Source organism: Elephas maximus, chromosome 3 (genome assembly GCF_024166365.1).
Source record: "Elephas maximus indicus isolate mEleMax1 chromosome 3, mEleMax1 primary haplotype, whole genome shotgun sequence".
NCBI lineage: Eukaryota > Metazoa > Chordata > Mammalia > Proboscidea > Elephantidae > Elephas > Elephas maximus.
In genome coordinates this window covers 97,944,810-98,084,642 of record NC_064821.1, presented here as the reverse complement: position 1 = coordinate 98,084,642, position 139,833 = coordinate 97,944,810, and the positions used below count along the sequence as shown (strand labels likewise).

The window sequence follows — 139,833 nt, the reverse complement described above, 5'->3', positions numbered from 1 at the left end:
GACCCTTATCCTGGTTCCACCAATATCACTCCCTGTTCCTTGTCTTTGACTACTTCTTACTCTCTCTTTTGGACCACTTCCTATTCTCTGTCTTTGACCACTCCCTATTCTCTTTTGGATCAAAACCAAAAAACCGAAGCAGTTGTCTTAGAGGAGATTCCAACTCATAGCCACCCTATAGGACAGAGTAGAGCTGCCCCATATGATTTCTAAGAAGTGACTGGTGGATTCGAATGGCTGACCTTTTGGTTAGCAGCCCAGCTCTTAATCACTGCACTACTAGGGCTCCCTTTTAAGGCCCTCACAAATTTCCTTGGCCTGGACCTCCTCCCATTGCCCTTTGTCAATCCTACTCCTCCAAGCAAAATATTCATGCTTTATCCCAGTGACTTATTTAGTGGTCTAGCCCCTGCAAGAAACGAGCTCAGTGATGACAAGAACTGTACATATCCTGGCCCCTGCAGCATCCCCAGCACCTAGTACAGTGCCAGGTACACAGTAGAAAGTCTACAAATACTAGAACAAGTGAGGAACCTCTTCTACCTTCAGGCAGAAAAAAGGAGAAGCCTTTTAATGGATAACCCTACTGCCACCCAGCCACACATGACTTGGAAACCTATATTCACCAACAAGGATTCCTGAACCTCAGCAGATTAGGATGGTCCTAATCAGAGACAAACCCTTAAGTCTCTAGAACTCTCCTTCAAAGAGCCATGGTATTAGCTTTCCAAAGCAGCATTGGCAGACCTGCCCATAGCCCTTAACATTTGGACTGTGCTGGGTGAGGCAGAGTGTATGGAGAACCTGGGGCACTCATCAAAAATACAGCCTGCTTCAACCCAGCAATCTGACTGCTAGGTGAACTCCCCAATCCCTCCACGCCACCCCACCCCCAACACCTGGACCACCCTCCCTGTGGTAATTGTGGGTACAGCTCCCCTGTATGCACGGTGTTCTTAAGCAGGAGTGGGCCCCTGGGAGGAGACGCAGGAGACCAAGTCAGGGGAAGAGTGGCTTTTTCAGCACTTACTGAGCAGAGTCTACAGACCAGACATGTACACCTTCTAACCAAATCCCCCTACACACCCTGCGTGTGCACACACACACATACAGAGTCCTGGAAGTTAGATATTCTGCCCCATGAGGAAGTGGTGGGCAAGAAGAGGAGATTCACTTATTGCATCAGCCCTCAGGGCAGCCATGACCATCTCTTTATGCCACCCTCCTGCCTAAGCTCCTCCATGGATACCTGTCGTCTTCAGGACAGGGTCCCCAATCCTTGGCAGGACCTAAAAAGCCTTCCTTTCTCTGTCCACAGCCCTCTTTTTACCCTCCTTGCCTCCCCGTACTCCCATCTCCCTCCATTCCACCTTCATTTAATTTTCCCCAAAGAGCCAGGCTCTCCAGGTTAGGTCTGGGCCTTCCACAGGCTGGAAGCCCCCTTCTCCACCTCCCTTCCCTGTCTAACACCAAAAACATCACCCCTTTAGGCTTTAGTTCAAATGTCAAGAGCCTTCCTGGCCCCCGAGGTGAGGTCTACCTATGAGTTCCCAAGGTGCCTTATTCTTTCCCCCTCCCTGATGGCACAGTGGTTAAGAGCTCAGGCTAATAACCAAAAGGTCAGCAGTTCAAATCCACCAGCTGCTCCTTGGAAACCATATGGGGCAATTCTACTCTGTTCTATAGGATCACTATGAATCAGAATCGATTAGATGGCAACGGGTTTTATTTTTTGTTCCTACACGCAGCATCTGGCTTCCCAACTGGATAATAAGTTCCCTAAGGGCAAGGACTACGTCTGCCTTTTTCTCTGCCAATTTCTAATGTTTAGCACAGCACCTGGCACACAGCAATTGTTCAATAAATGTTTAGGTTTGTAATTTCATCCTTTTATCTCTTCATTTGCTCATCCATTCTTCTACTGACTCTCTCAAGCATGCACTAACCTGTTCACTAAATCATGTTCTCAAGCCACAAATTTTGCCATGCATCTTTATAGCTTGGCTGTAGAAAGGCTATAGATTTGGAGCCATGTAGACCTGGGTTCAAATCCCAGACTACCCTCTTAGTAGTCCAGGTGAACTTGAGCAAGAGACATCCCCCCCAACCCTTGTCTTCCTCACCTCTAAGACAGGGAGCATTAAGTCTGCCACCCACTGAAGGCCTTCCCTAAGTGATAGCTTCTCTCTTGCTGGGCATGTGGGCAGAGAGGATTAAGCACTCAGCCAGGTGGGAGCCGCCTTCATTCCAAGCAAGTGGTTGAGCACAGCTTTGCATCCTGCCTCAGAAGCAGGAAGCCTTTACTTACCAACAACCCCAGGGACAATTTTACCAAGAAGCTGATGAAATTTAAAATCTCAGGGCCCTTTGCTTGCACAGTCCCTTCCAAGGCCCTGTACCTACTTTTATGTTCACATTATCTTCTTTTACTTAAAGAGGGACCTCAAAATTATATAAAGCTTCAAGCTCCTCTCTTGGTCATGCCACATAAACACACACACACATACACACACACGCACACGCACATGCACACACACAGCCATAGTTATCAAAGTGAAGCATGTTCAACCTGGAAAAATATTGGTCAGGTGCAGCTCACTGGGTAGTGAATAGGCTCTTGAAAACCTAACCAGCTGGGCCATGGGTGAGGGTGATGATCTCCATTCCACTGGCCCAGCAGAGGCACAATACCAGGTCACTGGGCAGAGACCTCAAGTCTCAACTCTGGCTGGCCCTCCCTCTTCCATGAGAGAAGAGCAGAATATCCACCACAACCACCTCCCCCACTTCCTCCTGTTCCCTCAATCTTCCTCCATCCTCAACAGACAGACAGGGCTTCACTCAGAGCTGCCTACCAGTGGCCTGGGGCAGCCGTTGTCTTACCCTCCGCCAAAGGGGCCTTGTGCAATAGGAAGAGGGGTGGCTGTGAAGGGCCTAGGCAGCATCCAAGGGAGCTAAGGAAGCTCCCCAGAGCCCGGGGCCACTACTGACTTGGCAGCCACAAGCTGCCTATCGGCCTTTGTTCCAAGCCCTAGGGCCCCAAATGGGGAGGGCGAAGTGTGGCCATAAAACAGCTAGTCCTGTCCAAGACTGAGAGAATTATTGACTGATTCCTGTGCCCCCACCCACCTCAATGAAGCCTTCCAGGTCCTGGACAGGCATTGCTGAACCCCCCAGGGGGTGAGCCATCAATGGATCTTCCAGTTCCTCATTAAGAACATGTTTACCAGGCGTGTAGGCCCAGAATACGTTAGGCACTCAGCATACGCGTGCATGCATGCATGTGTACACACATGCACACGCACACACACACACAACATCTGGCATTTGGAGCACCTTGGACCGAGAGCATCCAAAACAGAATTCACCATCTTCCCCCCAAATTGAACCCTCCAACTCTCCTCCATTGCAAGGAACTTGCACCATCGTCCAAGCAAGAAATACCATCATTCTTGACTCCTCTCTCCCTCACTTGCTGCATCAAATTAATGGTCAGGTTCTGCTAATTCTGGCTCCAGAACAGCTCTCATATCTCTATAGAGATCACAATAGAGGGTCCCTGACAGAGCTGGAGGAAAATGCAGATCAAAATTCAAACTCACAAAAAAAGACCAGACTTACTAGTCTGACAGAGACTGGAGAAAACCTTGAGAGTATGGCCCCTGAACACCCTTTTAACTCAGCAATGAGGCCACTCCTGAGGTTCACCTTCAGCCAAAGATTAGACAGGCCCATAAAACAAATAATAATACACGTAGCGTAACCATGTATAGGAGACTATATGGGCACACCAGCCCAAGGGCAAGGGCGAGAAGGCAGGAAGGGACAAGAAAGCTGGACGAAAGGAAATGGGGAACCCAAGGTCGAGGAGGGGAGAGTGTTGACGTGTCAAGAGGTTGGCAACCAATGTCACAAAACGATATGTGTATTAGTTGTTTAACAAGAAACTAATTTGCCCTGTAAACCTTCATCTAAAAAAAAAAAAACTCTACCCATCTCTCCATCACCATCACTTGTCCTACCTAGTCCAGCTCCTATTGCCTCAGAGCTGGATCTTGGAATTGTCCTCTCAAAACGGGTCTCTGTATCCAAGCCTGCTCCTGCCAGAGCATTCTCGAGACTGAACCACAAAGATCTTCCTTTAAAAATGCATGCAACAGACAAGATGGTGTAGACTCACTTTCCCTGCTCCTCCTTCTAAAATACAATTAAGTATTATGAAATAATTCAACAATCATAAAAGGAATCCAAAAACTGGAAAGGCGGCAGTGGACTGGCTAAGAACCTCAAAACTTGAGAGACAACCCTGCAGTGAGTTTCTTGGGATTATTGTTTATCTCCTATATATCCCAAACTGGGTGCCAGAGAGGCCTGCAATAAAACTGCCAACAGCGTGCACACAGACACAAACACCAAAAAACAAAAAAAGCCTACTTTCTCTAGCCAAAGGACTGGGAAATGGGAAGCCCAACAGAGAGAGAACCCCAGCAGAGGTCCCTTACCCCCAATTCTCCCTCAATGGCAGTGTCAGAAGAGCTCTGTGTCTCTGGGCCCTCCATCAGCGGCAGACAGCTTAACAGGCCCAGGAATTCCTGGCCACCCGAGTGACAACAGATGACCCAGGGAAACACCTTCTCCCCCTGAAGGCAGCACCAGTAAGGATGAACACGAGCCCAGTAGTACCAGACAAACAAAGCAGACCAGGGCTCTGAAAACTGAACTGTCGCTGGAACTACAGTTCCCAAAAGTAGACCAGAATCTGCACACTAAACCTTAGCTGGTTGACTGCCTGCTAAAATAGATTGAAATGGGATCAAGAGCCTATTAACATAGAATCCAAATGTCGATGATACAATAAAAAATCACTCATCACACCAAAACCCAGGAAAATCTCATCTTGAGTGAGAAAAGACAATCAACTGATACCAATACTGAGATAAATCAGATGTTGGAATTTGCGACAAGGATTTTTAAGCAGTCAACATAAAAATGCTTTAACAAGCAGTTACAAATTCTCCTGAAACACGTGAAAAAAGATAAAATCTCGGCAAAGAAATAGAAGTTATATATTTAAAAAAACAAAGAAGCAAATGGAAATTACAGAAAAATAAAAATACTAGATGAGCTCAATAGTACAGAGATGACAGAGGTTAAGACTCAGTGAACTTGAAGACCTATTAATAAAATCTACTTAATCTAAAGAACAGAGAGAAAATCAACTGAAAAAAAATTATCTCAGAGTTCTAAGGTAATAACAAAGTATCTAACATTCGTGTCATTGAAGTCCAGGAGAGGAGAAAGAGTGTGGGGTTGAAAAGGCGTTCAAGCAAATAATGGCTGAAAATGTCCCAAATTTAGTGAAAGACATAAACATACAGAGTTCGGAAGCTGAGCAAACACCAAAATGGAATAAATCCAAAGAAATACATTTCAAAATAGATCATAACTAAACTTCTGAAAACTAAGAAAAAAAATATTAGAAGCAACCAGAGGGAATTGACACACTACCCATAGAGGAACACAAGTTTGAGTGACAGCAGATTTTTCATCTGAAATCATGGAGGCCAGCAGGAAGTGGCAAGAATTTTTCAAGTGCTGAAAGAAAAGATCTGTCAACCACAAATTCTATACCCAATGATGCTATCCTTCAGCAATGAAGGGGAAATAAAGACATTCTCAGATGAAAGAAAAAATGCAAGCAAATCCAACCATGCATTCCCCACTTGTAACAACTCTGTGGCTTCTCTTGGGTTCTCGGATTGTGGAATGGAGGTGGGGCTTATATTTTTAAGATCGATTCCCAGGCCTCACCCTCAGAGACTTCACTTTGTAGCTCTGAAGGGGGCTATGAATCAACCTTTTATAAAGCATTTTATCACAAAGCTGGTGGGCAGGCCATGGTGGAGACACCCTGATCTACAGGCTGATGTTTTTGTTTCTTTCACAGGGTCTTCAACCTGCAGGCCTGGCCCTTCCACCTCCCCACCTCCCCAGCTTACTGCCATCTTTTTCCCTAACCTTGCACACCCATACTCTCAACTTCTGCCAATGCCTCAAATGTGTTGGCCTCCCTCTTGCCTTGGGGCCTTTGCAAACACTCTTCCTCTTTACGTAACTTCCCCAAGACCACCCTCCTAAACTACAATCACTACTTCTGGCTCACACTTCAGACACCAACTTAAATGTCCCTTCTTCCAGAAGTCTTCCCAGATCCCCTAAATGTGGGTGAGGCACCCCCCCTTGTGTGATCACCCTGTACCAGGATTACCTACTTGTCTGTCTCTATCTTAGAAAGTGAGCTTGGTGAGTGTCTGGCTATCTTGTTACCCTTGTTTTCCCAACACATATCACAGTGCCTGACACACACACGGTAGGCTCAGAACACATGAAGTGAGAGAATGAATGAACAAATGACAACTCTTCAAAGGAGGTATCATTATCCTCATTTACTGAGAAGTTAATTCAGACTGTTCAGGGAGCTAAAGGCATTTTTGCAAAGTTCTCAATAAATGGCAGAGGCAGAACTCAAACCTAGCTTCTCTCAATTTATATCTTTCCCCACAATACCACAGAGGTTCCCAAAGCACGAATCACTCAGTGGAGCCATGTCTTCCCATTTCTTACTCTCTATTCTCTCTGCCACTCTTAGGCCCCTAGTCTAGAGGAAAAGTCCAATAAAAACAATGCAACTCTCCTGATGCCCAGGTATAATGCAAAACTCCAGGACTTTGGGGTCAGACAAACCTAAATTCAAAACCCACTCTGTGTCACCAGTGATTTGAAACAGTGCAGGTGGCTTTCCCACTCTGAGCTTCCATCTTAATACTCAATACCCAAGATTATTATACAGAAGAGTATAAAATAATGCATATAAAGTGATGATCATATGTTCTAGCCCACAGTAGGCCCTCAACAAATGTTCACCCCTGCCATTCCTTCTTCTCCCTGGGTGAGGGCAGGGTAAAAAGACTCGATGGCAACGAGTCTCTTAAAAAAGAGACAAAGCCTGGCTTCCAGATTCTCTGCTTTCTCTTTTCCCCAGTCTGTGATATTCTCTCCCTGTGTCTTCTCACTCTTCCCTCCTCAACTCTTCACCTCTCGCCACTCCCACTCGCACCTTCTCAGGACCTATAGCATAAACTCTTTCTGAGCCTTAAGCTGCTGATATAAAGTTCAATGTGTTACCTCCACCTGGAGCATCCACATGGTAACAGGAAATTCAGCTTTAAGCCAAAGGTATGAAGTTCTAACTGTGGAATTACAGCCAGAGGAGAGAGACTTTTACCCGGGGGGGTGGGGCCAAGGTGGTCACTGAGGCTGCCCCCACCCCTTGTACTTTCCCAGAGCTACCCCCAGCTGACCTAGGCTCCCCTAGCCTAGGCTTGTGTTATGATCTTTATGAGGTCACCATGACCCAGAATTCCTCCAGCCAATGAGGCCCCTGCGCCTGCCCAATTTCTTTGCCTGGCATTCAAGGCTTCCCATAAAAGCCTCTCACCAAATGACCTTATGCCTCCGTTTATCTTGAGGAGATAGGCTAGTTCCGAGGAACATCCCAGGGTTTGGTGGGCAGCAAACCTGGGAAGAAGTGCTGTGGGTAATGTGTGCAAAGAGCTTTGGACTGAAACCAATCTCTGATCAAAGCTCAGCTCCTTCCCTGGGCGAGTCACTGCATCTTTCTGGATAGCTATCTCCTGGACACCCCTCTAAACCCCTCTTTCCTGGGGTACCTTCAGTTGGTCTCTGAGTGGCACCTGGGGCTGATCACAGGAAGGCAGGTGGCAGACAGAAACTATTGCTCTCTCCTTCAGGGCCTCTGTTTCTTTTTTTCTTTTTAATTTCATTTGCTTTGCTGTTGTTGAGAATAGATACAGCAAATTGTACACCAGTTCGGTTTCTACATGTGCAGCTCGGTGGAATTGATTACATTCTTCTAGTTGTGCGATCATTCTCACCCTCCTTTTATGAATTGTCTCCATTTCTTTTTCAATAGAAATTAAAAAAAAAAAAAACAGTTGCCATCAAGTTGATTCCAACTCACAGCAACCCCATGTGACAACAGAGTAAAGCTGCTCCATAGGGTTTTCTTGGCTGTGATCTTTATGGAAGCAGACCACGAGGCCTTTCTTCCATGGTGCTGCTGGGTGGGTTCAAACAGCCAACATTTAGGTTAGTAGTTGAATGTGTACCATTTGCACCGCCCAGGGACCTTTTCAATGGCAATGCCAGTCACATTTTCATTCACTCCTCAAGTATTCGTTGGGCCCCTAGTCCTTGCTGGGCCCTATTTTGGGCACTGGGACTCAGAGATAAAGTCACTCCCTGGGAATCATCTGGAATTTAGTGGCATCATTTCACTGAGGATATTCCTCCAGCCCAGCCCTCTCCCCTCAACTCAACTCACATATCCTCTTAGCTCCTTCACATCTCACTTGGATAGCAGAAAGTCAACACAAAGTTAAATGTTCCAAATAGAGCTTCTGGTCTGCCTCCCGCCACAAGCTGCTCCTCTCATTTTCTTCTTTTCAGCTGAAGGCAAATCCATTCTTTAAATTGTTCAGTTTACCAGGGATGGGAGTGGGAGGGAAGGAGAATTACTAACTAGGTAGAAGACACGTGTTAATCTTGGTGAAGGGGAAGGCAATATACAATATGGAGGAAGTCAGCACAACATGACCAAGGCAAAGGAAGACACTGAGAGGAATGCAAGAATAAAGGGCAACTACGGTAAATACTGTAACTTAGACAATCCTGTAACAATAGTATTAACAAACAATGATCTACAAATGGATACATAGGTAGATAGGTATACTAAAGAGCTGTGGGAGGGCATAAAGGATCAAAACCACCTGCAGATACGTTTGGTTGTAGGTATTCCCACATACGTAATTGTAGGTGCTGTATGTATGTTAATATGTATATTAATATAGACAATAGAGCACACAAGGGGCGCAGTCATGGAAACTTCTTAGACGAAACCAAACACCTTGCAGGATGAAATTCCTAGGCTTGAAGGCAAAGAATCACAGACTCGGGAGACATCTACATAAATTGGCACAACATAGTTCATAAAGACAATGTCCTGCATTGTACTTTGGTTAGTAGCATCTGGGGTCTTAAAAGTTTATGAGCGGCCATCTTAGATACAACTATTGGTCTCTTCCCATCGGGAGCCAAGGAGAGTGAAGAAAACCAAAGACTCAAGGGAGCAGTTAGTTCGAAAGACTACACTACCCCAAGACCAGAAGAACTAGCTGGTTCCTGGCCCCCACTACCAACTGCTCTGATTGTGATCACAACAGAGGGTCCCAGACAGAGCAGGAGAAAAGTGTAGAACAAAAAGTCAAATTCACAAAAAAAAGCCCGGGCTTACTGGTCTGACAGAGACTGGAGGGACTTCCAAGACTATGACCCTAAGAAACCCTTCTTACCTGGAACTGAACCCATTCCCAGAGACCACCTGAGACGAATCTGTTCCTTAGAAAAATCAACTGTACGAGATCAAAAGGACAACATCTACCCAAAACTGAAGATGAGAAGGTAGGAAGGGGTAGAAAATCTGGACGAAAGGAAATGGGGAGACAAGGGCACAAATGGGAAGAGTGTAGACACATTGAGGGGAATGCAACCAATGTCATGGAGCACTTTACGTACAAACTATCGAACGGGAAATGAATTTGCTCTGTAAACTTTTACATAAAGCACAATAAAAAAAATTTTTTTTTCTTTAAACGAAGGAAATCCTCACTGAGATTGACACATAGCCTCAACAATGGACTCAAACAGACCAGCTGTCTTGAAGATGGCGCAGGACTGGTAACATTTCTTTCTGTTATACATAAGGTTGCCATGAGTCAGACTCAATTCGTAAGCAACTAACAATTACAACGGCTGTGGATAAAAGCACTGGGCAGAAAACCAGTGACCAGCTGCCGTAGAGTGACTTCTCCCTCACTACGACCCCGTGTCTGTCCGAGCAGAACTGTGCTCCAAGAGAGTTTTCAATGGCTGGTTTTTCGGAAGTAGATCGCCAGAACATTCTTCCGAGGATTCTCTGGATGGATTCAAACTGCCAACATTTCGGGTAGCAGCTGAGGCATTAACAGTTTGCACCACCCAGGGACTAGGGAGAAATAGCAGAGATTTGTGAGGTTTATTTCTGCCTGGTGAGAAAGGAAGCCTCCATGGAAAATCGCTGATTAAGCAGAAGCCTTCATCTACAGCAGGGGCCTTGACCACAAATGGGCATTGGATTCCTGAGTCCAGTATTCCATCCCGCCACCCCTTACCAGCCTGGGTTGATCAGAGGCCCCGATAAGGATTCAGGATGAATTAGAAAGGAACTTGCCCGTCAAGTTTGGGGCCAAGGCCAGGATGATGGATAATAGTTGGTCAAGGATCGGAATGTTAGGGGTGCACACATAATTAGATGTTTATTGTGTTGATTCTTGGTCTTTGCATCTCACCTGCAGATAGTGTGTTTTTTACTCTTATAAATAAAAAAATTGTCCAAAACATTGGGAGTCATTGCTGACTCTCACATCCCACACCCGATCCACCAACAATGCCTGTTGGCACTACCAGGTTCTGACCCCTTCTCAGAGGCTGCATTGCTCCCGCCATCCATCTCCCTGGAAGAGTGCAGTAGTGTCTGACCTATTACCAGCCACTGCTCTGCAGATCCTCCCAGAGCCACCAGAGTAACCCAAGCACATCATTTTTCCACACAAAAACCTCCCGTGGCTTTCTTCTCACTGGAGGTTCCCATATCATTCCAGTCAAAGCCGAAGTCTTCATGATGGTCTACAAAGCCACAGGATCTGCCCCAGCTGCTCTGACCTCTTGTCCTCCCTCACTCCCCTCCCACCTCACAGACCTCCTCAGCTGTTGCTTGAACCAGCCAAGCAAGCTTCCTCCTCAGGGCATCTGCATTTGATGTTCCTTTGTCTGGACTCTTTCCCCAGACACCTGCATATCTCACTGCCTCACCCCTTCAGACTTTGCTCAAGTATCTCCTTGATGAGCTCTTCCTTGACCACCTGTGTAAAACAGTGACATCATCCCCACCTGGCACTTTCTAGTCCCTCCCTGCCTTATTTGCCTTCAGGCTCTCTGAGATATGCTTTAGTTGATTTGGGAGTCCCTGGGTGGTACAAATGATTAACCTGGGCTACTGACTGAAAGGTTGGTGGTTTGAACCCACCCAGAGGAACTTCGGAGGAAAGGCCTGGGGATCTGCTTCTGAAAGGTTACAGCCTTCAAAACCCTATGGAGCACAGTTCTACTCTGAAACATAGGAGGTCGCCATGAGTTGAAACTGACTTGATAGCAACTGCTGGTATAGTTGAGTTGTGTATTACTGATTGTCTCACCCCATTAGAGTGGAAGCTTCCTGAAGGCAGGGATTTTATTGGCTACAGCCCCTGCAGCATCCTCAGCACCTCACAGTGCCCGGCACACAGTAGGCATACAGCCAGTGTTGGTTGAACAAACGAAGCACTTGTCCTGCTGTAAAGATTCTCATAGTCTGAGTGAGGATGGGGCTCAGACAAATGCTCAAATGGCACGACATGGGCTCTGATGGAGGCAAGCTCTGGCTGTGGGACAGCAAAGGTGGCCTCAGGCCAGAACTGGCAGTGAGGGAAGGCTTCCTGCAGGAGGAATGAGCCAAGTGGCTGGTGTTGAACTCAGAGGCCGCACCATCCCTAAGTCTTCCTCACTCTCCTCTGCTGCCCACATCAGCTCCACACTAGCCTGTCACTGTAGCACTCCAGGGCCCTCCTGGCACATAGTAGGCACTCAGCGTCAGCCCTTCCTCTAGACTCACCTTACATCTGTTAAATGCCATCTTGCTGGATTCTGTCTCCAGGATCTTTTTGGATCCTGGCTATCCTGTTAGCTTCATGGTGTGTTGGACAGGGGTCCGTCACTAGCTATGTGAACTTGGGCACCCTGCAGTGCCTCTCGAGGCCTCATCTTCATGTGCAAAATATCGATAATCACTCCGACCTCACAGGACTGCTGTGAGGTGTGTAGATGGATCAAGAACTGTGTCTGGCACAGGGAAGGTACTTAATAACAGCTGTTTTCCCCTGCCAGCTTGTGTCCTCCTCCAAAGCAATCAAGGTGAGGGTGGGGAGTCCCTGGGTGGACAAATGCTTAAGTACTCAACTACTAACTGAAAGGTTGGCAGTTCCAGTCCACTCAGAAGCTCCTCAGAAGAAAGGCCTGGTGATTTGCTTCTAAAAGGTCACACACACACACACACACAAAAACCGTTGCTATTGAGTCGATTCCCACTCATAGTGACCCTGCAGAACAGACTAGAACTGTCCCATAGGGTTTCCAAGGAGCACCTGGTGGATTCAAACTGCCAACTTTTTGGTTAGCAGCCATAGCTTTTAACCATTATGCCACCAGGGCTTCCCTGAAAGGTCGCAACCATTGAAAGTTCACAGCCATTGAAAACCCTGTGGAGAACAATTCTCCTCTGACTCCCACGGGGTCACCACGAGTCCGAACAACTGGGAGGGGGTGTTGGTCTAGATCAGATCCCCACCTGTGTTGGTCAAATACCACATTAATGATGAGGAAACTGAGACCCATAAAGGAAATGACACTGGCCTAAGGTCACGAGCTAGGACTCCTGCCTGTGCTTTCAAGTCCTTGACCTTTTCCCTACATCACCCTGCCTCCTCACCCAGGTACAGATAACATTGTTGATCAGCACAGGGATGAGAGCCCGGCCAGGAGACCAGGAAACATGCGATGCCGAGATAAAGAAATGAGGACTCTGCCGCTGTTTATCTAAAGAAATTCTTTCTAACAACGAGCAATAACCAAAGCTAATTAAGATTACCAGTGACTAGAGAGAAAAACGTCATAGGCCTCTATTTACAAAATGGTGGTGGAAATGTCCATTAAGCTGTATTCCTGCTTACCCAGGTCAATAAATCTCAAGGTATTCTTATGTTCCTCATAGCATTCGTTCTTAGATATGCTACCCAGAAATCAGCCTCATTCCCTGATCAGTCGCCACTGCTCTGGCCTGTCAGCGCTTGGCAGTGGCCTCGCTGTTAGCAGCTGACTCGGCTGACCTACACTCTCTGGAATTCCCTCCGGTTCACCTCAGGCCTCACCTTTTCTGCCCCCACCCTCTCTTCCTTCCACCTCGCTTGTCTGCACCTCCCCTCCCTCCTGCTTCTCCAACGGCCTCTGTTGTCGATAATTCTTTCTCTACTTGCTTCTTCCCCATGGCCTACACGGTGGCCAAATTTCCTGTTTCTCCTAAAAATCCTCCCCTCAAACTTCCTTCTTCTCCCAGCAATCCTCACTCACTCTTTTTTTTTTTTGCCAATAGCTCCCCATTGCAGCCCTTGGTAACCACTAATAAACACGTGTGTCTCTACGCACTTGACTATTTTAGACATTTCATGGAGTCCCTGGATGATACAAATAGTTACTGTGCTTACCTGCTAACCAAAGGTTGGCCATTCAAGTTCACCCAGGGTCTCCTCAGAAGAAAGGCCTGATGACCTACTTCCAAAAAATCAGTCATTGAAAACCCTACGGAGCACAGTTTTACTGTGGCACACATGGGATTCCCATGAGTCAGAATCAACTTGACAGCAACTAGTTAGCTATTTCATAGACATGGGATCATATAATATTTGTTCTTTTGTGTCTGATTCATTTCACTGAGCATAATGTTTTCAAAGTTTACTCATGTTGTATAGCGTATCAGGACTTCGTTTTTATTTATGCCTGGCCTCAAATTACATCTGGTTGGTGAATCGTTTATTTTAAAATAATTATAAATTCTTCTTTTCATCTTTCTGAATTTTCCAACATCTTCTTTGTACCATGTTTATAAGGAAAAAAAAAAAACCGTAAACTTTTATTTTCTCCCTAAGAGATCCTACCCATCCTTCAAGGTCCAGGCCAAATGCCACCTCCCCCAGGAAGCCTCCCAGACTTGCCTTGGCCAGTGGCCTCCTTTCTGCTCACAGCCTTAGCACTGCACTGGATTTTGTGTCTCAAGAGCAGAATGCATACTGGATTCTCCTGGGTTCCCAGGGCTCAGGAGGCCCCAGCGAGTGCACGGCAAATGTTCTCAAGCTGGATTCGGGAAAACAATCAATCAGTTTTCTTAGCTTAAGTAATTCGAAGCCACACCTCACACTGTGATGGGCTTCCGGGGGTGAGTAGATACTGCCTCACAGAAGCTGGAGGAGCCCCTTAGGGCCCAGTGTGCACCGCCCACCCCCTCCCCCACCCCCCCCCCCCCCGCCGCCAAACCTCCTCAGAACCACTCTGCCTGCAGAGCCAGCTCTGAAGAGGTACCATGGTTAAAAGTTCAGCTGCTAACCAAAAGATCAGCAGTTCGAATCCACCAGCAGCTCCTTGGAAACCCTGCCCTATAGGTTCGCTAGGAGTTGGAATGGACTCGACAGCAACAAGTTTTTTTTTCACTGTGGAGATGCTGGAGCCCCTGACAACCATTGGTTCCTTCTCTGCTACAGTATGTCATTGGGTAGCAAACCTGGGGCTCAATATCGGAGGGCCCTTTGGCTGTTCTGAGCAGTATAGTGTGGGAAGTCATGTGGTTCCATGGGGGTGCAGGGGGTGGGCACTGCTAAAACAAGACAGCCTCAGGCTGTCTGGATTTCTCCAGCATTCCTCAACATCAGCTTCCAGAATTACCTTCCAAAATGTAAAGCTGACCCTGCTGCTCTCCTGCTTAGCCTGTAAGTGAGGGAGCCCCACCCTCTCCAAGATGAAGCCAAGCTCTTTATTAGGGTGGCCCAGTCCTGCTTGCCTCCCCAACCTTATCTCCCGACCATCCTCCATTTCCCAGCTGGTGCTCCAATCACATGGCACTCTCGTACCCACCAGACAAGCCCTTTTCCCACATGCCTTTGCACACATTACTCTCTTTGTCTGCAATGTCCTTCCCTGGTCCTCATCCCTCAAGGTTCCCAAGTCAGTCTGGGCCATCCCTTCTCTGAAAGTCTCCTGCTCAAGCAGGAGGGTAGGGGTTCCTCCTCTGAGTTCCTAATCTCCTGTGTCTCCTGTCTCCGGCATGCCCCCCATGGGTCCCTGCCATGGCCTCTTTCCAGGTCTGACATCCTTACAGGCCGTAAGCTCCCTGTGGACAGGCTGTGGACCCAACCCCCTCCCTCCTATAGTACCAGCTCTCTAAATGGCCATTCCATGCCTGACATGCCCCTGGCATCCCTGGTTTCTCCTCTCCCACAGCATTTCAGGGGATGGTGGTACCTGGCACAAGGTGGTGCTCAGTAACTTAGTTATTTATGTCTCACCAAAAGTGTCCCAGGCAGTGCAGGTAGTCTTTGCAGCTTGGGGTGATCCCAGAGCTGCTTCTCCAACCACAGCTGGGTAAAGTCCCACTTCCCTCAGGACACACCCTGCAGAGTCCTCAGAGCAAGAGGCAGCGAAGCACAGTGTCTCAAAGATCGCCTGGCATTTCTCCCAGGGTTCTTCTCTTCCAGCCCTGCGCTAACTGACCCTCTCCCTTATCTGAAAAGTGGCGGTAAAGATGCCTCCCTCATACAGTGTCAAGAGGACTAAATAGACAAACAATTACAAAACGGGGGCAGGTTGTGCATGGAGAACCCTCATGACTGTAAGAACTAAGGCTCGGGAAAAGGCAGATCTCAGACTTTTCTTTCCAAAAGAGAGCTGTCCGGCATTGGTGTTAAATACAGTAACCCAAAAAGGTGACCATCCCATTGTAAACGGGTCTGAACAAGAAGGTACCAGCAGATGCTGTAAAATCAGGTAGCCTAGGCTTGGAGTCGGCTCCTCCTGTGTTTCAACCTGATGCTGACAGTTATAAGCCGGTGACTTCAGACAAACCTCAACCTCTGTGAGCCTCGATTCCTTCATCTGAAACATGGGGACGTAAGATCTATTTGGCGGTGTTGTTGTGAGGAGAAAATGAAGCAAAGATGGTGCAACATGTCACAGGAATTCAATAAATACTGCATTTTATTATTGTTATTATTAATGGAAGCAGGAAAAAGCACAAACCAGACCAGGACAGACTAATCACGTCCCTAATTCTTAGAAGAGAGGGCGAGAGGTCCATACCGTAACCACAATTTGTAATTCTGGTGGTAGGTTGTATAGGCTGTCTTAGTCATCTAGTGCTGCCACAACAGAAGTACCACAAGTGGATGGCTTTAACAAAGAAAAATTTATTTTCTCACAGCCTAGCAGGTTACAAGTCCAAATTCAGGGTGTCAGCTCCAGGTGATGGCCTTCTCTGTCGGCCCTGGAGGATGATTGCTTGTCATCAATCTTCCCCTGGCCAAGGGACCCCAGGTCAAAAGGACGTGCTCTGCCCCCAGTACTGCTTTCTTGGTGGTATGAGGTCCTCAACTCTGCTTGCCTCCCTTTCCTTTTTATCTCTTAAGAGGTAAAAGGTGGTGCAGGCCACATCCCAGGGAAATTCCCTTTATATTGGATCAGGAATGTGACCTGGGTAAGGGTGTTATAATTCCACCCTAGTCCTCTTTGACATAAAATCACAATCACAAAAGGGAGGACAACCACACAACACTGGGAATCATGGCCTAACCAAGCTGACATACACATTTTTGGAAGACATAATTCAATCCATGACAATGGGTTTTTTGTTGATCCTTTATACTTTAACTGTAAACATTGTTGTTGTTACGTGCTGCCCAGTTGATTCTGACTCATGGTGACCCTATGTACAGCACAACGAAACACTACCCTGTCCTACGCCATTCTCAGAGTCGTTGTTAAGCTTAAGCACATTGTTGCAGCCACCATATCAGTCTATCTCTTTGAGGGTTTTCCTCTTTTGTGCTGACACTCTATTTTACCAAGTATGAGGGACTGGTTCCTCCTGATAACATGTCCAAAGTATCTGAGGTGAAGTCTTGCCATCCTTGCTTCTAACGAGCATTCTGGCTGTACTTCTTCCAAGACAGATTTGTTCCTTCTTCTGGCAGTTCATGGTATATTCAATTTTCTTTGCCAACACCATAATTCAAAGGCATTAATTCTTCTTCATTCTTCCTTATTTACTGTCCAGCTTTCACATGCATATGAGGCAACTGAAAACACCATGGCTTAGGTCAGGCACACCCTAGTCCTTAAAGAGACATCTTTGCTTTTTAACACTTGAAAGAAGTCTTTTGCAGTAGATTTGCCTAATGCAATGTAAACAGTATGGGGCTTTTATTCTGAGCTGTGGTTTCTGTCATACTCAGTTACTTTTTTGTGGCTGTCATAATATCCCAGCCAACACACCCTTCCATGTTTTACTATTGAAGAGACTTGGGTGAGGCTTCAGTACTGTTTGGATTCTGAGGTCCGGATGGGTGGCCTGGGAGGGCAGCCCCCTAGGAAAGAAAAAAAAAAAAACTTGGAAAGAAGACTGGCAAAACATTTTCCTGCCTGCCTGTGGCCCCCCTACATTCACACGCTGTCTACTTGAGGATGTGAGAGGCTGAAGACCCCTGGTAGTAAAGACCCTATGCCATTTGTGCCTGCAGCCCCGGCATCCAGCTGGGATATGGCCCAGAGCCACCACTCAGAAAGGTTTCATTGAGTTTATTTGAAGAGTGAGCTGGAGGCCCAGGCAGAAAAGAACCTCCCTTCTCTGAGAAACTGAGAATCCTAGGGTTCCAGGGCCCACTCCACCTCTGGGTGGCCTGTCATAGCCTCAAGTTTCCTGAATGTACAATGCTAAAAGAAAAATCATATTAAACCAATATTAGAAATTGATTGAAGTTTATTTAATATATGATTCACAAATTGGGGTAACATTTTGACAAGGGAGTCAAGAATAGTCCAAAGATTAGAGAACTTCCAAAGATTCTTATACCCTGTCATATCAACATTGCCATAGAAACGGGACCAGACAGTGTTTTCATAATAACAACTTACACTAAAACAAAGCTTCTAGTCTGACCTTGGAGTTTCTGTTTCTTGAAACTGACTGCACATAGATAATTCTTCAAAAGAGCACAATACCAGTAGAGACTGGAGGAATTTCCAAGACTGTCACCCTGAGATACTCTTTAAACTTATAATTAAATACACTCCTGGAGGTCATCTTTCAGCTAAATAACAGATTGGATCATAAAATAAACAATATCACCAGTGAGTACTGAGCTTTTTTAAGAAATCATCTGCATGAGTCCAGCTGGTCAACATTACCCTAAAGCAAAGACGAGAAGGTGGGGGGTGGGGGGACAGGGAAGCTAGATTAATGGAAACAGAACAACCAGAATGGAAATAATGAGAATGATGGCACATCGTGAAATATGTAATCAATGTCACTGAACAATATATACAGAAATAGTTAACTGGGAACCTGATTTGCTGTGTAAACTTTCACCAAAAACATAACAAAATATTTTTTAAAAACACAAGACCTAAGACAAAAAAACACACACACAAAAAAGCCAGAACAAACCTCTTGTGATGTCGAGTCGATTCCGAGTCATAGTGACCCCATAGGACAGAGTAGAACTGCCCCATATGGTTTCCAAGAAGTGCCTGGTGGATTCAAACTGCCAACCTTTTGGTTAGCAGCTGTAGCTCTTAACCATTATGCCACCAGGGTTTCCCAAGACAAAAACAGTCTTAAATAATTGTTTGGCTTAATGGTGACTTTAGGAAACTGTTTTCTCAAGGCTCGAGGTTTAAAAAGATCACCCCAGAGCAATGGCTTGGGTAGGTCACCTCAATAGCCATGGAACCCAGAAATCTGGACTCCAGGGGAATTAAACTCTGTTTCTCAGTTTCCTCCTTTTGATCAGGATTCTGCTATAGAATCTTTGATCAAAACATTCAATAATGGTAGCCAGGCACCATTCATTTCTTCTGGTCTTATGGCAAAGGAGATGGTTGTTAACGGTGGCAATCAGACACAAGACAAATAATCCAAAAGCTGGATTATATGAAGAAGAATGATGCATCAGGATTGGAGGAAGACTCATTAACAACCTGCATTATGCAGATGACACAAACTCGCTTGCTGAAAGTGAAGAGAACTTGAAGCACTTACTGATAATCAAAATCACAGCCTTCAGTATGAATTACACCTCAACATAAAGAAAACAAAAATCCTCACAACTGGACCAATCAGCAACATCATGATAAATGGGGAAAAAATTGAAGTTGTCAAGGATTTCATTTTACTTCGATCCACAATCAACACCCATAGAAGCAGCAGTCAAGAAATTAAAAGACATATCGCATTGGGCAAATCTGCTGCAAAAGACCTCTTTAAAGTGTTGAAATGCAAAGATGTCCCCTGGAAGACTAAAGTACAACTGACCCAAACCATGGTGTTTTTAATCGCCTCGTATGCATGTGAAAATTGGACAATGAATAAAGAAAACAAAAGAAGAATTGATGCCTTCTAATTGTGGTGTTGGAGAAGAATATGGAGTATACCATGGACTACCAAAAAAAGAACAAAATCTGTCTTGGAAGAAGTAAAACCAGAATGCTCCTTAGAAGTGAGGATGGGGAGATTACATGTCACTTACTTTGGACATGTTGTCAGGAAGGATCAGTTCCTAGAGAGGACATCATGCTTGGTAAAGTAGAGGGTCATCGAAAAATAAGAAGACCTTCAATAAGATGGATTGACACCATGGCCGCAACAATGGGCTTTAGTATAACAGTGATTGTTAGGATGGCGCAGGACCTGGCAGTGTTTCATTCTGTTGTACACAGGATCTCTATGATTCGGAACCAGCTGGATGGTACCTAACAACAACAGCTTCCAACATCAGAACAACACACAGACACCCACAGTACGACAAACTGACAGACATGTGGGGGCAGTAAAGTAGAAGGTCAGTGAAAAAGAGGAAAACCCTCAAGGAGATGAATTGACACAGTGACTGCTACAATGGGCTCAAGCATAACAATGATTGTGACGATGGTGCAGGACCGGGCAGTGTTTCATTCTGTCGTCCATAGGGTTGCTATGAGTTGGAACCAATTCGATGGCACCTAACAACAACAACAGGCAGATTAGAAGAATGAACAAATCTGTCTTGGAAGAAATACAGCCAGAATGCTCCTTAGAAGCAATGATAGTGAGACTTTGTCTCATATACTCTAGACATGCTATCAGGAGGGACCAGCCCCTGGAGAAGGACATCATGCTTGGTAAAGAAGAAGGTCAGCACAAAGAAGGATACTCTCAATGAGATGGATTGACACAGTGGCTGCAACAACGGGCTGAAACACAGCCACAATTGTGAGGATGGTGCAGGACTGGACAGTGTTTCATTCTGTTGTACATAGCGTCGCTGTAAGTTGGAAACAACTTAAAGGCACATAACAACAGGCAGATTACACAGAAAATAAAGCTAACCCTTAGTCTTAAGATGGGTTCTCTAGAGAAGCAAACAAATAAAGAGTATAAATATACATATAGAAAGAGATTTGTATCAAAGAAATGGCTCATGCAGTTGTAGAAGCTGTAACGTCCCAAGTCCGAGGGTCAGAAAAGAGGCTTCTCCTGATGCACATAGCCACAGGGGCTGGCGAACCCAAGATTGGCAGGCCAGAGAGCATCGCTGTTGCTCACAGGCTGTGAAAATCGATGAATCCCAAGATTGGCAGACAAGACCAGAGATAAGCTGCTAGCTCAAGTCCCAAGAACCAGAGGTCAGAAGAACAGAAGTCAGCTGTAGGATCCAGAACAAGCAAAATAAACCCAGGAAGGAGAGAACGAAGAGCAGTGAAGAACGGAGAGATGAAGGCTGAGGGGGGTGGTGAGCTGCCATGGGCCCCACCCCCGCCAGTGCTAACTCACAGCAGATCCCATCATGTGGGTGATCACGTATCAAATCTCAACAGGAACGTGATCCCAACATTATATGACTGCCAAAACACTGAGAATCATGGCCTAGCCAAGATGACACGCAATCTTAACCATCACACCCTTCAATCCAGTAATTAAAGAAAAATTTTCATTTTAACAGTGAGAAACCCAATTTTTTACGTACTCTGATGCCAAAACTCTGTAAAACCCTCATAAATTAACCTATCAAACTTTAGCCATGACAGATAAAACTTTAAAATGAGGAATCTTTTAGCTCTTTGTCTTGATCACATGTCTCTTATGGTACAACTTTTTAAAGTGGCAAAAATGAACATGTTTAAGCCTGGTACTGGTATGATGACAGATACATTGACCAATGGAACAGAATTGAGAACCTAGATGTAAATCTATCCATCTATGGTCACCTCATCTTCAACAAGGGCCCAAAGTCCATCAAATGGGGAAAAGACATTCTTTCTAAGAATTGGTATTGGCAAAACTGGATGTCTATCTGCAAAAAAAGGAAACAGGACCCATATCTCACACCACACACAAAAACTAATTCAAAAAAGGATCAAAGACCTAAATATAAAGCCAAAAACTATGAAGTTCATAGAAGAAAAAATGGGATCAACAGTAGAGGCCCTAATACACAGCATTAACAGGATACAAACCACAACCAACGACATGAAAACTCCAGAAGATAAACTAACTGAATCTTCTAAAAATTAAACACTTATGCTCATCAAAAGAGTTCACCAAAAGATTAAAGAGAGAACCTACAGACTGGGAAAAAAAAAAATTGGCTATTACAAATCAGACAAAGGCCAAATCTCTAAAATCTACAAGAAAATCCAACACCTCTACAACAAAAAGGCAAATAATCCAATTTAAAAAATGGGCAAGGGATTAGAGAAATGCAAATTAAAACTATGGTGAGATTCCATCTCACTCCAACAAGGCTGGCATTAATCCAAAAAACACAAAATAATAAACGTTGGAGAGGCTGCGGAGAGATTGGAACTCTTATACGCTGCCGGTGGGAATGTAAAATGGTACAATCACTTTGGAAATCTATCTGGCGTTTCCTTAAAAAGTTAGAAATAGAACCACCATACAACCCAGAAATCCCACTCCTCAGAATATATCCGAGAGAAATAAGAGCCTTTACATGAACAGATATATCCACACCCATGTTTATTGCAGCACTGTTTATAATAGCAAAAAGATGGAAGCAACCAAGGTGTCCATCAATGGATGAATGGATAAATAAATTATGGTATAGTCACACGATGGAATACTATGCATCAATAAAGAACAGTGATGAATCTGTGAAACATTTCATAACGTGGAGGAACCTGGAAGGCATTATGCTGAGTGAAATTAGTCAGAAGCAAAAGGAGAAATATTGTATAAGACCACTATTATAAGATCTTGAGAAATAGTATAAACTGAGAAGAACACATTCTTTTGTGGTTATGAGAGGGGGGAGGGATGGAGGGTGAGAGAGGGTTATTTACTGATTAGATCGTAGATAAGAACTACTTTAGGTGAAGGGAAGGACAATACTCAATACAGGGAAGGTCAGCTCAACTGGATTGGACCAAAAGCAAAGAAGTTTCCTGGATAAACTGAATGCTTCGAAGGTCAGTGGAGCAAGGGCGGGGGTTTGAGGACTATGGCTTCAGGGGACATCTAAGTCAACTGGCAAAATAAATTCTATTAAGAAAACATTCTGCATCCCACTCTGAAGTGTGGCGTCTGGTCTGGGGTCTTAAATGCTAACAAGCGACCACCTAAGGTGCATCAATTGGTCTCAACCCACCTGGATCAAAGGAGAATGAAGAACACCAAGGTCACAAGATAATTATGAGCCCAAGAGACAGAAAGGGCCACATGAACTAGAGGCTTACATCATCTTGAGAAGAGAAGAACTAGATGGTGTCCGGCCACAACCGATGACTGCCCTGACAGGGAGCACAACAGAGAACCCCCAAGGGGGCATGAGAACAAGTGGAATGCAGACCTCAAATTCTCATAAAAGGACCAGACTTAATGATCTGACTGAGACTAGAAGAATCCTGGCGGTCATGGTCCCCAAACCTTCTGTTGGCCATTCCCCAAGACAACTCATCAGACATGGAATGGACTGGATGCTAATGAGGAGTGAGCTACTTGTATCAGGTGGACACTTGAGACTGTGTTGGCATCTCCTGTCTGGAGGGGAGATGGGAGGGTAGAGAGGGTTAGAAACTGGCAAAATGGTCACGAAAGGAGAGACTGGAAGGAGGGAGCAGGCTGATTCATTAGGGGGAGAGTAAATGGGAGTATGTAGTAAGGTGTATATAAGTTTATATGTGAGAGACTGACTTGATTTGTAAACTTTCACTTAAAGCACAATAAAAATGATTTTTTTTTTAAAATGGGCAAAGGAAAGAACAAACACTTCATCAAAGAAGACATTCAAGTGACCAGCAGACACGAGGAAATGCTCGTGATCACTAGCCATTAGAGAAATGCAAATCCAAACCACAATGAGATACCATCTCATCCTGGCATTACTGTCAGGAATCAAAGAAATAGGAAATAACAAATGTTGGAGAGATTGCAGGAAGACCAGAACTCTTATGCACTGCTGGTGGACAAGCAAAATATTACAACCATTTTGAAAAACGATATGGCACTTCCTTAGACAGCTAGAAATAGAAATACCATATGATGCAGCAATCCCACTTCTAGGAATATATCCTAGAGAAATAAGAGTCATCACACGAATAGACATGTGCACACCCAAGTTCACTACAGCACTGTTCACAATAGCAAAAAGATGGAAACAACCCAAATGCCCATCAACGGATGAATGGATAAGCAAACTGTGGTACATACACACAATGGAGTATTACTCAACGATAAGAAAAACGACGAAATCTGTGAAGCGCCTCATAACATGAATGAACCTGGAGGGCATTATGCTGAGTGAAATAAGTCAACCACAAAAGGACAAATATTGTATGAGACCACTACTGTAAAAACTCATGAAAGGGTTTACACACAAAAAGAAACAATCTTTGATGGCTAAGAGGGAGAGGAGGGGTGGGAATGGAAGAACACTAAATAGACAATAGATAAGCAGTAACTTTTTAACTTTGGTGAAGGGTAAGACAGTACACAATACAGGGGAAGCCAGCACAACCTGTACAAGGCAAGGTCATCGTAGCTCCATAGACACATCCAAACTCCCTGAGGGACTGAATTGCTGGGCTGAGGGCTGTGGGGACCACAGCCTTGGGGAACATCCAGCTCAATTAGCATAACATAGTTTACAAAGAAAATGTTCTACATTCTACCTTGGTGAGTAGCATCTGGGGTCTTAAAAGCCTGTGAGCGGCCACCTAGGTTACTCCACTGGTCTCACCCCATCTGGAGCAAGGAGGAATGAAAAAAACTAGATATGTTGTGGGGGGAAAAAACATCAGAGAGTTTAGTAAAGCAAAAAGAAAGTTTTATTCAGCATATATTCAAAAAAAAGACAAAAGTGAGAAGCAGACAAAAATGCAACCAGAGCTAATGCCTGCCCGTGTCCAAGGAAATGTTACAAAATAAGCAAGAATGGGAAAACGGACAAGCGTGCTGCCACAGCCACTGCTGCCCAAGTCCAGAGAATATTACAGAACAGACAGAAGTGGAAAAATGGACAAGCCCACGATGCCAGAGCCACGTCTGTCCAAGTCCGAAGAAAGTTGCAAAGTCATCAGTATATATTAACATTACAAAATGGGCAAAACCACTGAAACTTCACCTTTTCACAAATTGGCTAGAAACTGTGATCCTACATTTTGAATTGTCTTTCTTAATGATCATTGGTGCAGGTTTCGGTAACCAACAGTCAGGAGCATCTTCATTGGTCCGACAAATTTTCTGTTCACCAAATGCTGATAGAAAAAGATATGAGTGGAAAGTGTTTTGTGTTCTGGTTTATGTGAAAGGTTCCCTAAAAGATATTGTCCAAGATTATCTTAGCTATTGTCTTTAGACCTCAGGGCCCAGTTGATATGTCCTTGTGAGCCCTTGTGAGCTTAGCAAGCTGGGTCACATTCTCTACGCTCAAGGACAAGGAATAATAATTCCAATAATATTTTCTAAATCAGATATAAGGGACAGATTAGTCCAAAGGACTAATGAACCACATCTACCACGGCCTCCACCAGACTGAGTCCAGCAAAACTAGGTGGTGCCTGGCTACCACCACTGACTGCTCTGACAGGGATCACAACAGAGGGTCCCAGACAGAGCTGGAGGAAAATGTAGAACAAAATTCTAACTCAAAAAGAAAGGCCGGACTTGCTGACCTGACAGAGACTGGCGAAACCTTTAGAGTACGGCCTCCAGACACCCTTTCTGGTCAGTAATGAAGTCACTCCTGAGGTTCACCTTTTACCCAAAAATTGGACAGGCCCATAAAATAAAACCAGCCCAGGGGCAAGGACAAGAAGGCAGAAGGGAACAGGAAAGGTGGTAATAGGGAACCCAAGGTTGAGAAGGAAGAGCTTTGACATGTTGTGTGGTTGTTAACCAATGTCACAAAACAATACGTGTACTAACAGTTTAATAAGAAACTAGTTTGTTTTGTAAACCTTCATCTAAAGTACAATAAAAAAGGAAGCAAAATAGAGAGAGGAGAAGAATATAAGAGAGGAAGATCCTAAGAATAAATATTTGAGATCATTTAAATTAAAAAAAAAAAAAGAGCATGTTTATAAACAGACCAAAATATAAATCCTTTCTGTGACATATAAAAGCAAAAAGTATATAAACTTAATCCAATTTAGTCTTGGAAATTATTTTCAAGCCTATATACCACAGAACATAATTACTGATTAAATAAACTTCATTTAAACATTCTAAATTTTTTTCAGTTTTTAACTTTTTTCTTTAAATCAATCATTGTCCCTATTTTTTCAATCTAGCCTTAGGCTTTTTAAGATTTTACAAACTTGTTTTAGAATCACTAGTTTCTTCTCCGGAGCACTGACAGCGCGGTTGTTGAAAGTTTGGCTGCTAACCAAAAGATCAGCTGTTCAAATCCACCAGCCACTCCTTGGAAGCCCTATGGGGCAGTTCTACTCCGTCCTAAAGGGTCACTATGAGTCAGAATTGACTTGATGGCAGTAGGTTTGGTTTTTTGGGTTTTTTTTTTAGTTTTTTCTCCACCAGGCCATTTTACTCATTAATATACATAGACCTTAAGTCTCTGGGTAGGGTGGAGCAGAAAGCCTGCCTGTGGTTAACCCATATCTTGGTTCAACATTTCCCAATTTCAGGTGCATTTTCATAGTGGTTTTTATCCTTTGGCTTTAAATTTTTTTTCAACACTAGGGATGACTTGTATTTGGTTCTTTAATGTTACAGATCCACCCAGTTCTGATAACTGTGTTAAGACAATATCTGTTTTATTTTAGCCCTCAATGTCCACCTTATTTACCCTATTTTTTAATCTTTAAAAGATCTCCACCCTGCTGGGAGGAGCCCTGGTGGTTAAACATTTGGCTGCTAACCACTGAATAGAATGTGAGGTTTTTTTTTTTTTAACTGTTGGGAACAGTCCCTAGACTCTTTATTTTGTGTTTACTATTCTCGGTTCAGCCTTCCTTCTTTAGCATAACCTTTTCTTTAACAGTTTTATAGATAAACTCATCAGATCTTAGCTAAACTTTTATACATCCTTCTTTTAATCTTTCTAACTTTCTGTATTTTATCTAGGTTTTATTTCATGCTTCCCTCATTTCATGGAAACCATGGCGGTTTATGGTTAAGCGCTACAGCTGCTAACCAAAAGGTCCACAGATCAAATCCTCCAGGTGCTCCTTGGAAACTCTATAGGGCAATTCTACTCTGTCCTGTAGGGTCACTATGAGGCGGAATTGACTCGATGGCAGTGGGTTTTCTTGTTTCATACTGGAACAACCAGTTTTTAGCTTTAAGACAAAATTACTCTTTTTCTCTTAACAAAACACATCCAGCATACTCAAATCTAGCCTAAATTACTTAAAAAGATTTTTGAAACTACTTTTAAGTGGACATACTACAAAATGTAAACACTTTTGTTAGAATGAATTCACTTTCATTCATTCCTGGGAATATTAGGACTATTTAATTTATATAAGCACTTATTTATCACTAAACCAATCAGAATAAAGCTCTTTGAAGAAATATTATAATCTAATCTAATAATACCACCCTGAGGTAGGAAAACATTGCATTTTCTTAACCTCCTCCTGCTCTGACCCTCACCAGCTCCATTGTCACTCCCATGCTATACCTCCAGTCTCTCCTCTCTCCCTTCCCATCTCCTCTGGACAATTTCTAGTCAGACTCCCCCTTCCCCCCACCCCAACCCTGACTATAGGCACCAATATCACCACCACTCTCACCATGCTCTCCATCTCCAGGCCAAGTGATACCCCTCCCTGCTTGAAGTGACCCTTACATTGGCTTCTGGGACAACTCATTGCAACCTATCTGTTCAGTCTCACTCTCCTTTTTGGATTCCTTTTCTTCCACCTGGCTCCTCAAACGTCAATGTTCCCCAGAGATCTGCCTCTCCTCTCTTCATCTCAAATGGGAAATGATGTTCACATCCTTGTCTTCGGCCTGATCTTTCTCCTGAGTCCCAGACCTCTGTATCCAGTTCCCTCCTGGGCAGCTCCTCAGGGGTGCCCCACAGCCCCCCACAACTCCACAGAGCCTGAACCACACTCCTTCCAATTGGCTCCTCCACCCACCTACCTGGCATTATTCTAGACTCTTCCCCACACCCCTCCAATTGGATCAGTCACCAGGTACCTGTGGACTTCACTTTGAACCAAAGTCCCTGTGCATGTTACAGGTGATTATTGGGCTCATTCAAACTCTAACTAACACCCCACACTGGGGCCCCCAGGACACCCTGTGCTTGAGATAGTGACTCAGCCTCTTCCTTCCTGATGGACTTGCCACCCCAGTGGCCTGAAGGAACCAGGTCAGCTGCCAGCCTATCAGCCTCAATCTCAGAAAGATAATCTATCAGCCACAATCTTGGATGGAAGGAAAATTCAAGCCTCAAGACAGGTTTAATTTGTCCTTGTCACCAACCCTTGCCTGGCCTGTGGAACTCCTAGGGGCAGGGCAAAAAGCCCTGGGGTTAAAAGAGGAAAGGATATGAGAGATAATCCAATCCAGCAGTGTCCTTTTATATAGTGGGGGGAGACACCTGCTCAAAGTCTCCAGCAAAGCCAGGCAAACCTGGGACTAGATCCCTGGTCCCTTAACTCCCAGGCAGCGGTGGACAGGTGGGGGGTTTGTTCCAACACTCTCTGCTGCTCCTTACTGTGCTCAAAGGTCATCTTGGGGGTGGCAAGATTTTCTGCTTGACCTGTTAAGAGCCTGTGAGGGTGAAGGCAGGAGGAGGAAGGAGGGAGGCGGTGTCTCAGGAGCCATCTTCACCCCGGGACATTCCAAGGCTACAGGAGCTGGCCAGGCCTGGGGGGAGAATTGAGTGCTGCTGGGGGCTCCTGTCTCCCACCCAGTCCCAGCTGCAGAGAGCCTCAAGGGGACCCTGAGCCGTGAGGAGCATTCCCCAGAGACGGGCATCATGGCCTGCAGGCAGGGGTGCTCAGGTAGACAGAACAAGTGGGCACTTGTTGGCAGTTTCAGTGTGGCTCTAGTGTTCACCATTGGGATGGTCCTGTGCTTCACCCTGCAACAGAGCACCCAGCCAGGTAGGAGTCACTCCTTCCTCACACCCCCAAGACTTCTTCCCAATCTTCCATCCCTCTTCCCCACCGATACTCATTCCCCATCCACAGCTCCTTTTCCTCTCCCATCCCCCAACCCTACCAAGACTTTAGCCCCAGCAGAAAGCCCCGTTGGCTCTCTTTCCCCTCCTTCACCAGGCTGCAGTTACCTACAGGCCACCAAATCTCAGGCTTCAGCCCATGCATCTCCTGTGCCTTCAGAAGGATATTCCTTCTTGTGGGTTTCATGTGGGCATCCCAAACTCCGCACACTGAGAGCTGAAGCCTTCCTCTTCTTCCTCTCCCCCACACCTCCTCCTGCCTGCACCCTCTCAGTGAAGGGACTTCCACTCACACAGGAACCTGGGAGTCACCTCAACCCCTCCTCCTCCCTCATCTGTCTCCTGCGAGCCTCAAGGGCTCTGCCTCTGTCTTCCTTGTGCCTTCCTATCCCCTACGCTCCGTCCCCGAAAGAGCCCTGGTGGCGTGGTAGTTAAGCGCTGATTGAAAGGTCAGCGATTTGAACCCACCAGCTGCTCCACGGGAGAAAGGTATGGCAGTCTGCTTCCGTAAAGATTACAGCTTTGGAAACCCTATGGGACAGTTCTACTCTATCCTATAGGGTGGCTATGAATTATAATCTATGCAATGGCACAGAACGACACCCTATCCCCAGCAGCCCTGCCCCATCACCTCAGGCCTCAGGGTCTCCTCTGGGACCCCTGCAGTGGCATCCTCCCTCCATGAAGACCCTCTGTCTCCTGCCTATTCTCTCCAGCCCTTGCTCACTTGGGACACTCCCTTGACACACAGCCCAAAATCCTTTGTGGTTGTTCAAGGCCATTTGCAACCTGATCAGAAGCCTCCAGTCTTACCCTATTCCATTCTTCTACATTCCGTCTGTCCCAGGCCAATGCCCATTCCTTTAAGCAGCCACGCTCTTTCCTATTCTCAAGTCTTTGCTTACGCTGCTACCTGTCCAGAGTAAACTAGTTCCCCTTTCTATCAAGTTTACGCCCACCCTTCAGACCTCCTCTTCAAAGTTTCCTCCTCTGAACTTCCCACCTTTCTTGGCTGCCCTAGCCCAGAAAGGCCCAGGAGCCCACTATTTCCCTCTCTCGCAGCACTGACGACACTGGGGTTTTGCTGTCTCTGCTATTGCATGTGCTGGGCACACAGTGGGAGCCCAGGGGTGAGTAGACAGGGTCCTGGGGCAGGGAGTGCTGTGAACATCCCCTTTGACCTTCATTCCAGGCTGTGAGCCAGACTTGGCCTGTCGCCCCGACGCAGACATGCTGGACTATCTGCTGAGCCTGGGCCAGATCGGCCAGCGGGATGGCCTGTTGGTCACCTGGTACCATGCTGCCAATAGCCGGGCAGAGATGGGGGCTGCCCTAAGCAGTAAGTGCAACAACTACCAGGATAGGGACAGGCAGGGTGCAGGGTGGAGGAGGTGGAGGGAAAGCAGAGGCTAGGATAAGACAACACTGTAGTCACAAAGAACTTCCTGCGGGGTGGTATTATTTTTGTACCCTCAAGTCAATTCCAAGTCATAGCGACTATAGAAGAGAGTAGAACTGCCCCCATAGGGTTTCCTAGGCTGTAATCTTTTCTCCCCACAGAGCTTCTGGTGGGTTTGAGCTGCCAACCTTTTGGTCAGCAGCAGAGCACTTAACCATTGTGCCACCAGGGTTCCCTGCGAGGTGGCTTTATGATGGATTTACACGTTCCTGTCATACTTCCCACAAGGAAATGGGGGCTCAGAGAGGTTAAGTGACTAGCTTAAGGTTGAGCAGCTGATTAGCTTTGAGCCCAGGATCTGAACCAAGACGTCAGATTCCAAAGGCATCGCTGTACTGCCCTCCCTTCCAACTACTCCTCCCAGGACCTGTCTGGTGACAACTGTCCCTGCTAAGGAGGTCTTTGCAAAAACCCTAAGGAAGCCAGAAGACCTGAGTTTCAGGCGCCATGCTACCAAAACCGAGCTGTGGGCACCTGAGGAAACTGTAACTCCTGAGCCTCAGATACGAAATTACTGTGACAACCAGTCGACACCGCTCACTGTGGGACACCTAACACAAACATTGCCCTGGGTTCTCCTGGGATTACCATGCAACCCATTTTATAGAAGAAAAACGGAAGCTCAGAGAAGTTAGGTGACTTTCTCAAGGTGACACTGTTTGAAGGTGGTTAAGCCAAAATATAACAGGGTTTTTTTTTTTTTAAGCCAAAATATAAGCCCTGAGCTGTCAGACTCAAGTCCATACTCTGAAACCACATTACGTTTGTCCCCTGCTTAAAGAGGGAAAACGACCTCTTTGGGGGCTGTTGTGAAGCTCAAGCCGATAATGTTTTTGAAAGTTCTTGTGAACTATAAAACGATGACTATGAAAAGATGAAAGCAACAGTTCTCCAAGTTGAGCTTGCAGCTTAAGACACAGATTGAAGACCCCACCCCCAGCAGTTCTGGGGTGGGGCCTGAGAACTTGCATTTCTAACAAGTTCCCAGGTGATGCTGAAGCTGCTGGCCCCATTACCCATTTTGAGAACCTCGGCTCAAACACAATCCCCTCAGTTTCAGGTGAGTAAAATGGGTCTCAAGTGGGAGAGAAACTTGTCCAAGGTAAGAAGCAGATCAAGGTCTAGGTGCCAGGCCTCTGGCTCTTATTCTTACAGGGTCACCAGGCAGAAGGCCTGCGAGTAAGTGCCTGGGAAAAGCTTGCTTAATGAATGAAGCGGTAGTTGGGGAGAACTTTCTGGAAGAGGTAGGCTTGGTGGTCAGCAGAAGAGAGGCAGGCTGGATGGGGCCAGTTTGCCTGCTGCTCAGGCATTTCTTCTGATTAGAAGGCTGATTGACCAACTTTGATAATAAGAACAGAGACCAGCCCCCTTAGAGAATAAGGTCAGACAAGGAGGATGCTTATCTGGAGAAATAAGTCCTGAGAGAAGGCAAGGAGGACCCACCACCTCCAGTCTTGTCCCAGAGTGAGCCCTAAGGCAGCAGAGAAGCAAAGTCCCACCAAGTTGGGACTTTGGCCAAAACCAAGAGCCCCATCTCCAGCAGAAGTGGGGAAAGTCACCCCTTAGCACAGCTCCAGGGCTCCAGAGAGGACCCCAGATCTACTGATCAGAAACTGCATTTTGGACATGATCCCTGGGTGATTTGTTTGAGAGACTACAGTGGCTGGCATCTACAGAATGAGGAAGAGAAAAAGATGCAAGATGATATTGGAAAATTTGTCAGGTCTGATCACTTGAAGACTATGTGAGGAGCCTGGAGTTGATTTTCAGGGCAATGGGTGTTTTTTAACAGGTGGGTGACATGATCAGATACATGTTTACAATACTCACTGTAGTGGCCTTGTAGAAATGAAATTGGAGGGACTCGGGACAGCGTGAGAATGGTCAGAGGGCTATGAGCGGAAACCGTGTGAGTGGAAAAGTCCCTTCCAATGCTAACGGATGTTACCTGAGCTAAAGTGACCCTCCTGCCACTAAGCTCCTCAAGTGCTGAGCGCCTCTCGAATGGCCTTCCAGTGTCTGCTTCCATGAGCTATCTCAGCTCCCTGTTTACTAGACTGAGCTGTTTAGTTGTTGTTAGCTGCCGTCGCATCAACTCATAGTCACCCCATGTGCAACAGAACGAAACACTGCCCAGTCCTGTGCCTTTTTCACTGACCCTCTTCTTTACCAACCATGATGTCCTTCTCCAGGGACTGGTCCCTCCTGATAACATGTCCACAGTATGTGAGACATAGTCTCACCATTCTCACTTCTAAGCAGCATTCTGGTCGGACTTCTTCTAAGACAGCTTTGTTCCTTCTTTTGGCGGTCCATGGTTTATTCAATATTCTTCACCAACACCGCAATTCAAAGGTGTCAGTCTCTTTGGTCTTCTTTATGCATTGTTCAGCTTTTGCATGCGTATGAGGTGATTGAAAACACCATGACACACCTTCGAGCAGATTTGCCCAAAGTACTGTGTCTTTTGATTTCTCGACTGCTACTTCCATGGGTATTGATTCTTGGTCCAAGTAAAATGAAATCCTTGACAACTTCAATCTTTTCTCCGTTTATCATGATGTTGTTGATTGGTCCATTTGTGAGGATTTTTATTTTCTTTATGTTGAGGTGTAATTCATACGGAAGGCTGTGATCTTTGATCTTCATCAGTAAATGCTTCAAGTTCTCTTCACTTTCAGCAAGCAAGGTTGTGTCATCTGCATAACACAGGTTGTTAATGAGTCTTCTTCCAATCCTGATGCCCCGTTCTACTTCACATAGTCCAGTGTCTCGGATTATCTGCTCAGCATACAGATTGAATAGGTAAAGTGAAAGGGTATAACCCTGACTCACACCTTTCCTGACTTTAAATCACGAAGTATCCCCTTGTTCTGTTTGAACAACTGCTTCTTTCTTGATCTATGTTGGATCTGTGTAGTGATCAACACAGTTGAATGCCTTTGCATAGTCAATAAAACACAGGTAAACATCCTTCTGGTATTCTCTGCTTTCAGCCAGGACCCATCTGACATCAGCAATGATATCCCTGGTTCCATGTCGTCTTCTGAATCTGGCTTGAATTTCTGGCAGCTCCCTGTCAAATGTACTGCTACAGCCGCTTTTGAATGGTCTTCAGCAAAATTTTACTTGCATGTGATATTAATGATATTGTTCGATAATTTCCACAATGAATTGGATCACCCTTCTTGGGAATAGGCATAAATTTGGATCTCTTCTGGTCAGTTGACCAGGAAGCTGTCTTCCAAATTTCTTGACAGAGATGAGAGAGCACTTTCAGAGCTGCATCCATTTGTTGAAACATCTCAGTTGGTATTTCATCAGTTCCTGGAGCCTGGTTTTTCGCCAATGCCTTCAGTGCAGCTTGGACTTCTTCCTTCAGTACCATCAGTTCCTGATCATATGGTACCTCCTGAAATGGCTGAACGATGACCAATTCTTTTTGGTATAGTGAGTCTGTGTATTCCTTCCATCTTTTGATGCTTCCTGAGTCATTTAATATTTTCCCCCATAGAATCTTTCAATGTTGCAACTCAAGGCTTGATTTTTTTTAGTTCTTTCAGCTTAAGAAATGCAGAGTGTGTTCTTCCCTTTTGGTTTTCTATCTCCAGGTCTTCGCACATGTCATTATAACACTTTATTTTGTCTTCTCGAGCTGCCCTTTAAATCTTCTGTTCAGCTATTTTACTTCATCATTTCTTCCTTTCACTTTAGCTACTTGACATTCAAGAGCAAGTTTAGAGCAGTGATTAAATTAAGTGCATGAGCTAAAAAGATAAATATAACAATGTTCAGTGCTGGTAAGTGTGCAGTGAGATGGGAAATCTTTTGCACTTCAGGTGGGAACGGGAATCAGAACTTTTCCAGAAAGTAACTTGATAATTTAAAAAAAAACCAAACCCATAGTCATCAATTTTGACCATGGCAATGCCACGTATTACAGAGTAGAGGGGCTCCATAGGGTTTTCTTGGCTGTAATCTTTATGGAGTCAGGCCTTTCTAACCACAGTGCCGCAGGGTGGGTTAGAACCACCAACCTTTTGCAAATGGGTCAAATGCAACCCATTTGTGCCAACTAGGGAGCTTTTTGATAATATTCAGTAATATTTTGATAATATTTGGTAGTATTTTGAAAATATTTGATAATATGTGCTTTAAAAATGACCCTGTGCTGCCCTGACTCAGATTCCGTAAGTAGGGATCAGAAATAATCAGGATAAAATAGGCATCATTATTTATTAATAGCAAAAAATTAAGAAACTATCAAAATAGCAGAGGAATAGGGGTATGGTCAGCTCCACCATTTGTGAGGACACTCAACTCCGGCTTTTGCAGCCATATTTTTAAAAATTAGACATATGAAGGATTGTGAAAATGTGTTATAATGTTAAAAGGAAAAGATACAAAATTATAAATGCAGTGTGGTCTTAGCTGTGTAAAAACTATACATAGACAAAAGATGGAAGAAAATACATCAAAACATGAACAGTGAGATGCAAGTAGATTTTTCCCTCTTCTTCCTGCTTTATGGTATTTTCCAAATGTTCTATAGTAATTATGTAATATACTTTTATGATAAGGAAAATTAATATTTGAAAAGGGAACTGATATGCGTTTGGCCCCAAAACAGGTGATGTCATGGTCCTGGAGGCAGATGTCACAGTGGAAGGGTTCAACACTGCCAATGAGACAGGGGTCCCCATCATGGCACACCCCCCAGCCATCTACAGTGACAACACGCTGCAGCAGTGGCTGGAGACTGTGCTGATCTCTTCCCAGAAGGGTAAGGGCCCCTTTGAAGCCCCGCCCCCCCGGCCCCCCAGTGCTCTGGTCCCCAGCAGCAGTACAGGATCCCACCACCTGGAGGCAAGTCTAGTTCTTGCCAGGACTTGCTCATTCATTGCCTTGGCTTTCACATGCTGAGTTCCAGACGGTGAAGGCTAGGTGAGATGTGAATGTGAACGTGCATGTTCAGGGTGTTCTTTCCTGGACGCACAGGTGAGATGTGAAAGTGCAGGGTAAACTGCAAAGTGCCAAACGTGTTCAGGGTGTTCCTTCCTCACTGGCTTCCTGCCTCCAAACTCAGCCCCTCTAGTCTTCCCCCAGTCATCACACACACACACCTGAGTCAGCTTTCCAAAGGACCAATTTTAGCATGCCACTCCCCTGCCCTGACCCTCCATGGTTCCCCATTGCTCTCAGGGCAAAGTGTTATCTCTTTGACCAAGTTCTCAACATCCCTCTATAACTTCTAAACCTCATCTCCTGTCATACCTTTCAACCCCATCTCCTCAAAAAAAGACGTCCATGTGCCTTTGTTCATGCTGGGTCCCTTCTCTAGCTAGTCTGCCCTTCCCTACTATGGGACACTCTCCACTACTCAAACGGTCCTTCCCAGAGGCCAAATGACCTTCCTACATGCTGTGGTGGCTTAGGGCAATCTGAGCCTGTCCTGTCCAGGAATCACAGCTGCTTTCCACCAGATGCTTGACTACCTCCCTGCACCAGCCTCACCAAGACCCAAGTTCTTAGCTGGCCTCTGCTTCCTCACCTCTGGGGATGGGAACTCACTCCTTCTAAAGATGGACCCTTCCTCTCTGGGATAGCTTTGCCTATTTGAAATCCCTTTCTCACTCTCAGCCAGGATATGGTCCCTGTCCCCCCAGTTCCCATTACACACATGCACACACACACACACACCCCTGCACTCTCTGCCCCAGGAAGTCACGTATTCCTGGTTCCTTCTTCCTCAAGCACCAGGGGCATTGACCAAGCCCTTGGCTTCCAACTCACAGGCATCAAACTGGACTTCAAGAGCCTCAAGGCTGTGGGCCCCTCCCTGGACCTCCTGCGGCGGCTCACAGAGAATGGGAGAGTTCGGAGGCCTGTGTGGATCAACGCCGATATCCTGAGGGGTCCCAATTTGCACATCTCAGTCGAGGTCAATGCCACAAGGTCAGTGTCTGCTTCTCTCCCAGCTATGTCAACTTCCTTCAACAACTGGCACAGGGAGTGCTCGGGGGATCTGTGCTAAGTTTTCCTCCAGTCACATCACGGAGCCTCACCTCTGAGCCTTTGCATATGCTGTTCCCTCTGCCTTGAATACCTTTCCCTATTTTCTGATGAACCTCTGCCCAGTTATTACCACTGAAAACTTCCCTAACATTCCAGGCTGTGTAAGGGATTTCCTCCAGGTCCCTCAGCCCCCACACTTCCAACACAGCCCTGTTTCACTGGGTGGTCACTGTCAGTTTACAAGTCTGTGGCCCCTACTGCACTGTGGACTCCTTGAGGGCAGACAAAGCCAAGTCCTCTCTGTATCCCCAATGACCAGCACAAGGCTTGGCTTGCTGGAAAAGTCGAAACGGTCAGTTCCTTCCCCAGCCCCTTGGAATCCCAGCACTGCCACTACCAACCAACCCTCACACACACACAGGCTGCATAGTGCTCTATTGTTTACAGGGAAGGTCCACACAGAAACAGAGGATGTATCTGATTTGATACTTACATAGCACTGCCAGGTTAGGGGTATTTTTATTTCTCCCCATTTTATAGATGAGAAGGTTGACAATAATTTTGGCTTTATTTGTTGAATGTTTATTATATGTCCCAGGCACTATTTTCAGCACTTGACATGCAGTATACCATTTAATTCTTGCAATGAGAATGAGGTAGCTACTATTTTTATTTTACTAGTACAGGAACTATCTCGTAGAAGTTAAATGACCTGCTTCAATCTAGTAGAGAGCCTCTGGGTGGTGCAAATGGTCAAGTGCAAATGGTGCTAAAGGCTGGTGCTACAAACCCACCCAGAAACATCTCGGAAGGCCTGGCAATCTGCTTCTAAAAGGTCACAGCTTGTGAAAACCCTATGTGAACGGTTCTACTCTGCACACTTAGGGTCACCGTGAGTCAGAATCAACTCGACAGCAACTAACAACAACAAAAGTTTAGTAAGTGATGGAGCAAAGATTCAAAACCAGGCCTTTCTGATTTTAAATTCCATGCCCTTTACCATCCATCTCTCCATCTGTCCATCCGCCCAGATAGCAATCCATCCATCCAATATTTATTGTGCTTCTCAGACTGAGGTTCATTTGAAAGGCAGCAATTTGTAAACATGTAGTCAATAGCCCAAGATAAAAATGGCTTGTCTTCTAGAGAGTTAATTTTACTCAATAGTTTGGGGGAAAACATTTTCCTATTAAAATTTGCACCAGGGCAAAATTGGAATGAAATAAAAAATTAAAATATGAAACCTAGAGACTCTCAAAGCTAGCAGAGCCCAGATCCGCACATCCTGAGGCCCTGGACTCAGTCTCCTCCATTCACAGGGGACATTTGGGGAGCCCTGCCCAGTCTCAATGCACCCCTCTTTGAGAATCACAGAGATTAAGTGACTTAGCCAATATCTGTCAGGACCTGAACCCAGGCCTCCTTGACTCCAAAGACCATGCCCTATTTGTGGACCCTTGAACAAGCCACTTATGTTCTTCAGGACTCTGCTTCCACACTTAAATCAGAGATTCCACAGGCTCTGCCCTGTCCTAGCACCATGGTGGGAACCCAGGAGGAGAGAAGGGGCCAGCATGGCCCTGACTGACCAGCACCTCTGGTTCTCTGCAGGTTTCTAGCCCTGGTCCAGGAGAAGTATCCTGAGGCCACCCTGTCTCCCGGCTGGACAACGCCCTACATGCCCCTGACCCTGAACAGGACGTACACACGTGCCATGGTGGAGGAGATGCAGGGGCTGGTGGGAGCGTTGCCACAAAGGGTCACCTTCCCCGTGCGAGCCATCATGGTGCGGGCTGCCTGGCCCCACTTCAGCTGGCTGCTGGGCCAATCTGAGAGGTGAAAACTCCCAGGCCCCAGCCACAGCCTCCCTCCAAACCTACCCCCAGGAACTGCCTCCCAGGAAGATCCCAAACACTCATGGCTAGAAAGGTCTTAAAGATCGTCTGGTCTAATTCTCACTGGTGCTCACACCATCTACAACAGGTTTTGCTTGCACGCCTCTGCCCAACACCTCCTGAGACAGCCCTTGCATTGGTGGTAACTCTCTGCCTGTTGGGTAGTGTTCATACTGAGGTACAATATATCTCCCTGAAGCTTCCTCCCGTGGGAGCCAGCTGTGCCCCTGGGACTACAAAGATTTTGTCTGCAGTTTGCCCCAGGATAGTCCTGTTCCAGGATAGCCCTTGAGTATGCCCCCCACCCAGTTGGCTCCAAGCTGCCCAGCTCCAGCTACTCCCCACAGGAGGCCTAAGGCTGCCTCTTCTCTGCATGTCTGACATGCCCCCACTCTGTCCTTGTCCCTTTGCTAAAACGGGACCCAGAAACACACATCCCAAGTGAGGAGGCAGGGCATACTAAGACTCCCTCTGTCTGGGCCTCTGCTTTCTATCCTCTTCCTGAACCCCCTTTGGCTTCTTCTGCCCCAGGAAGGGGGATGGTGCTCAGGGAGAAGTGGCTGGTGGAGGCTGGAGGGCAGACACTTCACCCTCCTTGGGGCTCGGCTGGGGCCCAACCTGAGTGCAGAGGGTGTGCTGAGGGCCTCAGTGGGCCCAGGCAGGCAGCTGAGCCAGCTCTCTGGGCCCCAGGTACAGCCTGACCCTGTGGCAAGTTGCCTCGGACCCCCTGTCAGTGGAAGATCTTCTCTACGTCCGGGACAACAGTGCCACCCACCAAATCTACTATGACATCTTTGAGCCTATCCTGTCGCAGTTCAAGCAGCTTGCTGGTAGGGCAGGGTCTGGGGAGGAGGGCGGTGTGGGCTGGATTCTGCACAGGGTGCAGCACTTGGCGAACACTGGAGAGGAGCTGAAAGGGGAGGTGCATCGAAGGGGGAAATCCTGGGTGAAATAGGAGGAAGGTCCTACTGTGTGCCAGACCCCGGGCTGGGCATTGCCACAATGGGATGCTATCTAAGCCCCATATATCCATGAAGCAGGAATTCCATTTCATGGAAAGGGAAACTGAGGGTCAGAACAGTTAAGTAATTTATACAAAGTCATCCAGCTTGTAAATGGCACAGTTCAGACTGGAACTCAGCAAATTTCAGACTGACTGTTTCAGAGAAGCAGCTTCCTCTTCTTCCCTTGCCCAAACCCCTCATTCCCTTGACCCTGAACCTAGGAGAGCCTACAGTTAAGCCATCTCTATGGGGCCCCAACAGGCTCAACAGTCTCTAGCTTTCCAGGGAGGTAACAGTTGAGAAGGAGGGACGTCAGCTTCAGGGCCAGAGACCTGGTTCCATCAGGTTCCAAACCCAGTGACGCTACTTACTGCTTGTAGGACCTTGGGCAAGTCACCACTTGTAATTTATAAAATAGGAAGCAGCAGCTAACTGGAAGGTTGCAGCGAGGCGTAGAGAGAACACCAGTAGCACCCTGGACAATGGAATGTGCCCTGGGAATGGAGGCCACTTCATCTTGGCTATTTGGGGCCCCACAGGGAATGCCACTCGGAAGCAAATCTACTACACAGGAGGCAGCCTAACCCCTCTCCTCCAGCCCCCTGGGGGAGACGGTTTGGGTGTGGAGTGGCTGGTTCCTGGCATCCAGGACAATGGGAGAACACCAACAGTTACACTCCCAGGTAATGTCTGCCTTCAGCCCCTGTGCTCCTGGTTAAACTGCGGGGTTTCCTTTGCTTGGGATAGGTACCTCAGGACTCTGTTACCATGGCAACACAGACCTATGTAAGCCACAGGTGGGATGAGGGTGGAGGGAGGAAGTACAGTGGAGCCAAGGACATGCCCCCCTCCCCCCACCTTCAGAGCAGTGCCGTTGAACCCTCAGCCACATAGAGCTGCAGGAGAGGTAGGAGCGGACTACAGGGCTGAGTCTCGGGAGAAGTCAAGAGCTGGGCTAGCAGTCTATCATGCTATTCTGATGAGTGCCAGGCACATTTATAAAGCAACCCTTCCACACTCGGGCCCAGAACTGGTCAACAGATTCTAGGCAGTTGAGGCACCTGCTTCTTCTCCATGGTGGTCCTTGTAGCCTCCTCCACTGCCCCTTTGACAAGGGCCTCCAGCTCCCCCATGGTAACTTGAACCCAAGATACTGTAGCCTCTGCTGCCTCTTCCAGACAGAGAAGGCATGATCCTACTGAACACCAGTCTCCAGGAGCCTGTAGCTGGGGACCTTGTGCCCATCGTACATATCCCAGGGGGCTCTGCCCTGACACTGGAGTCGTGCCTGCTGCAGCTTGCCACGCGCCCTGGACGCTGGGGTGTCCACTTGCACATAGCAGAGCCCACAGCCCTCCGGCCATCCCTGGCCATGCTGGCCCGCCTCTCTACCCTGGGCCACCTGTCTCGGCCTGTGTGGGTCGGGGCCACACTCTCCCATGCGAGTTTTTCGGTCCCTGGCCACGTGGCTGGCAGGGAGTTTCTTGCAGCCGTGGCTGAGGTGTTCCCCCACGTGACGGTGGCCCCAGGCTGGCCTGAGGAGGTGCTGGGCGGTGGCTACAGGGAACAGCTGCTCACAGATATGCTGGACCTGTGCCAAGGGCTCTGGCAACCCATGTCCTTCCAGCTACAGGCAAAGCCTCTGGGCCAGAGCATGCCTGGAGTTGTGACAAGGTTGCTGGCAGTCTCCCCCCGAGCCACCATCACAGTAGAGCACAACCCAGCCGAGGGCAGCTATGCGGTTGGGCGGGCAGGGCTGCTGGCAGCCAGGGCCGTGGATAGAACCCGGGTCTACTACAGAATGCCCCAAGATTTCCGCAAGGACTTGCTGGCAGACGCTGGCAGAAACTGACCACCCAGGGCTGCTAGGCCAGCAGACCCCAGGGTCAAGGCTTCCTATGGGAGACCAGGAAGGAATAAATGCCTCTGCCTTCATCCATGCTCCGTGTGTGTGTCCTCGGGGCAGTATGGAGGTGAATGGGCACTGAGACGCCTAGAGGGCCTGGAGGCTGGGGGCCAAGTCGTTGCGGTTGTCCAAGAGGAACTGCTCACAAGCCTTGCAGGTGGTGTAGAACTCAGAGGAGAGGCCGGCCACATTGGTGGTCACGTAGTTGAGAACGCCGGTGGTGGCCTGGTTGTAGTAGGATACCTGCAGGACAGTACGCCACACTCAGGGAGGTGGACAGAAGAAAAGGGCTGCTGCAGGGGGAGGAGCTAAGAGGGCAGGAGGCAGATGGGATCGCCTTGCTCACCTTCTGGGAGGGGAATGAATACACCTTCCCCAGCATCCCGGAGTCTTAGAAGGTTGCATCATTAGTAGGGGTGACCTCCTCCAGCCAGTTCTCCGAGACCCCTCCTCAGGCTGCTGACAACCCTGGCTTCCCTCTGTCACCACCCACCATACTGGAGGGCAGGGCCTGCGTGTGCTCTGTCTCTGGAACCCAGCACTGAACCCCATTTAAATGAAGGTGCTCTGGGGCCATTGAGGCAAGTGAGGCAACAGCCGCTCCCTTGGAGGTGAGCCCAGGGAAGCTCCTCAGCTTGAGTATTCATTTAGCAAACACTGGTTAACTGAAAGGTTGGAGGTTTGAGTCCATCCAGAGGCACCTTGGAAGAAAGGCCTGGTGATCTACTTCCGAAAAATTAGCCATTGAAAACCCTTTGGAGCACAGTTCTATTATGACACACCTGAGGTCGCCACCGTCAGAACTGGTTTGGTTGGTTTTTACAGCTCAGTCTCTACCTTGGCAAGTCTCAGAACTAGACTGGGGGCTGCAGGGTCCTCACAGAAGCTCTGAGCCGCAAAAGGGGAGCTGCAGTGTCCCCACCCTCGCCTTCTCTGAGCCTCCTCCCCACGTTTTCAATTAACACAGACTGCTCTGCTGAGTTTTATGGATCCTCAGAGCCATATAAAGTTTATGGATCCTCAGAGCCATATAAAGCCTTCCTAGACAAGAAGGGGGATATAAGCAAATAAATAATGCGATGCATTTTAGATCAGAACCCGGGCTTTCTGCCTTCAGTGTCCAGGGCTTTCTCCAAGACCCTGAAGCAGCCTCTGACTTCTCTCTGCACAGGATGAGAACTTAATAAAGGCTCATTTTCAGCCCTTGACACTCCCGGGCTCCCCAAGTTGCAAGAGGGAGTCTGCTGGAGGGAGGCTGGGTCTAGAACTGTCTGAGCCCACAGTGCTGAGCTCAGGACTCACGTGTGTGTGCATTGGGGTGGAGTTAGGCTGCCTGGTGGGTCAGGGGGAGGGAATGCCAGGCCTCACCTTGGTCAACTGGTCCCCCTCGCGCCAGAGGCAGAAGCCCGAGCAGAGGGTCTCCCCACGCTTGTACTCTGGCGTCTCAGAATGTGTGGGCAGGGTGACTGACCTCAGCGCAATGATATATGGGTCCCTGTAACAGCAGAAGCATGGGGGAGGCGCAAGGGTTGGCCACAGAAGAAGGTCAGGGTCCGTTCTGCCCAGCCAAGACATGGGTCCTGTCCCCATTCTCAGGCTCTGGAGCCCACCCTCTGACATTGATGCCCTCCCCAAGAGTCTTAAACATATGTCTTCATGCCCCAGCCCCTAAGAGGAGACCCCTGTGGGTTAGCAGTCTTGGGTTCACCAGGAGCCAGTGTGACTTCACAGTGGGCTCCCAGAACAGCCCCTCCATTGCAGATGCTCAGGGCAAGAGTTGTGTGTTTGCGGGTATTTTTTCCTCATGTTTTGGCCCCTGTCTCTAATGGAAGTGAGGCCATCTGCACTGGCATTCCATCCATGGCACAGTGGGCAGGCTCACCACCCTCCAGTCAAAACGAGGCTCTCTGAGCACAGAGGCCAAGGAGGTGGGCTTGTGAGAAATGTCCTGTCAATGGCCTGGGCAAGGCAGCCTCAGCTGCCCCAGGGACAGAGATGGCCCTGCTTTAGAGCACGAGTGAGTGGAGGGGAAGTGGGTGCTCCTGTCTCCATTTTGTCCAGCCATGGCAGCTTGGAGGGGTCTGGCGTGGTACCTGGGGCCCCTCCGCCAAAAGGAAGCAGAGCTCTGACTCTAGGTTGACATCCCATCCCCGGGGAGGGAGATGAGCCTCCCTTCTCCCCACCCTGCTGCGCCTCTCAGCAGGCAGACACCCACCCGTTGTCGCAAGGCTTCCGCCGCGAGGCCAGGATCACAAAGTCGTGGGGCTTGGTGTCACTGCCGAGGGCAGGGCTGATGACGTGGTAGATGCCATCGTCCTCGTCCACCTGCTGCACTAGCTCCACATTCCTGTCAGGAGGACAAGAGCTCAGGGCCCATTGGGGTCACCCAGCTCCTTGAGGGAGCCACAGTCCCTCCCATGCTTCAGCCTCTCTGAGCATCTTCTGCAGTGACACTATCCCCAGCACTGCTCAGCAGGGACCAGCAGGAAGGCAGGAAGCTCCAGTCAAGATGGGGACACAAACACACAGAGGCACGTACACAAGCAAATGCATACACGAGGACACAGAACAGATCCAGAAATGTATAGACATATGCACACAGGTGGGTACACGTGCACAGACTCGTGGATAGAGCCCGGCACACACACAGATCCACACATGTCCACACACACCTACGCGGGGGCACCCACCCCATGCACGTGTGACAATTCAGCCCTTGCATTTGCAATTTACTGAGCACCGCTGTATGCCAGGTGCTGCTCTAAGTGCTTCACATTTAACCTCCCAACAGCCCCTTGCGGTGCTACTCTTATTAACCCCATTTTACAGATAGGGAAGCTGAGACTTAGGGACGGAGCTGCCCATGGTCACAGAGCCAATAAGGAAGGCTGCTGGGTGCCTGAGCTGGGCCCCAAGCCTGGGTACACAGCAGGCATGTGCCCAGGTGCACACGCACAGGTTTACACCTACACCCAAGTACACACACAGGGCATCCACACAGAGATACACATGGCTGTGTCCAGACCCACCGCCTCCTGCCCAATCTTCCACCCTTCCTCAGTGGCTGGGTAGGGTGGGGGGCAGCCATCAGGGGGCTCTCTTTCCCCTCAGCCCACCCCCTAACCAACCCCATAATGTATCAAGAGCTGATCTTGGCTTTCAGTGCCCACATGGGTCCACCTCCTCTAATAAGCCTTCCTACCAAATGCAACCCTCCTCCCACATCCCTCACCAGATGACCTCTCAAGCTTCTAGAATGCACTCCCTCTGGGGCCTGGGGTCACCTAGACCAGGACGTTTTAAAGCAACACAGCCCTTTTTGCACTTAGGCAGAAAGCCCGTGTAAACACAGCTGTAAGAGGGCCTGCTCTGGTGAAGACAGATGGGGGTAAGTAAGAAGAAGGAGGCCAATTTGCCAAAACCAACCCGCCAAATGACCAGCTCACTGAATTTCCAAATACTCAGATCCTTCTTATGGATATCCTGAAGGATAAAGTCTCCTCATGAATAAGCCACTCAAGAAATGACCAAAGAACTCCCAAAAGCAAGGGTGTTTGCACAACCGAAAATGACTTTAAAAGTGATTTGAGGAAAGTATCCGTTGAAACTTAAAAATTCCCGTATTAAACACTGAAATTTTGGCTACTTTCCTAAGAACATATTTATCTTCCTTGACTAAGTTCAAGAAGATATTCACATAAGGAATCGGTAAATTTGGCAAACAAATGTATGCATAAGAAGACTTTGCCATCCATAGTCATTGACTATATTAAAAAATAACACATTCAGTTACACTTTCATAAGAATTGCCAAGTTTGGTAAATTCAGCAAATTGGCCATTAGTCAGTTGTCCTGGACCTTGGGAGGGGGTCCCGGAGCCCTGCCCACTCTCTCAGCGCCCCTGTCCACCAGCAGTTCCTGAGCCCCCTTTGAAAACTTAGGACTCCACAGACCACGGTTTGGAAATCACTGATCTGTCTCTGAGTTCAAGTGCATGACCCACTCCCCAAGTGTCCAGCCCCTCACCGGTAGTGTTTGTCCCACTCCGGCCTCCGGTGCAGGTCAGAGAGCAGCAGGAAGGCCTGGGCCGCATCCACACACACCACCATTTCCACATGGAAGGAGAGGAACTTGTCATCCTCCAGGGTGTACAGGCGCACCTGCAGCGGACAGAGGACAGCCTCGTTCCTGCTCCCCCTCCCCGGACTCTGCCATGGGGTGGAGTGGGCAGGCTGGAACGCTGGCTTGTTCTGTGACTGTGAACTAGTGACTCGACCTCTCTGAGCCTCAGTTTCATCCTCATGAAGAATTGAGAGAATTCAGTACAATTGGACAGGAAAGTGCCTTGAGAAGCAGCGACTGAGGCAACAGTGCAATGGATCTTCTAAGTCAGGAGCCCATCCAACCCCAATGTCACAGGTGAGGAAGTGACTTGCCCAAGGGCACAGGAAGTCGGTGGCAGGGCTTGGGTCTTCTCTCAGCCGGTGTTTTTCCCCTATCCCCCACCCCAACAGTGACTCACTGCAGAAGGGGCAGAGAGGGGCGAGCAGTTGGGCAGAGAGCAGCATAGAAGAGAGATCGGGGGCATAAGGTGGGCGGGAGAGAAAGGACTTTCTGGTTCTTCACTCCAGGCCCTGTGCAGGTGGCTGTATTTCTGCAACTGGGTTGGTTCCATGATCTCCCCAATTCATTTCCAGAAACCCCCTTTTGACATGAGCAGTTTGAGAGAGTTTCTGTTGCTTGCAATCAGTTATGTCTAAGCAAGACAAAGGACTCTGGCTGCTCAGAGAAGAAAGGAAAGAAGGGTGCAGTCAGCTACCTCATTGATCTCCGAGGACAGTGCCCAGTTGTCCTTGGCCATGAGCATCTTCAGGGAGGAGACGTTGTTGTAGCTCAGGTACACCTGGACAGAGCACACAGAGAAGCTATACTCTTCCCCTTCCTCAGGTGGCCCCTGTGCCAAGGCCATGCTAGTGTGGGGAAAGGAACCTGGATCGTGAATGGTGGAGGGGTACTCTGGAAAGAGCGCTGGGTTTTGGGACAGGAGGGCTAGGCTTGGCCAGCATGCTGTGTGACCCTCCCTGGATAAGTCACTTCTCCTCTCTGGGCCTCAGCTCCCTCCTGCCAAACAGGGGGAACCCAGGAAAGCCCTTTGTTAACGGTAACAGTGGTGAGGTACACCATTCAGACCCTCCCTGTTCCCTTCAGGCCTACCCCAAGCCCACTCTGACAAGAAGGGGAAGGTTGGGAGAGACCCCTGTGGCCCCGAGGGCTGTCCGCTCTGAGCAATGGGCCTTACCTGGTTGCTGGGGTCCCAGGGCACAGAGAGGGGCACCTCCGTTTGCTTACAGGACACAATGTACTTCCTGGGAGAGAGGGAAGATGACAACCTGGGTCTCTTAGAAGCCCCATCCCTTCAACAGACTTTACTGTAGGCCTAGTGTCCACCAGGCCCTACGCCAAGCTCAGCAGGTAGGAGACACTCTCCTGCCTGACTAGGAAGACTGGGTGGGCGCAGTGATCTGAGAGCACGCAAACTTAGCCCAGTACACCGACAGCAGCTCAGAGGCAGGGAACAAGCTGGGGAGGAAGGGTGTCAGGTTTAAATCTCAGTTCCCCTACACCTTTGCTGAGCAACTCTGGCTTTGGCTTTTTTTTTTTTTTTTGCTGTTGAGTCGACTCCAAATCATGGGGACCCCATGTGTGTCAGAGTAGAACTGTGCCCTGTAGGGTTTCCAGTGGCTGATTTTTTAGAAGTGGATCTCCAGGCCTTTCTTCTAAGGCACCTCTAGGTAGACCTTATGGTCAGCAGCCAAGCACGTTAACAGTTTGGTCCACTCAGAGACTCCCTGGCTAAGGCTACTTTACTTTTCTGCCTCAGTGTCCTGATCTATAAAATGGGCTAGGAGTCATAGCTGCCTCACAGGGTCATCATGAGAACAGTGCCTGGTACATAGTAAATGCTCCATAAATGCATACTTTTTTTTTATTATTATTAACAAAGGTTTGTGAACCCTCATGTGTTCAACAGCACTTCAGAGTGCGTAAAGTGCTTTCGCAGCACAGTCTGACCCACCTGGGCTTGCATCTTGAGCAAGCTGCATCTCCTGCTGGTGCCTTTCTTCACCTGCCAAACGGGCACCAGAGTCCACGGAATAACACAGGCTTGAAAATCGGCCAGACTTGGCCAGGTTCAAATTCTGAGTCTGCAGATCATTCCTACCTGTGTGGCCTTGGCCAAGCCACTTAACCCCTCCGTCCTCAGTATCTTCACCTGTACAATGCGCCAATGAGACTACTACTGTATAATAAGGCCAAAACCAGAGGCTGTCTGTACAGGACCCAGCTGTGCCTGGAACATGGGGGCAGCACTGATGAAATGTGAGTGCCCTGGGGCCGGTGGAGCAGGCAAATAGCCACCACCCACCTGTCCAGGCGGATCTTCTTCCTGGCACTGGCCTCTCGGTACCGCCGCTCACCATCCTGAGGAGGGAAGCAGGGACAGACCATGGTGTGGGCAGGTCAACAAGCCAGCCTCCCCACTACCCAAGCACCCTAGGAGGCCCTGCAGCCCTAAAGTAGAGTTCAGGTCTTAATCAGCAGCCAGAGGCAAACCACCTGGTCAGGAAAGCACCCAGGGACTGAGCTCCAGCCCCAGGCCCCCTCAGACTCAGGGTGACTTGGGGAATGCCTCTTCCCCTCAGTGGACCTCTGTTTCCTCTCCTATAACAGGGATCCTTAGAGGGTGCTGACTCTTCTAAAGTGCTCGCATGTACCTTTTCATCTAATCCTTAGGAACAGCACTCTGAGGTTGGTGCCATTACTTCTCTCATTTTACAGAGGAGGAAACTGAGGGACACAAAAGTGAAGTGGCTTACCCAAGGTCACAGCAGTGGTAAGAGGTGGAGCCAGGATCAGAGCCCAAATGGCCTGACTTGGAGCCCACTCTTTTAACTACTACCTGTAATGTCTCCCTCGCCCCCATTTTCGAGGATTAAATGGCAGAAGGACTGTGAAAAGCACCTTGTAAACTGTAACTGTGCCCACCCATCTGCAAGGCTCCCCACTCCTCCACCCACCACCCACTCTTGACTGCCCAACCTCTGGCTGCAGAGTGGTAGGTTTTTCACAGCCCATGCTTATTAGCCTTGCAAAGCAGGCAGGCAGGGCAGTGGCCTTCCCAGAGAGAGGAAGAGACTTCTTCAAGGTCAAAGCCTGCTGGGCCTTGACCGAACTCCAGGGCCTGGAGCACAGGAGGCATGTGGGAGCATTTTTTTAAAGACAGCCTCCAAATCCAGCTCCTGACTCTTGTCCCCGGTGCTCTCTGCTCTCTCATCACCCCTTGCTGAGGGCTTCCAGGGTTCATCAGGCATGGGGCTAAGTTCCACGGTCAGTAGCTCATATCACCCCCAATAGCCCTGTGAGGCAGGGACTGCCCATACACCCATTGTACAGACAGGGACTGAAGCTCGCAAGGGCACCACCTAGAATGTGGCACCTGACTCCAAAGCCAGTGCTCTTCCAGCTCCACGGGCTTGTGAGCACCAACTGACACCCAACTGTGAGCTAGACTCTCATGCACGTTCAGGGTTCTTCCAAGCAGAAGGAGGGACCCACCTTGCACCAGGGGCATTATCAGGGGTCACAGGCAGAGCACTCAGAGGGGCAGAGCTGGGCCCCTCACTCCCCTGGGCCTATCAGGGGGCTGATAGGTCCCACCAGCCTGGGCAGAGAGGGAGGAGAGTCAGTGGGTGAAGCAGGGCACTGCTTCCACTCACCCCAGGCTGGGGCCGAATCCAGGGAAGCTTCTGGGGCTGGTCATCTGCATCCAGGACCACGAAGGTCATGAAGGCGCTGTTGATGTGTCGCCGGTGGGTCTCGGCCCCCTGGCGGTAGGCCTCCACGCACACACCCACCTCCATGCTGTGGGAGAGGGGAAGGCTGCTTCTATTCTGGACAGACCTTCCTGAGGCAGTGCCCCCTCTCCCCACACCCCCCACACACTTAGGGGCACACACACTCTTGCAGTTCTCCCAGCAACTCAGAGCAGAGTCCCACTGGCAGGAGCCTAGAATAGCTCCCTCCCTCCCATCAATGTTTGCAGAGCACCTACTGCATGCCCAGCCCTGGGATAGACACTCCACCACCACCACCACCACCAGTTGCCATCGAGTCAACTCATGGCAACCCCAAGTGTGTCAGAGTAGAACTGTGCTCCACAGGGTTTTCGATAGCTGGTTTTTCTGAAGTAGATTGCCAGGCCTTTCTTCCGCAGCACCACTGGGTGGGCTAGAACTGCCAACCTTTCAGTTAGCACCCGAGCACGTTAACCATTTATACTACCCAGAGACTCTGTAGTAGACACTGGGGACACAAAAATGAATAAACCTGTCCGGTCCATGCCCTCATGGGCTAACAGCTAGGGAAAGGGTCACAAACAAGTAAGCAAAGATATCAATATGTAATTACGAACTGCAAAGGGTTATGAAAGGAAATAAGCAGAGAGGTAGGGGTAGAGAGCCTAATTAGAATAAAGGTTCGTTACCCACTATTACAGCACTGTACCAGCTGGGCGCCTGACAGCTCAGTTGCCGCTGTTCATGCGTCTTTCTGTCTATATTAATTTAATAATAGCAGCCACCACATTTCTTCTCGCTTGGGAAGTTCTATAATCTCAAAATGTAGACATTATACAAATGGGGAGACCAAGACCCAGAATGGGGCAGAAACGTGCCCAAGGTCAAATAACCAGTCAGGAAGAGAACCTAGTTAAGGGTTTCTTCCCTGCACAGTAGCAGAATGTGTGCTAGTTGGGCAGCAAATGATGATGATGATTATGATGGTGGTGGTGGTGGTGGTGGTGGTGGCCAGCAGCAGCAGCAGTGGCTGGTCTTAACTGAACATTTTCTCGGGCCTTCTGCTAATAACATCTCATTGAATCCTCACAGCTATGAGATAATTGAGTTGAGTTCCATTTCACAGACAAAAGAACTAAAGTCCAGAAAGGTTTAATAAGTTGCCCAAGGTCACACAGCGAGTAAGAGGTAGGGCCAAAACCTGAATCCAGGCAGGCTGGCTCTAAAGCCCTTACTATTAATGAGTACACGAAAAAAAATCAAACCAAACCCATTGCTGTCAAGTCGATTCTGATTCATAGTGACCCTGTGATCTTTAAAGTCACCAAGAAACACTTATTTAAAGTCAGTTTTCATGGGAGTGGGGATCGGAATTCATTCCAAAGGTCAGGACCGAGAGGGCTAACTGTTGTCTTAGAAAATGGGTGAGAAAGGGCTTGCTAAGCGGCAGAGAGTGGCAGGAGGTAGGCCTGGGATCTGAGCACCTACAGTATGCCAGGCCTGGAGCCAGGGCCAGGGAGAGAGACAGAGCCACACTGAGCACTTGGTACATCCCCAGACAGCACAAGGGCTGGGGGAGCACAGAGGAGGGGTCCCCGCCCCAGCCTAAGTCTTGGTGGTAGTGGGGGGACTCTGCAGCCAGGCGGGAGGTTAGACCTTGTCTGCAGGGTGATAGGCAGGTCCTAGTGGGTAGGAGTCCCTTCTTGGGTCAGGACAAGCCCTCTGCCCTGGGGGACCCAGCCCCACCCATCCCAGCCCCTCACCTATGCTTGAAGGCGTTGTTCACAATGGCCTTGAGCACCAAGCGGTCCCCCACCTGGGATGGGCCCCGGAAGTGGAACATCTCAATGGCCTTCAGCGTAGGATGGGCGTAGCACAGCCGGCTGGAAAAAGGCCAGGAGGGGTCAAGAGAAATCCCCGGGTGCTTTAGCCACTGGCTTGGGCCACCTTGCTTCCCCTGCTCCCATCTCCAGAAGTGGCCCAGAACCACAGGGACTGCCCTCTGGCCCACCAGCCCCCACCCAGCCCAACAACAGTTCTGCCCAGAGGAACAGAACTAAAGTCCCATTTCATAGTTAGAACACGGAGGTCTATGTGCATAGCTGGAAAGGAGCTGACAGAGGAAAGCCTAGGGCAGAGCTTGGAGTAAAACCCCTGCCCCATTTTCCTTCCAACTTTTACTTCTTAGCACCTGCTGTTCTCAGTACATGGAAGCCCTTCCCCTACTCAAAGCTACTTGTCATTCAAGGCCCAGCTCAACTGCCCCTCCTTCAGGAAGTCCTCCCTGACCACCGAGGCTCTCACCCTCCTCTGAGATGGTATGGCCCCTTACAGCTGGAGCTGCCTGAAATGCATTGCTATGCACTGTCTCCACAGATTAGACACAGAGGAGGGCCCATTTAAGCTAGGCTCTAAAGGACGAGGAGTTCACCTGGCTAGGAGGGCACTTCAGGCAGAGGGAAACAGCAAACACGAAGTCATGGAGGTACGAGAGTGTTAGTCAGTCAGTGAAAGGCAGTTATCATAACTTTTTTTTTTAAAAAAAGACCAAAAAAACTCCTGATATTTAGGGTAGAACAGGCCCTAAAAACCCATTACTGTCAAGTTCATTCTAACCCATAGCGACCCTAGAGAACAGAGTAGAGCTGACCCATAGGGTTTCCAAGGAGTAGCTGGTAGACTTGAACTGCCGACTTTTTGGTTAGGAGCCAAACACTCAACCACTCGGCCACCAGGGCTCCCAGAACAAGGCCTGGATAGGCACAAAAGGTTATAGAAGGAATTATTTTTAGTCTAGGAAGAAGGGAACCATCAGAGACGCGTTCATGGGAGAGGTGGGTGGGGCTTTAGCAGACCAAGATGAGTAGGGGATATCATGGTGGAACGTTAGACCCAGAGCAAAGGCAAGGGGCAGGAATGTGGAGGATGGGAGTGGGGAATGGCCAAAAGCTTGACTTGAAGAGAGCCTAAGACACAAGGAAGAGAGCAGGCAGAGCCAGACCAAGGCACCCTGGGGCCAGGATGAGGGCTTGGCATCTACCACGCAGGCTATGGAGGAAAGGTCGGCCCACAGAACATCATTTCCCTCTGGCTCTCTGGATTTGAAAGCCCTGGGTTACCCCAACAGAAGAGCCAAGATGTCAAAACATCAAATGCCAACACCAAGCTGGGGTTTCTCCCAGAGAGGGAACTGGCAAAGGGAAGGAGGGGGAAAGGGGAGACAGGAGGTGGAGGCAGGGCACTCTCCCCTCACCTGGCTGCAATGGTGGCCACGTTCTCCATCCAGGCCATGATCTGGCCACCAAAGGTATTGCCCTGGTGATTGGCGTGGGGGGGTAGGACCAGCTCCACGCTCTCCACTCGGGTCTTCTCAGCTGGCACCATGTGGCTGCAGTCTCTCCTCTCCAGATCTGACCAGGGAAGGGGACAAGGGAAGGGATGCAGACACCTATGAGAAGGTTCCCAAGGGCAGCCCCTACCCCCTATCCAAAACCAAAAAAAAAAAACAAACCCATTGCCTTCCAGTTGATTCCAACTCATAGTGACCCTACAGGACAGAGTAGAACTGCCCCCATAGTGTTTCCAAGGAGCGCCTGGTGGATTTGAACGGCCAATCCTTTTGATCAGCAGCCATAACTCTTAACCACTACACCATCCATGTAGGTTCCTTTATTTACTCAACACTAGGTGTGCATGAAGCCCTGGTGGCACAGTGGTTAAGCAGTCAGCTGCTAACTGAAAGGTTGCTGGTTTGAATCACCCACCACTCCTTGGAAACCCTATGGGGCGGTTCTACTCTGTCCTATAGGGTTACTATGAGTCAGAATCGACTTGACGGCAATGGGTTTGTTTTTATCTTTTTCTTTAAGTGTGCATACATATAGGGTCGCCAGGAGATTGGGGCCAACTCATAGCAGCTAACAAGTGTGCATAAGGCTTGGGCTGGTCCTGAATGAGGAACCGGGGTTGGGGTGGAAACGTGGATGAGAGAGATGAGCCTGTCACAGGACAGTAGACAACAGCTTTGGAGACAAGACACACCTGGGTCCGAACCTCAGCTCCACCTCATACTGGCTGTGTGACCACGGGCAAGACCGGTAATCTCTCTGAACCTCAATTTCCTCATCTGTAAAAGGTATGTCAAATCCAGCCTGATAGGACTATTTCAAGATGAAATATGATCGCAGTTATAAAGTGCAGTAGACACGCTCTCAAAAAGGATAGCCCAATACTGCCCAGTTCTTGGGGGCAATGGCATTAGAATATCCTCAGCAAGAGAGGCCAGACAGTGGACAGAGCCTTGAGGGCCAAGGGAGCAGATGCTGACACCCCTACCCAGCCCATTTGTCTCCCAGGGAGAGAGACGTCACCAGGGAGGGCCCATCACAAAGGTGGCATTTCTCTTGGCTTGCAGGCCACTCAGAGACGCCACAGAAGGGAAGGTTGAGGGTGGCCTGAGCCAAGACCTGCCCAAGGAGCAATGAGGTCTTTGGCTTAGTCAGATTTGAGGGCAAGGAAAGGGACCGCACAGAAGAGGCTGATCGGACAGCGGAGGACCCCAGGTGCCAGGCTGAGGGGGCAGAGAGCTGCAGGAGGTCTGTCAAGATAGGGTAACTAGGAGGCTGCAGTGGAATGGGTGGGTCCAATGAGGCCTCAATGAGGCTCGGGGAGCTGGGCAGCACAGCCAGGGCCTCCAGCCCCAGCATAAACACGCGCAGAAATTCAGAGTGCAATGAGCCGCTTTCACTGGGGTCAACGCACTCCATCTGCTCACTCCCCACTCTGGGAAGCTGAGCTACCTTTAACGTGTCCTTAGATTGCCTCCAGGTGGTTTCCAGGAAGGACTTGGCATTCTAATATTCTGGAGACTGGTAAACAAACCCAAGGTCACCCCTCTGGGTCTTCACCTACTGTGCCCCCATCAGTAATGCTTTCCTCGCCTCTCTACCTGTCAAAGCCCTACCCACTCCAAAGCAGATCTTTGTGTACGATACGGAACAATCTCCAATATTCATTTTTAAGGGGGGAAAAGCAAGAGACAGGACAGTATGTACTATATGTTCCCATCTAGGTAAAAAGTGGGAGCTAAGGAGTCCTGGTGGCACAATGGTTAAGCACTTGGCTGATAACTGAAAGGTTCGTGGTTCAAACCAAAAACCTGACAGTCTGCTCTTGCAAAGATTACAGCCAAGGAAACCCTATGGGGCAGTTCTACTCTGTCATATATGGCTGAATTGACTCGATAGCACACAACAACAACAAAGTAATATATACATATGCTTAAATACGCAGAAGATGCTTCTGGAAAGATACCCAAAACAGGTAACAGTAGTTGCCTCTGGCAAGGGTGCCCAGGTTCTGGGGTAGGAGAGAGTCTTGCTTTTTATTCTATACTTGTTTAAGTACATGTATATATGTATTTTTTAAAATCCTACTGAGTCTTCAAGGCTGGGCTCAGTACTACCTTCCCAAATACCATGGCTTCTATGTTTCGTTCATAACAAAGGACTCTTGGTATGTGCTAACCCCACTTCTCAGGGACCGTGAGGCTAAAAGGGTCATGTAGGCCTGAGGCCACCAGTGGCTGAACATTCCAAGTAGACCCCCCCCTCCTTCTGCCCATTGACGGCCCAAAGTGGGGGAGGGGGACATGCAGGGTGCCAGCTGCCCTCCCACCCACAGCCAGCAGCCGCTCACCATCCTGAATGGGGAAGTTGGCTAGGAGGTCCTTGATAGTGTCCGCATAGACCAGCCGCATGCGCCGGCGCTCAGCAGCCACGCTGTGCTCCATCTTCTCCTCCTCTGTCTGAGGCGTGGTCTGCTTCAGTTTCACCTGGTGGCCAGCAGAGGGGGTGGTAGGGGTTCAGGACAACTGTCCTGAAAGAATGCAGGGTCTGTCTCACCCCATCCCCATCTCAAGCCTGGGGCACGCACACAGTTGGCCTGAGGCTGCTGGTTGTTTGGTTATAAGTCTTCCCCTTCCCCTCCATTCCCATCCCATGCCTCTATGTTGACCTAATACATCATATTCATCCTTCAAACGTCCCTCCAGTCAATTGCACAGAGGAAGTAGGGGTTGTAAGACTGACAAATTCTCGTAAGGGATATGCAGTGATAAGTGGGGAAAAGACAGAGGGAAGGCTGCTGGGGTCAGTTCGCAGTGGGGGTGGGTCTTCCTCTGGGGACGGTGGATTGCCCCTGTTTCAGCTCCTCTGCTCGACCCCCAGCCTCCCTCGCCTGGTCCAGACCCTCTCTCTCAGTGCAAGCACCACTGGGCAGGCACCAAGGTTGCCAAGATGCATCCAGCTGCCAGGTGCTGCTGCCTACCTTGGAGAGCTCCCGGTGGGCCACAAAGGTGGCCAAGGCCTTGCACACACTCCATTGCTTCTCAGAGCACAGGTCCTCGGAAGTCACCTGGATCCCCACCTGGAGAGGAAGAATATGTGGGAGGTGTGAGAAGGAAGGAAGAGCTCACCAACCAAGGTCCCAAAGCTCAATGGGGCAGGAAGTGCTGTCCCAGGCCAGGCCATGAGTATTTCTGTCTCAACTGTTGAGTCTAGGAGATCCAGGATAGGTTCTGGTTCTGTCAAATTGACTCCCTGGGAAATCTTGGGCAAGTCTCCTCCCTTCTCTGGGCCTCAATTTCCTTATCTGTAAAATGGGGGTGATCATGCCTACCCACGCAGGGTTACTGAGAGGATTAAAATGAGAAGGTGTCTATGAAGGTGCTTTTAAAATACGTAACTCAGTTGCCATCAAGTTGCTTCCTACTCATGTTGGCCCCACATTTTTCAGAGTAGAACTACACTCCGTAGGATTTTCAATGGCTGTGAAACCCTGGTGGCGTAGTGGTTAAGTGCTATGGTTGCTAACCAAAGGGTTGGCAGTTCAAATCCGCCAGGTGCTCCTTGGAAACTCTATGGGGCAGTTCTACTCTGTCCTATAGGGTCGCTATGAGTCAGAATCGACTCGACAGCACTGGGTTTGTTTTTTTTTGCGGGGGGGTGATCTTTCAGAAGTGGATCGCCAGGACCTTCTTCCAAGGTGCCTCTGGGTGGATTCAGTCAGCCTTTCAGTTAGTAGCTGAGTGCTTAACTGTTTGTGCTAACGAGGGACTTCAAAACAGGTAAAACATTGGCTAAATTGAAAGGACAGACCCATCATGGCCCCAAGGGGCACCTGGACATTTATGGGGCCCCAGAGGCACAGTCAGGACTCTGCTATCCTCAGGAAACACTGTTCTGGCTGCATCAGGTTGCTGGGCCTGAAGTCCACTAGAGTCCCTCCCCCATGTTCACAGAGCCCTGTGCATCCTCACATAGTCCTCCCATTACACCTGCAACACAGGAATTATTTTCCCATTTTACAGAGGCCGCGGGAGGTCAGCTAATAGGCCAGAACCAAAGTCTTGTGCTCTCCTTGCTCCAGCCCGTCTACCTCCGGCGTCACCCATAGTGGCTGTCTTCCCTCTATTCCTGGGACCACCTGACTGCTGAAACTAAGAGAGGGGGGCGCGAGGCCTAGGGGAAGAGTCGGGAGGCTGGAAGCCAGGTCCCACACCGGAATCTATGTGGCTTGGGGACCTAAGGCAAGTACTTTCCCATCCCTGGGCCTGTTTTCCCTTCTGTGTGTGAGTGTCAGACATGATATTTCTTAGGGTCCTCCCAGCCCCGCCAGTTACCTCCGAATTCAGCTGCCTCGACCTGGGCTGTGTGAGTGTGAGTGTTCCTGGGCTGCAGAAAATACATACACACACACAAACACACACACACACACACACACACTCAGCCCCACACACCTCCATGCTGGAGTTGAAGGCCCGGTTCACCTTGGCCTTGATATTCACCACTTGTCCAACACTGGGGAGAGAAAAGCAGGAGGTCAGCCTTGCAGAGTGCACAGTGGCAGGGATCAGTGGCCTCTGATGTGTGTGGGGCCTCTGCTAAGGGGAACTGGCCAGAGAACTCTGTGGCCTGCAGAGCAGATTCACATCTGTGACATCACCGAGGCCTCAAAGCTAGCCGGCAGGATGCTGTCAGCACCCCGTTCCATAGGTGGGGAAGCCGAGGCTGAGAAGGCTGCCATGATTTTATTCACTTCCTCCTTTTCCTTATTCCTCTCTGTCCAGTTAATGCTCAAGCTTCTTTTTGCTCTTGGCTCAGTGGTCTCCTCTTCAGGGAAGTCCTCCCTGTCTGGGTCAGACCCCAACTGTGTGCTCTAGTAGCCCAGTAAAGTTCACCCTCCTAACACTTTTTCCAGTAGCCCAACCTCTGTTCCCCCCACATTCTTTAAGAGCCTCTGGGACAAGGGTTGCATCTGTTTTGCTCCTCGTTGACTCTTCAAGGCCTGACACAGGGCACGCGGTAGGACCTCAATAAATAGTGGTTGACTGAATTAACGAATTCCACATTTACTGAATGCCTACTAAGTGTAAGGGCTATAAGAGAGGGTAGGGAGGGGAGATGGAAACATTTAAAGAATGCCTACTATGTGCCAGGCACTGTGCACTACCTTATTTGAGCCTCAAAACAAGCTTGGCAGGTGGGTTAGGGATGGATTAAACTTCAGAGAGGTTAAGTCATTTGCCCAAGGTCACCCAGAAAAAAGTAACAGAGCCTGGACCCTAGACCGGGTCAGTTGACTGCACCAGACCCACTCTTTCCAGCTGCAGCCGGTCCCTTTGGAATGGTTCCCGAGTCCAGATGAACAGTCAGAATCCCCAGGGGAGCCAGCTAGCCTGCCCTGTGCCTAACAAGGCAACAGAGGGGCCCCAGCTAATGGGCAGTGGGGGAGGCAACTGAAAGCTGGGAAGCTGGCCCCCATTCAATCATTATGTGACCTTGAGCAAGTCCTTTCTCCTCTCTGTGCTTTGGCTCAGTAATACAGAGAACACTGTGCCGATTTCTTCTTCAAATAACCAAATGTTCTCTGCAAAGAAAGAGAACCAGAGGTCCAAGGGAACTGAACAGCCTGTAGAGCCTATTAGCCTGAAGGTCTGGTTCACCTTGGCCTTGATAAGAAAGCCATAGAGATAGCCCCAGCCTGGCCCCCCCATCTTCAAGCCTGGGAAAGGTTCCTTCCTAGGTGCCTGCTGGTCAAGGGGCAGCCCTGGGTTTCATTTAAGCTTTACCTTGACTGTAATGCTAGCAAGCTGCGTGATGTTGGGTGAGTCACTTTTACTTTTTCCTTGTAAAAAAAAAAAAAAATTTTTCTTTTTCGTTAAGTAGGGAGAACACATGACCACTGACTGTGGTTCTTCTGAGGATCCAGTGAGAAAATCTGTGCTGAGCCAGGAGCCAGGCCCCGCCCACAGCAGGAGCTCATAAACAACAAGAGCTCACATTAGCCTAGGATTTGTCGATTTGTGTTAATTTTCTTAGGAGTACCAATGGTCACACAGGTACCACCATTTTTAGGAGATGCGTGCTGATATGTGGCGAGATGAAGGAGCGTGACATCTGCAGCTTACTTTTAAGTGTATGTTGTTGTTGTTAGGTGCCGTTGAGTCAGCTCCAACTCATAGCAACTCTCTGTACAACGTAACGAAACACTACCTAGTCCTGCATCATCCTCACAATATATTTATCTATACATAAATGGATACCCATATATGTATCGTTGGTTACCATCAAGTCAATTTAAACTCATAGTGACTCCATGTGACGGAGTAGAACTGCCCCACAGGGTCTCCTAGGCTGTAATTTTTATGGGAGCGGATCACCAGGTCTTTCTCCCATAGAGCTGCTGGGTGAGTTCAAACCATCAACATTTTGGTTAGCATCCGAGCACACGTAGACAAAACAAATTTAGTAAAATGTTTATTATTGAGTTTAGTCATGGTGATCATTGCACTATTCAATTTTTCTATATGTTTGGGAAAGTTTTCACGATAAAAGATAGAAAAAACTTCTATGGTCCCTGTTATGGATTGAATTGTGTCCTGCCCAAAATGTGTGTCAACTTGGCTAGGCCGTGATTCCAAGTACTATATGGTTGTCCACTATTTTGTGATCTGATGTGATTTTCCTATGTGTTGCAATTCCTACCTCTATGATGTTAATGAGGCAGGATTAGAGGCAGTTATGTTAGTGAAGCAGGACTCAATCTACAAGATCAGGTTGTACATTGAGTCAATTTCTTCTGAAGTGTGCAGAGAGACAGAGGGACTTCATGCCACCAAGAATGAAGAACCAGGAGGGGAGCATGTCCTTTGGACCCAGGATCCCTGTGCTGAGAAGTTCCTAGACCAGGGGATTGATGACAAGGACCCTTCTCCAAAGCCAACAGAGACAGAAAGCCTTCCCCTGGAGCTGGCACCCTGAATTCAGACTTCTAGCCTCCTAGACTGAGAGAGAATAAATTTCTGTTTGTTAAAGCCATCCACTTGTGGTATTTCTGTTACAGCAACACTAGAAAACTAAGACAGTGCCCAAAATAAAAATAAAAGTCTATTTTCTGCAATATTAAAAAAACAAGAAAGGAATTTGCAACTCTTCTTCCTCTTTAGCTCTCCCAAGCCAAGCAGCCATCCATTTGCACTTCAGAGTTTCTCTTCCTTCCTGACTATCCCTCTCCATCCCCACAGCCATATCACCGGATCCCTCTCCAGGGTCACTGCCCATCCTCCTCGTATGCACCCCTCCAAGTCTCCAGTTCCCCGACACCCTTCCAGGTGCTCTCTGCACCACAGAGAAGCAGCTCCACAAACAATCTGATCCCTGTTCAAGCCCTTCCCCAGGAGCAGCTTATTTTTAAGGATAGAAAACCAAAAAAACCAAACCCAAGGCTGTAGAGTCAATTCTGACTAACAGTCACCCTATAGGACAGAGTAGAACTGCCCTATAGGGTTTCCAAGGAGCTCCTGGCAGATTCAAGTTGCCAACCTTTTGGTTAGCAGCTGTAGCTGTTAACCACTACTCTACCAGGGTTTCTTTAAGGGATAGAGGAACATGTTAAATGACACCACAACAACGCCAATAGCAAAATACAGATAACGGAGAACTCTAGGGGGCAAACGACAAGGTTTCCTCAACAAATAAATTTCAAGGTAAAAGAAGAAAGAGGGATGGGGCTGGGGAGAACGGCAGCCTATAGATTTTTAAAAAGACTTAAGAGACATATCAACCAATGGCAGTCTTGTCTGAATCCTGACTTGGAAAGAAAAAAAAAAGTAACATGAAACAAAAACAAATTCATGAGCAAGAGAGGATGAAGAAAACCAAAGACTCAAAGAAGAAACTAGTCCACAGGACTAACGGCCCACACGAAGCACAGCCTTTTCTAAACTGAGACCAGAAGAACTAGACGGTGCCCAGCTACCACTACCGACTGTTCTAACCAGGGACACAATAGAAGGTCCCGGACAGAATGGGAGAAAAATGTAGAACAAAATTCAAATTCCTAAAAATGGCCAGACCTACTGGACCGATAGAGACTAGAGGAACCCCTGAGACTATCGCCCTAAGATACTCTGTGAACTTGGAACTGAAGCCACTCCCAGAATTTACCTTTCAACCAAGTAATACATTGGTTTATAAAATAAACAATATCACCCGTGAGTAATTTGCTCCCTTAAACAACCAACTCCATGAGACCAGATGGTCAACATTTACCCAAAAGCAAAGATGAGACAGCAAAGAGGACAAGAGAAACTAGATCAATGAAAACAGAACAAACAGAAAGGAAATAACGGGAATGCTGACACATTGTGAAAATTGTAACCGATTTAATGGAACAATTTGTATAAAAATTGTTAAATGGGAATCTAATTTGCTGTGTAAACTTTCACCTAAAAACAATAAACTATTTAAAAAATAAAAGAATAAATAATCCCTTTATACTCAGGAAGAAAATTTATGAGACAGGTGCAGGCATTTGAACATTGGCTAGAAATTTGATGTTAATGAGGAATTATTTGATGTTAATGAGGAATTTTTTTTTTTTTCTATTTTGAGGAATTACTAATTTTTCTAAGATGTGGTAATGGTGTTGAAGTTATGTTTAAAAAGAGTCCTTACCTTTTAGAGATATGTTTTGAAATAATTTAAATGGCAACAGCAAAAACAAAATAACTTTCCCCTGCTTTCCTCGGGTGCAGTCAGGGCTTCCTGGCCATGGGCCACGCTCCAGGTCCTCGCCACTTTCCCAGAATCCTCTGTGACTTTCCCCTGTGTCTGCACCTGCTCCCCCCAGACTCACCTTCACCCTACTGGGTCCTGTGGCAGGTCCATCCATTACACACATTCCCACCCTCTTTACCCTGAGCTCCTCCAAGTGCCAGAAACTGTGCTAGCTGCAGGGACCCAAAGCTGGCCAGACACGGCTCTGCTGGCCTTCAGAGACTTTCTACTTACAGTGCTGACAATGCTGGGGCCAGCTCAAACACTTCCTCCAGGCAGCCTCCCTTGACCACCCTCTGTGCCATTGCACTCATCACCAGAAGTATAGGAGATACAGAGCAAGGGCTCTAGGGTCAGCTACCTGCCTGGTGGTATATCCTGAATCCTTCACCTATTAGCCATGTGACCTAGAGCTGGTTACTTCACTTCTCTGTGCCTCAGCTTCCTCATCTGTAAAATGAGGATACCAATAGCCATGATCTCAAAGGGTTGTTCCAAGGTCTGAATAAGTTAATGTATTGAAAAAATTGTTACAAATAAAGTACCAATATTGGTTCACTGTAACAAACATACCATACTAGTGTAAGCTGTTAAGAAGAGGGGAACTGGGTGTAGGGTACATGGAAACTCTCCGTATTATCTTCACAACCTTTCTGTAAATCTACAACTATTCTAAAATAAAAAGTTTTTTAGAAAGAATGCATTACCAAGCACTCACATGTCAGGTCAGAGATCGTCATTAGCATGGAATTTACCACTCTGAGCTGAAATTACTGTCCCCCCTGCCCTGCCCCCCACAGACTGGGAGCTTCTGGGGATAGACTGTGCTCTGGTTAACTTTGTGTGTCCAAAACACAGCATGGGGTCTGGTCCAGAGGAGGTGCTCAACTAATACTAAGTAGTAGTTTTAATATAAATAATTGAATAAGTAATGAATGAATGAATGAATACAGGAGCTGGCCAAACTTTTTCCTAAACAGTGACACACTGGGTACCCAGATTGTCCTGAATAAGCCTTTGGCACTTGATGTCCTAGGTACCAATGGCAAGTTTAGGGGCAGACCTGGAGACAAAGCACCTGTCTGGGGTGAGGGCTCAGCCTGCTCCTTGGGTCCCAGAAGCAGGATTGGGACTGGTGAGCCACACAACAGGGAGACAAAGCTCAGCACAGTGTAATCAAGAGCTTTCTAACCAGTAGAGCCATTTAAAAAAAAAAAAAAAGTTTACCTTAAGAGGTAATAAGCTCCTCATCCCCAGGGGTATGTAAGCAAAAGTTCAATGGCCCAAGCTTCTAGCTCAGGTTTTGCCCAGGATCCTCCCCTAGGGGCCTTCCTACAGTCCAGAGAGCCATGGAGAATGAGCTAAAAAGGCATTCACTGGTTAAGTCTAATCCCATCAGTTTTGCAGATAAGAAAATTAAGGCCCAGAGAGAGAGAGAGGCTGACTTCCCCAAAGTCATACAGCACACCATGCCACTATCTCAGCAATGTCTAACTTCAAACCTAAAGCCCTTTCCTTGGCCCCCACCCTGGTCAAGGGAATCTACCCCACAGCACCTGGCAGCCAGCCAGCTCCTAGCTCACTGCTGTTCCAGCCTCTGCATATGTGTTATTACTCCTCCAGAGGCTGCCCCAGCTTCACCGGCTCTAGGTCAGTCCAGTCAGGTTCCGGGCAGCACACAGGCTGACCAGGCAGGGAGATGGGGCGGCGGGCACTGGACTCATTGTGGGGAGACCAGAGGACTGTGAGGCCACTTACCTAATGGTATGCTCAAAATAGATGTCGTCCATCGAGGCTGTGACGCAGGGGCAGCCAGCATGCCTCTCCGCTGGCACCGGGGGAAGAAAGCCATATGTTAGCGGCCTACTGGGAAGCTGTGCTCCCACCTTGAGATGCTTCTCTGACCACCTGAGCTCAAGCGATGCCTTCTCACCCACCTCAGTTACCGTGCTCTGACCCTATTTTATATAATCTGGGTTTTGCCTACTGTCTCTATGTCCCTCTAGACTGTTTAAGTCACATGAGAGCAAGGACCATTGACTGTCTTGGTCACTGTTATACCCTAGTACCTGTAACTGTGCCTGGCACATACCCATTGCTGTCGAGTCGACTCATAGCCACCCTACAGGACAGAGACGAACTGCCCCATAGGGTTTCCAGGGAGCGGCTGGTGGATTCAAACTGCCAGCCTTTTGGTTAGCAGCATCACTGTGCCACTAGGGCTCCCCCTGGCACATAAAAACCAAAACCAAATCCATCGCTGTCAAGTGGATCCCTATTTATAGCGACCTTATAGGACATGGTAGAACCACCCCATAGGATTTCCAAGGAGCAGCTGGTGAATTCGAACTGCCCACCTTTTGCTTCGCAGCTGAATTACACCTCCAAAAAAATGTGTTTTAATTTGGTTAGGCCATGATTCCCAGTATTGTGTGGTTGTCCTCCATTTTGTGATTGTAATTTTATGTTAAAGAGGATTAGGGTGGGATTGTCACATTCCTGATCCAATGTAAAGGGAGTTTCTGTGGGGTGTGGCCTGTACCTCCTTCTCTCTCTCAAGAGATTAAAACGGAACGGGAAGCAAGCAGAGAGCTGGGAACCTCACGCCACCAAGAAAGAAGCCCTGGGAGCAGAGCTCCTAGACCACGGGAAGATTGACCATAAAGACCTTCCTCCAGAGCTAACAGAGAGAAAGCCTTACCCTGGAGCTGATGCCCTGAATTTGGACTTCTAGCCTACTAGACCATGAGAAAATTAATTTCTCTTTGTTAAAGCCATCCACTTGTGGTATTTCTGTTATAGCAGCACTAGATGAGGAAGACAGCAGCCCAGCTCTTAACCACTGTAGACAATAAATAGCTGTTGAATGAATAATCACGGCCATGCTGTTTCCTGCCTCCCACCTGGGCACGCACACGCTGTACCTCTGCTCAGTCAACTTCACCACCTTCATCAACTCCACGGAGTCATTCTCCCCCTACAGGATCTGCTCAGGTGCCTCAGTCCCTGTGGGGACCCTCCCCTCCCCGCAGGCCAGGTCAGGGCCTCTAGTCTTCTCACACAGCCCCACTGCTGCTCCCTGTCCCAGCCCCCATCAGTGGTGCTGGAGGGCAGTCGAGTCACTTGTCAATCCCCCTCTCCCCGCCCGCCTTGAGCGGGGGGGCTGGGGGGTTAGGTAGCTGGGGGAGGGTGGTGGGCAAGCCCTTCTGATCAAAGTCCAGCCTATGGACGGTATGAGGCTGCCAGTAGCCCGGCCGGGTCTTCCCGGAGTCCTGTTGCTTGGGAATGCAGCCCAAAACGCCTAGTAAATTCCATCTAAGTCTAAATACCGGTAGAAGATCCATTGTCAACAAGTACCTACGGGAAAGTTGAGAAGAACTCTGAAGACAGAGTTCAAGAGGGCGTGAAATAGTTAAGAAGTAAAGGGGTGGGGTCCGCGCAGTCCGCCCCGAGGTCTGGCAGATCTTTCCCGCTCCCCAGCTCCTCCCGACCCCTCGCCGCCCTCCCCCGCCACCGCCGCCGGGCGCATTTCCACCGCGACCGTGCGCCCAGACCGGCTCCGGGACCGCTGGGAAGGAGGGCGGGGAAGGTGATTCGGGCCCCGTCCCCCCGGGTGTTACAGCCTCCCCGCGCCCCCAGCAGGGCTCGGCGAATCCCCCGGCTGTGCGAGAACGACTGTCGCCGCGCCCTCCCCCCACCCGGCGTCCACCCCCGCGGGGGCCCTCCTTCCACGGCGCGACCGCTCCCCAGTCCTCCCCGCCTCTGCCGCTTCTCGCCTTGCGGTGCAGGGGTGCTGCGGCGGGGTCAGGGCGGGGCGGACTGTCCCCGGCGACTTCCGTGTGGGCTGGAGAATGCTGGTGCAACAAGAGAAACAAATGAGCTGGACCCTGCTCAACTTAGGGAGCATAGGGCAGACACGCCATGGTCTTTGCCCAGGACACTTTCAAGCTAATCTTGAAGCAGCCACATGTAAGGCTGCGTTGTGTTGGAGCAGGGGCCTGAGAGGCCTGCGATGTGAGGGAGAGGGGGTGAGCCTCAGCTGAGCATTGAGAAATTGGGGAGGACATTTCAGGCAGGCGAACCAACATGAGCAAAGGCAGGGAAGAGGTACAGTGTGGCACTGACTGAGGGACAACAGTGACCACGTTGAAAGTAGAGGCCTTTACTCTGGGCCTCAGGAGCCCTGGTGGTACAATGGTTAAGTGTTCAGCTACAAACCAAAAGGTCGGCGGTGAGAATCCACCCAGAGGCTCCACAGGCGAAAAGACCTGGCGATCTGCTTCTGTAAAGATTACAGCCTAGGAAACCTTATGGGGCAGTTCTGTTCTGTCCTATAGGGTGGCTGTCAGTCAGAGTCAACTCCAAGGCAACCAACAAGAAGGCTGCTCTGGGTCTGGGGGCCGGTGGGTGGGAGGCCTGCCAGGCCGAGAGTGTCCTCACCAGACAGGCAGGCGGTGGTGTCGATCCACTTGAGCAGCTGCCCGACGCTCAGCTCGCCGCGCTGGTTGGTGTGGCAGGGCAGCACCACCTGGCTCATCTGCACCTCCGTGGGGTTCCGATACCCCTCACCATCTGCCATGGTGCTGTCGGTGTCCTCTGCGCGACAGGCTGACTTCCGGGACAAGCGGCTGGAGAACACAGAGGCGAAGCCCTGGGGAGCAGGCAGGGACAGAGAGGTCAGCTAGCTGTGGCGTCTACCAGGTCTGCCCATCCCCAAGATCTCAGGGACTGGGTGAGGGAGAGAACAGAGCACCCAGGGCCACCCACCAGACCCCAGGGGCCTCCTCTGGGCACCACTGATGCCCAAGTTCCTTTTGGCCAGCAGTACCACGTTAACACAACCTTGGACCTGAGAGATGGGAAGGGAGAGATGAATAGTCCTCCTTGCTTCAGCTTGTGAGCCAGCTTTTTAAAATGCTGCCTCAGGTTTATCTTCATTCTTAAAAGACTCCCCCTCTCCATGCAGGGAGGACTGTTGTTGCTGTTGTCAGTTGTGCTTGAGTCAGTTCTGACTCATGGCAACCCCACGTGTTTCAGAGTAGAACGGCACTCCATGCAGTTTTCGATGGCTGCAATCTTAGGGAGGGAGATTGCCAGGCCTTTCTACTGCAGTACCACTGGGTGAGTTTGAACAGCCAACTGTTTCATTCGTAGTCCAGAGCAAACTGTTTGTACCACCCCAGACAGCTAGGAAGACCTACAACGATCAAGCCTGAGGAGTTGTTGCCAATAAAGTATTTCAAGAAGTAGCTCCTATTTCATCCCCAAAGGGCCCATTTCTCAGTGCCCCTCCATTCCTCAGATGGCATCAGGAGCAGGGCCTCCTTTGGATGCTAATCTGACTTTAGCACTTGACTGTATAGACCCAGATGGCTCTAGGCAGTCACTGCCCAGATGGCCAATTCAAGCCAGGGCCACACAGTTGCCAGCTGGAGAACCATCTCGAAAATCCTCAAACTCAAGACTCAGAGGTTGGGTTTCTGCTCAGGAGCAGCCTGTCTTACTCCCCAGGCAGAAGAGGTGGGGAGGGCCTTCAGTCCCTTGGGGCCTGGGATGGGGGAGGAGGAGCCATCCTGCCATCCCGTCTCTAGCCTGGTCTCCCTAGTCAGGCTGTGAATAAGAGTTCGGTTTTGTGAGGAAAACAGCAGGAGGGACAGGCAACATGGGTTCCACAACTTATGGCCAATGCCAGTTGTGTGCTGATTACAGTTGCATTTATATAGCACTTCTTATGAACACTATTAGCGTCGCTATGAGTTGGAATCGACTCAACGGCAGTAGGTTCTTACGAACCAAATATTCTTGCAGGCACTTTACATGTACCAGCTCGTTTTCATCCACACTGCAGACCTATGAGCTAGCTTCATTTTTGTGCTCATTTTACAGGTGGGGACACTGAGGCTCAAGTAACTGAAAGCCCAGCTCTGAGTCCAGAGGTCTGGCTGCAGTCCCAGCTCCTCCGCACCAAACTACACTGCTTGGCAGGGCCTCCGGGGGCTGAGGTGAGAAGGATTCCAGGGTCCTGCACCTGGATTCAGCAGCAAAGAGCACCATGATCCGATGGGGACCCTGCCACAGCTGCAGGATGGGGCATTGACAGCTCTCATGGTGGGGGTTTGTATTCATCTGCAGTTCCCTCCACAGGCTACCTTAGCTAACTTAATAAATTTAAAACACTCCAAGGGGACTTGTTCAAAGTCACTGACCCCCTACATGGTATAAAAAAAAAAAACCATTGCCGTCAGTTCTGACTCATAGTGACCCTATAGCGACCTTTTGGTTAGGAGTTGCAGCACTTAACCACTACACCACCAGGGTTTCCCCCTACATGGTAGAACCAGGATTTGAACCAGGACTGCCTGATCCCGAGCTGCTTGTGGGCTGCCAGAGTTGCAGCTCATCCCCAAGACCCCTTGGGTACCAGGTACAGTGCGAGCATTGAGGGGAGAGAGAGGAGCTCTCAGCCCAGATGGGGCCTGCTGGGTGCGAGGCTGCCCAGCTTGCAGGCTCCTGCAGGCTCACAGACCACTGCTGTCCAAGCAGCAGGTCCTGTCGCCATGGTAACCACTTCTGGCATTTCTGGCCTGGTTGTGCACTGGGGGCCTATGGGTGCCTATCTGTCTGGGTGTGGGAACTGGTAGAGAGAGGAGGCAAGCAGACTCCTCCCTGGCCTCTCCCCAGCCAGGGATTCTGGTCAGAACCTTCCAGAAAGAATTCCTGGGGAGAGCTGGGGAAATGGGAGAAGGCAAGATGCAGAGGGCAAGCAGGCAGAAGGGAGAGAGCAGACTGTGTAGGGTTTCTGGGCCTTATGGACATGCACAAAGGGAACCCCCCCACACACATGATGCCTGCTGCTTTACCAGCCCATTCACATCTACCACCTCAGTGGGTCCTCATAAGGAAGGTAGAGGGCAAGGACTGTTCACCTCATTTTATAGTTAGGGAAACTGAGAGTGGAAAAAGCCCTGGGCCAGCAGTAAGGACACCTGAGTTCCAATCATCTGTTTCTTAACCTGGTCAGTTCCCACCTCTGTGAGCCTCTTACTTCCTGTGCTGTAAAACAGGAGTCCCTACCTTCTCTGTAGACTCTCTCTGCCTAAAGGTAGGATCCTGCCTCATTCTTTCGTTCATTCATGTGTTTGTTTGTTCATTCATTCACCAGGCACCTTCTCTGTACTAGGTCCTGGGTCAAGCACTGAGAATACAAAGATAAATTGGACCCAATCCCTGCCTTTGAGAAGCTCCTGCTGTATTGATTGTGCTAGAATGGCCTGGTGCAGTAGGACCTCATCAAAGGTTTGTGGAGGGACAACCAGAGACAGGCTTGAGTTCAAATCCTAGCCCTGTCCCTCAGGCGCCATGTGAACATGAGCAAGCCCCCTCCCTTCTTGAGCCTCATTTGTCACTCACAAAGGGAGGGGGTTGTAACTGGCACCTCCAAGGTCCCCCAGCCCAGTTCTAGGATTCTGGAGTTTAGCCCTGCCTGCAGGGATCTGACGCCCAGCTGAGAGACCCAGTGAGAAAGCTGTCAGACAGGAAATGCTGTGCTCCTCCAGGGTGGCGCTCCCACCCCTCCAGCAAGCTGAGGAACAGGCCCCGCTGGTGCTGTCCCTCCACTTTCCCTTAAAGAGGGGGAAGTGCAGAGTCCCAGGCCCGAGAGCAGGCAGGGGAACAGAGCAGCACCAGGTGGCCCAGGCACAGCTTCTTAGGCTCCAACTCCTCCCTCAGCTCCAAGGTGGCCTGCCCGTGTCAGGCCAGGCCAGGTCTGTTCTAGTCCCAACATAAGCAGGCAGCCAGCCTGGAAGGCCAGAGGCGTGTGCCACGACCCAGCCGGGGTTTGGCCAATGGGGCTCCGGAGCCCAGCCACTCCTCCCAGGCTCAGTCACAGGGGCCTGGCAGAGGCCCTGGACAAAGTGAGGGCCTAGGGCAGCCAGGCAGGCTGAGCCAAGACAGCTGATGGGGAGGGCAGTGCCACTGCAGGGGTAGGGAGGGCATCGGGGGTCAGAGAAAACATCATTTTGGGCCTGGGCCTGGGTGCTGCAGTGCAATGGGTCCCTTTTTTTTTTTTTTTTTAAGTGTTTTAACATAATTTATTGTATTAAGATATTTAAAATGAAATAATGTCATTACTTAAATAAATACTGGAAAATATTTAGTACTCATCAGCAATTTTTTTTTTTTTTATTCTTGGTTGGCGATTCTTTTTTTTATTACTTAAATTTTATTGCACTTTAGGTGAAAGTTTACAGCTCAAATTAGTTTCTCATTTAAAAATTTATACACAAATTGTTTTGTGACATCCATCGCAATCCCCGCATTGTGGCAGCACTTTTCCCCTTTCCCTTTACACCCCGGGTTCCCTGTGTGCCTTCATTCAGTTTTTCTGTCCCTTCCTGCCTTCTCATCTTTGCTTTTGGACAGATGCTGCCCATTTGGTCACGTGTTTTTGATTGATGTAAGAATTACATTCCTCACATGTGTTATTGTTTGTTGTATAGGCCTGTCTAATCTTTGGCTGAAAAGTAGACTGCGTAAGTGGCTTCAGTTGTGAGTTAGCGGGGTATCTGGGGGCCATAAGCCTGGGGGGCTCCTCCAGTCTGTCAGACCAGTTAGTCCGGTCCATTTTTTTTTTTGTCAATTTGAACTTTGTTCTACATTTTTCTTGCCCGGGTCCCTCTATCGTGATCCCTGTCAGAGAAGTCATTGGTGGTAGCCAGGCGCCATCTAGTCCTTCTAGGCTCAGGCTGGTGGAGCCTGTGGTTCATGAGGTCCATCAGTCCTTTGGACTAATATTTTCCTTGTGTCTTTGTCTTCCTTCTCCTTTGCTCCAGATGGGATGGGACCCATAGACCTATCTTAGATGGCCTCTCACAAGTTTTTAAGACCTCAGACACTACTCACCAAAGTAGGATGTAGAACACTTTTTTTTTTTATGAACTGTGTTATGCCATTTGACCTAGATGTCCCCTGAGATAATGGTCCCCAGCCCCCAGCCCCAGTAACTCTGTCCCTCAAGGTGTTTGGATGTTTCTAGGAAGCTTCTGAAAACCCTGGTGGCATAGTGGTTAAAAGCTATGGCTGCTAACCAGAAGGTTGGCAATTTAGATCCACTAGGTGTTCCTTGGAAACTCCATGGGGCAGTTCTACTCTATCCTATAGTGTCACTGTGAGTCGAAATTGACTGGATGGCAATGGACTAGGAAGCTTCTATGACTTTGCCTTGGTCAAGTTGCGCTGACTTTCCCTATGTTATGTGTTGCCTTTCCCTTCACCAAAGTTACCATTTGTCTACTATCTAGTTATTGAGTTCCCCTCACCGGCCCTCCCCTCCCTCAATACCATCAAAGATTGTTTTTTTCCAGGTGTCAACCTTTCCTTGGTATTTTATGATAGTGGTCTCATACAATATTTGTCCTTTTATGACTGACTTATTTCACTCAGCATAATGCCTTCCAGATTCATCCATGTTCTAAGATGTTTCACAGATTCACCATTGTTCTTTATTGTTGCATAATATTCCATTGTGTGTATGTACCATGGTCCGTTTATCCATTCATTTGTTGATGGGCACTAGGTTGTTTCCATCTTTTTGCTATTGTGAACAATGCTGCGATGAACATGAGTGCGCATATGTCTATTCGCGTATGGCTCTTATTTCTCTAGGATATATTCCTAGCAGTGGGATTGCTGGATCATATGATATTTCTATTTCGAGCTTTCTAAGGAGGCACCATATTGTTTTCCATAGTGATGTGATTTGGTTTTATATGGCCTTTCTAACCATGGTATTGTAACTCCCACAAAGAGATTTGGTGGGACTATGCAAATAAGGTGTTTGTGGCCCCAAAGGGGATTAAACAGCTTGCTAATAATACAAATAAGGTGCATGGTACCCTTGTAGGAGTTGTTGTTGTTGTTAGGTGCTGTTGAGTTGGTCCTGACTCATAGTAACCCTATGTACAACAGAATAAAACACTGCCCAGTCCTACACCATCTTCACAACCATTGCTGTGTTTGAGTGCATTGTTGCAGCCACTGTGTCAATCCATCCTGTTGAGGGTGTTCCTCTTTTTTGCTGACCCTCTACTTTACCAAACATGATGTCCTTTTCCCTTGTGGGAGTGGGACCATGCAAATAAAGTATATGGAACCCTAGCAAGGGGATTGGTCAGTTTTGCCATCTCACTAGGCTTAAAATGAGCCATTCCAGAGGCTGAAAGGGGTGACCTCACTATCACCAAGAAAGAAGAGCCAGGAGTGGAGTACATCCTTTGGACCCAGGGTCCCTGTGCTGAGAACCTCCTAGACCCAGAAGACAGCTGTAACACCAGAGATGACGTAAGACAGTGAGAACTGGCAGCAGCAGAACCAGGAAACTGCAGAAGATGGCATGGTGGGCTTCCCAGCCCACAGAGTGAAACAGCTGAGTACCTTTGGGCAGGAGGCTTGCTGGCAGAGTGGGGTACCCCCAGGCACTTACTGGCAGAGCTCAAAAGCTTTATAGCACTTGCCTGAGCGGGGCAAAAGCTGGGCTGAGAGGCCAAGGGCGAGGGAGAGGCCTGCCTGTGGGCATGGCAAAGAAGCTGTCCTGACTGAAGAACAGTATCCTGAGTCCTCCCTGATCCTGAACTGTAACTTGTTACTTCCCTAATAAATCCCACACATTATCTGTGTGTTCTGTGTGGCCATTGCAGCGAATTATCCAACTCAGCAGAGAAGTAGAGAGTGCTGTGGGAGGGACGGCTGGTGTCAGAATTGGTAAAAAGGTTGGAGAGAGAAGGTATGCCTGAACTCCGCCTCACAGGAATCAGCCTTGGACTGCTGATCTTGATTTTCCTTCCCCTTGGGAAGTTAGATGAAGAAGTTAAATGGTGATCCACTGCCACACCATTTTTACGTATGCTCACTCAGCAGCCATGCCAAGACGGGCCCCAGGCCACGGCAGACCCGGCCAGGCTTGATAATCCTAGAGTAGGGCCCAGCTGGCTACACTGTGGGCCCTGTGTCCTTTTCCCATGGGCCCTGTGTCCTTTTTCCTGGGCCAGAGTCACATCACAGACCTGCTGTGTTAGAGCAGGAGAGACCACCTCATCCAATTCCTTTACAACTGAGGCATGTGGCGGGAAAGGGCTGGTCCAGGGTCACACTAAGGGAGCCAGGGTTAGCCCTCCTGGCCTGGGGCTCCTTCCACGGTCAGCCTATGAGGTGATTTGATGACAGGCCCACACAACACAGTTTAGCCTGATTTCCTTCCTCCCCCAAGCATCCAACTCACAATGGTTCGACCTCCTTAAGCTCACTCGATTCCTTGCACTGCCCACCAGGATCTCATCTCTACCCCCTGCCAGCCTCTACTTAGCACCAGAGGGACCTTTCAAAGAAGCAAATTCATCAACTTAACAACCACAGTTTGCTGTGTCTTGCCTTGTATGGAGACTGAATCTAATCCTCATAACTCCTGCCTACCACAGGACTTAGCTCTCTCTCTTAGGACCACACAGACCTTTGTAAAGAGTGAGCCTGCTTAAGACTTCCCCTGGTCAAGACTCTGCAGTGGCTCCCCACTGTTCACAGGGTCAAGTCCCAGCCTGTAGCCTGGACACTAGCCCTAGCAGCCTGCTCTCCAGCTCCAGATCACATCCTCAGGGCACCACTCATACCCCTCTGTGCCTCTACATGCACACCTTACTTCTGCCTAGAATTCCTTTACCTGTCTGCCAATTGAGCCTTTCCTCCCTCCCTCTTCAGCCTCCCATTCTTGCCTCTTCACCAAGAAGAATCAGGCCTCCCGGGCCCCCCACAGCCTCGCTCATCTCCATCACAGCACTGACCAAGCTGTGTGGTCACTGCCTGTGTTCAGTGCTGCCTCCCCCATCAGTCAGGTGCTCCCACAGGACAGGGCCTCAAGGCCTGGCACAGAGTGGGTGCCAAAGAAATGCCTGTGGAAGAAAAGAAAGGACAAGGCTAATGACAGGGGAGGCCTTGGAGCTGAGACTTGAAGGATGAGAGGAAGGTCTGAGGTGCAGAGAGGCCATAGGAACTGGCTAAAGGAGAGGGGGGAATGGCTGTGGTGCAGTGATATGGACAGCGGGGCCAAGAGAAGCAGGTGGGAAAGTGCTGGGCAGAGCTGTGTGAGTGGAGAATAGGTTCTCAGAGAGAGAGACAGAGGGAGGCGCCAGTAGTGGAGAGTTGGAAGCCAGGCCAAGGAGTCCCCAAACCCAAACCAAACCCACTGCTGTCGAATCAATTCCAACTCACAGCAACCCTATAAGACAGAGTAGAAGTGCCACATAGGGTTTCCAAGGCTGTAATCTTTATATAAACAGACTGCCACATCTTTCTCTGGTCTGCCCAGAACTTTCCCACCTGTTTCCCTTTGCCCCACTGTCCATATTACCTGCACTGTGGCCATTCTCCCTTCTCCTTTCCTGTTCCTATGGCCTCTCTGCACCTCAGATCTTCCTCGTGGAGTGGCTGGTGGGTTTGAACTGCTGCCCTTTTGGTTAACCGCTGTGCCACCAGGGCTCCTACAAAGTTCCCCAGGTCAGGGGACATCTAGGTCAATTGGACATCTAGGTCAATAAAATCTGTTAAGAAAACACTCTGCATTGCACTTTGGTGAGTGGCAGCCTTAAACGCTAGCAAGCAGCCATCTAAGATGCATCAATTGGCCTGAACCCACCTGGAGCAAAGGAGAATGAAGAACACCAAAGAACAAGGTAATTATGAGCCCAAGAGACAGAAAGAGCCACATAAACAAGAGACTACATCAGCCTGAGACCAGAAGAACTAGATGGTGCCCGGCTATAACCCATGACTGCCCTGAGAGGGAACACAGCAGAGAATCCCCGAAAGATCAGGAGAGCAGTGGGATGCAGACCTCAAATTCTCATGAAAAGACCAGAGACTTAATGGTCTGACTGAGACTAGAGGGACCCCAGAGGTCATGGTCCCCAGAGCTTCTGTTAGCCCAAGACCAGAACCTTCCCAAAGCCAAGTCTTCAGACAGGGATTGGACTGGACTATAAGATAGAAAATGATACTGGTTTGGAGTGAGCTTCTTGGCTTAAGTAGACACATGAGACTGCTCCTGTCTGGAGGGGAGATGAGAAGGCAGAGGGGGACAGAAGCTGGCTGAATGGACACAGGAATACAAGGTAGAGAGAAGTTCTCTCATTAGGGGGAGAGCAACTAAGAGTATATAGCAAGATGTATGTAAATTTTTGTATGAGAGACTGACTTGATTTGTAAACTTTCACTTAAAGCACAATAAAAATTTTTAAAACTTTTTTAAAAAAGTCCCCCCAGAAACCACAAAATGTGGAGGCTAGCCAGAGAAGAGATCATAGTGCCTGTAGGCACCAGCTGGAACAGCAGCCCAGGTGCAGAGGAGACCCCCTGCCCTGGTGGGGGAGAAACAGGCTTGGGTGGCCTCTCAAGTTACCCACCGTGACATAAAGCTGTGCACACGTTCAGCCTGGCCTGGGTTCAGTCTGCTTCCACCACTAACTTACGTGACCTCCAGCAAGCTGTTCAAACTCTGTGGGCCTCAGTTTACTCATCTATAAAAATGGGATTAAAACACCTACCTCTAAGGATCATTGTGGGGATAAAATTAACCATCAAGCATTTCAAGCTTCTAGCACAGGGCCTCACATATGGCTCACATTTAGTGTTTACTGTCAGCAGAGTAAAGCTGAGTTTGGGCTTTCCATTTTTTTTTTTTTTTTTTATATACAAATAGAGCTGGGAGAAACCCAAATATAGTTCAAACTGGCCTGTTTACATAGTACTTTCCGGTTCATGAGCTCACCAGAACATCCCAGTAACCCTAAAGGGAGCAAGACTTTTCCTGTTTGAGATGTTCTGGAAGAGGTTAGGTAGTTACTTGAGTTCAAAAACCCAATGCTGGTGAAGCAGGGACTCAAACTTAGGTACAGGACTGCAAAGCCCATGTTCCTCCCTCTCTCCCTCCCCCACCTCTCCCAAGGGGATGAGGGGAGAGGACTGGAAAGTAGGCCCCAGAAAGGCACAGGAAGGAGCAGCCCTTGGCCCACCCTTGGAGCCAAGTGGCCCTGTGAAAGGTCTCATTGTCTGAGCCAGGCCACACGGAACAGTTTGAGGGAGCTGCCTTCACTGGCTGTGCTGCCTCCACAGAGGTGGCCCAGCCCCTTCTCTAGCCTCTCAGAGAAAGGAGAAGGATTGGGAGTGGCCTCCCTGGCAGTCTCCCTACCAGCAAGGCAGGAGCATTTGTCAACATTCCTAAACCATTCCTGCACTTCCCTTTAGGCCTGTTCCCTACCTTCTTCCCAAAAAAGGCTACACACACAGACACACACACACACAGTGCACATGCAACAGGAGCTGAAATGCAAACAGAGACAAGGAACCAAATAAGGAGGAGAGGATTGTGTTAGAAATCCAGCTGCAGAAAGATGCAGCCATAGAGAACTGCGTATGTCCTGAGATTCCCAGGAGACAAGGCAAAAAAGGGTAGCAGTGGGTACCAAACTCTTCAGCAAAAAGGGGAGCCCTTGTTCACGAAGCTGGCCTGAGGGCCATGCAGAAGGACGCCAGTGGGCTGTCCCACAGGCTTCTGATTGTCATATAACATCAGATTATATCTTCATTCTAGGAGATAAATAATGGACAGAGCTTTATACAAATACCCTCATTTTACTTAAAGCTACAGGGCATTTTCAAGATATTAGGGTGGAAAGGGTAGAGAATGGAACCAATATTTTTTATTAAACATTTGCTATATGCACTGGATCCTGGTGGTGTGGTGATTAAGCATTCAGCTGCTAACCAAAAGGTCGGTAGTTCGAATCCACCAGCCACTCCTTGGAAACCCTATGAGGCGATTTTACTCTGTCCTGTAGGATCGCTGTGAGTTGGAATCTACTCCACGGCAATGGGTTTGGGTTTGGTTATATGCACTAGAAGGAGCCCTGGTGGCTGAGTGGTTAAGTGCTTGGCTGCTAACCAAAAGGTCAGCTGTTCAAACCCACCAGCCACTCTGTGGGAGAAAGATGTTGCAGCCTGCTTCCATAAAGATTACAGCCTTGGAAACCCTATGGGGTAGCTCCACTCTGTCCTATAGGGTCACTGTGAGTCGGAATAGATTTGACAACAACGAGTTTAGTTTTTTGTTTGTTTATGCGCTGCGGTCACCATAAGTCAGAACAGACTCAACAGAAATTGGTTCGGTTTTATATGCCACTCATTCACTGGCCATTTATCGGACACCTACTACGTATCAGGTTCCATGCTAGGAACTTTCGGATGTATTATCTCATTAATTCTTATATCTACACTGCCAGGAAGGCATTGTCATTCTACCCATTTTTCTGATGAGAAAACTAAGGCTGAGAGAGGGTGCATTGCTTTCAAGCAGCTGGGAAGTGGTGGAGTTTAAGTCATTCCCGGACCCACCATCTAAAGTCCAGGATTGTGTCCTTACAGTACTTCCATTCTAGCCTTGGATGGGGGAAATTCTTCCCATATGAGAACCAGAGAGGAAGCAAAGTACTTCAAGTCACACAGCCAGTCAGTAACTAAGAAGGAAACAGAACCCAGGGCCCTGAGTCCTAGTTCAGTGCTCACAACGGGGTGCACACTGACCAAGGGCTGCTGGAAGGGTGGTGGGCTTTCCACTTCTTCTGATGGCCAGATCTTCTGCTCTCCCAACATAAGGAGAAGAGACAGAGGGTACTCAACCCACTAGTCTTACCCAGCTCCCAAGCCTGGTGAGGAAGGGAGGCAGGGTAGGAGACATAATTGAAACTCTGTGCTAAAGACAAGACTTTAGCCCCAGCTCCAGTCCCAGCCCCAGCTCCTCTTCTGGAGTAGAGGTTTTGTGGGCTGTTTTTGGTCCAGCTCATCATCCTCAAGAGACTTCGAGCAAGTCATTTTACCTCTATGCTTCAGGTTCCTCATCTGTCATGTGGGGATAATAAAAGAACCTGGGGTTGTAATTAGAATGATAAAAGATGGTGAAAGTAAAGTGTTTAGCATGGTACCTGTCATATGGTAAGAGCTTAACAAATGGTTGTTGTTGTGGTGGTGTGGACCATCAAGTTGATTGATTCCAGCTCATAGCGACCCTATAGGACAGAGTAGAACTGCCCCCGTAGGATTTCCCGTAAACTTTACGGGAGCAGATCACCAGGTCTTTTCTCCCGTGGGGTGGCTGGTGGGTCGAACCACTGACCTTTCAGTTAGTAGCCGAGCACTTAACAATTGCACCACCAGGACTTCTTAACGAATGGTGGTGGTGGTGTTGTTGTGTGCCATTGAGTCAATTCCGACTCATGGAGATTCTATAGGACAGAGTAGAAGCAGCCCATAAGGTTTCCAAGGCTGTAAATCTTTACAGAAGCAGACCACTACATCTTTCTCCCAAAGAGCGCTGGTGGGTTCGAATCACCGAACTTAAGGTTAGGAGCCAAGTGCTTTAACCACTGAGCCAGCAAGGCTCCACTAACAAATGGTAGATTTTACTGTTGGCTCGATGGGCCTCAGTTTCCTCATCTGTCAAATGGAGCATTTGACTAGATAATCTCCAAGACCTTCCAATCATTCGGGAGTTTGGCTCACGATGCAACTCCTTAACAAGGCCCACAAGATGTGTACACCTCCAGACTTGCTCACACTATGCACCCCCTTGCCCTCCGGGTCTAGCCACGCTACCTTGCTGTTAGCTCCATACTCATCATGCTGCCTCCTGCCACTGGGCCTTTGCCCATGCCATTCCCTCTGCCCTGAGCACTCTTCCCTCACCTCTATGATGTCTGCTCGCCTTTCATCTCCATTATTTCTTCCCCCATCCTCAGTGCCCCTGGCACCCTGTACCTCTGCTTTGCAGTGCTGGACGCTGGAACAACATTCATTTAATTGTGGGAGTCTTTGGTTGACACCAGACCCTAAGATCCATGAGGGCAGGAGGTCTTTCTATACTCATAGCATCCATGGGGCTTAGCACAGAGCCTGGTTCATTGTGGACCAAACGAATGACTCTGTTCAGCAGGTCCCCGGGTCCTACTAGTGTCACTCCCTGTGGGCTGGGAGGATGCAGACCATGAGGTCAGGCGAGGTTCCCCACTCAAGGCCCTGCTCCCACGGCTGCTCCCTTACCCCATTCTAGAACAGAAAGCCTGAACATTGCCTGCCTTCCTCCACCCCCAAGGGTAAAAATAACCTTGTCTGAAATCTGACACCAGCCTCAGATGGGTAATCTTGAGAACTGCCCCTGCCCAATGAGAAGCCCACCGGAAGGCCAGAGAGGGTGAGAAGGGCAGTTGCTAAAAATTCATCTGACCCTTGGGCAGTTTCTGAGGTGTTACCAAAGTCACGCAGGGGACCTGAGCCCGGAGAAGTCCAAGAACTGTCCAAGGTCACACAGCTCTGAGCCGCAGAGCCAGGACTTGAACACAGGCCTCTGGACCCTATACTGCAACTCATTCCTCAGTTCCAGGAGAGTAAGAAGTGCCTTGCAGTTACAACTGTTCTGTTGTGTGGATGAGAAAACTGAGGCACGGAGCTCTCTGTCCAAGATCACAAGCAAAAGGGCTTAGAGTTTGGCAGACCTTATTGAAAGCTATTTCCTCCTTTGAAAACTGGGCAGATACCCCTACCCCATCTCCACCCTAGAGTAGTGTGAGGCTCAAAGGAAATTTCCAAACTAAAGGCACTTGGCTAAATGTGAAGTGCTGCGCTCCTGTGAGGGAGCATTGTTTCAAGGAGGCTGAGTGATTGGATGAATCCAGCTTTGCTCTCCACCTTGGCCAAGTCACACCCTGCTTTCATGGGGTGATGCCCACTCATGGGCTGTTCACCCATGCAGGGGACTGACTGGCAGCCCTGCTCACCCCCTGTCCTGGGCCAGATTGCTCAGCACTTTCTGCGGGAAAATAGGAGAGTCCTTTGTGAACAGCCCCTGGGAGGCTGGCATCTGGAATCCAGCTGGGCACGGGCCCGTATCCAACCTGGACTCTGAGACCTGTCTGCAGAACTGGGGATGGCAAAGATAAGAAGGGGTTATAAAAAGAGGGAAAGACAATAAGAAAAAGAAGGAGAACAACTTCAGGCTGTGGCGACTTGACTAACTGCAGGTAGAGGCAGGCGGAACCAGTAAAGAACAGTTGCCGTTGACTCTCACTCATGGCAGCCCCATGTGTGTCAGAGCAGAACGGGGCTCCCCAGGGTTTTCAATGGTTGATTTTTCAGAAGTGGATTACCAGGCCTTTCTTCTGAGGCACCTCTGGGTGGACTCAAACCTCCAACCTTTCAGTAAACAGCCAAGTATGCTCACCCTTTGCACCACCTGGGGCTCCTGTCAGGAGGGAATGCTGCTTCTTCACAGGAAGCGGGGCCTCCTCAGCCACAGGTCAGATAGTGTAGAGTGCCTTGAATTTGGGAGCTGTTTACATCATGAAGATGGAGGCATGGTCTTACATTTTTCATTGCTTTATAAAGGAATCAAACCTAAAGTTTAACGTCCTCATCTTTGACTATATACAGGTACACACACTCGATTTTATATGAAAGTCAACCGTTAACCTTAACTCTGGACCCAGACTTCCTCAACTCTACAAACTGCTGAGCCCCAAACACAGCAAACTAAGTCACTCTAAAAATATTAGGTGGGGCGCAGGGACCATGTTCAAGTCTGAGTTCTGAATGCAGTTCACTACATGATCTTCGGCAAGTCATCTCTGCTCTCTGGGCCTCAGTCTCCTCATCTGGTAAAAGGGTTGACAATCCTCATCCTGTCAGCCTCTCTGGGTTGTTATGAAAATAAAATAAAAGAGCTGTGAAGGCCCTTTGTCATTTGTAAAAGTCTTCATGTCCTTGTCAGGGCTGCCTTTCCAGCCCCAGGTTATATACCTCCAGGAATAGGGAGCTCACTACCTCCTGTGTCAGCCATGTAAGACAGTTCAGCTTGTACATGTTCCTCCCACTGTCGAGCTACTGATGGACTTCAAATGTCAGGATCAAAGGTGGGGAGTGAAGAGCAGCCAGGACCAGTTGAGGTGTCTAGATCCTACCTGGAGAGGATGGAGAAGTTGGGTGGACAGGGACTACCTTTTCCCTAAAGCACTACAGATTCTGGCAGCCTTTGCTCTTCGCTTTTGGGAAATGGAAATGTGAGCAGGGAGGCAACCTGGCATAGTGGCTTCTGGAGTCGGGTGGACTGCACTGGCATGCCCGACCTACCCTCACTAGCTGAGGAGCCTCAGGCACGTTGCTTTCCCACCCTCGCTTCTGTCCTTCGTTCAGCAACAATTGAGCACCCAACACGGACCAGTTTCCTCATCTGTAAAATGAAAATAATAAGTACTTTGCAGAACTGTCCTGAGGCGCAAAAGAGAGGGGAAGAGTGCTTCGTAAAATGCAGCGGGCTCTGCCTTCTTTCTATTCAAGCCCTTGTTGAGAGTCTGAGCCAGGGCCTGCCCCTAGTGACCTAGTGACCAGCCCCGCCCTCCCTGAGCCTGCAGTCTAGATGGGAGACGTGGACAGCCGTGAGAGAAGATGCAGTTATACCAAGGGGCGTACAAGGGTCTGGGGGAACATGTGGGGAGCCTGACCGTGGAGGCCGGAAGCCGAAACCTGCAGGACGTGGAAGCTGGCTGTGTGGGGCCCCGGGGTTCAGATTAACCTCAGCCAAACTTCTCACTCCTACTTCTCTGTATTGTTTGGGTGCCGTCCCTGCACTGCGCCCCAGAACTAACAACCTATGGGACGTGGGCAAGGGGTTAAGCTCTCTGGGCTTACCTTCCTCATTTATAAAATTGAAAGGGATAGATGTGTAGGTGAGATTGAGAGCAATCACTCTCCCCCATTTAAATATTTAATATGTGCCAGGCACTGTGCTAAACATTTTATATGCATTATCTCTTTTAATCTTCACACAACCCTAATAATTGGATGTTGTTATTATTCCCATTATACAGAGGGAGAAACAAAGGCTCAGGAAGATTAAATAACTTGACCCAGTGCCGTCGAGTCGATTCCAACTCATAGCGACCCTAATAACTTACACACACAAAATCACACAGCCAGTGAAGGGCAGAGTTGGGACTTGAACCTAAGTCTGTTTAACTCAAAGGCTGGGGCTGCTTGGCCACTTGGCCACAACTGCCGCTTTCATCCGATGGGCAGGACGGTTACTGCTGGATCCCAGGCATTTGTGCCAGCCACAGGCCCTTCCTTGCCCACGCATGCTAGGCCAGGACCCATACCTGGAGCCAGGATTCCCGGGAAGCTTCCCTCTCCTAGCAAGAGTTCCTTCCACTCCACCCTCATGCCCTCTTTGGGAAATACCATGGCATCAGTACCTCCTCCCAGCACAGTCCAATTCAAGGGACTTTCCGGAACACTGTCCCACTGGATGCTCAAGGCCCAAGGACCACCACCAGCGAAGAAACTGCAAGTTCTCTGTGAGCCAGAAACTGTACTTAGAAAACCCTCAGCTGTCAGGAGTGGGAGGAAACCTCATGGTCAGGTACAGTTGCCCCTCTCAGGCACAGTGGTCCCAGCTACCATACCCGCTCCAGTGGCTGTCCAGTATCAGCTTGCTTGCTCCCAGAGACAGAGGGCTCACTCCCTTTCCATGTAAGGCCCTTCAACTGAGGAGCATGTTTGCCAGTCAGAGTTCTTCCATTTCCCTCACACAGCTGACAGCTGGCTCCCTATGGCTTCCTCTCTTGGAGCTGTTTACCATACTTCCCTCTCCCCCCATCTCCAGCAGACCCCAGAAACAGGCCAGAACAGGCGTCTGCCCCAAGTGTGACTGGCTCCCAACTATGTGGCCTCTCAGGGCCAGCCTAGAACCCACACTTACAGGCAATCACCCCCACGCTGGGGCTCCAGGCAGTGGGGTGGGCCATTCAGGGGCTGTGAGAACAGGCCCAACTTCTCTCCCAGTCAGAGCCCTCCGAGCCCTCCCTGCCAAACAGCCAAGGCTGCTGCCTGGTGCTGCCTCTGGGTCACCATGGCAACAGGCTGCCAGGAGATGGGCCTAAGCCCTGCCATCCTCCAAGCGACCGCATTTGCCTTGGAGCTGGGCACAACAGCTGTGGGGCATCGTAAGTCCCTTCCACAAGAGCAATGGAGAGAGAGAGAAGAGGGAGAAGGAGGGAGACATCACAGACAGAGAGGGAAAAAAGAGACCAACATACAGAGAAGGGAGAAAGAAAAAAAGGAAAGGAGGGAGGGAGGGAGGGAAGGAGAGAGGTAGGGAGGGAGGAGAAACAGGCTGGTAGGAAGCAGAGCAAGTGAAAGAGAGAAGCTTGTGCGCATGTGCATGTAGACACACACACACACACACACACACACACACACACACACACACACACACACACACACACACACACACACACACACACACACACACACACACACACACACACACACACACACACACACACACACACACACACACACACACACACACACACACACACACACACACACACACACACACACACACACACACACACACACACACACACACACACACACACACACACACACACACACACACACACACACACCCCATAGAGAAAGAAGTAAGGGCAGCAGGAAAGGGGCCCCCTCCCCACCTCCCCCACTGCACACATTCCTCAGGCCTGAGCTGCTCCTCCGGCCCCTTCGGAGTCTGGCCTCATCTGGGACTTCCTGCCCCAGGAAGCTGGCAGCTCAGTGGGCCCCAGGGCAGCCCTTCCAGGCCCCAGCAGCTTCTCCAGTCCTCTGCAGGCCCCTCTCCTCACCCTTTCTTGCCGGCGGGGCCCCTTCTCCCAGGCAGCACCTCCCAATTGAGTACCCCCCTCCCACTCCCAAGGCACCAGAGAGTTTCCAGCAGCCAACTACCCACCCAAGTCTGTACTCCTCTTGCTCCCTTCCTTCCCGCCTCACCCAGTTTACCCTGGTACAATATACCAACTTTTTTTTTTTTTTTTGCCAAAGCTTTCCAGAAACCGTTCCTAAGCAGGAGTTTTGATTTTATCCACTGAACTCATTCCCTCACACCATGAGGAGTGGGCCAGGCCTCAGAACAAGGCCTAGCCAGGGGACACCAACCCTTATGGCTGCTTCTAAGGCAGGAGACCTCCCAGCCCTGAGTCGCTGAATTGAAGAGTTAGGAGAGCCAGATCTGGGCCTGGACTGGGGTCTGGAGGAGGCTGCTGAGCAGAGCAGGTGCACCAAGTGTGCCTTTACTGGGCAGTTACTATGCACCAGGGGCTTCCTCTGGGCCTCAAGCTTTCTGGCTGCAAGATGGGTTTATAATCCACCTATTCTAGTCCGACCCCACATTCCTTACACTGTCTTAAACAGGGGTTTGCCCCAAGTGTGACTGATCCCTCATGAAAGGTTTGTTGAAAAAATGATGAGTAGGGCAAAGAAAGAAGAAAAAAAAAAACCAAGAAGGTATGGGGGCTGCCAAGAGGGTGGGAACAAGGCCCAGAGGACCCAGGCTGCATTGGAATCCTGGCTTTGTCTCTGTCTAGATAACCCTAAGCCATTTACTTAAGTTGATCTGAACCTCACTTTCCACATCTATAAAATGGGGATAATAATATCATACTGGTTGCTATCATGTCAATTCCGACTCATGGCGACCCCATGTGTTTCAGAGTAGAACTGTGCTCCACAGGGTTTTCAATGGCTCCAACCTTTCAATTATCAGTCAAACTCGTTAACTGTTTGCATCATCCAGGGACTCCCAAACAGTTGCCTTCGAGTTGATTCCAACCCTATGTGTGTGAGAGTAGAACTCTGCTCCATAGGGTTTTCAGTGGCTGATTTTTCAGAAGTAGATCACCAAGCCTTTCTTCTAAGGCACCTCTGGGTAGACTCAAACCTCCAACATTTTGGTTAGCAGCCGAACACGTTAAACAGTTGCACCACACAGGGACTCCAATAATATCGTAAACCCAAAAAGCCCACTGTCATCGAGTGGACTCTGACTCATAGAGACCCCACAGGATTTCCAAAACTGTAAATCTCCACAGAAGCAGACTGCCACCGCTTTCTCCTGCAGAGCCACTGATGGTTTAGAACTGCTGACCTTTTGGTTAGCATTCGATGGCTTTAACCACTGCGCCACCGAAAAAAAACAATTCCAACTCACACTGTGCCACGAGGGCTCCTTAAATAATATTATAGTGAGGTTTCAAGGAGATTATACGTGTAAAGTGCTTAGAGCTGGACCTGACTCATAGAAAATGTTCAGGATGGGTCAACACTTCATGCCGTTAAAAAGCTGAGGCATTGTCGGACGACCCAGCAAATCATCCTACCCAGGAAGGGCCGCATGACCTGCCCAGGTCCCTGGGGTGAGAGACGTCCAATATGACTGGTCAAGTGGTCCTTATAGAGCCTAGGCCAAGTGTGAGGACCAGGGTCTGAGCTGCGGGTTGGCAGGGAGGCCTGCAGGGAAGCTCCCAGCAGCACTGGGGTTAGAGGGAACCTGTTTAAACCTCTGTCTGTGGCAATCGTTCACTTTCCCTCTGGCACTGGCATTTGAACATGCAATCTGTCTACCACCAGTGTGTCATTTCAGCTAAGAATCAAGACTGAACAGGACAGAGTCTGTGGCACTCCCCCAGAGGCCTCCCACAATGTCCACACATGGTCTGGTAACCAAGCTTGACAACTGCTGGGAAACCTCATTTTCCAGGCCCCAGAAAAGCTCAAGACCCCTCCTGAAGCAAAGGGATTCCTGGAAAAGACTGCAGCAATCCCTAGAAACCAGCTCAGGTTCACTGAGAGCAAGACATTCCAGACACAAGAGGAGAGTCCAATAGGACAGGAAAGGACACAGACCCAGAACAGTCTACATGCTCACTAAAACTTGTGAAATCAAACCTGGTAGGTATCTCTGACAGAGCACCACATTTTTCATTGGATCACAGAGCTCCATTCAACATTTGATCACATGGCTTGAATGAAGATACTCCTGGTCATAAACGTCCACCTGAAAGGCCGTAACTGCGAACCAAAACCAAGGCTCGTTATATCGGCCTGTATTGAAGTTTTTCTGTCATTCTGTTTAAGTTCCATGCGTGCTGGGGTAGCTCTAGCTTAACGGTTGCTTATGTAAAAATGACCTCTTGACTTTACCTGTCCACAAGCTCAATAGTGACTTCTACATTATCAAACCGGATGCCCTGTGGCTGCTGAAAGCTTGTGCTGTGGTGGGGCTGGGACACGGTTAAGGCAGGAATGACTCAGTGGCAGGAAGGAGACAGTCCACAGCTGGGGCACCTCACGCAGTAGGAGGCCCAGCCCTGGGAAAGGGGGGAACAGAAAGGCATAGACAGTGGCATGGGACAGGTGACAGGTCCCAGGAGGGACTGCTGGGAGCCAGACTGTGTGTAGCCTGAGTGTGGCACTTTGCGATGCAAATCTGAGGGCTAGCTGGGTCAGAAGGCAGGTGGGACCTTGTTGTTTTTGTTAGGTGTCATCGAGCCAGTACTGAATCATAGCGACCCTATGTACAAAAGAAACAAAACACTGCCCGGCCCTGCGCCATCCTCAAAAACATTCTTATGCCTGACCCAATTGTTGTAGCCACTGTGTTGGTCCATCTGGTTGAGGGTCTTCCTCTTTTTTGCTAACCCTCTACCAAGCATGATGCCCTTCTCCAGGGACTGGTCCCTCCTGATAACATGGCCAAAGTAAGGCCCTACCAAGGACAAAACCAAGACCAGAAAGGGGGCAAGGTTAGAAAGAGGCTAATTTCAACTGGGGGTCAACATCAATCTTCTTTTAAAACTCCCATTCATTCCTTCAAGATGCTGGGGATACGGCATTGAAGAAGACACATGGATGGACAATAAACAAAGGAACAAGACAATTTTAGAGAGTGTGAAGTGCTATAAGAAAAAAACAAGAGATTTGATAAAGAGAGGGTGGTGAATGGGATGAGCTAGTTTAGGTTGGGTAATAGAGGAGACTTCAGAGTCAAGATCTGCATGGCAAGAAGGAGCAATCGTGCAACGCTCTAGGGTGAAGGGCCCCAGGAGGGAAGAACTGAAGGGGTGAAGATCCCAAAGAGGGGGACAAGCTTGGCATGTCACAGGAACAATGGGGTGCCATCAGGGAGACGTACACACAGGGAATGCAGTGGGTGAGCAGACAGGGCCAGGTCACTTCAGGCCTTGTAGGTCCCATTGCCATCAAGTCGATTCCGACTCATAGCGACCCTATAGGACAGAGTAGAACTGCCCCATAGGGTTTCCAAGGAGTGCCTGGTGGATTCAAACTGCTGACGTTTTGGTTAGCAGCCGTAGCTCTTAATCACTACATCATCACCAGGGTTTCCAGGTCTCAGTAGAGTTCGGATTTTACTCCATGTTCGATGGGAAGCACTGGAAGTTCTCAAGGAAAGATTCATCCAAGGGTATGTGGCCAGTAAATGGGGGAAGGGAGATTGGACTTGGATTCTACTCACTCCAGAGCCTGGCAGGGGTGCTGGAGAGACATTGGAGGGACAACATTGGACTTCTGAGACAGAGCCTGGCACTTCAGCAACCACCAATCAGTTGCCTCCTGGCTCTCCAGCCTTCCAGTTGTCATGGAGCAGGAGCTAGCTAAGGAGATGGCCTCTGAGCAGTCGATTCCACATCATTCCTTCCAGCTCCCAAGGAGGCTGACCTAGGGGCTGCAGGAATCTCTGAGGTAAAGACACCCCCAGTGGCAGGCTCAGAAGGCCCCTCACACCCTCTGTTTGCCTGGCTGAGAACCGCTTTGAGCAGTGAGACCTGCCTTCTCTAGCTGTGCTGCCCGGAAACTCCACTCTTATCTTCAAAGGCAAGGGGAGGGTGGGGACCAGGTAAGCTCAGAGTTCCAAGAGCCCAGGGTGGGGGGATGCTGGGACAGAACATTGTGCTCTTCCTCTCCTGTTGCCCCAAAGTCATCTAGTCCTTGGGCCCCTTCCTCTGCTGGGGCACACCCATTCCCACATACCCCACTGCTTCTTAAAGCCTGGAGGCACTCCATCCAATCTCTTAGAAGGAGTCTTCCAAGTGTGAATGCCAGCATGGCGTAAACTGCCTGGCACAAAACAGACTCAAGAGACAGAGACCATTATTACCCCCATGTCCACACGTTATAGATGAAGAAACTGAGGCTGAGAAGGAGGAAACCACTAGCCTGAGGGTACTCCATGAAGCAGCCAGAGTTTTCCAACTCCAGACCTCCCATTCGTCCTTCCCACAGCTCACAGCTCTGTCCACAGAGAAGAAAGAGAAGTGTTCACAAGGGCTGTGTCCACGGAGAAGAAAGAAGTGCTGAGTCTGTCTGTTCACAACCTCCCTAAGAGATCAAAAGGAAATTTAGACCCACCTGGTTGGTGGAACAGTGGTTAAAGCACTCAGCTGCTAACGCATAGGTCAGCAATTCAAACCCGCCAGCTGCTTCTTGGGAGAGAGATGTGGTCGTCTGCTTCTGTAGATTACAGCCTTGGAAACCCTGTGAGCAGTTCTACTCCATCTTACAAGGTCACTATGAGTTGGAAGAGTCAGAATTGACTCTACGGCAATGGTTCAGCTCAGCTCTGGAGTTGTGCTAGCAACCTGAGGCTGCTTTAGGGAGATCCAAGAGCCACTCCCTTCCTGACCTCTGATCAAATTCCAGGCCTGAGGCCTGGGCCACACCTGGGGTAGGGCAACACCTGTGGCCCTGCCACACTGCCACAGCAGATCAGACCTTGCTCTAGAAGTCACAAATAGGACAATGCGGAGAAGTGGAGAGACCCAAAATTCAGCACCCCCACTCCCAGTATCTTGGGAGATGTCCTCTCTGGTGCTCTTATCCACCCTGCTAACTCACTGGGCTTCTGAACAACCAGGCATGGTAAAGCACGTGCAAGCGCTTTGTAGGCTGCAAAGTGTGTGCATGTGACGAGATAAGGAACAGGGGCCAGGTCTCCTGTCTCTAGAATTTCTGTGCCTCACTATCATTTTTTGAGCACCTACTATGTGTCAGGAAACCCTGGTGGCATAGTTGTTAAGAGCTATGGCTGCTAACCAAAAGGTTGGCAGTTCGAATCCACCAGGCATTCCTTGGAAACCCTATGGGGCAGTTCTACTCTGACCTATAGGGTGGCTATAAGTCAGAATTGACTCGAAAGCAACGGGTTTTGGGGTTTTACTATGTGTCAGGCCTTTACATACATTATATAATGGCTTTGTATCCATACAACCACCCATCGGTCAGTGTGTTGTACTGTGGTTGCTTGTGTGTTTCCGTGATGTGGAAAGCTATGCTACCAGTATTTCAAACACCAGTAGGGTCACCCATGGTGGACAGGTTTCAGTGGAGCGTCCAGACTAAGACAGGCTAGGAAGAAAAGCTTGGCAATCTACTTCCATAAAATTAACCAACGAAAACCTTATGGATCACAACAGAACACTGTCCGACTCTCTTGCTATGGACACATCAACAGGAGAGATCAATCACTGGAGGAGGACATCATGTTTGGTGAAGTAGAGAGACAGCAATGGTGAAGGATATCCTAAGTGAGACGAATTGGCACAACAGCCATAATGGTGGACTTGAACATGCTGGCAATGTTTCATTATGTTATACCTACGGTTGCCATCAGTCAGAGTCAACTTGATAGCAGCTATCTATCTTGTATCTATAACCTCATTTAATCCTCAGCAGAACTCTGTGAAATACAATGATCCTTCTTGCACAGAAAAGAGAATTGACAGTCTACTTGTCTAAATGGACTTGCCCAAGGGCACTCCGCTAATGAGTGATATGGAGCTAAGAATTTGCTTTTCTCACTACTAAAGTTCTTTCTACTTACTGGGCTGATGCTCCAAAAGAAATGTTTAATAATGAATGTCATGGAAAGATATCTCGTGTTCATAGACTGGGAGACTTAATATTGTTAAGATGGCAATAGTCCCTATGATGGATTGAATTGTGCCCCCCAAAAATATGTGTGTCAACTTGGCTGGGCCATGATTCTCAGTGTTTTGGCAGTTGTATAATGTTGTGATCACTTCCCTGTTGAAATTTGATATATGGTTACTCCCACGATGGGATCTGCTGCAAGTAGCCACTCAGTTGAAAGGGAGTTTCCTTGGCATGTGGCCTGTATCAAACATAAGCAGACATTCTGGCAAGGTTAGTGAGCTCTATGCTCGAGCTAGATCCTGCAGCTGACTCCTGTTCATCTGACCCCCAGGTTCTATGGACTTGAGCTAGCAGTTTACCTAAGGTCTTGTGTGCCGACCTTGGGATTGATCGATCTTCGCAGCCTGTGAACAAGAGCCCTGCTGTCTGACCTGCCAATCTTGGGTTCACCAGCCTCTACAGCTGCGTGAATCAGAAGAAGCCTATATCATGACCCATGGACTTGGGACGTTACAGCCTCTACAACAGCGTGAGCCATTTCCTTGATACAAATCTCTCTCTATATATATGTATATTTACATGCTTTACTGGTTTTTGCTTCTCTAGAGAATCCTTTTTTTATTTTTTTTTTTAGAGAATCCAGCCTAAGTCAGTATGCAATAATTGTCTGTATCTTCTTACATATTTAACCATTTCTTTGTTCATCATTCCTTCATTCTCTCAGACTTCCCTCCCAGGATCTTGTTTCTTCTTTTAGAAGTAAATTCTTTAGATGTTTCCTTAGAAGATCCACAGATGGCAACCCTTACTTTTTGTCTAAAAATATTTTTTCTCTTGTTCATGAACAAAAATTTTTTCTTCAAAAAATATAAAATACTTAGTAAGGCAAAGAAAACAATGAATCTGTGAACCATCTCCTAACATGGATGAATCTGGAGGACATTATGCTGAGAGAAATAAGTCAATCACAAAAGGACAAATATTGCATAAGACCACTACTATAAAACTTCATGAAAACATTTACATACAAAAAGAAACAATCTTTGATGGTTACGAAGGAGGGGAGGGTGGGGATGGAAAAACAGTTAATAGACAATAGATAAGCGGTAACTTTGGTGAAGCGTAAGACAGTACACAATACTGGGGAAGCCAGCACAACCTGTACAAGTCAGGGCCATGGTAGCTCCATAGACACACCCAAACTCCCTGAGAGACTGAATTGCTGGGCTGAGGGCTGTGGGGACCATGGTCTCAGAGAACATCTAGCTCAGTTGGTATAACAGAGTTTATAAAGAATATATAAAGAATATGTTCTACATTCTATTTTGGTGAATAGCATCTAGGGTCTTAAAAGCCTGTGAGCGGCCGTCTAGGATACTCCACTGGTCTCACCCTTTTGGGAGCAAGGTAGAATGAAGAAAACTAAAGACACAAGGGAAAGATTAGTTCAAAAGACTAATGGATCATAGCTACCGCGGCCTCCACCAGACTGAGTCCAGTACAATGAGATGGTGCCCGGCTACCACCACTGACTGCTCTAACAGGGATCACAATAGAGGGTCTCCAACAGAGCTGGAGAAAAATGTAGGACAAAATTCTAACTCAGAAAGAAAGACCAAGCTTGCTGGCCTGACAAAGACTGGAGAAACCCTGAGAGTATAGACCCAGGACACCCTTTCAGCTTAGTAATGAGGCCATTCCTGAGGTTCACTCTTCAGCCAAAGATTGAACAGGCCCATAGAACAAAACAAGACTAAAGAAGCGCACCAGCCCTGGGGCAAACCAAAAAAAAAAAAACAAACCTAGTGCCGTCGAGTCGATTCCGACTCATAGCAACCCTATAGGACAGAGTGAAACTGGCTTATACAGTTTCCAAGGAGCACCTGGCAGATTTGAACTGTGGACCCTTTGGTTATCAGCCGTAGCACTTAACCACTACACCCCCAAGGTTTCCAGTCCTGGGGCAGGGACTGGAAAGTAGAAGGGAACCGGAGAGCTGGTAATAGAAAACCCGGGGTTGAGAAAGGAGAGTGTTGACATGTCGTGGGGTTGCTAACCAATGTCATAAAACAATGTGTGTACTCCCTGTTTGATGAGAAACTAATTTGTTCTGTAAATCTTCATCTAAAGTTCAATAAAAAATAAAAAAATACTTAGTAATGCATTTTAAAAACCACTGCAAGCTTTGCTCACTGAAACCTGAGAGACACTGCTGAGAGGAAGTAATGACTTAAAATATGAGAAGTGTACCCACTTTATGGGTTGGAAGACTCAAAAATATTAAGATATCAGTTATTTCCAAATTGATCTATAAATTTAGTGTAATCCCAACATAAATTCCAGAAGGCTAGTGGGAAGAAATAGATTAGATGATTAAATTGATTCTTAAAATTTATGCTGTTGTTGTAAGGTGCCATCGAGTCCATTTCAACTCATAGTGACCCTCTGTACAACAGAATGAAACCCTGCCTGGTCCTGCACTATCCTCACAATCATTGTTACACTTGAGCCCATTGTTGTAGCCACTGTGTCAATCCATCTCATTGAGGGTCTTCCTCTTTTTCACTGACCCTCTGTTTTACCAAGCACGATGTCCTTCTCCAGGGACTGGTCCCTACCAATAACATGTCCGAGGCATGTGAGACGAAGTTTCGCCATCCTCTCTTCTAAGGAGCATTCTGGCTGTACTTCTCCCAAGACAGATTTGTTTGTTCCTCTGGCAGTCCACAGTACAGTCAATGTTCTTCACCACCACCACTGGCACAAGAATGGACATAGTGGATAGCCTTGAGAGTCCAGAAATAAACCCTCACATTTACGGTCATTTTATTTTCCACAAAAGTGCCAAGACCATCCAATGGGGAAAAAAATAGTCTTTTAAACAAATGGTGCTGGGACAACTTGATATTCAGTTAGAAGTTAGACCCCTACCTCATGCCATATACAGAAATTAACTCAAAATGGATCAAAGACCTAAATGTAAGAGCTAAGACTATAAAACTCTCAGAAGAAAACACAGGCATAAATCTTCATGACCTTGGACCAGGCAATGTTTTTTTAGAAACGACACCAAAAGTACAAGCAAAAAAAAAAGTTAAACTGGACATGATTGTAACAAAAAATTTTGTGTTTCAAAGGACACTATCAAAGTGAAAGAACAACCCACAGAATAAGAGAAAATATTTTCCAATCATATATTTCATTTACTGAGATGGAAAAAATAGCATTGATTAACAGTAGAGTTGCACAGCTGATTCTTGTAATTGCTGTCAATAGGCTGGTCACTTGTAAAAATTTGAATTGGCAAACATTGAGTGATAGATATAACAATGATGGGGAAAAAAAAAGGAGTCGCTGCTGAGGCTGCTTTTGTACAATCAAATACCTCATGGGATTTGATTCCTTGGTTTGAAGTTTTAGGGTCACGGTTTCGTGGGTCATCCCAATTAGTTGCCCTAATAACATGTTTAGTGCTTCTGTTCTAGCTTCTAGTTCACTGCATAGTGCCTGGGGTCTTTAGCTTGCAAGTAGCCATCCAAGGCACAATAACTGGACTCTATTCGCCTAGAGCAACAGAGGAAGAGGGAGAGTCAGGAATAGGAGGCGGATATGGAATGTGTGGCTCATGGCCTCCATGAACAATAGCTTTCTTTGCCATGAGGCAGAAGAACTGGATGGTGCCCACTACCATTACTGAACATTTTGATCAAAGATTCTATAGAAGAATCCTGATTAAAAGGCGTAAAATGCAAAACAGAATTTTAAATTCTCATGGAATCCAGAATTTCTGGAGCTACAGAAGCTGGAAGAACCCCTGAAACTATTGCCCTGAGAAAATCTTCAAACCTTAAGGCAAAAATATCCCCTGAAGTCTTCTTAAAACCAAACAATTTTAGCCTTAACTAGTAAAGAATGTCTGCCTTGAGCATTGTGTTCTTTTAAGATCTACCTATATGGGATCAAATTAACAAAAGCAACTCAAAAGATTAGATAGGAAATTGAAGGAGCAGTGAGTTTATGTTAGCGAAGGAGGAACAACTCAGAAAGGGCAGGTAAGAATGGTTGCACGACTCAAAGAATGTAATCAACGTCACTGAATTGTACATGCAGAAATTGTGGAATTGGTGTATGTTATGCTGTGTATATTCTCAACAACAAAAATAAAATAAATTATAAAAAAGATAATTAAATAAAATATATACAGAGCTCTTACAGTTAAGAATCCAATTAAAAAATAGGCAAAGGGTATGAATAGATATTTCTCCAAGAAGAATATATAAATGGCCAATAAGCACAAAGATGTTCAACATTATTAGCCATCAGAAAAATGCAAATCAGAACCACAATGAGACACCACTTCACAGCCACTCCAAAAGAGAAAAAGTCCGTTGCAGTCAAAAAAAAATCAACTCTAATTCATTACAACCCTATAGGACAGAGTAGAACTGCGCCCACAGGGTTTCCAAGGAGCGGCTGGTGGATTTGAACTGCCGACCTTTTGGTTAGCAGCTGAGCTCTTAACCAGTGTACCCCACACCCACTAGGATGGCTATAATCAAAAACATGACAATGACAAGTGTTATTGTGAAGGTGAGGATGTAAAGGAATCAGAACCTCCATCCATTGCTAGTGGGAATGCAAAATGGTGTAGCTGCTTCGGAAAACTGTCTGACAGTTCCTCGAATGGTTAAGCAGAGAACCAGCAATTCCACTCTAGGTAAATACCCAGGAGAAATGAAAACTTACGTCCACACAGCAACTTACACCCAAATGTTCATAGCAGCATTATTCATAATAGCCAAAAGTGAAAACAACCCAAATGTCATCAACTGATGAATAGAGAAACAAAATGTGGTACATCCATACAATGGAATATTACTCAGCCGTTAAAAGGAATGAACTACTGATTCATGCTGCAACATGCATGCACCTTGAAAACCTTATGCTAAGTGAAAGAAGCCAGACATGAAAAGCCACATATTGTAGGATTCCACTTATATGAAATGTCCAGAACAGGCAAATTCAGGGATAGAAAGTAGATTAGTGGCTACCAGGGACTGATGGGAGGGGAAATGGGGAATGACTATTAACAGCTATGGAGCTTCTTTTGGGGGTGATGAAAATGTTCTAGAATTATATAGCGGTGAGGGTTGCACAACTTTGTGAATATACTAAAAACCACTGAGTTGTATGCTTTAAATGGGTGAATTTTATTACTATGTGAATTGTATCTTAATTTTTAAAAATAGTCAATGTCTATTCAACTAAGCTGAGAGCAAATGATTACTATTAAAGAGTAATATTGTCATTATTAAAACTGCCTCCAGAAAGCCCAGGCAGGATATACAAATTACATGGACAAGGGGGCCAGTGGGGTCTCCTCAAGGAGTCACTACCAAATTCTCTCCCACTTCCTTGCAGAAATGTCTTTTTCCCACCTCTCATGTAGAGATGCCTCTGCCTGGACCATACTTCCTAAACTAGAAAAGCTCTCAAGGCTGAGCTAACCCATCACCTCCTCCAGGAAGCCTGCCCTGACCTCTAGGCTGGTGAGGGGCCACCCCGGCTTTCTTCAATCACAGCCTGGCCACACTGTGCTATCACCGTTAGTTTGTACACCTCCCTGTCTCCTCACCAGCCTGGGGGTACCTGAGGACAGGTCCAGTCTGACTCATCTCTCTGTCCCCAAAGCACTAGACTCTAATCCTTTTCATCACTGCCCTGATGCCATCTCTTACCCACAAGGGTGGCTGTTCCTAGGGAAGGGAGGGAACACACGGGCCTGCAGCCAGGGAGCTGGCAGAGGACCAGCTGGCAGCACCATCAGTCCCTGGAGCCACATGACAGAGCAGGCACAAGGTGGAGGTGTCAGTCTCTGCTCAACAAGGTCGGCCCAGGACAAGGAGACAGGAGCCACAGCACCCAGGGCCCCCGCACACCGGGTTAGAGCTTGGGGTCAAATTGGACTCTGAGTTGTCTAACTAGCTCTGTGACCTGGGCAGTTACTTAATGCCAGAGCTAACTCATCACCTCCTCCAGGAAGCCTGCCCAGACCTCTAGGCTGGTGAAGGGCCACCCGGGCTTCCAGAGCCTTGGCTTTCCTACCTGTAAAGCCAGATGAATACCAGCAGCCTTGCAAAAACTGTTGGGAAGTTAAAAATGCCTGACACATAGTAGATATTTAACGAACAGTAGCTTTTATCATCTCATCCGACTGACCAACCCTGTCACTGAACCGCTGAGGAAACTGAAGTCCAGATAAGATGAAAATAAAGGACCAGTAGTCACCACGGCAGATTATAGGCCAAGTTCTACATTTCTCCAATTTCTTTAATCTTAGTGATCTGGCCAGATCTGTGGGGACAGACCTGGTTCACAGATGAGGAAACTGAGGCCTGCAGAGGTGAAGTGAGTTAGTGTCTCTAAGGCAGGTCTCTGGACTCTTTCCACTGTGGATGAGCAGGGGGAATACCGGAGACGTCAACTTGGCCCTGCCTCTGGACCAGGCAAAGGTGATGGGCAGCAGACGCAGCCTCCCCGGACCCTGGGGGGGCGCCATCACCTCAGAGAGCTTTGGATCCTGAATCTGCATTGCCAGTGTGCCAGGGTGGGCAGAGGAGGCTGAGATGGGGTGGGACCGAATGCGAGGCTGCTTTCTGGGAGCACAAAGGCTCCAGATGCCTCCCTGGACAAGACAGGGGCTGAAAAAGGGATGTTAACCTAGCAGGTAGGAGTTCTAGTGCCCAGTTCCCTGTTGTAAGGAGTCAGTGTATGGAGAGGAAAATGCAGAACAGAATTTTAAATTCTCATGGACTCTAGACTTTCTGGAGCCATGGAGTTGGATGAACCCCTGAAATTATTGCTCTGAGATAATCTTTAAAGCTTAAACCAAAAATATCCCCTGAAGCCATCTTAAAAAATGGAATAAAAAAAAAAAATTTATTAGTTTAAATAGTAAAAAAAAAAAAAAAAGCCCTGCCTTGAGTAGAGCCCTGGTGGTACAGAGGTGAAGAGCCCAGCTGCTAACCAAAAGGTTGGCAGTTTGAACCCACCAGCCACTCCTCGGAAATCCCACAGGGCAGTTCTACTCTATCCCATAGGGTTGCTATAAGTCGGAATCAGCTCAACAGCAATGGGTTTGGTTTCTTTGTTTGTTTGTTTTGAGCATTATGCTCTTTTAAGAACTATCTATATGGGATTCAATTGACAATAGCAACTCCAAGTGACTGGCTGTAAAGAACAGAAAATTATTTGCTCACAGTTTTGGAGGCTAAAAGTCCAAATCAGGGTCTGGGCTGTGTAGGTTCCTTCTGTGAGTCTCTCTCAGTTTCTGGTATTTGCTGGCAATCCTTGGCATTCCTTGACCTCTGTCTTCCCCCTGTTTGTGTCTGTGTCTATTCTGCTCTTTTTATGACTCAGAAATGATTAGGTTTAGAACCCACCCTATGACCTAATTTGCAAAACTCTGTTTTGTAAAGAAAACCCCTGTTTCCAAACAGGGTCATATTTACAAGCGTTAGGATTTCAACACATATTTTTTTGGGGGGGGAGACACAATTCAGTCTATCACAGTATGTGTGTGTGCATTCCACACCTACAGACCTGCATACTACTCCAGACCCCCTAGCTGTGACCCTACTACTTCACTCTGGACCTGAGGATAGCTGGAGGGCCTCCTTCCCCCACAACACACCTCCCCAGCATCATTAGGGTTCCAGCTCAGTGTGGGGAGGTTTAGGGTGCAACGTTTAGAGTCAGTCACCCCTGGATTAGAATCTTAAAAATTCATCCCATTACTCACGATGTGACCTTAGCCCAGGTGTTCTTCCTCTCTGAGTGTCCTTGAGGTCCCTGCCAGCCTCGACATCCTGGGGGTCTGGACATTTGTGAGGTATTGTGCACATCCTTGAGGTTGGCCCGGATGATGAAAGGCAGGGCCCGACTCCCTTGAGGAGCCCACTGTCTGGCAGAGGAGGTGAGACCTGTGTGCCTTTCCTATAATACCAAACCAAAAACCAAACCTGTGGCCATCAAGTCGATTCCGACTCATAGCGACCCTATAGTGACCTTATAGGACAGAGTAGAACTGCCTTGTGGGTTCTTCAAGGAGTGGGTGGTGGATTCGAACTGCTGACCTTTTGGTTAGAAGCTAAATGCTTAACCACTGCGCCACCAGGGCTCCTATCCTATAGTAGAACCCCAAAACTGTGGGATGAATGAGTGACTATGGGAGGCCTGGAATGAGGCCTGGAATGGTCCCAGAAGGCTTCCTGGAGGAAGAGGTGAGACTCGGACATTTAGCTTCAATCTGTTCGGGAGCCACATGCTAACCCCAGTCTCAGCCATGGGCAGACAGCCTGTTTTCTTTGTCTGGAGGGCTTTTCTTCATCCTGCCTCTCCCTCGGGGTTAATTGATGTCCCTTCAGGATTCTGCATCGACTTTAGTTGTACCTTCCACAGGTACCTACTGAGTGATTAGCATGAGGCAGGTGCTGAGTTTATGGAGCTGACAGCCTGTGAGTCAAATAAATATGCAATGGAAATCTGTGATAAGTGCTGTGAATAGTAATAATGATAAGAGTAAATGCCGTGTTAGCTATGTGCCAAACATGTATTAATTTACCTATTTCTTTTAACAACTCTGTGAAGTCAATAACTGTTATTGTGTCCATATTTAAGATGAGCCCGAGACACAGAGAAGTTAAGTAACTTGCCCAAGGTCACACAGCTAGTAAGTGTCCTTGCTGGGATTCAAACTCAGGCTGTCTGGAGAACAGGGAACTCTGGAGAGAATAATGAGGGAGATCAGGGAAGACCTCCCTGAGGAATGACAACTGAGCAGAGACCTAGAGGCTGAGGAGGCGTGAGAGGAGCGAAGGGAAGTGTGTTCCAGGCAAGAGGAACAGCCTTCATTTCTAGGCCCCAAGGTGTGGAGGGGAGGCTTCGTGCAGTTTTGGAGCTGAACAGAGGCCTGTGTTGCTTGGGGCGGAGTGAGTTAGGGGCAGAGCTGCTGAAAGAGGCTGAAATGAGGCTGTGCTCTGCTGTGGCTAGGGGTATAGTGAGGGTAATGAGCATCCAGGGGCAATCTCTAAATCGTGTCCCCCGCCCCCGCAACCAACCTCACTTCGAGTGCTCAGGGGCAATCTCTAAATTGCACCCTCCCCCAATTTCAAGACGAATAAGCGTTGATAGCATCAGCGAAACACCTCCCACCCCCTCCCCGCTTGTCTAGCTGCCTCAATCAGGCTCCTTTCATATTTGTGGCTCCTCGCAATGTCATTCCTCACCTCCTCTAGTGCTTTCCTCTGCCCGTTCCCCCCAGCCACGGGCTGGGAGTCTGGGCCTTTTAGGCCACGCTTGGGGTTTGGGGTGCTGTGGGTCATATTGTCCTACCCACCAGACTGTGAGCTCCTTGGAGACTCTCAGGTCCCCAGGCAAGCATGTCATCATGATGGTCCCAGGATTTTGAAGAATTTGACCAGGATTTGACCAGGATTCTTCTATGGAATCTTTGCTCAAAATGTTCAGTAATGGTAACCAGCACCATCCAGTTCTTCTGGTCTCCTGGCAAAGGAGGTAGTTGTTCATGGAGACAATTAGCCACACATTCCATACCCTTCTCCTGTTCCTGATTCTCCTTCCTCTGTTGCTCCAGGTGAATAGAAACCAATTGTTTTGCCTTGGATGGCCACTTGCAAGTTTTTAAGACCCCAGACACTACACAATGAACTAGGAGATAAAACAGAAGCACTAAACACGTTATTAGGCCAATTAACTGAAATGTCCCATGAAACCATGATCCTAAACCTCCAAACCAAGAAACCAAATCCCATGAGATGTTTGGTTGTACATAAGCAACCTCAGCAGCTGCCTTTTTTTTTTTTTTTTTTTGGTCATTGTTGTAAATAAATCTATCACACAACTTTTGCCAGTTCAACTTTTTACAGGTGTACAACTCTTGTTTGCTTGTTTTTAATTAAAAGTAGCTTTGGTACCAACCCAGAAAACATTCCTATATCCTGCTGTGTTCCAGAGGAACTGAGGGAATTCAGGACGGGATGAGGGAAGTCCAAGGAGACCTGAGATCAAGGCGGTGGTCCAAAGGTGATGATCATATCCAGAGTGTTCTTAGCCAGGATGAGGCCACCTGTGTCACCTTGTGGGCCCAGCTTCCACACCCCACACCTACCTCCACTCCCAGACTCTATGGGGGCAGCACAGGGAATGCTAACTGGGCTAGGAGTTAGGACATGTGGGTTGGCATCCACTTCTGCACCTTCATCAGGCTTAGCTTCAGGTTCCTCAAGAGCTCAAACTCTGGAGTCAGGCTGCCTGAGTTCAAATCCTGGCTCTGCCACTTCCTACCAATGTGATTCTGGCAAGTTGCTTACTCCCCAAGTTTCAGTTCCCTCATCTGGGAGATGGGGATGATAAATATACCTACCTGATAGAGAACTGAATGAGTTAACATACGCAAAGGGTTTAGTATGGTACCTAGCACACAGACAATACTGTATAAGGATTTGCTTCTATTGTTATTCCTCATGTGTCAGTTTGTCGTACTGTGGGGACTTGTGTGTTACTGTGATGCTGGAAGCTATGCCACCAGTATGCAAATACCAGCAGGGTCACCCATGGCAGGCAGGTTTCTGCTGAGCTTCCAGACTAAGATAGGCTAGGAAGAAGGACCTGGCAGTCTATTTCTGAAAAGAATTAGCCAGTGAAAGCCTTATGAATAGCAGCAGAACATTGTCTGATATAGTGCTGGAAGAAGAGCCCCTCAGGTTGGAAGGCACTGAAAGGACAACTGGGAAAGAGCTGCCTCCTCAAAGCAGAGTCAACCTTAAAGACGTGGATGGAGTCAAGCTTTCGGGACCTTTGTTTGCTGATGTGGCACAACTCAAAATGAGAAGAAACAGCTGCAAACATCCATTAATAATTGGAGCCTGGAATGTATGAAGTATAGTCTAGGAAAATTGGAAGTTGTCAAAAATGAAATAGAACTCATAAAGATCAATATCCTAGGCACTAGTGAGCTGAAATCGACTTGTACTGGTCAATCATATGGGCTACTATGCTGGGAATGACAACTTGAAGATGAATGGCATTGCATTCATTGTCAAAAAGAACATTTCAAGATCTATCCTGAAGTACAACTCTGTCAATAATAGGATAATATTCATATGGCTACAAGGAAGACCAGTTAATACGACTATTATTCAAATTTACACACCAACCACTAAAGCCAAAAATGAAGAAACTGAAGATTTTTACCAACTTCTGCAGTCTGAAATTAATCTAACATACAATCAGGATGCATTGATAATTACTGGTGATTGGAATGCAAAAGTTGGAAACAAAGACGAAGGATCGGTAGTTGGAAAATATGGTCTTCGTGATAGAAACGATGCTGGAGATCGAATGATAGAATTTTGCAAGACCAATGACTTCTTCATTGCAAATACCTTTTTTCACCAACATAAACAGTGACTTATACACATGGACCTCACCAGCTTAAATACACAGGAATCAAATCAACTGCATATGTGGAAAGAGACGATGGAAAAGCTCAATATCATCAGTCAGAAAGAGGCCAGGGGCCAACTGCGGATCAGACTATCAGTTACTTATATCCAAGCTCAAGTTGAAACTGAAGAAAATTAGAACAAGTCAATGAGAACCAAAGCATGACCTTGAGTATATCTCATCTGAATTTAGAGACCATCTCAAGAATAGATTTGACGCATTGAACACTAATGACTGAAGACTGGAGGAGTTATGGAGTGACATCAATGACATCACACATGAAGAAAGCAAGAGGTCATTAAATAGACAGGAAAGAAAGACCAAAACATATGTCAGAAGAAACTCTGAAACCTACTCTTGAACATCAAGTAGCTAAAGCAGAAGGAAAAAATGATGAAGAAAAAGAGCTGAACAGAAGATTTCAAAGCGAAGCTCAAGAAGATCAAGTAAAGTATTATGATATATGCAAAGACCTGGAAATGGAAAATCAAAAGGGAAGAACATGCTCTGCATTTCTCAAGCTGAATGAACTGAAGAAAAAATTCAAGCCTCGAGTTGCAATACTGAAGGATTCTATGGAGAAATATTAAACGACACAGGAAGCATCAAAACAAGATGGAAGGAATACACAGAGTCACTACACCAGAAAGAATTTGTTGATGTTCAACCATTCCAGGAAGTAAGGTATGATTAGAAACCTATGGTGCTGAAGGAAGAAGTCCAAACCATACTGAAGGCATCGGCGAAAAACAATGCTCCAGGAATTGGAGATGTTTGAGATGTTTCAACAAATGGATGCAGCACTGGAAGTTCTCACTCATCTATGCCAAGAAATTTGGAAGACAGCTACCTGGCCAATCGACTGGAAGAGATCCATATTTATGCCTATTCCCAAGAAAGGTGACCTAACAATATCATTAATATCACATGCCAGGAAAATTTTGCTGAAGGTCATTCAAAAGCAGCTGCAGCAGTATATCAACAGGGAACCGCCAGAAATTCAGGCCAGATTTAGAAGAGGACATGGAACCAGGGATATCATTGCTGATGTCAGGTGGATCCTGGCTGAAAGCAGAAAATACCAGAAAGATGTTTACCTGTGTTTTATTGACTGTGCAAAGGCATGCGACTATATGGATCATAACAAATTACGGATAACTTTGCAGAGAATGAGAATGCTGGAACATATTATTGCGCTCATGAGGAATCTGTACATGGATCAAGAGGCAGTTGTTGGAACAGAACAAGGGGATACTGCATGGTTTAAAGTCAGGAAAGGTGTGCGTCAGAGTTGTATCCTTTCACCATACCTATTCAATCTGTATGCTGAGCAAATAATCCAAGAAGCTGAACTATACCAAAAATGGGCATCAGGATTGGAGGAAAACTCATCAACAACCTGCGTTATGCAGATGACAAAACCTTGCTTGCTGAAAGTGAAGAGATTTTGAAGCACTTAACAATGAAGATCAAAGACCACAGTCTTCAGTATGAATTACACCTCAACATAAAAAAAGAAAAAGAAAACAAAAATCTTCACAACTGGACCAATAAGCAACATCATGATAAATGATAATTGAAGTTGTCAAGGATTACATTTTACTTGGATTCACAATCAACACTCATGGAAGCAGCAGTCAAGAAATCAGCAACACATTGCAGTGGGCAAATTGGCTGCAAGAGATCTCTTTAAAGTGTTAAAAAGCAAAGATGTCACCTTGAGGACTAAGGTGCACCTGACCCAAGCCATAGTGTTTTCAATCGCCTCATGTGCATGCAAAAGCTGGACAATGAATAAGGAAGGCTGAAGAGTTGACGCCTTTGAATTGTGGTGTTGGCGAAGAAAATTGAATATACCATGGACCGCCAAAAGAATGAACAAATCTGTCTTCGAAGAAGTGCAACCAGAATGCTCCTTAGAAGCAAGGATGACAAGACTTCATCTCCCACACTTTGGACATGTTATCAGGAGGGACCAGTCCCTGCAAAAGGACATCATGCTTGGTTAAGTAGAGGGTCAGCAAAAAAGAGGAAGACCCTCAATGAGATGGATTGACACAATGGCTGCAACAGTGGGCTCGAGCATAAAATGATTGTGAGGATGGTGCAGGGCCAGGTAGTGTTTCATTCTATTGTACATAGGCTTGCTATGAGTCAGAACCGACTCGACAGCACCTAACAACAACTGTTTTTATCTCTGTACAATGGTCCTAATGATACGTCCCTCCCCTGTTCCCTTGCCAATGGCTGATGAGGATTAATGGAGAACAAGGATGAGAAGAGCCATGAAGGGTTAAGTATGGCAGAACACCAAAGAAGACTCAGACACCCCTCCCCCTGCCACCTTGCAAAGGTTCTGTCCACCTTGGAAGGTGCTCTCTGTCCTTTGCTCAGGGACAGGAGCAAGAGGGTCTGCTGCTCAGATCTCACACTTGGCCTCACTGAGAAGCTGCTGTTCCCATTCACTCATTAAGCATTCCGTGGGGGTCTGGCCCATGCCCAGCCCTGTGCTGGGCACACAGAGCACTCGTCGTGGGGCTCACTAGCTGGTGACAGAGATGAACATGCCAGTCAACCACATAATCCAGTGTAAAAAGGTGCTAACACAGAGGCTCACAATTCTGTGAGCAATCTGAGAGGGCTTTCCAGAGAAGGTGACATCTGACCTGATCTCTGAAGGGAGACAAGTTAGCAGAGGGGGGCGTCTCCTAGCAGAAGGCACAGCACGTACAACGGCATGGAGGAGAGAGCAGATCTGCTACACCCAGGCAGTGCCAGTGACTGCCGCAGAGAAGGCAGAGGGGTAAGATGGAAGAGAATAAGGAGGAAGAGGTAGGCAAGGGCCAGACTACCAAGATCTTTTTGTATCAAGTAAGGAATGTGAATGTCATGCTGAAGGCAACAGTCCAAGCAGGTAAGAAGTAATCACATTTAGCTTTTATAAGAATGCTTCCAGTGTGGAAGGCTGCACCTGGGACAGGGGAGCCAGGGCAGAGAAGGTGCCCTGGGCTGGTGAGGACGAGGAGGACTGAGCTGAGTGCTGGTCCTACAGATGCAGGGGGAGAATGGATAAGAGATTTCTTTATTTGCCCTTGCCCATTCCAAAAGGGGAGCCCCAGTGGCACAGTGGTTAACAGCTCAGCTGCCAACCAAAAGATCGGCAGTTCGAATCTACCAGCTGCTCCTTGGAAACCCTATGGGACATTTATACTCTGTCCTATAGGGTCGCTATGAGTTGGAATTGACTCCACAGCAGTGGGTTTGGTTTTGGTTTTCTTCTAAAAGGCTTTTCTTGAAAACATCCTCAGAGGACTCCCACCCTACGCCCAGCACGACCTCTGTCAGGATGTCCTGACCCTTCTCTGTTCAGGAGATCAAAGAACCCACCAGGCGCCACTATGCACTGCGGTCTGTCTCATACCTCAGCATCTAATCTCCACTCCAAAGTCCCCGTTAAGAGGTTCCAGGGAAAGTTCTCTGTGAGAACTTGCAGGACACCTTCCCACAGCCCTTAGCAATCCTGTGCTTGCTCTCCCGAGGAGGCTATTGTCCCCGGAGAACCCCAAGCCTACTGCTGTCACACTCACTCACTGGTCACACACACACCCCTCGCTCTGTAACTTCTACCAGCGCCAGGGCCTTGGAGCCTGAAGCCTGAGAGTTAACCACAGCAGAGCTACAGAGCTTGCACGTCCGGAGAAGCACGCACACACCTCCGCAGGGGGAAGCGCCCGCCCTCAGCATAGAATTCGGGACACAGAGCGCTGGCCGAGGAGGATTCCACGGCCTACAGCTAGCCTTGGGGGATCTAACGGCCCCTGGGGCTTGCTTTTGGATCGTTGCTTATAATAAAACCCAGGTTCTGTGAGTTCTCCTTCCAGCGAGAGCTAGAAAATGGCCAGCGGAAAGTGCAAGAAAAAAATGCAGAACTTGTGACTTAAAATGGAAACTTCAGCCCTCTTTCTGGAGCCCCAGCCTCCAGTCCCCTCCCCTTTGCCTTCGGTCTGCCCCCAGCCCTCCATCCATACCCTTCGCAGATGATTCCCGACATTCTGGATCATGGCCGTGGGGTCCTGGTGGAACGGCACCGTTAGTGGGAAGCAGTACCTTCCAGAGAGACAGCCACTGGTCACCTGAGCCACAGCCAGCCTCGGTGCTAAATGAAGCCTGCTGCCTCTCTCCTGCTCCTCCTCCCAAGCGCCTGCCCCTCCTGAACCCAGCTGTTATCACCCGGTGTCCTGGCCTCTCCTCAGACTGCATTCTGCCCCCCTCCTCTTGGAACCCGACACACAAGACTCCTGTGCCTGCCTGGAGGGAGGACAGAGGTTGCCAGCTGGGCCACAGCCATGCCAGGGGGGCCTGTGACCACCCACTGGGCACCTGGCCAGATGCTCCACCTCCAACCACAGCCAAACTTCAGTCACCCCCACTTCCAGCCCCCACCATCCTCCCCATGGGTTCTCTTGGCTCTGCGACCACTCCCAGGGGCCAGGAGGAGGTGACTCCAGCTCCTGGCCCTGCCCAGACTGGCAAAACGGGCACCGTCCATCTGCAGGAGGTCAGGCCAGTAGGTGGCAGGAAGCCAGAGAGCTGCCAGCAGCCTGCCAGAGAAACACCAGACCCACCTGCCAGGACTCCGTCACTCTTGGGAGTCTGCCTGCTCCACCACAGGCTGCCGGCATCCAGCAGCTGACGGCTGGAGACAGGACATACGCCTCACATCCTTAAAATAAGCAGCGTGCGTGACTTTTCTAAAAGTGGCTTCTGCCAAATTCCACCCTGACGGCTACTCAGGATTCATACCCCGTCCCTGGGGCACCTACCCCAGCCCCTCCATAGCCACCACTGACAGAGACACCAGAATTTTCTCTTCTCCCTCTCACATCTGCAAGAGGCTTGATGAGGAGGCCCTGACACTCAGGGTATACTTCTCATGTCAAGAAAATAAAGTGCTTGCTGTGTAAGGGAAGAAGGTAGGGGGGAGAGACCTGGGCCAGAGGAACTGGGTGGACAAGTGGATCAGGGGTAATAAAGAGCACCTCACAATAACCAAGCCACCACTTACTCTGTGCCAGGCCTCGTGCCGGTTCTCATCCCAACCCCACCGGGGAGGTCCCTTGAGGAAGGTCACCTTGGAAGGGTTGATGATTGCCCAGGTGGTGCAGCTAGTAAGCGCAGAGCTGTGCTGGAAGAGGTCAGCCTGACTCTGAGGCCTCTGCACTTTCCTCTCCTCCAGTTCCTTCACCACATATCTAATAAATGGCCCTCCTAGGCATGGCCTAAGAGGCCTAAGAGATGAAGGTTCTGGGCCTGGCTCTAGTACTAATGTGCGACTTTGAGCAAGTTCCTTCCTCTCTCTAGACTTCCCTGCTCTAGGAGTCAAGGTTTCTAAAGTCCATTCCTATGAGCACAGGCCTTGCCCTCATAGAGCTTTTGGACTAACTAGCAGCTGAGTGTCCCACATGTCCACATGTGGGAAATTAACGCCTTAAAGACTGACTATAAGATAGTCTGAAAGCAAGGTCACGTTCACAGGTACCAGGGTTAGGACTTCAACATACCTTCTAAGAGACATACTTGTGAGACCCACTAAAGACCCTTGAACGCCTTTCCGGAAGGATGTGTCTCACAGAGCAGGTGTGTAAACCTGATGCCCAGAGATGAACTGCTCCATTCAGGAGCTGTCTCTGCTCCACCTTCCCCTCCCTCACGTAGCAGGCAACCACTCTCCTGCACAAGTGATCATTGGGTGTAGTCTTGCTGGAGAATTCCAGCAAGCTTCTCTCACTTGTAGACAATCTGCAAAGTGGTGTGAACCATCTGGTTCTGCTTATCCTTGCATGAAAACACTGGACCTGTTGCTCATGGAAACAGGGGGATCACTCCCCCTCTCGCCCCTGGGGGCAGCTGGAGGTCAAAGGTGCCTTTTCTCCAGGGACATCATGGCTCTTCAGAGCTGTGGGCTATTAACGAATAATGCTGCTTAAACATTTGTGTGTAAGTCTTGGCATGGACACGTGTCTTCATTTCTCTTAGCTATATGTACGGAAGTGAAATTACTGGACCATATGGTATAGTGGGTAGAATTGTGCCCCCCAAAAATATATTTTCAAGTCGGAACCCCCAGTACCTGCGAGTGTGAACTTGTTTGAAAATAAGGTTTTTGCAGATGTAATCAAGTTAAGACAAGCCATACTGAAAAAGAGTGGGCCCTAATCCGATGACTGGTGTCTCTGAAAAGAGAAGGAAGTTTTGGACAGACACAGGAAAGAAGGCCATGAAGGTGGGACCAAAGTGATAGACAGCCACAAACCCAGGAACACCTGAGGCTACTAGAAGCTGGGAGAGCCAAGAAGGATCCTGTGAGAGCCTTCAGAGGGAGCACAGTCCTATTGACACATTGATTTCGGACTTCTAGCCTCTAGGACTGTGAAAGAATACATTTCTGTTGTTTTAAGCCACAGAGTTTTGGTCATTTGTTACAGCAGCCCTAAAGAACTAATACATTTGGTTAACATTTAGTTATTCTATGTTTAACCATTAGAGCAACTACCAGGCAGTTATTCTATGTTTAACCATTAGAGCAACTACCAGGCAGTTTTTCACAGTGGTTGCACCATTTTACATTTCCCCTAGCAGTGTATAAGGGTTCTAAGTTCTCTACACTCTCGTCAACTCTTGTTATTATCTTTTTTATTATGGCCATCCCAGTGGATGTGATGTGGTATCTCGTTGTGGTTTTGATTTGTGTGTTTTCTTTGTACATGTTGAATTTTATGTTTGTTGCATAACTCCTGTCATATTAGTTTCTAGGGCTCCTGTAACAAACTGCCACAAAGTAGGTGGCTTATAAGAACAGGAATTTTTCATGTCATAACTCTGGAGACTCAGAGTTCAAAATAAAAGTGTTGATTCCTGTGTTGATTCTTGTAACTGTGCTGATTCCTTTTGAGTCTCTGAGGGTGTCTTAGGCTGAGTTGTCTAGAGAAGCAAAACCAGTGAAGCTGTATACAAAATACGTAGAGAGATTTACATCAAGGAAATGGCTCCTGCGGTTTTAGAGGCTGCAAAGTTTCAAGTTGTGGATCAGGCTGGAGGCTTCTCTGACTCACATAGCTGTGAAGACTGGAGAACCCAAGACCGGAAGGTGAGACAGCAGGCCTCTGGCTCACAGGCTGACAAATCCCAAGATGGGCAGGTAAGCTGCTAGCTCAAGTCTCAAGAACTGAAAGAGGTCAGATGATCAGAAGCCAGCCTGCAGGATCCAGAGTGACCAAAAGCAAATGAGCTTTGCCAGAAAGTCCAGATATTGGGTGCGGGCCACACCCCAAGGAAATTCCCCTTCAACTTACTGGCTGTGAATAATAAATCTCATCATGGAGGTGATTACATTAAAAAAAAAAAAATGATAGCCTGAAAGGGTGTAAGAGTGGCACTGAGGACTGGGGCAGTCCAGGAGGCTTCCCAGAGAAGGCAGTAGTAGAGTTGGCCTGGAGGTTGAATGGATTTGGATAGGCTGAGAAGAAGGGTGAGGTAGAAGGCCTAACAAGAACAGAGCAGGATGCAGTCTAAGGCAGTGAGGAGCCTCGCCTAGATTGTAAAAGCTCGGACCCTGTCGTGGAGGACCTTGAATGCCAGGCAAGGGGGCTTGGGTATTAAGGAGCCTCTGAGAATGAGAAATGTGATTGACACGATGGAAGCCATGTGAGGTGATCAAGGCAGGTGTCATGAGACTCCCTCCAGACTGGTAGGGAAACCAGCTCAGAGAGCAGACAGCTCATCCCACTGGATCCTTAAGAAAACCTTGACAGGCCTGCAGGCAGGGCATATTCAGGGTCCTCACTATGCAGATGATGAAATGGGAGTCAGAAACAAACCAGGAATTATAGGTGGGTCACCAGGACCCCAACCCTACCCTGTCTCCAGAGGACCATACATCTTAGACTCACTGGACTCAGAGTCCTAGAGAAGAGCCCTTAGATCAACTGGTCCAGTGTCCCCATGTTGCTATTACCAGCTGCTGTTGAGTCAATCTGACTCATGGTGACCGCATGTGTTTCAGAGCAGAACTGCACTCCGTAGAGTTTTCAATGGCTGTGACCTTCAAAAGTAGATCACCAGACCTTTCTTCCAAGGTGCCTCTGGGTGAATCCAAATAGCCAACCTTTTGGTTAGCAGCTGAGCTCCTAACCATTTGCACCACCCAGAGCACCTCCCCCATGATGATTAAATTGAGGCCCAGGGATAGAAAATTAGCCACCAGGGCCATACAACAAGGAAGCTGTCCAGAATCACCTCCTCTGACCTCAAGTCCAGAGCTCTTTCCCCCACCCCCACAAGACATAAAATGCAGGGAGACTTCAGTTAGGTTTATACAAGGACTTCCAGTAAGGCTGAATCAATCTTACCTCAGAAACAAGCACCAGAAGACGCCTAGATCTCTCGGCAGAGGCCCCTTCAGCCCACAAAGGTCTCTGTCTTCTTTGAGCTATTTGTCACGGCACTGACTCCTGTGCTGTACTGACTTCATTTGCTCTGCATGATCTGTTACTCCAGTGGATATTTCCATGGGTGTCTAAATCTCCTTTCCAACTTGCCTGGGAGCCCTCTGAAGGGCTCTGGTCCCTGCGTCCCCCGACCAGAACTTCGGTCATGGCCTTGAGTGCAGGAGGTATGAAACACATGGAAAAGCAGATCAAGAAGAGGTCTTAGTGATAGCTAGGTCTATGGTTCTCAAACTTGAGCCTGCATCAGAACCTCCCAGGGGGCTTATTAAAATATAGATTACCGGGCCCCATCCCAAGAGTTTCTTATTCAGTGGATCTGAAGTGAAGCCCAAGAATTTGCATTTCTAACAAGATCCCAGTGCTCACGCTGCTGGTCCAGGGACTACACTTTGAGAACCAGTGAGCTAGGTCAACTCTCCCATTTTAATGCTGGGAAGAACAAGGCCCAGAGATTTTAAAGACAGCACTTGACATCACCACCATCCTTGTCACTGTCATTTCTTGAGCCCTTCCCATATGCCCAGTATCTTGCTAAGATGTTATCGGTTTTGGGCCTCATGGCAGCCCTAAAACCAAAAAAAAAAAATGGCAGCCCTAAGAGATTATTATTCTCCTACAGAGAATACAGAGGTCAACGGTATGAAGTCAGTTGCCCAAAGTCACACAGTTGGTAAGGGTTAGCACCAGGATTTGAACGCTGATCTACATGTGGAGCCCATGAGTTTGACTACCACTCTACACATCCTGCTTACAGCTTATGCTGACCTGCCAAGAAGCAAGGCTCAAACTTCTCTGAACCAACACCAGTTGCTTGTGAGTCGATTCCAACTCATAGAGAACCCATGGATTGAAGAGTAGAACTGTCCTCCATAAAGTTTTCAAGGCTGTGACCTTTCAGAGGCATATCGCCGGGCCCTTCTTCTGAGGCAACTCTGGGTGGATTGGAACTGCCAAACTTCCAATTAGTAGTCAAGTGCTTAACTGCACCATCTTAGAGTCGGAATCAACTGGACAGAAACTGGTTTGGGCTTTTTCTTTTTTTTTTTTTTGTTTAGGGACTCCTTGAACTTCTCTAGAGGCTCCCCATCCAGCAGGCCCATTTCCTGTGTGAAATGAGCTTGTTGTGCCCTCAGCCCAAAGGCCCAGCCCTCATCTTGACCTCCAGTTCCCCATCTAGAAAAAGCCTACCTTGTAAGCCCTGTGAACATGGAGTATTTTCTCCCACAAACACTCCTTTTCCCACATTATATCCTTTTTCATCTGGCCCCACAGGACCTTCCTGGCTGTAGGACAAATATCTGCTAATTCTATAGGCCTATGTCCCAGTTCTATACCCTCCCTTCCACTCCCCTAGCAAAATACAATGAAATGTCCATCTATAGTCCACAATGATAGTGGGTGTCACTGTCAGGCATGGGTCCAACTCCTCCATCAGACTGGGAATTCACAAGGGACCTTATCTGAGTCATCTGAGTCCCCAGCACACGGACTCAGTGACTAAGTGATGAATGAATGAATGAATGAGTGGCGGAGGTGCAGATGAGTGAATAAATAACCAAACTCCCAGGAATTTACTCTGCTGCGATTTTTAGCCTTCCCAGACAGGACCACAGACTCTCTGGGTAGGAGGGAACCTCTGATATCATCCACTCCAACTCAATTTTCAGCACTATCCTAGCTGGACCCTTCTATGGGCCAGAACCTACAGCATCCCCAAACCTACCTCCAGGATTAGAGAGCTCACTCCAGGCAACACTCTGTACAAGTAAAGAGTTCTATAGTTAGAAGGGTCTTGCCATCATCCCATGACCTCCACTTACAGTCCTGGCTCTGGGCCACCAGAATAAGGCGGCTCCCCGAGCCTGTGACAGCCAGCAGAGATGTGGGACCACGTGCACTGTCCTCTGCTGGGCCCTGACCTCCTTGTCCAGATTTATTTCTTCTAATCCTCTCCAGCCGTGAACAGAACTTCTACTGTTCTCTCACACACCTGGGGTCTCCTTTGTTCCTGTTGTTCCCCCCACCCTGCTGTCCGTCCAAGCAGTACACATCCCAACTCTGTCCACCGTCAAGGCCCAGTTCAAACACCACCACTTCTAGGAGGCTTTCTTGGCCTCTCCCAAATGAAAAATGGATCCTTCTTCTCAGGACCCGCCCAACACACACACACACACACACACACACACACACACACACACACTACTCACAGTCCTTTATTTGTCTCTTAGAGCTTTTTCTCTTAAATTGTACTGATTTGTGCTAAATTCTCCTTCTCAGCCTTGAGCAACTGGGCAGCAGAGATGTCATGTCCTTGCATGAGCGTATCCTGTCCCCCTCTCACTCAGTGCTCTGGGCCTTGAACATAGTAGATGCTCAGTAAGTGTCCAGAGAATGAATGAGTGAGTAATTGAATGTGAAAGAACAATGGAACTTGTGTGTGAATGGCAGTAAATGCATATGTAAATGAAGGATCAAAAGAATGAATGAATGCAAGAATGTTGTCATCCCAGTTCTCCAAGCCAAAGACTCCCAGTTCCTTTGGAGGCCCCCTGGGCATGGCATGGCAGAATAAAGGAAGTTGTGAGATAAATGGGGGAGGGGGAACAAAGAAAGGAGGTAGTTCTACCAGCACAAGAGGAAGTGGAGGTGACCTCAATGTTGCTTCAAAGCCAGGCCTCCCTTGTAACTACAGCCCTTTGTGGAGAAGAAACTGGGGCAAGGAGAGCAGTGAGAAGCAGGTTAAAAGGTCCAGGGGAGAGAAGACCCAGCATGGTGGGGATGGAGACAAAGGAATGCCAACCACTCAAGGAGGCCAGGTTCAGATGGATGAGAGAGTATTGGGCCTGTCCAGCCCAGCCCTGAATGCCATCCTACCTAGCTGGGACCCAAAAATACCCTCTCCATCACCACCTCCTCCTGTAAGGGCTACAGCCAGCCCCTCTTTAGCCCAGCTGCTGGGAGTCTGGACCTGACTTCCTAGGTAGAACGCCTGGGTTTGGCTCTTGCCAGGAGTTGCTCACAATACAGGCTGGTGCTACGCCACCCTGCTCCATACCACCCTCAACTGAGCCAGCTTTGCCTGCACCCTCTGGTCTCTGGGTCTTGTGCCCCAGGGTCCTCCCCAGACCCAGTCCCTGCTGCCCGCAGGGTGACCCCAGGCCTCCCACTTCCTGGCGAGAGGCCCGCCCATTCCAGCTCAAGTCCCAGGATGCTTCCTGCCCTAGCCTGCCTAAGCAGGAGTGTGCCAGGCACCACCTGGCAGCATCTGGAATCCAGTCCAGGGCAGGAACAGGTCGGTCTGGGGAGGGTTCTGGGGCCGAGGAGGACCAGGGCAGGAGATTGCAGGAAACATGGACCTTCCGGACAGGAAGGTGGAGGAGGGATTGGCTGGCGACAGGGGACATACCCAAGTCCTGGGAGACTCCGGATCCAGCAGCTTGCAGGGCCGAGGAGGGGCGGCTTGGTGGGGATGTCAGAGAAGTCAGTCCACAGGTTCGGGTCGGAAACAGGCACGTAGGGTCCCAGAACCAAGCCGGATGGGGAGGCTGGAGAGAGGCGCAGGAAGCGGCAGCGCAGCCCAGGCAAAGGCGGGAGCGGCCTGGGGGAGTTCCCGGACGAGTCTGGTCCCCTCCCCTCCCCGCGCAGGTGGAGCAGCGGCGGCTGCCAAGTTTGAAGATCACAAAGGGCCACACCACCCAGGCACTCCGTCCCGCCAAGGGATCCATCCCTCAGCGCTGGGCAGAGGCGGAAACGCCGCCCGGACAAGGCAGGGTCTGAGGTGGAGCGGGAGAGACTCCCTGTCGCCGGGACACCAAAGCCGGCCTCCCTGTTACTGCTAAATCAGCCTCATAGTCTTAAAAGTAATACCTGTTATTCCTTCACACTATTACTGAACACCTGTATACCAAACGCTATGTTGGGATGAGGTTATGCGCAAGACAAACTGCCTGTTGCCCTTATGGGTATTGATTTTGCAGTTGCCTGGAGTCCATTCTGACTCAAGGCGACCCCCTGTGTGTCAGAGGAAAACTGTGCTCCATAGGGTTTTCAATGGCTGATTTTTCTGAAGTAGAGTGCCAGGCCTTTCTTCTGAGGTGCTTCTAGCTAGACTCAAACCTCCAACCTTTTGGTGCGCAGCCTAGCAAGTTAATGGTTTGCACTACGCAGAAAAATTTAAGTGGACACTCAGAAAAGCGCAAAGAAAACGAGTATCAACCATGATCTCTTTACCGCGAAAAACCACTGTTAACATTTTGGGATATGTGCTTCCAGCTGAATTAGAGTTGAAAAATGTAGACACACTGACATGGAGAGAGATGAGAGGCACCCCCTCTCCAAGTCCACATAGTGGTATGTATATGGCACAGTGGTTAAGAGCTCAGCTGCTTACCAGAAGGTCAGCTTTTGGAATCCACCAGCCACTCCTTGGAAATCCTATGGGCCAGTTCCACTGTGTCCTGTAGGGTCAAATCAACTCGGTGGCAACAGTTTTTTTTTATATATGTATATATAACATGATATGGTCAAAGAAGAATTGATGTCTTTGACTTATGGTGTCGGCGAAGAATACTGAATATACCATGAACTGCCAGAAGAGAAACAAATCTGTCTTGGAAGAAGGACAGCCAGAATGCTCATTAGAAGCAAGGGTGTCGAGACTTCATCTCACATACTTTGGACACGTTATCAGGAGGGATCAGTCCCAGGAGAAGGACATCATGCTTGGTAAAGTGGAGGGTCATTGAAAAAGAGGAAGACCTTCAACCAGATGGATTGACACAGTAGCTGCGGCAATGGGCTCACGCATAATGATTGTGAGGATGGCACAGGGCCAGACAGTGTTTTGTTTTATTGTATGTAGGGTCTCTATGAGTCGGAACTGACTCAACAGCACCTAACAACAATGACAACAAGGATTCTGCATGGTCTGGTACCAGAGGAGGTCCATGGGGGACCATGAGTTACCAAACTAGGTGACAACAACCCAGTGATGCCACTGCCTGCACAGCCTTCCTGTGGGAACATCTGGTGGTGTAGCAAAGATGGGAGCTTTCCCCTCTTGACTTTGCTGTGGCCACGCTCTCGGAGCACCATAAAGGCGAGAGCCTCAGGGGCAGGAATGATGAGCACCCCAGGCGTGGGGCATTACAACAGCCTGGGTCGTCGCGTGGACAGACCTTTGGCTCGGTTGCAGCATTAACGGTGGAACCTCAGCTCAGCAAAGGCCCCAGGTGTCAGTCACAGCAAATAACATCCAAGACTGCTTTCCAAGTGCAAGTGAGACATATTTGGGAACACCTAGAAACATACGCGACAGTTGGACTTTGCGGGGAAGGGGAAGTCCCACAAAGCAGGTTGACTCTTCACATGCACGTGAAGTGATTGAAAATTCCATGGCTTGGGTTGGGTGTACCTTAGTAATCAATGAAAAAGGAAGACTGAAAAAGAATTGACACATTCACATTGTGGTGTTGACAAAGAATATTGAATATACGAGGGGAATGAACAAATCTTGGAGGAAGTATAGCCAGAACGCTCCTTAGAAGCAAGCTTACTTTGGACATGTCATTAAAAGGGACCAATCACTGGAGAAAGACATCATGCTTGGTAAAATAGAGGGTCAGCAAAAAAGAGGGAGACCCTCAATGAGATGGATTGACACAGTGGCTGCAGCAATGGGCTCAAATGTAGCAACAATTTGAGGATGGCGCAGGTCTGGGCAACGTTTCATTCTGTTATACACGAGGTCACTATGAGTCAGAGCCGATCCCACTGCACCTAACAACAGGATGGCTCTGGGCTGGCACAAACCATGGCTGAATTTTAATGTAACACTATTTACAATCAGTGAATTCAGATTAACTTAAAAAAAAAAAAAAAAGTGGCCATATTGGATAGCCTGTTTTATAATCTGCTTTTTTTTTGGTAACAGTTATAAATATCTTTCCATAATTTTCATTGCTAGATAGTGTTTCTCTTTATGGATCTACTGGAATTTATTCAACCAATCTCTTTCTTTATTATTTTTGTCATTATAGCTTTGTTAAGGTATACTTTATGTACAATAAATGGCTCATTATTTAAATTATATAATTTGATGATTTTTAACATATATATTCCCTGTGAAAACATCACCACAGCAAGGTTATGAATTCATAATTCCCAAAACTTTCCTCATGTCCCTTTGTAACCCCTCCTTTCTGCCCCCTCCTGCCTACTCTCCCACAACTCCAGGCAAACAATGACCTGCTTTCTGTTGCGCTAGATATGTTTGCATTTTCTAAAATTCTATATACAAGGAATAATAGAGTATGGATTCTTTTTTTGTCTGACTTCTTCCACTCTGCATAATTATTTTGCAACCCATATATTTTGTCATATGTATCAGTAATGTGTTCCTTTTTGTTGCTGAGTAGTATATCATCGTATGAACTTTTGGCTCATTTCTAGTTACCAGCTATTATACAAATACAGCTGGTATGAACATTCCTGTTCAAATCTATGTGTGGGCATATGTTTCATTTCTCTTAGGTGAATACCTAGGAGTGGAATGGCTAGGTCATATGGCAGACGTATGTTTAACTTTTTTAAAACTGCCTAAAGTTTTCAAATTTTCTCATACACTGAGTTATATGAGAATTCCAGTGGCTCCACATCCTTAACACTTGATATCATCAGTCGGTTTAATTTTCGCCATTCTAGTGGATTTATAGTGGTACGTCATTGAGGGTTTAATTTATATTTTCCTATTCACTAATGCTGTTAACCATTTCCTCATGTACTTATTTGCCATGAGCTGTGTATCTTCTTTGGTAAAATGTATATTCAGACTTTTCCTCATTTTTTTAATGAAGTTGGCTTCTTATTATTGAGTCATAAGAGTTCTTTATGTATTCTCAATCAAGTCCTTTGTTGGGTATATGTTTTGCAAATATTTTCTTCAAGTCTGTGGCTTCCCTTGTCATTTTCATAATGGTGCCTTTTGAAGAGCATTTTTTTTTATTTTGATGGAGTCCAATTTATCACTTTTTAAATTTTTTTGTCCTATTTATATGCTTTTTTTTTTTTTTGTCCTATTTAAGAAATCTTTACTAAACCCAAGGTTGCTAAAATTTTCTCCCTTTTTTTCTAGAAGTTTTAGCTCTTACATTTGAACTACAACCTATTTTTAATTAATTTTTGTATATGGTGTGAGGTAGGAGTCAAGGTTTGTTTTTTTTATGTATGGCTATCCAGTTGTTCTGGTACCATTTGTTGAAAAGATTACGCTATCCTTCCTAGAATTGCCTTGGCAGCTTTGTCAAAAGTCAATTGACAAAAATATGTGTGGGTCTATTTTCGGACTTTGTACTTTGTTCTATTGATCTATGTCTATCTTTAAGCCAGTACTACATTTTCCTGACAACTGTAACATATAATAAATCTTGAAATTAAGTAGCTAAGTCCTCCCGCTTTGTTCTTTTTAAAAGCTGTTTTGGCTACTGTAGGTCCTTTGCATTGCTGTATAAATTTTTAGAATCTACTTGTCAATTTTAGTAAAAAAAAAAATCCTGCTTGAATTTTTGGGGATGATGTCAAATCTATAGATCAATTTAGAGAGAATTGACATCTTAATAATGTTGAGTCTTTTGACCCAAGAACACGGTATATCTCTCCATCCTTATAAGGTTTTGTTTTTTTTTTTTTTCTCTCTCTGTGCAATGTTTTGTAGTTTTTAGCTACCAGTTTTGCACATCTTTTGTCAAATTTTTTTCTAAGTACTTCATATATTTACACTATTATAAACGTATTTTTAGTTTCATCTTCAGTCAGAATGTTGCTAGTATGTAGGAATACTGTTGATTTTTTTGTATGTTGATGTTATATCTTGAAACTTTACTAAACTCACTTGTCAGTTCTAGTGGCATTTTTTGTACATTCCTTGAAATTTTCTTCATAGATTATCATGTTGTCTGAAAATGAAAACAGTTCTACTTCTTCTTTTCCAATCTGTATGCTTTTTATGTCTTTGTCTTGCCTCATTGCCCTGGCTAGAAACTCCAGCATGATGTTGAAAAGAAGTGGTAAAAGTTGGACGCCCTTGCTTTGTTCTTGATCTTAGGGAGAGACCACTCAATCTTTCCCCATTAGGTATGTTAAGTATAGGTTTACTGTAGATGTCCTTTATCAGGTTGAGGAAGTTCCCTTCCTTCTGTTCTTGTTTGCTGCAAGTTTGTTGGTTTCTATCTTTTTAATCATGAATGGATACTGGATTTTTGTCAAATGTTTTTCCTGCATCTATTGAGATAATAAGGTTTATCCTTTTTAGTCTGTTAATGCGGTGAATTTGGCTCTGTACTGGGCAACATTTCATTCTATTACACATTTGGTCACTATGAGTTGGAGCCTACTTGATGGCACGTAACAACAACAACAACAATATGATTAATTACATATTGACCCTATAACTCATAGGACCCTCTGTGCAACAGAACAAAACACAACCCAGTCCTGTACCATCCTCATGATAGTTCTTGTGCTTGAGCCCATTGTTGCAACCACTGTGTCAATCCATCTCATCAAGGGTCTTCCTCTTTTTTGCTGACCCTCCACTTTACCAAGCATGATGTCCTTCTCCAGGGACCAGTCCCTCCTGATAACACGTCCGAAGTATGTGAGACGAAGTCTCCTCATCCTTGCTTCTAAGGAGCATTCTGGCTCTCCTTCTTCCAAGACAGATTTGTTGGTTCTTTTGGCAGTCCATGGTATATTCAATATCCGTTGCCAACACCACAACTCAAAGGCATCAGTTGTTTTCCAGTTTTCCTTATTCTTTGTCCAGCTTCCACATGCATCATATAAGGCAATTGAAAACAACGTCGCTTGGGTCAGGCACGCCTTAGACTTCAAAGTGACATCTTTGCTTTTTAACACTTTAAAGAGGTCTTTTGCAGCAGGTTTGCCCGATGCAATGTGTCTTTTGATTTCTTGACTGCTGCTTCCATGGATATTGATTGTGGATCCAAGCAAAATGAAATCCTTGACAACATCAGTATTTTCTGCCTTTATCATGATGTTGATTATTGGTCCAGTTGTAAGGATTTTTGTTTTCTTTCTGTTGAGGTGTAATCCATACTGAAGGCTGTGGTCTTTGATCTTCATCAGTAAGTGCTTCAAGTCCTCTTCACTTTCAGCAAGCAAGGTTGTGTTATCTGCATAACTCAGGCTGTTAATGAGTCTTCCTCCAACCCTGATGCCTTCTTCTTCATATAGCCCAGCTTCTTGGATTATTTGCTCCGCGTACAGATTGAATAAGTATGGTGAAAGGATACAATCCTGACGCATACCTTTACTGACTTTAAACCATGAAGTATCACCTTGTTCTGTTCAAATGACTGCCTCTGGTGTATGTACAGGTTCCTCATGAGCACAATTAAGTGTTCTGGAATTCCTGTTCTTCACAATGTTATCCATGATTTGTTGTGACCCGCACAGTTGAATTCTTTTGCATAGTCAATAAAACACAGGTAAACATCTTTCTGGTATTCTCTGCTTTCAGCCAGAACCCACCTGGCATCAACAATGATATCCTTGGTTCCACATGCTCTTTAGAATCCAGCTTGAATTTCTGGCAGTTCCCTGTCGATGTACTGCTGCAACCATTTTGAATAATCTTTAGCAAAATTTTGCTTGCTAGTGATATTAATGGTATTGTTCAATAATTTCCACATTCGTTTGGATCATCTTTCTTGGAATAGGCATACATATGGATCTCTTCCAGTCGGCTGGCCAGGTAGCTGTCTTCCAAATTTCTTGGCATAGACTAGTGAGGACTTCCAGCACTCCCTCCATTTGTTGAAACATCTCAATTGGTATTCTGTCAATTCCTGGAGCCTCGTTTTTCATTAATGTCTTCAGTGCAGCTTCGACTTCTTCCTTCAGTACCATCGGTTCTTGATCATATGCTACCTCCTGAAATGATTGAACATGGACCAATTATTTTTGGTACTGTGACTCTGTGTATTCCTTCCAACTTCTTTTGATGCGTCTTTCATCGATCGGTATTTTCCACATTAACCCGTTGCCATCAAGTTGATTCCAACTCGTAGTGACCTTATAGGACAGAGTAGAACTGCCCCATAGAGTTTCCAAGGAGCACCTCGTTGATTCAAATTGCCAACCTTTTGGTTAGCAGCCGTAGCTCTTAACTGCTACGCCACAAGAGTTTCCATTTCCCTCCCCTAGAATCCTTCAACATTGCAACTCGAGGCTTGAATTTTTTCTTCCGTTCTTTCACCTTGAGAAATGCAGAGCATGTTCTTCCTTTTGACTTTTCTAACTCCAGGTCTTTGCACATATCATTATAATACTTTACTTTGTCTTCTCGAGCCATCCTTTGAAATCTTCAGTACAACTCTTTTACATCATCATTTCTTCCGTTCGCTTTAGCTACTCGACATTCAAGAGCAAGGTTCAGAGTCTCTTCTGACATTCATTTAGGTCTTTTCTTTCTTTCCTGAGTTTTTACAGACCTCTTGCTTTCTTTGTGTATGATGTCCTTGATGTCCTTCCACAACTTGTCTGGTCTTCATTTATTAGTGTTCAATGCATCAAATCTATTCTTGAGATGGTTTCTAAATTCCTGTGGAATATACTCAAGGTCATACTTTGGGTCCTGAAGCTTGTTCTAATTTTCTTCAGCTTCAACTCAAACTTGTGTATGAGCAATTGAAGGTCTGTTCCACAGTTAGCCTTGTTCTGACTGATGATATTTAGTTTTCCATCGTCTCTTGCCATAGATGTAGTCAGTTTGTTTCCTGTGTATTTCATCTGGCAAGTTCCATGTATATAGTCCCCACTTACATTGTTGAAAAAGGTATTTGCAATGGAGAAGTCATTGGTCTTGAAAAATTCTATCATGCAATCTCTGGTGTCATTTCTATCACCAAGGCCATATTTTCCTGCTACTGATCCTTCTGTGTTTCCAACTTTTGCATTCCAATCACCAATAATTATCAATGCATCCTGATTGCATATTAGATCAATTTCAGATTGCACAAGCTGGTAAAATCTTCAATTTCTTCATTTTTGGCCTTAGTGGTTGGTGCATAAATTTGAATAATAATTGTATTAACTGGTCTTCCTTGTAGATACATGGATATTATCCTATCACTGACAGCAGTGTATTTCAGGATAGATCTTGAAATGTTCTTTTTGATGATGAATGTGACGCCATTCTTCTTCAAGTTGTTATTCCTGGCAGAGTAGGCCATATTATTGTCTGATTCAGAATCTCCATTACCAGTCCATGTCACTCCACTAATGCCTAGGATATTGATGTTTATGCATTTCATTTCATTTTAGACAATTTCCAATTTTCCTAGATTCATGCTTCGTACATTCCACATTCTGATTATTAATGGATGTTTGCAGCTGTTTCTTCTCATTTTGAGTAGTGCCACATCAGTAAGTGAAGTTCCCAAAAGCTTGACTCCATCCACGTCATTAAGGTCACTGTACTTCGAGGAGGCAACTCATCCCCAGTCATCTTTTGAGTGCCTTCCAATCTGAGGGGCTCATCTTCTGGCACTATATCAGACAATGTTCTGCTGTTATACATAAGGTTTTCACTGGCTAATTTTTTCCGGAAGCATACCACCAGGTCCTTCTTCCTAGCCTGTCTTAGTCTGGAAGCTCAGCTGAAACCTGTCTGCCACGGGTGATTCTGCTGGTATTTGAATACCAGTGGCAGAGCTTCCAGCATCACAGCAACACACAACCCCATATTGCATGACAAACTGACAAACACAGGAGTGTAAGCTTGATTCATTTAGGAGTGTTAAACCAACTTTGCATTCCTGAGATAATGTATCATATAGTGACATAATTTACTTTTTATATATTGTTGGTTTTGATTTGTTAAGATTTTGTTGAGAGTGGCTTCTTAGTTCAAGTAGATACACGAGACTAAATGAGCATCCCCTGTCCAGAGATGAGATGAGAAGGCAGAAAGGGATAGGAGCTGGATGAATGGACACAGGAAATCCGGGGTGGAAAGGGGGAGTGTGTTATCACATTATGGAGATAGCAACTAGGGTCACATAACAATATGTATATAAATTTTATATGAGAAACTAACTCAAACTGTAAACTTCCACCTAAAGCATAATAATAAATAAATTTTTGTTAAGAATTTTCAGATCTATGGTCATTATGGATATTGTTCTGCAAATTTCTTTCTTTGTAATATCTTTATCTGGTTTCGATATAGACGTAATGCTGGCCTCCTGGATGACTTGGGAAGTGTTCTCTTCACTTATCTGGAAGATTTTTTGAATTGCTGTTATTTCTTCCTTCAATGTTTGGCAGATTTCATCGGTGAAGCCATTAGTGAAGCCATGTACAGTTGCCTTTAGGAAAAGCTTTTTAACTACACATTAAATTTCTTTAATAGATCCAGAGATATTCAAGTTATTTATCTCTTATTGAATGAGCTTTGGTACTTCATATCTGTCTCCATTTCATCAAAAATTTTCAAATTTGTTGCCATAAAGTCATTTATAATATTCTTTTATTATCTAGCTAATGTCTGTAGAATCTGAAGTGTTTTCTCTATCCTTTCTGAGATTCCTAATTTATTTCTTCTCTCTTTATCCTGATCAGCCTGGACAGAAGTTAATCGATTTTATTAATCTTCTCAAAGTACCAAATTTTTACTTTATTGATTTTTTTCTATTTTTTTCTTTTCTATTCATTAATTTCTGTTCTTATTTCCTTTCTTCTTACTTAGGGTTATGTTTGCTTTTCTTCTTGACCCATGGGCTATTGAGAAGAATATTTTGCCTTCAAATATTTGGGAATTTTCTAGATATCTTTCTGTTATTGCTTTCTAATTTAATTTCATGTAGTCAAAGAACATACTCCATATGATTGGAATCCTTTTAATATTGATACTTTTTTAATGGCACAGAATATAGTCTATCTCATTTGCACATGAAAAGAATATGTATCTTACTGTTGCTGAGTAGACTGTTCTATAAATGTTAATTAGATCAAGTTGGTTGAGAGTGTTATTCAAATCATCTATATCCTTATTGATTCTTTGTCTAGGTGTTCTACCAAATATTGAAAGAGAAGTTTTAAAATCTTAAGCTATAATTGTGGATTTGTCCTTTTCTCTTTGTAATTCTATCAGGTTTTTCTCCACACATTTTGATGCTCTGTTATGAAGTGAATAACCATTTAGAATTGCTATAGTTGGTTGTATTCTTTCACCATACCTATTTAATCTGTATGCTGAACAAATAATATGAGAAGCTGGACTATATGAAGAAGAACAGGGCATCCGGATTGGAGGAAGACTCATTAACAACCTGTGTTATGCAGATGACACAACCTTCCTTGCTGAAAGTTAAGAGAACTTGAAGCACTTACTAATGAAGATCAAAGACCACAGCCTTCAGTATGGATTACACTTCAACAGAAAGAAAACAAAAATCCTCACAACTGGGCCAATGAGCAACATCATGATAAATGGAGAAAAGATTGAAGTTGTCAATGATTTCATTTTACTTGGATCCACAATCAATAGCCATGGAAGCAGCAGTCAAAAAATCAAAAGACGCGTTGCATTGGGCAAATCTGCTGCAAAGGACCTCTTCAAAGTGTTGAAGAGCAAAGATGTCACCCTGAAGACTAAGGCACGCCTGACCCAAGCCATGGTATTTTCAATCACATCATATGTATGTGAAAGCCGGACAATGAATAAGAAAGACCAAAGAAGAGTTGACGCCTTTGAATTCTGGTGTTGGCGAAGAATATTGAATATACCATGGACTGCGAAAAGAATGAACAAATCTGTCTTAGAAGAAGTGCAAACAGAATGCTCCTTAGAAGCAAGGATGGCGAGACTGCATCTTACATACTTTGGACATGTTGTCAGGAGGGATCAGTCCCTGGAGAAGGACATCATGTTGGCAGAGTACAGAGTCAGCAGAAAAGAGGAAGACCCTCAACGAGGTGGATTGACACAGTGGCTGCAACGATGAGCTCAAGCATAACAATGATTGTAAGGATGGCGCAGGACCGGGCAGTGTTTCATTCTGTTATGCATAGGGTCACTATGAGTCAGAACTGACTCGACGGCACCTAACAACAACATAGTTGGTTGAGGAATTGACCCCTTTATCATTATGTAATGAGCCCCGGTGGTGCAGTGGTTAAGAGCTACTGTGAGCTACAGCTGCTAACCAAAAGGTCAGCAGTTCAAATTCACCACTCCTTGGAAACCCTATGGGGCAGTTCTACCCTGCCCTATAGGGTTGCTATGAGTTGAATAGACTTGACAGCAATGGGTTCAGTTTGGTTTTAATGACCTTTTTTATACCTAGTAATATTCTTTGTTCCTAAATCTATTTTGATTAGTATATCTTTTTTCTATACTTTTACTTTTAACATATTTGTGTCTTTATAATTAAAGTAGATTTCTTGAGACCAGCATTAACGTGGGTCTTGCTTTTTATCCAACTTTACAATCTCTGCTCTTCAATTGGAATGTTTAGGCCATTTACATGTAATGTGATTATTAATATGGTTAGGTTAAGTCTGCCATCTTACTATTTTTTTCAATGTTTCATTTGCTCTTTGCTTCTTTTTTCCTGTTTTTTGCCTTCTTTTGAATTAATTGAGCATTTATTATTATTCCATTCCTACATTAGGATAGCTACAATAACCTCACTATCCACAGAAGTGACTGAGAATCACATAAATATACCCCCACTAAAGCCACACTAAATGTAGTCCCAACTTAACTTTCCTTTAGCCATATCAAAAAAAGCCCACAGCTATTCCAACACCACCCAATACAGGTAGAAGTATTGTGAGGGGAAAGTCAAAGCTGAAAGAGAGTGGTCGCAACTGGTTGTGGTTAAAATAGCGATCTACACATTTAATGCAAGTCCAATCCAAATCCTAACGACATTCTTTAATGAGATGGAGAAACAAATCACCAACTACACATGGAAGGAAAAGAGGCTCTGGATAAATAAGGCTTTACTGAAGAAGAAGAACAAAGTAGGAGGCCTTACTTTACCTGATTTAAGAACCTGTTATACCACCACAGTAGTCAAAACAGCCTGGTACTGGTACAGCAACAGATACATGGACCAATGGAACAGAATTGAGAATCCAGACATAAATCCATCCACATATGACCAGTTGATGATTGACAAAGTCCCAAAACAGTTAAATGGGGAAAAGACAGTCTTTTTAACAAATGGTGCTGGCATAACCGGATAACCATCTGCAAAAAAATGAAGCAAGACCCATACCTCACTCCATGCACAAAAACGAGCTCAAAATGAATCAAAGACCTAAATATAAAATCTAAAACAATAAAGATCATGAAAGAAAAAATAGGGACAAAGCTAGGAGCCCTAGTACATGGCATAAACAGTATATAAAACATTATTAAGAATGCAAAAGAAAAACTAGATAACTGGGAGCTCCTAAAAATCAAACACCTGTGCTCATCCAAAGACTTCACCAAAAGAGTAAAAAGACTACCTACAGACTGGGAAAAAGTTTTTAGCTATGACATTTCCTATCAGCGTCTGATCTCTAAAATCTACATGATACTGCAAAAACTCAACTACAAAAAGACAAATAATCCTATTAAAAAATGGGCAAAAGATATGAATGGACACTTCACTACAGAAGACATTCAAGTAGCTAACAGATACATGAGGAAATATTCACGATCATTAGCCATTAGAGAAATGCAAATCAAAACTCCAATGAGATTTCACCTCACTCCAACAAGGCTGTCATTAATCCAAAAAACACAAAATAATAAATGTTGCAGAGGCTGTGGAGAGATTGGAACACTTCTACACTGCTGGTGGGAATGTAAAATGGTACAACCACCTTGGAAATCAATTTGGCGCTTCCTTAAAAAGCTAGAAATAGAACTACCATACCATCCGGCAATCCCACTCCTTGGAATATATCCTAGAGAAATAAGAGCCTTTACATGTACAGGTATATGCACACCCAAGTTTATTGCAGCACTCTTTACAATAGCATAAAGATGGAAGCAACCAAGGTGCCCATCAACGGATGAATGGATAAATAAATTATGGTATATTCACACAATGGAACACTACGCATTGATAAAGAACAGTGAGGAATCTGTGAAACATTTCATAATGTGAAGGAACCTGGAAGGCATTAATGCTGAGTGAAATTAGTCAGTTGCAAAAGGACAAATATTGTATAAGACCACTATTATAAGAACTTGAGAAATAGTTTCAACTGAGAAGAAAACATTCTTTTGTGGTTATGAGAGGAGGGAGGGTGGGAGGGTAGGAGAGGGGTATTCACTAAATAGTTGGTAGATAAGAACTACTTTAGGTGAAGGGAAAGACAACATGCAATACAGGCGAGGTCAGCACAACTGGACTAAACCAAGAGCAAAGAAGTTTCCTGAATAAACTGAATGCTTCGAAAGCCAGTGTAGCAGGGGCAGGCGTTTGGGGACCATGATTTCAGGGGACATCTAAGTCAATTGGCACAATAAAATCTATTAAGAAAACATTCTGCATCCCACTTCGAAGAGTGGCGTCTGGGGTCTTAAGCACTAGCAAGCAGCCATCTAAGATGCATCAATTGGTCTCAACCCACCTGGATCAAAGGAGAATGAAGAACACCAAGGACACAAGGTGATTACGACCCCAAGAGACAGAAAGGGCCACATGAACCAGAGACTACATCATCCTGAGACCAGAAGAACTAGATGATGCCAGGCTACAACCGATGACTGCCCTGACAGGGAACACAACAGAGAACCCCTGAGGGAGCAGGAGAGCTGTGGGATGCAGACCCCAAATTCTCATAAGACCAGACTTAATGTTCTGACTGAGACTGGAAGGACCCCGGTGGTCATGGCCCCCAGACCTTTTGTTGACCCAGGACAGGAACCATTCCCGAAGCCAACTCTTCAGACATGGGCTGGACTGGACAATGGGTTGGAGAGGGATGCTGATGAAAAGTGAGCTTCTTGGATCAGGTGGACACTTGAGACTATGTTGGCGTCTCCTGCTTGGAGGGGAGATGAGAAGGTAGAGAAGATTGGAAGCTGGTGAAATGGAGATGAAAAGAGAGAGTGGAGGGAGAGAGCGGGCTGTCTCATTAGGGGGGAGAGTAATTGGGAGTATGTAGCAAGGTATATATAAGTTTTTATGTGAGACACAGACTTGATTTGTAAACTTGCACTTAAAACACAATTAAAATTATTAAAAAAAAAAAAAAAAAACTAGCCTCTCCCAACTGACATGGAAATTCGTACCAGGAGTGGAGTGTTGCTATAACAATACCTAAAATATGTGGTATTGGCTTAGTGGTCAGGCAGGGAAGAGCAGAGAAATATTACTGGAAACAGCAGTGAAACTTGGTAAAAACTATGTCCTGCAGTAATTTGAAGGCAAGATCACGGACCTAATAAACTTGTAGCTAAATGAAGGAGGCTGGGAATGAAATATTAGTAGTGTGTACTGGTTGTTGTTGGCTGTATTTGGCAAGGTACTCCAAGAAAGATATGATTTCAGAAAAGAATTGGCCAGTTTTCAAGTAAGAATAGAAAGAGTGCAGACTTCCAGGGGCTTGCAGCATTACTTATCAATCTCAATTTATAAAACATGAAACTGAGAAGACCTCTAAGTGAAAAAGGCTAAGTAAAAACAGAGGTATTGCCATCACTCCTTGTTAAAACCTCTAAACAGAAAAGATCCAGTTAAGGGTATGGCATTCAGCAAGTCTTTCAACTGGACAAAGTAACTCAGACAAAAGGAGCTAAAGATGTAGCTCTCCCACTGTCCAGCCAAGAAAACAAAAACCATGCTAGGTGTCTCAGACAAAGGAGATTTAATTTAGGGAATCAGTTACATAGGCGTTGGAAGCCTGAAAGGACAAAAGGGAGATGTTGATATAACCTAGATATTAGTAACTGCAAGAAGCAGCTACTGCTCGTAGGGCTATTAGTAATTGCCAAAAGCAGCTACTATCTCTAGGACTGGGAAATGAAAGGGAAGAGGCATGGTTACCAGAATCTAAGAGCTTGAAGGGGAGGTTCCACAGGGGGTGCCACATGGCTGATGCTCATACATGTGAGGAGGGCACCAAGTAGTCAGTGAGTAGACCTCTGGAGAACTGGTCTTCATGCCACTCACGTGGCCAGCTGGTGCTATACTTCTGATGGGGTGTGATGTGGCTGGTGCCAAGAAGGCCAAAAGATGCTGGAGGCTGGAGTCACGTAGCTGTCCTTTGCTGCTGGAAGGATGCTAATAGGTGCTGAAAATAGGAAGAAAGTCCCTCTTCCCCTCCTGCTAAGTCTTCCCATTGGAAGAACCTAACAGGAAACCAAATCTCAAGGACTCGTGGGAAACAGTGTTTTACTGAGTTCCAGTCAACACAGACCAGAATATAAAATAATAAGCTTGGAGCTGAGAGACAACAGGAAAACAACCAGCACACCCACCAAAGCCTGCTGGCTCTAGGTGTCCACATTAAAATCAAAGAAGTAGCAGAATGATAAACAAAGGAATAAAGCAAATCTAAGAAGAATGTATGGAAACCCTGGTGGTTAAGTGCTATGGCTGCCAACCTAAAAGGTCAGCATTTCAAATCCACCAAAAACTCTATGGGGCAGCTCTCCTGTGTCCTATAGGGTCACTATGGGTCAAAATCGACTCGGCGGCAACGGGTTTGGTTTTTTTTTTGAAGAAGAAGAAGAATGTATAGAAAATAACTGTTGTTGTTACTGTTATTGTTGTTGCTGTTAACTGCCGTCAAGTCTGCCTTTGCGATCCATAGGGTTTTTACGGGCTAATTTTTCAGAAATAGATCACCAGGACTTTCTTCCTGGTCTGTCTTAGTTTGGAAGCTCCACCAAAGCACATTCAATATCACAGCAACACGCAAGCCTCCACTGACAGACACATAGTGCCTGCAGTTGATGTGCACTGGCAGGGAATCAAACTTGGATCTCCTGCATGAAAAGTGAGAATTCCACCACTGAACCTCTACTGCCCCTGAAAAGAACTGTGGGTGTGGTTTATCACCATATGGAGCTGACCAGAAAAAAAGCAGGTAAGAAGCCAACTAAGTTTTCAAGAGACTTCTACTCTCAAAGGAGCTAACAGGTTGGGCTAAAAGACTGTGACTATGCAAGTAATAAAATGGTCCTGGGTCCCTAGGTATCTACGTGCAGAAAGTAGACTTGAGAAAATGGCTTCATTCCCGATTTGGGTATATTCGCCAACATTCTCTTCAGATATGGCCAAGGAGGATAATGGAAAGGGGAGAAACTCCCACTGTCTTAGTGCTCCTATGACAGAAATACCACAAGCGGATGGCTTTAACAAAGAGACATTTATTCTCTCACAGTTTAGGAGGCTAGAAGTCCAAATTTAGGGTGCCAGCTCTAGGGGAAGGCTTTCTCTGTCGGTTCTGAGGGGAGGTCTTTGTCATCAATATTCCCCTGATTCAGGAGCTTCTCAGAGCAGGGACCCCAGGTGCAAAAGATGTGCTCCGCTCCCGACACTACCTTAGTGGTATGAGGTCCCCCTTTCTCTCTGCTCACTTCTCTCTTTTATATCACATAAGAGATTGACTTAAAATATAATCTAATCCTATAGACTGAGTCTGGCCTCATTAACATCATGGGGGTATGATTTACAACACATAGGAAAATCATATCAGGTGACAAAAGAGTGGACAATCACACGACACTGGGAATCATGACCTAACCAAGTTGACACACATTTTTGGGAGCACAACTCAAAGCATAACGCCCACAAACAGCCCTGCAGGGGCCACAGAGAAGAATGTACAAGAATCTGGGCCTATCCAAAGAATATTTCCCACCTCCGTGGAAAAACCAAAACCAAACCTGTTGTTGATTTTGACTGACAGTGACCCTATAGAACAGAGTAGAACTGCTCCATAGGGTTTCCAGGGCTGCAACCTTTGCTGAAGCAGACTGCCACATCTTTCTCCCAAGCAACAGCTGGTGGATTCAAACTGCTGATGTTTTGGTTAGCAGATAGCTCTTAACCACTGCACCACCAGGGCTCCTCCCTCAGTATTAGAACCCCCAGATTTTAACTGGGCACACAGCCACTCAGAATAAAAACCCCATACGCTTGCCTCCCTTTTACCTAAGTGTGGCTACATAACTAAGCTCTGACCAGTAGGATGTAAGCAGAAATGGTGTGTACAACTTCTGGGATGTGTTCTTCAGTGAAGGGTGTAGGGATACCCTTCTCTTCTGATTCCTTCTTCCTGCTGGATGGAATGTGAATACATTAGCAGGAGCTCGAGGAGCCATCTTGGACCATTAGTTGGAAGCAGCATTTTGAGGATGGTAGAACAAGAAAGAAGCAGCCCAGGTCACCAATAATCATGCAGATGCCATACCAGCTTGAACTGCCTGTGTTTATACGACAGAAAAGTAAACGTTTATCTTATATAAGCCATCGTATTGGGGAATTCTGTCCCTTGCAATTGAAGCTAATCCTAACTTAGTAAGTGATCTATTTCTTCTTTCTAGAAGAATTTAGTTTTCTCTTTATCCTAGGCTTTCATAAATCTCAGTGATGTTTCTAAGTGTGGGTTTCATTTTATTCATTTTTCTGGGCACTTGGTGCACCCTTTCAGTCTATAGACTTGTGTCTGGAAAATTCTTTTATATTATTTCCTCGATCATTTCCTCGGCTCTGTCTCTGAAATACCTGCTGATTGGATATTGAATCCCTTACATTGAGTCTATATCTCTTATCCTTCCACTGCTATTTCCATTGTTTTGTCTTGTGTTTTACTTTCCGGAATATTTCATTTTAATCACACAATAATTTTATTTTTCTATTTTGGAAATTATACTTTTATTTTTCAAGGACCCTTTTTTTTTTTCAGTTTTGTTGTTGTGGTCATTTAGTGTGTTCCTTTTTCAAAACATCCTATTCTTGTTTTGTGGATCCGATATGACTTTGAATCTCTCTGAGGATATTAAGCAGGGTATTTTAAATTTCTCTTCTGTCTACTGAATTAGCTCTGTTTCCTCTAGGAGATTTCTGACCTATGCCATGTGCAACCTTTCCTCAAATATCTGTTAATGAGTTGTCAGTTCATATTTAAGAATGAGGTAATAAAAAGCCAGTTGGTAATGATGGTTGCACAACGTGATTAATGTAGTTATTGTTGTTGTTAGGTGCTGTCTAGTCAGTTCTGACTCACAGTGACCCTGTGTACAACTGAAAGAAACACTGCCCAGTCCTGTGCCATCCTCACAATTGTTGCTATGCTTGAGCCCACTGTTGCAGCCACTCTCAGTCCATCTCATTGAGGGTCTTCCTCTTTTTTGCTGACCGTCTATTTTACCAAGGTTGATGTCCTTCTCCAGGCACTGATCCCTCCTGATAACATGTCCAAAATATGTGAGATGTAACCTCACCATCCTTGCTTCTAAGGAGCATTCTGGTTGTAATTCTTCCAAAACTGATTTGTTCTTTCCTTTGGCAGTCCATGGTATATTCAGTACTCTTCACCAACACTGCAATTCAAAAGCATTAATTCTTCAGTCTTCCTTATTCGTTGTCCAGCTTTCCCATGCACATGAGGCGATTGAAAACACCATGGCTTGGGTCAGGTGCACCTTAGTCCTCAGGGTGACATCTTTGCTTTTCAAAACTTTAAAGAGGGCTTTTGCAGCAAATTTGCCCAATCCAATGCGTTTTTTTATTTTTTGACTGCTGTTTCCATAGGTATTGATTGTGTATTCAGGTAAAATGAAATCCTTGACAACCTCAATCTTTTCTCCATTTATCACGATGTTGTTTATTGCTCTGGTTATGAGGATTTTTGTTTTCTTTGTGTTGAGGTGTAATCCATACTGAAGGCTGTGGTCCTTTGATCTTCATCAGTAAGTGCTTCAAGTTCTCTTCAGTTTCAGCAAGCAAGGTTGTGTCATCTGCATAATACAGGTTGTTAATGAGTCTTCCTCCAAACCCAATGCCCGGTTCTTCATATAGTCCAGTTTCTTGGATTATTTGCTTAGCATACAGAATACCAAAAAAACCAAACCCACTGCTGTCAAGTCGATTCCGACTCATAGCGACCCTACAGGACAGAGTAGAACTGCTCTATAGAGTTTCCAAGGAGCGCCTGGCAGATTCGAACTGCCGACCTTTTGGTTAACAGCCATAGCACTTAACCACTACGCCACCAGGGTTTCCTACAGACTGAGTAGGTATGGTGAAAGGATGCAACCATGATGCACACCTTTCCTGACTTTAAACCATGCAGTATCCCCTTGTTCTGTTCAAATGAGTGCCCCTTGATCTACATACAGATTCCTCATGAGCACAATTGTTTCAGAATTCCCATTCTTCGCAATGTTATCCATAATTTGTTATGATCCACACAGTCAAATGCCTTTGCATAGTCAATAAAACACAGGTAAACATCTTTCTGGTATTCTCGGCTTTCAGCCAGGATCCATCTGACATCGGCAGTGGTGTCCCTGGTTTCCCATCCTCTCCTAAATCCAGCTTGAATTTCTGGCAGTTTCCTGTCAATATACTGCTGCAGCTGTTTTTGAATGATATTCAGCAAAATATTGCTGGCGTGTGATATTAATGATATTGTTTGGCAATTTCCGCATTAAGTTGTATCACCTTTATTGGGAATAGGCATAAATATGGATCTCTTCCAGTCCATTGGCCAAGTAGTTGTCTTCCAAATTTCTTGGCATAGGCAGGTGAGCACTTCCAGTGCTGCATCTGTTTGTTGAAACATCTCAGTTGGTATTTTGTCAATTCCCGGAGCCTTGTTTTTTGCCAATGCCTTCAGTGCAGCTTGTACTTCTTTTTTCAGTACCATCATTTCCTGATCATATGGTACCTCCTGAAATGGTTGAACATAGACCAATTCTTTTTGGTATAGTGACTCTGTGTGTTCCTTCCATCTTCTTCTGATGCTTCCTGCGTCATTTAATATTTTCCCCCATAGAATTCTTCAGTATTGCAACTTGAGGCTTGAATTTTTTCTTCAGTTCTTTCAGCTTAAGAAATGCTGAGCATGTTCTTCCCTTTTGGTTTTCTATCTCCAGGTCTTTGCACATGTCATTATAATACTTTACTTTGTCTTCTTGAGCCGCCCTTTGAAATCTTCTGTTCAGCTCTTTCACGTCATCATTTTTTCCTTTTGCTTTTGCTACTTGACGTTCAAGAGTAAGTGTCAGAATCTCTTCTGATATCCATTTAGGTCTTTTTTTTTCCCTTCTATCTTTTTAAAGAAACTCTTGCTTTCTTCACGTCTGATGTCATTCCACAACTGGTCTGGTCTTCGGTCATTAGTGTTCAACATGTCAAGTTTATTCTTGAAATGGTCTCTAAATTCAGGTGGGATATACTCAAGGTCATGCTTTGGCTGTGGTTGACTTGTTCTAATTTTCTTCAGTTTCAACTTGAACTTGCATATGAGTAATTGATGGTCTTATCCACAGTCGGCCCCTGGTCTTGTTCTGACTGATAATATTGAGCTTTTCCATCATCTCTTTCCACAGATGTAGTCAATTTGATTCCCATGTATTTCATCTGGCGAGGTCCATGTGTATAGTCACCGTTTATGTTGGTGAAAAAAGGTATTTGCAATGAAAAAGTCTTTGGTCTTGCAAAATTCAATTATGTGATCTTTGGCATTGTTTCTATTACCAAGGCCATATTTTCCAGCTACAGATCCTTCTTCTTTGTTTCCAACTTTTGCATTCCAATAACCAGTAATTATCAGTACATCCTGATTGCACATTTGGTCAATTTCAGACTTAAAATCTTCAATTTCTTCATCTTTGCCATTAGTGTTTTGTGCATAAATTTGAATAATAGTCATATTAACTGGTCTTCCTTGTAGGCATATGGATAGTGTCCTATCACTGACAGCAATGTACTTCAGGATGGATCTTGAAATTTTCTTTTTGACCATGAATGCGATGCCATTCATTTTCAAGTTGTCATTCCCAGCGTAGTAAACCATATGATTGTCTGAACCAAAATGACCAATACCAATCCATTTCAGCTCACTAATCCCTCGGATATCGATCCTTATGCATTCCACGACATTTTTGACGACTTCCAATTTTCCTAGATTCATACAATCCACGTTCTGACTATTAATGGATGTGTGCAGCTGTTTCTTCTCATTTTGAGTAGTGGCACATCAGTAAATGAAGGTCCTGAAAGCTTGACTCCATCCACATCATTAAGGTCGACTCTGCTTTGAGGAGGCAGCTCTTCCCCAGTCATCCTTTGAGTGCCTTCCAACCTAAGGGGCTCATCTTCCAGCACTATTATCAATGTTCCTCTGCTCTTCATAAGGTTTTCACTGGCTAATTCTTTTCAGAAGTAGACCGCTGAGTCCTTCTTCTTAGTCTGTCTTAGTCTGGAAGCTCAGCTGAAATCTGTCTGCTATGGGTGACCCTGCTGGTATTTGAATACCAGTGGCAAAGCTTCCAACATCACAGCAACACACAAGCTCCCACAGTACAACAAACTGACAGACACATGGTAATTGGTGTCACTAAATGTAATTGGCTGTACATATATTTTTTACAAAAAAAAAAAAAAAAAGCCAGTTGGGAACTCTGTGTGAACATGGGTGGGGCTTACTGGTGGTAGACTATACATCAAGATTTTGGGTGGGGATGAGTTGTGATGCCAAGAAATCCTAGATGTCCATTTGCAAAGGTCTTTTTTCTGAGGCCATCTAATGTATTTAGAGAACAGTCTTCAAATGCTTTGCCTAAGGGCTAGATGCTTAGCTTCTGCGCATTCTAATGCAACAAGCACTTTCATTTAATCCCTCATTTTCTGCCGAAGCCTTATGCCTGCCTCGGTCATACCTGCCATTTCAGATTTTGTGCCTCTAATGGGTTCATCAAAACATACCAGCTTCCTCCTTGGTGATGTCCACTTCCATGGTACACTAGGCTACAGCTTCTTCTTCCGTCTGTTTTATGTCTTTTATATGGTCAGTTGCTAAAATTTGTTGAAATTTCATATTTGCTGATGCCCCTCCCTTCCAGCCTCTTCATTATTGTATCTTCATATCTTATTTCCTTTACTGTCATTTTAGCACAGTCTGGATAAGGAGAGGAAAGTTTAAATAAATATATATGGTCAGTTCACCATTTCAAGCTCAAAGTTAGAGATAATATTATTAAAACAACCTAAGACTATGCTTTTGTTATCTTAAAAACAAACAAACAAAACAGCACCACACTGTTGTTTCATTTTGAACTTGCAGCCAATTAAAACTCCTGGAACTATTGTTATATGAATCCCTATTAATTTCCACATTCTGTTTATGCATTTGCTATCTGGGTGCAAACCATAAGACTTTACTTTTATCCAGTTAAATTTCATCATGTTGAATTTTTCTAGGTTCCAGTTCAAGAACCTATTTGTCTTTGATTTATTTGTTTGCTTTTTAATAACTCTCAGATCCACAGCACTGGATTCATCATAACCCTTGGCTCTAGATAGCCATGAGTATCTTTTATGTTTACTTATTTATCATTCATTTATTCTTTATGTGTTCATTCATTTAATAATATAATACATAATAATATAATAATTCTTTTAAGAATACAGTGAAGACCTGTGAACCCACTCCCCAAAGTTTAGAGCATGAGTGGTAACTTTCATCCACTTGTATCTTCCCCTCCATCTCATGTTGCTCTCTACCTAACCCCCAGGGAATTACTATCCCAAACTTTGTATTTATCATTCTCTCACTTGGTAAGATTAGTTTTAACACATCTTGGGAGACGCTGGGAGTTTTATTGTTACTGTTTTGTTAGTGCAAATTGCTGTTATTAATATTCTTATACATGGCTCCTGGTGCAACACAAGAATTTCTCTTGGGATAGTCCTAGGAGTGGAATTGCTGGGGTATAGGGTATGCAACTGTCCAGTGTTCCAAAATAGTAATAAATTGTTTTTCAATGCTCTTATGTCAGTTTATGCTCCCACCAGCAATGTATAAAGCAATTTTGTTGGGCCACATCCTCTACAATTGCCTGACTTCTAAATTTTGGCCAGTCAAATGTTGTAAAATGGTACCTCATGGTTGTCTTGATTTGCAGAGCCCTGGCAGCACAGTGGTTAAGAGCTACAACTGCTCAAATATTAGACAGGCCCGTAAAACAAAACAAGACTAAATGGGTACACCAACCCTGGGGACAAGGACTAGAAGGCAGGAGGGGACAGGAAAGCTGCTAATAGGGAACCCAAGGTCTAGAAGGGAGAGTGTTGACACATCGTGGGGTTGCTAACAATGTCATAAAACAACATGTATACTGACTGTTTAATGAGAAACTAGTTTGTTCTGTAAACCTTCATCTAAAGTACAATAAAAAAAAAGAGCTACAGCTGCTAACCAAAAGGTCAGCAGTTCGAATCCACCAGCTGCTCCTATGGGGCAGTTCTACTCTGTCCTATAGGGTCACTGTGAGTTGGAATCGGCTCAATAGCAACGGTTTTTTTGCTTTTTGTTTGTTTGTTTGTTTTTATTACTAGTGAGTTGAGCATCTCTTCAGATGTTTATTGGCCATGCGTGTTTCCTCTTCTCAGAAATGCCTGGAAGTGTTTTTTTCCCATTTTTCACTTGGCCAAGTTTCCTTTCTGACTGATTTTTTACATTTCTGATACTTTCTCTTTTATCAATTATAAAACCTGTTGCCGTCTAGTTGATTCTGACTCATAGCAACCCTATAGGACAGAGTAGAACTGCTCCATAGAGTTTCCAAGGAGTAGCTGGTGGATTTGAACTGCCGACCTTTTGGTTAGCAGCTGAGCTCTTAACCACTGAGCCACCAGGGCTCCCCTTATCAATTATGGGCATTGTAACTATCATATTCTGTTTGTGGTGTTTTTACTTTCTTTAAGATTTCTTTTGAGAAGAAAAAGTTCTGGATTTTAATGTAGTTAAATATATCAATCTTTTATGGTTAGCATTTTGGGGATATTTTTAAAGATCTACTCCAGAGTCCGGAATATCTTCACTTATACTTTCTACTAAAAGTTTCAAAGTGTTGCTTTTGATGTTAAATTTTTTAACTCATTTGAAGTTGACTCTTTGGTGAAAGGTTAGGTAGGGGTCCAATTTCATTTTTTCCCTATTCATAACCAAGTTTTCCATTTCCATTTATTGAAGAGTCCCTCTTTTCCCCACTGATCTGCCATGACACTGAACTTGAGTAGAGTTCACTACGTGCCAGGTACTAAACTACAGGGTAGGAGTGGTTATTACAGATGGGGAAACTGAGGCAGAAAGTTTCAGTAACTTATCCAAGGTCACACAGTTAAGTAAGTGCCAAAGCCAGGATTCAAAGCTAAGCAGCCTGGCTCCAGACCTGTCATAGTTTTAACCACTCTGCCATACTGCCTTTTGCTTCTGTTGTGCAAATTAAATACAGAGCTCTGTCTGAGCTCTCGATTCTATCCCATCGGTCCATTTGTTCATTCCTGTGCCAACCTCACATTGTCTCAACTATTGTTGTTGTTGGGTGCCGTCACGTTGGTTCTGACTCACAGCTACTCCACGTACAACAGACCTAAATGCTGCCTGGTCCTCATGATCATTGTTATGCTTGAGCCCATTGTTGCAGTCACTGTGTCAACCCATCCTTAAGGTTCTTACTCTTTTTTGCTAACCCTCTACTTAACCAAGCATGATGTCTTTCTCCAGGGAATGCTCCCTCCTGATAACATGTCCAGAGTACCTGAGACAAAGTCTCATCATTCTCGCTTCTAAGGAGTATTCTAGCTGTACTTCTTCCAAGACAGATTTTTTTGCTCTTCTGGCAGTCCATGGTATATTCTTCACTAACACCATAACTCAAAGGCATCAATTCTTCTTTGGTCTTCCTTATTCATTGTCCAGGTTTTGGATGCATATGAGGTGATTGAAAACACCATGGCTTGGGTCAGGCATACTTTAGTCCTCAAAGTCACATCTTTGCTTTTTAACATTTTAGGTCTTTTGTAGCAGATTTGCCCAAAGCAATGTGTCTTTCAACTTCTTGACTGCTGCTTCCACGGATGTTGATTGTGGATCCAAGTAAAATGAAATCCTTGACAACTTCAATCTTTTCTGTTTATCATGATGTTGCTTACTGGTCCAGTTGTGAGGATTTTTGTTTTCTTTATGTTGAGGTGCAGTCCGTACTGAAGGCTGTGGTCTTTGATCTTCATCAGTTAGTACTTCAAGTCCTCTTCACTTTCAGCAAGCACAGTTGTGTCTTCTGCATATCGCAGGTTGTTAGAGTCTTCCTCCAGTCCTGACAGCTTCAACTACCAGGGCTTTATAATGAACCCTGATATCTGGCAGTTCTACCCACCTTATTCTTCTTCAGAATTTTTTTTTTTTAATTCATATATATATATATATCAGAATCAGTATGTCAAGTTTCACAGAAATCTCTGGGGAATATTAGATTGAAGTTGCATTAAATCTATGTATGTATCAACTTAGGAAGAACTGATACCTTTATCAATGTCTAGTCTTTGCATTTATTTAAGTCTTCTTTAATGTCCCTCAGTTAGGTGTTAGGATTTTTTCCATGCTACTCTAGTACGTCTTTTATTCCTTAGATATTTCTTTAGCTACTATTATAAATAAGGACTTCTTTATTGCATTTTCTTCAATTGGAGTCCATGGGTCCCAAGACAACCATGGCTAGGTGCCAGGGGCTCCGTGAACTTTTTAAAACTGTACGTGCATTTTGTGGAGGAGGAGCTCTGCACTTCCACTGGATTCCCAGATACAAATTGTCAGCATGACTAAATGCTTCTCATGTGCTAGGTGTTCCGTAGAGCACTTCACAAGCCCCACAACTACCGTGGGAAATAGATGCATTTATTCTCTCCCATTGAATGGATGACAAAACTCATGCTCTGAGTGGTGAAGTACTTTGCCTGAAGTGGAAAGAAGCTAATAGCCAGCATTCGATGCCAGGTTGTCTGACCCCAAAGCATACACACTTATTAACCTCTGTACTCTTTAGCCTTCCAAAGAGGCTGAGGGCCTCTGTTCCAGCCAAGACACTTGACCTCTCTGGCCCCTGGTTTTTCTTACATAAAATGGGAAAATGAGAATTACTATTCTGCCTACCCCTCAGGGCTGTTTGGAGAGTCAGCGGAAGCCAGGGATAGGCAATGTGCTCTGTAAACTGTAAAGTACCACACGTGAGGCTTCAAAGGTGGCAGAGGGGGCAGGGAGGGGCTCAGCTGTCTCTGCCATCACCACCGCGGTCAGCTTCCCAGGCAGCCTCTTCCCAGGAGATGGAGGACACTTGGTGGGCAGGAGTTGTCTGCACCAGGCCCCATGCTTGGTAAGGCAGAGACACAGAATCAGACATGGTCCCATGGGGGAAAAACCACAGCTGAACACAGGCAATGGCAACAAGGGGTAAGAGTGACATGGCAGAGCTATGCTTGGGGGTACCTGGAGCACAGAGAGGTGCCTCATCCAGCCTGGGGAAGCCAGGGAGAGCTTCTTGGAAGGAGTGATCCATGAACTCCCCTGGCACCACCCTGGCCAGGACCCCCTTTCTCCCTTAGACTTCCATCTCCCGGCTTCCCTTTGGGCCTCCTCCAGCCCACTCCCATGGAATGGCCACGTCATCTTATGAAGCTGTTCATTACATCATGCCATCCCCCTGCCTCGAGCCCCATAGTAACTTTTACTGTTCTCACAACAAAACCCATAGTCCACACCATGGTCTCTGAATTAGGCCCCTGCCCCCTCTTCTACCTCACTTCCTGCCCTGGAGCCAACACTCACTCCGACCCACTGACTTTCTCCAGACTCAGCAAGGTCTTTCCTACAGCCAGATTTTGGAAACTGCCTCAAGTGCCCTTCCCCCACTCTCTCCCAGTCAGGCTTCTTCTCATCGCCTGGGTCTCAGCTTAAATGTCACCTCTGCAGTGACGCATTTTCCCAACAGCCCATCTAAGAAAGCTCTCCCCAAGCCTCTTATTCTGACTCAACCCCTTGTTGATTCCTTTCATAGCTTTTATTATAATTTCCAATTTTTTTTATAGTAAAGATATGTATAACAAAATAGTTGCCAATTCAACAATTGTTACATATATGATTCAGTGACATTGATTATATTATCATGTTGTGCAGCCATCACCATCACCCTTTTCCAAATGATTCCACCACCATGAACAGGAACTCAGTGCTCCCTAAGCAATGACTCCCTCTTCCCCTCTCCCTCCCTGGTAACCACTCAAACTTTGGTCTCTATACATTTGCGTGTTGTAGATATTTCATATACATGGGATCATACAGTATTTGTCCTTTTGTGACTGACATTTCACTCAGCATAATGTTTTCAAGGTTCATCCATGTTGCAGCATGTATCAGGACATTTCTCTTTATGGTTGAGTAATACTCCATTGTATGTCTATACCACATTTTGTTTATCCATTCATCTGTTGATGGACATTTTGTCTATTTGTTTTTCTCTTTCTTCTCCCTCCTATCCCATCCCATTATAATGCTTCATGTGGGCAGGGTCATGTCTACTTGTTCGCTTAGCCACAGCAGGCACTCAATAAATATTTTTCGAAGCCATGGAGCCTGGATGAACCCGCGAAACTATTGCCCTGAGGTAATCTTTAAACCTTAAACCAAAAATATCCCCTGAAGTCTTCTTAAAACCAGACAACACTTCAGCTTAACTAGCAAAGAATGTCTGCCTTGAGCATTGTGCTCTTTTAAGATCTACCTATATGGGATCAAGTTGACAACAGTGTCATAGTCATCTAGTGCTGCTGTAACAGAAATACCACACGGGGATGCTTTAACAAAGAGAAACTTATTTCCTCACAATAAAGTAGGCTAAAAGCCCAAATTCAGGGTGTCAGCTCCAAGGGAAGGCTTTCTCTGT

The 139,833-nt window shown here is 46.8% G+C and overlaps 2 protein-coding genes across 7 annotated transcripts; one reads left to right on the top strand and one right to left on the bottom strand.

Moving 5' to 3' along the window:
- Positions 1-28,478: 28,478 nt before the first annotated feature.
- FAM151A (family with sequence similarity 151 member A) lies at positions 28,479-40,907 on the top strand. Its single transcript, XM_049879346.1, has 8 exons — positions 28,479-28,605; positions 29,875-30,021; positions 34,772-34,924; positions 35,937-36,096; positions 37,768-37,992; positions 38,742-38,881; positions 39,595-39,738; positions 40,234-40,907. Exons 1-8 carry the CDS (start codon positions 28,479-28,481, stop codon positions 40,905-40,907), a joined length of 1,770 nt encoding a protein of 589 aa, XP_049735303.1.
- On the bottom strand, positions 36,706-112,425 carry ACOT11 (acyl-CoA thioesterase 11). 6 transcript variants are annotated; one of them, XM_049879341.1, is made up of 16 exons: positions 112,252-112,425; positions 65,377-65,587; positions 62,695-62,764; positions 56,616-56,676; positions 55,145-55,243; positions 54,515-54,650; positions 52,071-52,227; positions 50,581-50,700; positions 48,740-48,884; positions 47,389-47,444; positions 46,261-46,327; positions 45,781-45,864; positions 44,988-45,121; positions 43,177-43,308; positions 42,330-42,456; positions 36,706-41,204 (listed from the first exon to the last, which is right to left on the bottom strand). In XM_049879341.1, exons 2-16 carry the CDS (start codon positions 65,513-65,515, stop codon positions 41,049-41,051), a joined length of 1,683 nt encoding a protein of 560 aa, XP_049735298.1. In that variant the 5' UTR covers positions 65,516-65,587; positions 112,252-112,425; the 3' UTR covers positions 36,706-41,048. The 6 variants fall into 6 exon arrangements, with proteins under 6 accessions (XP_049735298.1, XP_049735297.1, XP_049735300.1 ...); XM_049879340.1 differs by lacking the exon at positions 112,252-112,425 and adding an exon at positions 104,367-104,677; XM_049879343.1 differs by lacking the exons at positions 65,377-65,587; positions 112,252-112,425 and adding an exon at positions 63,029-64,397.
- Between the last annotated feature and the right edge of the window lie 27,408 nt (positions 112,426-139,833).

Bases quoted from the DNA above. Each gene is read 5' to 3' on its own strand.
- ACOT11 (XM_049879340.1), bottom strand. From the start codon at position 104,399: ATGATCCAGAATGTCGGGAATCATCTGCGAAGG. The intron at 47,445-48,739 runs GTGAGTGGAAGC...TTCCCTCCTCAG, and splicing joins GGATTCGGCCCCAGCCTGGG to GATGGTGAGCGGCGGTACCG. The intron at 45,865-46,260 runs GTAAGGCCCATT...TGCTCTGTCCAG, and splicing joins CCTGGGACCCCAGCAACCAG to GTGTACCTGAGCTACAACAA.
- FAM151A (XM_049879346.1), top strand. From the start codon at position 28,479: ATGGCCTGCAGGCAGGGGTGCTCAGGTAGACAGAACAAGTGGGCACTT. The intron at 36,097-37,767 runs GTCAGTGTCTGC...GGTTCTCTGCAG, and splicing joins GTCGAGGTCAATGCCACAAG to GTTTCTAGCCCTGGTCCAGG. The intron at 37,993-38,741 runs GTGAAAACTCCC...TCTGGGCCCCAG, and splicing joins CTGCTGGGCCAATCTGAGAG to GTACAGCCTGACCCTGTGGC.